This window comes from Jaculus jaculus, chromosome 8 (genome assembly GCF_020740685.1).
Source record: "Jaculus jaculus isolate mJacJac1 chromosome 8, mJacJac1.mat.Y.cur, whole genome shotgun sequence".
Classification (NCBI taxonomy): Eukaryota; Metazoa; Chordata; class Mammalia; order Rodentia; family Dipodidae; genus Jaculus; species Jaculus jaculus.
The window spans coordinates 140,403,603-140,518,198 of NC_059109.1; the positions used below are offsets into that span (position 1 = coordinate 140,403,603).

Consider the following 114,596-nt stretch of genomic DNA (forward strand, 5'->3'; position numbering starts at 1 on the left):
ACAGCTGCTCCGTGCTCAGAGGACAGCTGTCAGCAACATCTGTATGTCTCTCTTGCAGGCAGAAAAGTACACACGGGTGAGGTATGCCTTATGCAGACAGCCTCACAACTGGTCCTCTTAGGAGCATAGTACTGATGGAGAAACTGAGGCTTAGACAGGGAAAGTGAGCTTCCTAAGTTCTCAGAGGGGACAGTGCTGCAAGGACTAAAACCAGGGTCTTTCTGCCCAGGGCATCCAGACCTACCTGACTCACAAGAACCTGTTTCCCACTCCTGCTCTGGGAACAAGGCCCCCAGGTACTGCTGCCTGAGCAGACACTGGAAGGGACTTGGCCCAGGGCTCCCTGGCCACACCTCTAGGTACTTACAGCTTCTCTGGCTGGCCAGCTCCTGGAGAGCCAAGGGCAAGTGTTTCTCCTCACCTGGCTCTTTCCACCCCAGAATCAGCTGTCTCTGACCTTGGCTGCCTCATGCCCAGCCTTCTATCCTATACCCTAGAGGCCATTTGTGCTATTTGTAGTTCAGGGGCCAGCAGCGGCATAGTGGCTTCTGAAGCCCGCTTTCACACTTTTAGACCCAGTGGGTGTCTCTGCTCAAGACCGTGACTGTCCCAGATCTTCAGTCTGCACCTGGAGATGAACATTGTCACAGGATGCTCACCTTGACATCGAGCAGGCTTTCCTGTCTGACTCGGGTGGCAATCAGACAGGAGACAAAGCGCGTTCCCACTGCTCCTGTGCTGGCCTCCCTGCTGTCTGAGGGCCTGAGTACTGGGGAAGCAGGTATGCTGCAAACACACCCACTGCTGCCGAGGGCAGCCCAGTTCCTGCTGCACCGCACCAAGCATGTACCACGGTGGTGCTCATAGATACTCAGAAAGAAAAAGGAAATCTATTCAACAAATGAATGAATGAAAGGCCATTTCCTTCACCAGTGCTGGGGGTTGGTGGCCAACCATGGTCTAGCCAACGCCCCTCACCTGCCCCCAGAATGGAGCTGTACGCTTGAGATGGTATCAGGAAACACACAGCAGGAGGAACTCACAATTCCTTCACCATCCCTGGCACCTTCTAGGGCAGGCAGGAACCAACTCCTCACTGTTACAACAGGGTGCTAGATGCACAAAACGAACCCAGAGCTGCCAGGTGACCTCTGTGCACACTAGTGTTTGCAGAGCTGCAGCCACCTGCACAGCTCGAAGCAGAGCAGAGATCAAGACCACGGTCAGCCACACCTGCAAAGAACCTCGGGCGTGCATTCCTTCCAGGTGGGCAGCCATCCTGCAGACAGGGGCAGCAGAGCCCAATGGGGCTGAGCGTCTAAATGTTCCCAGTGTGGGGCCGTGCAGGGAGCGGAGGGGGTAGAGCTGCAGGGCTTCCGGCCATCTCCTCCAAAGCACACCCAGCCCTCAGGGCACACAGTTACCTCCAAGTTGGCAGCACTTGTGTCTTCCTGGTCCCAGTGCTCAGTGCTAGAAGCTCTGTGGAGGCCTGCCTGTACCCAAGACTTCTGATTCCTGTGGCTGGGCAGATACCCAGGTCTCTGCCTCCTGGTATCTGCTTGTGACATTTTACCAGCCGTCCACCTCACCTGCTGCATCTAATGCCCAGGCCCTGCCTAATTTGCCCACCAGACCCACAGGTACTCTGCACACTGGTGACTCTGGGGTCTATGCCAGAGCACTGGGCTATGGGGGGACCCAGACCCCGTCCCCTTAAACTAAACTGGGCAGAGAAATAAATGTTCCCCACAGCCAACTAATGGGAACCAGGAGGAACATCAGCACCCCACAGCCTCCCTGTGCCAGTGTTGTAGACAATTGAGGCCCAGAACTGCCAGTGGGGATAGGTGTTATGGAACTGTACATTTGAGATGGTATCAGGAAACACACAGCAGGAGGAACTCACAATTCCTTCACCGTCCCTGGAACCCTCTAGACCAGGAACCCCAATAGACTTACTGCTTCTCCAAAAATGGACATAGACGGAATCCCCTATTTGGTTTCTACATTTTCAATCTCTCTCTCTCTCCCCCTCATACACACACTCACACATGCCCTTCTTCATCTCCACAGGAAACGGTGTGCAGCATGCATATCCTCTCTGCAGGATGGCGTCCACCCACCCATTAGAGATTTTGCACTGAAATCTTCAGCCCCATTTTGAAGTTGCCAGCAGAATATTCCACAGTACGCTTTCTTGCTTCATTAGTTGCTAAGAACTCAGGGAAACTGCAAGCCCTCAGGCTGAGCTTTGGCTGCTGTCCACGAGGTGGCCCGAGTTTGAGCACAGGGCCCTGCCATGCTCTTCAAACACATGCACCTTCCAGTCCTCGCCAGCTGCTCTGCTACGTGGACTCTGTTCAGAGCCCTTCACTAGCTGCCCCACACTGCACCAGACCAGAAGCAACTAGACCACAGGGACTTGGAGCAGAGGACCTGCAGCTCCAACCAGAGTGTTGTTTCTACTTGAAATAATGTCTTCACCTTTCTAGCCAGAGGCTCCCCTGGCTAGGTGTGCAGTGGGGACCCTTGATTGCCAGTAAGCATTGTGAGAATCATCTGAGCACTTTTGTGTGACAGTAGCTGTCAGACATTCTTGTCAAGAGAAATACCAACTTTTGGGCTGAAGAGATGGCTCAGTGATTAAGGTGCTTGCCTGCAAAGCCTAAGGACCTGGGTCCAATGCCCCAGTACCCACATAAAAGCCAGATGCACAAGGTGGCACTTGTGTCTGGAGTCCATTTGCAGTGGCTACAGGCCCTAGTGTGCCCATTCTCTCTATCCCCCATAATAAATAAATAAATAAAATATTTTTTGTTTTGGTTTGGTTTTTTGAAGTAGGGTTTCACTGTAGCTCAGGCTGACCTGGAATTCATTACATAGTCTCGGGATGGCCTCAAACTCATGGTGATCCTCCTTCCCCTGTCTCCCGATGCTGGGATTAAAGGCATACGCTACCACGCCTAGCTCTTTTTTGTATTTTTTTTTTATGAGAGTGAATGAGAGGGGGAGAGTGAGAACTGATATGCCAGGGCCTCCAGCCACTGCACTCAAATTCCAGCCGCATGCACCATCTTGTGTGTATGTGCAGCCTTGCATGCTTGTGTCACCTTGTGCATCTGGCTTACGTGGGATCTGAAGAGTTGAATATGGGTCCTTAGACTTTGCAGGTAAGTGCCTTAACCACTGAGCAATCTTCCCAGCCCTAAAATATTTTTTTAAAAAGAGAAATTCCCACTTTCTTTTTGTTGTTTGTTTGTTTTTTTGTTTTTTGAGGTAGGGTCTCACTCTGGCTCAGGCTGACCTGGAATTCACTATTTAGTCTCAGGGTGGCCTCGAACTCTCGGCGATCCTCCTACCTCTGCCTCCCGAGTGCTGGGATTAAAGGCGTGCGCCACCACACCCGGCTCATGAAATTCCCACTTTCAAATGCTGACAGCTGAGTCCTGAAATGCCAGGGCTGAGGGAAGCAGGAAGGCTCCAGGGCACAGAGTCTAGGGGAGCAGTTAAGCTGGAAAGGCCTAGTCTGTGCTGTCCCTCTGCTGCTGCCAAATCTGCTTGGCCTCGTTAATTCCTACCAGGGATGTGGGCTCCATTGTCTTGGGCCTTCACACCTTGGGCCACAAGACAATGGAGCTTGGCCACCAGTTTGCTACCCCTGTGCCCAAATGACTCTGCATGGCCACCTACCAACCATCCACTGGCCTCTTTTCTCTTCCCTTGGGTCAGGAGACCATGGCTGTCCTCAGCTGGGTCACCTTTCCCATTCCCATTCCCCCTTGGCCCTCCAGCTTGCCGTGTACACTTTGGCTTTCTTATTCTTCCATTGTAAAATCATCCATTCTCTGTGAAAATCTTAACTATGCAGAAATATACCATACAAGTGAAGTGTCACTAACCCTACCCAGTGATACTCACTGCTAACATAAGCAAACAGACTGCTCACCACTCTAGACATCATAAGAAATAGCAGAAAATACATATATAGGGCTAGAGAGAGGGCTTAGCAGTTAAGACACTTGCCTGTGAAGCCTAAGGACCCATGTTCATCTCTCCAGGTCCCATGTAAGCCAGATGCACAAGGTGAGGCAAGTGTGTAAGATCATACATGCTCACAGGTGGCGTACACATCTGGAGTTCAATTGCAGTGGCTGGAGGCCCTGGCATGCCAATTCTCTCTAAGAAAATTACAAAACAAAATTACACACACACACACACACACACACACACATATATGTGTATATATATATATATTCTGGGAGCAGTTCACACACTTTGTCACATGTGGCTTGGAACATTTGTGCCAACAACCCCATCGTGGCAACACACATGGCATCTTCCTTCTTCAATGCACACAATCAGGTAGCATCTTTTAGATTCTGAGATAAAATTATTTCATGTTATTTGGATGCTTAAGGGTACTTAATAGGTTGGTATTGTATATATGTAAGTACAAAAAAAACAAGCAATACTCAAATACTAGTTAACACAAGAAAGCAAAGGTAGAACCAGAACATCAAAAAAAGGCAAACATAAATACACACCTTTCAATAATATCTCTTAATATCAACGGCCTCAATGCCCCAACCAAAAGACATAGGTTTGCAGACTGGGTTAAAAAGCAGGATCCTACAATTTGTTGGATGCTTCTCAGAGAAAAATGGCCTTTTCCTGTAGTAGAGAGGTCCCTGTTCCAGTGGAGTCCAAGCCAAGAATCGAGAGCTGTGCCTCTTTACCACAGCGCGGCGCTGGGACACGGTCAGGAGGCCAGGGAACTGAGAGCCCTGAGTGCCCATCACGGGAGTCTGTCCGTTAAGAGCAATAAGACAGAACTTGGGAGGCAGAGGCAGGAGGATTGCTGTGGCCTAGAGCTACAGAGAGAGTTCCAGGTCATCCTGGGTTAACCTGAGACCCTACCTTGAAAAAATAAAATCAGGCTGGGAACAAAATCCAACCACACAGCTTATGGGAGGAAAGGGGTTTATTTCAGGCTTATAAAATCCAGGGTAACACCATCAATGGCAGAAGTAGCTGGCTCCCTCTCTCTGGTCCAAGCAGAGAGACAACTGCAGCAACCAAATGCCTCAGTGACCTCAGCAAGCACAAACCACCAGAATTCAATGGGCACATGTCTTTGGGCTGGAATTCAGATCCACCCCCAAACACACCTTAGGGCTGGATTCTGAGATCCACCCCCAGTGACACCTCTTTCCCAGTAAGCTCTGCCTACTGGAGACTCAAAATTCAAGCCTGGGTCTATGGGGCCATATCTTCAAACTACCACAGGGTGGGCTCTGAACCTGACGACAGATGTCCTAGAAGACAGGGACACTCAGGGAAAGCGACTGGAGATAAACCCACTAGCCCAGGACTTCAGGAATCACTGGCAGCTCCTGAAGCCGGAAGAGGCGCCAGACACACCATTCCTTTCCTTCCAGAGCTCCCTGAAGCAAACAGCCCTGTGCGTGCTTTGTGGAGAGTTCTAGCCTTCTGGACTACAAGAAAATATTTCTATTGTTTGGGCACTCACTCTTGGTGGCACTGTGTCACACAGAAAGGTACCGGGGAGGGGGCGGTCAAAGGACTTGTAAATGCCCAGTTTTATCAGGATGAGTGCTCACCACATGGGCAGTGACTGCTGCCCAGAGCTCACCAGACCCAGCCCGGGTCATTGCTGACTAACAACTCCCACCAGGCTAGGGCCACAGTTCCATGAGACAGGCCAGGCACCTCCTCAGCTGGCTTATCCTGGCTTCATCTGTCATTCCTGAGCCAACCTCCTGGCTTCTGTGGGTCATGCTGTCCTCCACAGCTCTATGGACCCTTGCTCTGTAGCCAGCCATGTCTCTGTTAGTCACAGGGCAGCATCAGCTTTTAAAGTTAAGCCCTGAATCTTCTGGGGACAATCTGGGGCTGATAGATCATAGGGGCCTGTTTCATCTGTTTACCAAGCAGGTGGTAGGTGTTTTGGGGTGACACCTTGATAGTGTCATGTTTTACCCCCTGCTCTTTTGTCAAAAGCTTCTGTACCCCCAGGAGGCTTTGAAGCAACAGGATGGCAGGGTGCCTATCCTGTGGCCAGCATTGGCATAGGAATGTCCCCCACACCTAAGTCAACAGACTCCCTGGTTCCTGAACAATGGAGCAGCAAAAGTCTGAAGGCACCTCTACGCCCTCAGGAAACTGAAAGGAGACTCAAATGTGACCCATGCTTAGAACACGAAAGGCCTGGAAAACTTGGGAAGTTTTCAGAGTCAAGGCAGACTTTCACCAAGCACGGTGGCACATGCCTGTCTTCCCAGCACTCAGAAGTTGACACAGCAGGATTACAAGTTGGAGGCCAGCCTAGTATACAACTGCGTGAGCTTGACTAGAAAGGCTCTCTTTATGTATTTCTTTAATTATAAGAGGGGGTGCTTGTATTACAATGCACCTGTGGTCTGATGACAACCGTGGATGCTTGTCTGAAACAGGGTCTCCCTTGTTTTTTGTTTATTAGGTTGGTTTGGTTTGGTATGGTTTGGTTTTTGCCACTCTATGCACTAGTCTAGCTGGTCCACAAGCTTCTAGATTCTTCTGGTTTCCCATCCATTGCCACAGGCACATTGGAATTACAGACACATATAATAGTTTGCATCCAGCTTTATTGGGGTGCTGGGGAGTTGAACTAGGGCTATCAAGCAAGCCCTTTAACTGCTGAGCCATTTCCCCAGCCCCCTTTCTTGCCTTTCCTTTTTTCATTTCTCCCCTCCTCCCCCATCTGTTTTGTGATTGAAAAGTAACCCAGGCTGGCCTCAAATAAGATCTTCTTAGCCCAGACTTCTGAATGCCCCTCCTGTGGTCTTGGTTTAAACTTCTTGGTGACTTCTGGTTCGCAGCATCACAGGTGAAGGGCTTCTAGAAGCTCTTCCTTCAGCAAACACATTTTCTGGACTAGTAGAAGAGGAGCCTGGGGACTGGGCTGCCTGAGAGTTGCTCTCTGTCTGTGTCACTATTTCTGCTGCTCACCCATGCACAGGGTATGGCAGAGTGGGTGAGCTGCCAGCTCACCATAGAGCCCCCAAAGCTGGAAAGTGTCCCAACTCGTGGCCCATCGAGCTCTCCTAGACCTTCCCACGACAGCATGAGCACGGCAGCCCATGGCCACGACAGCCCTGCTCTTTCACTAGAGTCAGTCACAGCCTCCGGTTATGGTTCCTGCTGCACAGTGAAGAAGTAGGTGATCCGTTGAGGGGAAAATGTGGACCACCCCACCCTTTCCGGAACAAGTCTGCCAACACCAGCCTCACTCAGCACTGTGCTGTGGGGAAGCCATGCTGATCACATATCACTTAAATGCTTCTAGTAACTACATTCCAACAATGAAAAGAAACAGATAGAATTCTATTTACTTATTTATTTATAGTATTTAATCAATTTTTAGTTATAATACAAAGTAATGGGTTTATTATATTTTTATACATTTATTTAATAATATACTTAATATAACCTAATAACATCCAAAATGCTATCCTTCAATGTAGACTGAGTACAAAAACAACTATTTTTCTGCTAAGTCTGAAATCTGGTATGTATCTCATGCTCCAACACCCTTGATTTAGACATGAAATTTGCATTGGAAATAGTTGATCCATATTTAGATTTTGTAAACTGCACAATTCAGAAGATAAATTCACATATGTTGCTAGTTTTCCAATAAATGGATGGGGTGTCAGTTTTAATTTAAGGTGAAATTATTTAAAATTAAATTCTAGCTAGGAGTGGTATTGCGTGCCTTTAATCCCAGTACTCAGGAGGCAGAGGTAGGAGGATAGTCATGAGCTTGAGGCCACCCTGAGACTACATAGTGAATTCTAGGTTGGCCTGGGCTAGAGTGAGACCCTATCTAGAAAAACAAAACAAACAAACAAACAAAAATAGGGCCTGAGAGATGACTTAGCAGTTAAGGCACTTGTCTGTGAAGCCAAAGGACCCACATTAGACTCTCCAGATCCCACATAAGCCAGATGCACAAGGTGATACAAATGCACAAGGTTACACATGTGCACAAGGTCACACATGTGCACAAGGTGGCACACACATGTAGAGTTTGATTGCAATGGCTGGAGGCCCTGACATTCCAATTCTCTCTCTCTCTCTCTCTCTCTCTCTCTCTCTCTCTCTCTCACTCTTTCTTTCATAAAAAATAGAAATAAATGCTGAGTGTGGTAGCACACGCCTTAAATCCCAGCACTCAAGAGGCAGAGGTAGGAGGATCACAGTCAGTTTGAGGCTACCCCAAGACTGTATAGTTAATTCCAGGTCAGCGTGGACCAGAGTGAGACCCTACCTTGAAAAAAAAAAAAAAAAAGAAGAAGAAGAAGGAGGAGGAGGAGGAGAAGAAGAAGAAATAAAGATAAATTCTAGGGGGCTAGGGAAATAGTTCAACTGTTAAGGTACTTGCCTGAAAAGAATGTTGGCCCAAGTTCAATACCCTAGCAACCATGTAATGCTCAATGCACCATGGTGCAGATGCATGCATGCAATCTATTCATTGTTAAAATAAAGAGATAAAATAAAAGTTTAGGTCTGGGGAGATGGATCAGCAGTTAAAAGTGCTTTCTTGTTTGCTTGTAAGGTCTACCAGCCTGGATTCAATTCCCCAGCACCCACATAAAGCCAGACACACACACACAAAGTGGCACAAGCATCTGATATTTATTTGCAGTGGCAAGAGACCCTGGCATGCCCACACATATACATAAGCGCAAATAAATAAAATACTAAAGCCAGGCATGGTGGCACATGCCTTTAATCCTAGCACTTGGAAGGAAGAGGTAGGAGGATCACTGTGTGTTCGAGGCCACCCTGAGACTACATATTGAATTCCAGGTCAGTCTGAGCTACAGTGAGACCCTATCTAAGAAAACCAAAAAAAAAAAAAAAAAAAAAAAAAAAAAAATTAAATACTTAAGAGGGGTTGGAGAGATGGCTCAGCTGTTAAGATGCTTGCCTACAAAGCCTAACAACCTGGGTTTGATTCCCAGTACCCATATAAGCCAGATGCACCTGGAGTTTGTTTGCAGTGGCTAGAAGCCCTGGTGTACCTATTCTTTCTCCTATCTCTCTGTGTCTGCATCTCTCTGCTTGCAAATATGTAAATAAAATAATTTTAAGGGCTGGAGAGATGGGTTAGTGGTGCTTGTTTGCAAAGCCAAAGGACCCAGGTTTGATTCCCCAGAACCCCTGTAAGCCAGATGCACAAGGTGGCACAAGCTTCTGGAATTCATTTGTAGTGGCTAAAGACCTTGGCGTGCCCATTCTCTCGCTCTCTTTCTCTCCCTCTTCCTCTCTCAAATAATTAAAAATATTTTTTTTAAATAAAAAATATTAGCCGGGCGTGGTGGTGCATGCCTTTAATCCCAGCACTCGGGAGGCAGAGGTAGGAGGATCGCCGTGAGTTCGAGGTCAGCCTGAGACTACAGAGTGAGTTCCAGGTCAGCCTGGACTAGGGTGAGACCCTACCTCGAAAAACCAAAAAATAAAAAATAAAAAAATACTAAAGAAAAATGTTTAAAGTTCATAGATGGGGAGATGGCTCAGAGGTTAATAGCACTTGCCACAAAACAAAAACAAACACAAACAAAAACCAAATAGGTTAAAGATGATTTGAGTGATCCTGAAGCTGAGACAAGGCCACAGGGCCCAGGGCAACATGTCACACGGGCAGCCTACTGTTCCTTGCTGCCAGATCTCTGGAACCCCAATGCCCATGTGCTTCCCTGGACAGCCTTTGCAGATAAATGCAGAAGACATCAGGCACCCACAGTGATGCCGTTCAACATGCCCAGGTGTAGCCAATGCCACAGCAATTAGAACGCTGCCCTAGAGGAAGTCTAGTCTACATGCCTCTTCCTTCCACACCTGGGAGAACAGAGGTCAGGGAAGCGAGCCCCCTCCTCAGCAGCCCTCCCTATGTGGAAGTGGGGCCTCAGGAGCATGCAGTGTCCAGTGAGTCTGAGGCACAGAGGGCTGGAGTAGAGCAGCACCCAGCAGAGGAGGCAGCCATCAGACCCAGAGCTGCCCTGGGGCTGGAGGGACTCTGTGTGGCTCCCGAGAGCCTCATAGGTGTCCACAGCCTGACTAGCACTGAGCCTGAGCTCTAGGAAGCAGAAACTATGTAGGCGGTATCCCTGCACCAGGCTCCCACAGACACGGGGATATGCAGGCCTAACAACCTTTGGAGGTGACTGATGCTGAGTCCCCAGAAGCAAAAGTTCTGGCCAGCAGTCTGTTGAGGACAGGCTCCAGGAAGGAGCAACGGGGCCTGGGAGAAGCAAGCAAAGAGGACAGCTGTGTGGTTCAGGCGAGTCCCAACCTCAGACCATCTCAACAGAGGCCTCGCACTCAGTGACAGCTTGAAGTCTGCCAGTGGCTGAGGTTGTAGAGCCACTTAGGGCCCAAGAGATGGTACTGGGGAAATGTCTGCTCCCTCTTCACTCCAAGTAGGGTGTGGAGGTCTGTTTCAGGTGTGCCCATAAACTCAGGTGTTCTGAATGCTAGGTCCCCAGCGGATGGCAATTTGGGAATTAACGCCTCCTGGGGGCTTATGGGTGTTATAACCAGCTTCCTCTTGCTAGTGTTTGGCATGCTCTCCTGTTGCTATTGTCCAGCTGATGCTGGCCAGGAGGTGATGGCTACTCTGTTCATGCCATTGTTTTACCCTGCCATCATGGAGCTTCCCCTTGAGTCTCTAAACCAAAATAAAACCTTGTCTCCCACAAGCCACTCTTAGTCCGGTGTTTTCTGCGAACCTGACTGCCACACCCTTCAAAGGACTTTGAAAGCCACCACAGGGTCTGTGTGGACAGAGGACCCAGGACAAAGTGCCTCAGCCCTACCTCTAGAAAAGCAGGCGATTTCAGACCCTTCCCACAAAGTACAATCCCAGGAAAAATCACTGGGGGAAGCCTGCCAAGAGTCCACGTCACACCATGCCACAAGGAGGGCAGTCAGCGCAGCTGGCCCCAGGAGGCCTCACCTCACCGGGGCTCTCACTCAGCCCAGGCCCTGGACACAAGGCTTCACTGTTCTACGTCACAGACAACATGAGTCATACACTCAAACCCACAAAGCTCAGGTCTGTGACTCCTGAGGACCAACTCTCATGACAAACACCAGCCAACTAGGCTCCTGCCTCATCCAAAGACAGAGAGCTGGTGGAATGGGCAGTGTTTGCTCCCTCTAGCCTTCTAGAATGACAGATGGAGAGTCTCGGTGTCTGGGAGGCCTGGGGCACTGAGGAGCCAGTGAAGACAGGCCTGGCCTTACTCCCACCCTCCCAACGTGGAGGAGGCCAACATGCTGTGTGGTGCAAGCCAAGCCAGGAACACCCACTCAGAGGAGCTGTTGCATTTACCTTCGTGCTCCCCCAGGAGCAAGACACCTGACCAAAATCAGCTGATGGGGGGGGTTATTTTGGCTTATCGTCTCAAAGAAAGCTTCATGCTAGCAGGAGCAGACTGGACATCCCTTCTTGTCACAGCAGGTGGACAACAGCAGCAGGGGAGTGGGCCAAGCCCTGGCAAGGGCGAGCTGAATGTAACAGCCCTATGTCCACCCCCAGAAAAACACCTCACTCTGTAATTGCCACCAGCTGGGGACCAAGCATTCAAAACACATGAGTTTATGGGGGACATCTGATTCAAACCACCACAGGAGTCTTGACGCAAGATGATGAGGATGCTGGTGAGCTGCCACAGACTCAGGATCTGCTGCCAGGTGCTGAATGTATGGCCTTGGAGGTGGGGTTGTGAGGCTGCCAAGACAGTACACTTGGTCACACAGGTTGGAAATGGAGCAAGGAGGGACTAGGAAAAGAGGCTTCCAGGTCACCTCCTCAGGCCTCATGTGACTCTTGGAATGACCCTTCAGGGGACCCTGGGAAGGTGAGGCCCAAGTTCTGAAGCAATCAGTGGATGTAGCTCAAGTGAAGCCAATTGTGACAGGAAGCTAGTATGGTGTCTGTTTTGTTGTTGGACTCCCCCGTCCCGCCCCGATTTTTAGGTAGGTTTCACACTAGCCCAGGCTGACCTGGAACTTACTCTACAGCCTTGGTCTGGCCTTGAGCTCACTGTGATCCACCTACCTCTGCCTCCCAAGTGCTGGGATTCAAAGTGTGCTATTTTTTAATGATTTTTTTTACACAGGTTATGGTCATATCCTCTCAGCCCTGTCCTCATTTCCCTGCGGGTCCTCCCCAGTAAGGTTAGTGCTTGTTCACGGTAATTAGGGCCTCTGTCAGTCTTGCGGGGCCGCTGTGTTTTACGATATTTCTACTACCCCTGTGGCTCTCACAATCTTCCTTCCCCATCTTCCAAAATGATCCCTGAGCCTCCGTGCGTGTGTTAGCAGTTGTGCTCTCTGTGGTCTCTGCATTCTGTTAGCACGTGTTTGGGTTCTCCTCTGCGTCTGTTGCTGTTTCTCTGGAGGCAGCTGTCCTGCTAGCAAGGGGCACAGTACTCCTGCTGCTGCTTCCTCTGCAGTTTCTTCTGGGCCCTGGTAAATGTGGTGGAGGTGGCACATCTCTTGGTGAGTAGTTGCCTGTCGTTTCTTGTCATATTGATGGATCTTGGATCTCCCCGGTATTCTTGCCATCTGTAAAATGAAACAGATTCTCCTACCAGGAATGAGACCAGCTTTGATTAAGGGGGATATGTATAGAAGAGAGTATGGTAATCTTATCCCAAGATCCCAGCTGTAAGTGCGCAGGGGCCTGATTTACAGCCAGCCCCCCCCCCACACACACACACACAGTCTAGTCCTACCCCCAGTCACCCAAGACTTTCAGATAGGACTCTGATGCCACACAGGGAGCTGGTCGGTGAGGTAGCTGCATCACTGCTCCGTATGTCCATGTGGACCATTTCTCTTGGGCCCAAATTGTCTTTAATCACCTTGTTCTCTGCCCGGCAGTCTGGCTCCTCCATGTGGCCTTGCCATTCATCTGTATTAAGAGTGATGCTTCCAGGGGCTTCAGAGATTAGCTTGTGTTGCAAGGCCATACCTCTTGTGAGGTCCCTGGCCTATCTGATGGTGTAGATTATAGTATGAACCATGGACTCTAGCCTGTTTGATGACATGAACCCCAGCTTGCCAGAGGTGACCCTAGAACTGAAGAGGATTGCATGCCCCCTCCTGTGGCCCCCACATACCCACATCCTTCTGCGCCAGTTCCCATAGTCCATCCCACCAGTCTACATTCTCTGCACACTATTCAACACGCCAGTAGTGAGCACCTCTTGTGTATATCAAGCCAGAGAAGAGACAAAGGGAGGAGCCCCGGTGGTCAGGCTGGGGTGCCTCAGGGCAACTCTACCTACCCCACGTGCCAAGCAGTGTCTCTGGGAGGTGGCCTTGGCCTACGCTTCACCAGTGACTGACTCCTCTGCCATCTGCTTTACAGATGAGAGAGACAGTAAAGCAGTGTAGGCTCACATCCCCTGAGCACCCATCCCCGGCCCTGACTCACGCAAAGAGATCGACTGAGCTAGGGCCAGAGGTTTCCAGGCCTGCCTTCCACTCCAGGGCCCTGACCCTGTGCCTGGGCCTCACCATGCAGCACCTGTTTTCTTGTGAGGCAATATCTATCTATGGAAAGGAGACTCCTGTCCCACCTGGCCATGTCACATGGCTCTTGTCTCATCCCTGGCCCTACCTCATTTGCCTTTCTTTCCCCCAAAACCTGCCAGGGCACCTCCCTGCCTGCTCCCCGCCCCCCCGCCCCCACCAGCAGTGCCTCTACCTACAGCCTCGCCATACCAGACCTTTTTAGAAAGGACAAAGTATTAGCCCCAGGCTGTCCTCTAGCCTTGAACATGATGGCTAATGTCCCCTGTGCTCTGCATTCTTCTCACAGCCCCAAGGAAGGAGGTGGCAGTCAAGCCTCAGTTCACCAAGACTGGGGTGGGGGAGGGTGTTGGTGGGGTGTCAGCACTCTGAAAGGGTCACCCAGCAGGAGCATAATAAATGCAAATGTGGCAGAAAACTTCCCTGTGCAAAAAGGGAGAGAGACTCACCACCTCCTGCTTGTACTTTGAATTTGTAATTGAGATTTACTTGTGTGTGTAAGCCTTTTTAAGGCTAGCTAAGCTTCCAGCAGGGATAGGAGGGCTGGGAGAGTGTTACAGAAGCCATTCGTCTTCTTGACCTTAACACCAGGGAAGACAGCATGGGCCTCACAACCCCTGCCTGAGGGTAGGAGCCTAACTGAAGCTGCAGGATGCTCTAAACTGCCTCTTGTCAGTGAGACAGAAGTTTAGCTTCCTAATTAGCAAGCACAGATGGTCACCAAGTTTCCAGGTGGATCTGTGATGCTGTGTGTATGTGTGTGACAAGGGGCCTGTAAAGTCCTCTGTGATGGAGTAACAACTGCTTACTCTAAAAGCATGTGTGCAGGGAGCTGTCTCCACCTGGCCAATGGCAGTAAGACACTTTCTGTCTTTGTAAACGCCCAGCGCCTGGCTGTGGATGCCTTTTGTAGCCTAGTCTAATGGTCACCGCGGCATAGAACTGTTTTCTCTCTTCTGCCTGTGTGAGGAAGGGGGTTTTGTCAGGCAGGAGGAGCTGTTTTTCATTATAATCTTCCAACATGCACAAGTGTCCTTAACTTAAGGTGACCTTTCCAGAGTACTGACACCCAAGAGCCTTGGTGCTCTGTGACTTGGCTGCCAGTGATGATGCAAAGCAGAGAGGACATATTAGCCATCACGTCCAAAGCAAGAGGACATCCTGGACTGATACTTTGTGAAAGAGGCAGAGAGGAGGGCCCTTGAAGAGAACCACCAGATACTGCCTCCCTCCTGACAGGTTTTCTAGGTTACTTTTTTTTTTTTTTTTTTTTTTTTTTTTTTTTTAGAGAGAGAGAGATTGAGAGATACAGAAATAGGCAGACAAAGAGAGAGAATGGGCATGCCATGGCCTCCAGCCACTGCAAATGAACTCCAGATGTGTGTGCCCCTTGTGCATCTGGCCTATGTGGGTCCTGGGGAGTCAAACCTGGGTCCTTTGCTTTGCAGGCAAGTGCCTTAACAACTAAGCCATCTCTCCAGCCCTAGATTACTCTCTTTTGTATTTGAAAGAGGGAGAGAATGGGCACTCCAGGGCTTTCAGCCACTGCAGATGAGCTCCAGATGCTTGTGCCCCCTTGTGTGCATTACAACATTGGGTGCTTGCATCACTGTGTGTCTGACTTACCTGGGACCTAGAGACTCAAACATGTGCTCTTAGGCTTCGCAGGCAAGTGTCTTAACCACTAAGCCAACTCTCCAGCCCTAGATTTATTCTTTTGTAATTTTTTATTTGGAAGACAGGGGAGGAGAGAGAGAATATGAATATACCAGGGTCTCCTGCCACTGAAAATGAACTCCAGACACATGCACCACTTTTTGCATCTGGCTTTATGTAGGTACTAGAGAATTGAACCTGGACCATCAAGCTTTAAAAGTACCTTTAACCACTGAGCCATTTCTCTGGCCCAAGATTATTCTTTTTTAAAAAAAAATTATTTATTTGCAAGCAACAAGAGAAATTGAGCACACCAGGGCCTCTAGCCACTGCAAATGAACTCCAGATGCATGCACCACTTTGTTCACCTGACTTTACATGGGTGCTGGGGAATCAGACATGGGTCATTAGACTTTGCAGGCAAGCACTTTAACTGCCAAGCCATTTATCCAGCCTCCAGATTATTCGTTTTTGTTTCTTCAAGGTAGGGTCTCACTCCAGCCCAGGCCAACCTGGAATTTACTGTGTAGTCTCAAGCTGGCCTCAGACTCACAGCGATCTTCCTACCTCTGCCTCTCCAATGCTGGTTAAGAGTGTGCCACCACCCTCAGCTCCAGATTATTTATTATTAATTTGGGGGGAATGTATCTGCCATGGCACATGTGTGGAGAACAGAGGACAACCTCCAAGTATTGGTCCTCTCCTTCCACCTTGCTTGTGACAAGGTCTCTCTTTTTGCTTTGCTACTGGGAAGAATAGACTAGCCTGCAAACTTCAGACTTCTCCTGACTCCACCTCCCAGGGTTATAGGCATACTGGGTGAGCTTGAGCTATTGCATATCAGGCTTTTTGTCATGGGTGCTGGGGACCAAACTCAGGTCGACAGGCTTGCAGAGCAAGCCCCTTTGACCACTGAGCCATCTCCTCAGCTTTCCAGGTTATACTTAATGTTCTGTCAAAGATTAGGCACATGCTGGTACTACTGAGCAAATGGAGCATGCTGAGCCCCAAGACACCAGTGCTGCCAGAGAATCTGCAGGCCCAGCCACCTAACGTGCTGCTCTCTGCCCAGCAGCCAAATGTGCCTCTAATTGCATTCCCACTCAATCAGAAAGCCAGGCTGATTCATAAGTAAAGGAGCATTAGGCCCTTCAAGGGAGGGCCTGTGGGTGATTTCAAATGCCTCCATTCATTGCTTGCAGGAGGCCCAAAATAGCTTCAAGCCTGTGAGCCCTGATGTAGACTTGCCTCTGTGTTCTCGTTCTCTCTTGTTCTCTCTCATTCTCTCTCGTTCTCTCTCTCTCTCCCTCCCTCTCCCTCGTTTGATTTTGTGGTGCTGAAAATTAAATCTAGGACCTTCTATATGCTAGGCAAGTACTCTTAACACTGAGTTATATCCACAGCACTTTTGTTTTTAATATATAATTATTTTAGAGTAATATATGATCCAACATACTGACAGTCAAATTCCAATACAGGGCAAGTACATGTCCCTCTCAGCCCAGGTCTCCTCCACTAGAGGCAAGCCTGTCAAAGTATTCATGTTCTTTCAGGGACAGTAAGCAGGTAACTCTCCACTCTCCTACTACTGGGCCTGGTTTTGGTGAACTTAGTGACCCCAGTGTTCCTCAACCACACAGAATAATGACAGCATTGCCCTCCTCGGTCCCACCCTCAGCACTGTGCATGCCATCATCTACCAGGGTGCCTCTTCCCACACACCTTGCCCCAACTGCCAGATCTGTGGACGCTGCACGTGAGGAGAGTGAGATGCCAGTGGTGCCCTTGGGATCCTATGAAGGCTTATTGTTTTCTTAGTAGGTGTGCAAGGTACTAGCAGATCAGTGTCTTCTCTTTAGGCTTCAGCCTCTGTCTCCACAGGGCCGTGTTGATGTCTTCCACTGGACCAAAGGGTCCACCGGACCAAAGGGTCTGAGAACCATCTTTTGGGCCTAGAATACTGCTTCCTCAAGGTTGCTCACAAAGGTAGTATATCAGCTTTGAACTCCTCTTAGAAGTTGATGTGTATGTGGACATATTCCTTGGAATTATCTCCTGCCTTGAGCTGCTGATAGCTTTGTCACACATAAGGGAACCACATGGTTCTCAAACATCTACTTTCCCTTGTTGACATCTTTGAAGGACCATAATTTTGTCGCTAGGCAATACCAAACCTCTAGCAGAGTCTTGCTGTAGATAACTTTTTTTAAATTTTATTTTTATTTATTTGAGAGAGAAAGAGGCAGGTAAAAAGAGAGAGAGAGAGAGAGAGAGAGAGAGAGATAATGGGTGCACCAGGGCCTCTAGTCACTGCAAACAAACTCCAGACATGTGCATCATTTTGTGCACCTGGCTTATGTAGGTCCTGGGGAAGCAAACCTGGGTCCTTTGGCTTTGTAAGCAAGCACCTTAATCACTAAGCCATCTCTCCAGCCCTAGATTAGTTTTTGGCTTAGGCAGATGAGCCTCCTCAAAGAAGGTTATAGGAAACTGCAGGCAAGATTGTCTTCTAACCAGTTCGGGAAATAACCATCAGAGGCTGTGTATGATTTTCTTGTTCATTTTGACAATAAGCCAAGTAGATGCTCTCATGGGTTTTCAGTAAGGGGTAAGTCTGTGAAGATCTAACAGTTTGTGACACAGTGAACTAAATATCCACACTCTTTTCTGTTCAAATATTCACACTCTACAAAGTCTGTCAGATTCCCCGTGTGTGAGATTCACTAGGACATGGGTACCTGAGAGTCCCATCAACCTGCCTTCCAAGAGCAGGACAGACATGTCCTCCTGGATCAGCATGGAGATATCAACTGGGGTTCACACTAGTTTCAATGACTCTTGTGTTTACTCTATCCATATGGGGAGGTTCTTTTGGTGGACTCTGACCTCGTCACTAAGTCACTGTATCAGGTGATCTGATGCCCACCTGAAACAGTCCTTGATGTCTTGTTTGAATATCTTGCCAAAACCAGTTTCAGGGAGAGACAAATTTAAATTTGAGCATCCTGTCCTTGAAGTGTTAGATTTTAGGCAAATTTTCTCTCTTTCCCTCCTCCATAGCTGTGACAGGCACTCCCAGTGTGCCAGTCTATGACGTTGTAATCCTTGTACTTATGGAAATTAACTAAACTCATGCTGCCTCCTCGCAGTCCAGACAATCAGATTTAAGTGCACTTGGGGTTATAGGTGTCTAACTTCCCCTCACATCCTATACTCTTACGAAAGGCTACTCTCTCCTCCCCTTTCCAAGAAGCCTTAAAACTGCCCCTGCCCCCAACTGAGCAGCCTGAAGCTTCTGTTCTGTTGCTTTGGAGCCTGCCATTCTCTTACCTGGTGTTAAATAAATCTTGTAACAGTTTATCTCAGAGTCTTCTATTCTCAAACCCAAACCTTACAGGAAGGGCTGCTGGTGTTCAAGGGAGAACTGAGTCATAATCTACTACTGCATATATATGGAGATTGCTGGGTACAATGATAGAACGGTGTCAGTCTGGTCCACCAGACCTAGCTGCCATCCAGAATAGCCTTGACTACTTTCCCATCACCTTCCCCTCCTCCTGCCAGGTGGTCATTGTAGCAGTGTGACTGTTGAAGACAAGTTTCTCATTGTGCAGGTGATGATCTTAGCAGTGTGACTGTTGAAGAGGAGGTTCTCATTGTGCAGGTGGTCATCTTAGCAGTGTAACTGTTGAAGAGGAGGTTCTCATTGTGCAGGTGGTCATCTTAGCAGTGTGACTGTTGAAGAGGAGGTTCTTGTTGTGCAGGTGGTCATCTTAGCAGTGTAACTGTTGAAGAGGAGGTTCTCGTTGTGCAGGTGATCCTCTTAGCAGTGTAACTGTTGAAGAGGAGGTTCTCATTGTGCAGGTGATCATCTTAGCAGTGTGACTGTTGAAGAGGAGGTTCTCGTTGTGCAGGTGGTCATCTTAGCAGTGTGACTGTTGAAGAGGAGGTTCTCGTTGTGCAGGTGGTCATCTTAGCAGTGTGACTGTTGAAGAGGAGGTTCTCGTTGTACAGGTGGTCATCTTAGCAGTGTAACTGTTGAAGAGGAGGTTCTCATTGGGCAGGTGGTCATCTTAGCAGTGTAACTGTTGAAGAGGAGGTTCTCATTGGGCAGGTGGTCATCTTAGCAGTGTAACTGTTGTAGAGGAGGTTCTCGTTGTGCAGGTGGTCATCTTAGCAGTGTGACTGTTGAAGAGGAGGTTCTCGTTGTGCAGGTGGTCATCTTAGCAGTGTGACTGTTGAAGAGGAGGTTCTCATTGTGCAGGTGGTCATCTTAGCAGTGTGACTGTTGAAGAGGAGGTTCTCATTGTGCAGGTGGTCATCTTAGCAGTGTGACTGTTGAAGAGGAGGTTCTCATTGTGCAGGTGATCATCTTAGCAGTGTAAATGTTGTAGAGGAGGTACTCGTTGTGCAGGTGGTCATCTTAGCAGTGTAACTGTTGAAGAGGAGGTTCTTTTTTTTTTTTTAATTATTTATTTATTTATTTATTTATTTGAGAGTGACAGACACAGAGAGAAAGACAGAGGGAGAGAGAGAGAATGGGCGCGCCAGGGCTTCCAGCCACTGCAAATGAACTCCAGATGCGTGCACCCTCTTGTGCATCTGGCTAACGTGGGACCTGGGGAACCGAGCCTCGAACCGGGGTCCTTAGGCTTCACAGGCAAGCGCTTAACCGCTAAGCCATCTCTCCAGCCCGAAGAGGAGGTTCTTGTTGTGCAGGTGGTCATCTTAGCAGTGTAACTGTTGAAGAGGAGGTTCTCATTGTGCAGGTGGTCATCTTAGCAATGTAACTGTTGAAGGCGAGGTTCTCATTGGTGCAGGTGACTCAATGCAGCTTGATAGAATCAATGTTCATGTCACTATCCTGCAAGAAGAGATCGTTCTTGACTAATCCAATTAAAAGAACTATCTGCAATTCCAGGTGGGGGAAGTCTTCAGAATTTTTGAGGTTGGGAATGGTCACCTCATGGAAGTCAGATATGGCTGCACACTCCTTGTAACATTGAAACAAGAATGAAATACTTGGGTTGGAGAGATGACTTAGCACTTGCCTGTGAAGCCTAAGGACCCATATTCTACTCTCCAGGTCCCATGTAAGCTGGACATACAAGGTGACACAAGTGCACAAGGTAGAACACACATCTGGAATTTGATTGCAGAGGCTGGAGGCCCTGGTGTGCCAATTCTCTCTCACTCTTGCTCTTGCTCATAAAAAAAAAAAAAAGTGAAATTCTTGCCAACTCACATGTCTTATATCCTCAGACTCTGGTTCATCACTTCCCACAGAAAACCCCCATGAAGCATTAACTTTGGAAATCCACACACTTTCCATACATTCTTCCTATCACCACACATGGTACCACCCCCTAAAGTGACAAGTAAATCTACACTTACTCCTCTCTGGGATACAGCGTATGTTGATGGGCTTCCAATCTCCCTACTCACTGGCTGACTCCAGGTGTCTGACCTGGTTAAGCTGGCCATATGCATTGTCTTTGGTGTATGGCAAGTGCCTTCTTCAGGCTATATCAAGCTTTTCAAAACACTGTAATGCCAGAATGCCTACAGCATTCTATATGGAGGGTCCATCCTCACATGGTTAGTCTATCCTGAGGTCATGCAACTGGCTCAGCCTGGGAATGTCTCCACCACAGGCACCATAGGCCTCTGGGGCTCTGTGGCCCTCACTTGCCTGGTCCTGTGTGCCTGCATCACAGCTTGAGTTGGCTCTGCAGTGCTCATTCTTTCTCTCTCTCAAACAAATAAATAAAATATGAAAATGAAGTCTTGGAGAGATGACTCAGTGGTTGAGGTGCCTGCCTACAGAGCCTAATTACCCAAATTTGATTCCCCAGTACCCATATAAAGTCAGATGCATAAAGTAGCACATGCATCTGGAGTCCATTTGCAGTGGTTGGAGGCCCTGCTGTGCCCGTACTCTATCAGTCTCTCTTCTCTCTCTACTTGCAAATAAATAAATGAAAAAAAAAAATTAAAGGCCAGACATGGGTGTGGTGGCCCACGCCTTTAATCCCAGCACTCGGGAGGCAGAGGTAGGAGGATCACCATGAGTTTGAGGCCAGCCTGAGACTACATAATGAATTCCAGGTCAGCCTGGGATAGAGACCCTACCTTGAAAAAGCAAACTACACACACACACACACACACACACACACACATATTTGTGTGTGTGTGTGTGTGTGTGTGTGTTTTAAAGAAAAGACTTGAAGACTGATGGGTTTGGCAGCTGCAGCATGGAAACAGGCTGTGTGGTTGTACCGCAGAGGGAATTCAGAGGACGTGCTGTCTGAGTTTGCATGTCAGTGACCTTCTGAATATACTTTAGGGGGGAGCAAAACAGAGGCTTTGGCTGCAGATCTGGAAAATTAGCCTCAGGTTGAGCTGTGGACTGAGGCAGAGCCCAGTCAGGCTTTGTCCTGGCCTCCAGATTGGAGGACGAGCTTCTGCTTGGTGACTGTCAGGCGGAGCAGCCTGGTCCATGACGGGGGACCTCAAACAGAAGTGCTAATCTCTGGGAAGCTGGAGGTTGGGCTTCGGTCCAGAGACCAAATTCTAAGTAATACTAAGTTCCAAAAGTCTTCATCCACCCATACTATGGTCTCCACCGGGGATGTCTGATGTCCACTACCTGGGAAGCTCACTGGCATACAGAGGCAGGTGGGAGCAGGACTGACGGAATGGAGAGTAGGGAGTGTAGGAATAGGCAACGCCCAGCACCTACCACTGGATGGGGTGCTGAAGCAGGAGCCAACTGCTCCTCTCCACGGGGCACCCACACCTGTCTGAGCAGGCCCTGCCATAGCACTTGCTGTGGCTTTGCCCTGGGGAAGCTTCCAGCCTTCTCCACAGCCCACATAAGCCTTCTGGGACTGAGGATGTGGCTGTCATCTGTTGATGACTTCATGAGCAATTGTGACATGTCAGATTTGAAGAAAACATGATGAATACCTGTAATTTTCTTTCCCTGTAGAAGTAACAGAGAGGAGGCTCCCTGGGTACAGAAGAGGAAGGAGCTCTAGGTCTCACATACCTTACTGCAGAAGCCTGGACAGGAGGGGACTATTTACTCCAGTACCTGAAGGTGGTAGAAAGCTATGTCCTAAGATTGCAGCCAATGAGCCCCAGCAAACCAGGTAGAGACTTGGGTCACCCCAGCAGTGAGCTCAATGCCTGACAAGAGATTCCTGGGCTGTGTCAACAGACCACCTTCTCTGCCATGCCTGCCATCATCACTGCAGTTCTGGGAGGACCAAGCAATGCCAGCCTCAGTGTCAGAGACCAGAAACTTCAAGGAAAGGAAAGCTCACCCTCACGATGGGCTTTGGCTCTCTGGACAAGCCAGACCAAAGCAGTACCTTTTCTTAAGCCTCCAGCAAGCCTGGGTTCAGGGCTCAGGGCAGCACATTGGGGTTCACATGTGTACACACATGTTCTTGTGCATGTGCATATATATGTATGTTCTGGGGTGTACCTGTGTGACAGTGTGTGTGTATGTGTGTGCGTGTGCGCATACATGTAGAGGCCAGAGCATAACCTTGGGTGTCATTTCTCTGTTACCATCCAGCTTTGAGACAGGATCTCTCACTGGCCTGGAACTCTCATAAGCAGGCTAGACTGGCTGGGCAGTAAGCCCCAGGTATCCCTCTGCCTGAAGCTCAACAGTGCTGAGATTACAAGCATGTGCCATCTGGCTATGTGTGTGTACTCACGCACCTGTGCATAGTATATGTGGTATATGCCCTGTGTGCATGTGCAGAGACCAAAGCAGAAGGTTAGGTGTCCACCTCCATCACTCATCTGTGTGTTGCTTGAAAACAGCCTCTCACTGAACCCAGAACTGTCCATCATCATACCGGCTTGACCACCTCATTGCTGGGATAAAGCACCTGACCAAAAGCAGCTGATGGGAGGAGTTTTATTATTTTTCTTGTGGCTTACAGTCTTATGGGGAAACTAAGAAGACAAGGGAAAGCATGGCATGAGGAGAGGTGGACATCACCTCTGTCACAGCAGGTGGACAACAGCATCGGGAGAGAGAGCTGAACTCCAGAAAGGGGACCTGGTTATAACAACCCTAAACCAGCCCCCAACAATACACCTCCTCCAGCAAGGCAACCCCTCTCAAACTGCCATCAGTTGGGAACAAAGCATTCAAAATACATGAGTTTATAGGGACATCTAGTTCAATCCAGGCTATTTACTTGGATGCTGGGGACACAAACTCAGGGAAAATCAGGCTCTCTTGCCTGTGTGGCAAGTGCTCTTCCCACTTCGCCACCTCCACAGCCCCCACCTGGACTTTTTATGTGGATTCTTGGGATCTGTAGTCGGGTCCTCATCCTTGCAAGGCAAGTACTGTGCTGACTGACCCATCTCCCCAGTCACAACTCTGGAACTCTGAGGGTCAGCTTAGGCTCAGCCTGAGTGGGCAGCTGCCCAATGGGCATGTGTGGGTTTTGTTAGGCACATGTTTACTCCTGTTCCCAATGAACTGAGTAGCAGTCCATATAACTATAAGATGGATAGACACATGGGGACCCTCTACCCTGTCAGGAGCCCAGAAGGCCCAGGATTACTCCCAAGGCTAACCACCCACCCTTCCAGACCCAGACCACTTATAGCTCTGACAGTACAGCTCCAAGTCATTGCCCGGGAGGAAGGAAAGGGTTTATGAAGCTCCTGGCTCTGAACCAGCAGGTGCCATCAACCTAGGCAAGGAGTTTGTCCCTGTTTCAACCTGCTATGTAGGGGCCACCATAGACCTTGGAAAGATGAACTAATGGGGTGATTGGTACAGCAGGTGGCAGAGTATCTGTCCCAGACCCACAATGAGCATGGGGCTCAGTGAGGGCAGGTCACAGTAACTAGGGATCACAGATACCTTCTCATTGCTACACCTGACCAAAAGCAGCTGATGGGAGGAAAGGGTTCATTTCAGCTCCCAGTTTCTAAAGGAAGTTTCATCATAGTGGGGAAAGCATGACAGAGCAGGCAGCTGGGGTGTCACTTCTCCTCATAGCAATGAGAAGGAAGTAGTCTGAGAGCAGGCTCTGAACACGCAGTGAGCTGGACATCAACTTCAAGATCTGCCGCCAGTGACACACCTCCTCCAGCAAGGCTCCATCTCACAAAGGCTCCACAACTTGCTGAAATTACCACCAGCTGTGGCCAAGTGTTCAAAACATATGAGCCTATGAGGAACATTTCACATGCAAACTACCATACCAGGTAAGGCCTGCAGGGCTGACAGCCACACTCGCTGTGCAGAGTTTATAGGCAAAGGGGTCTCCAATGGGCACTTCAAAGAGACAGGCAGGGACACCTGCTCACAACAGCATGGGATCTTCATCTCAGGAGCACCAGCCACTGGCAAGGCTACTGCTGCCAGCTTGTAGGAGTTCATCTGGTATTCACAGTCCATGGCTCATTTTCCCTAGGCAGTGAGCCAGTGTGAAGCCAGCAGATGAGACTTGAGTCCAGATCCCTTGTAGGAGTGTTCTCTCTGGCATCCCCTCAGCTTTACTTGAAAAATGGCTTTTCCCTCCACACACTTGGGCTGCAAGGCCACTGAAAAATCTGGCTGGAACTGAGCTGATAACTTCCTCCATGTAAACCAACTTAGAGAAAGCTGGAAGAAGCCATTCTGAATGCAGTTCAATGGGAGAGAAAGAAATCACCAGTGAAGATACTCAACAGTGGACACTGCAAGCCTTATATTTTGCCAGCCAGGCCAAATGAGCCAATGGGTGCAATAGTGTCATGGTGGAAACCAACTGCCCTATAGTTGGACTGGAGGCCCACTCCATGGGAGGGAAAACAGTCCTGATACTGAAAACCTACAACAGGGGTCATGAGCCCTAGGGGTGTAATGTCTGCTGATGTCTGGCTAAATATATACACTATGCTCATCAAACTGCCCAATATGCATGCCTCTCTCTTTTTTTTTTTTTTTTTTTGAGGTAGGGTTTCACTCTAGCTCAGGCTTTCCTGGAATTCACTATGTAGTCTCAGGGTGGCCTTGAACTCACTGTGATCCTCCCACCTCTGCCTTCCAAGTGCTGGGATTAAAGGTGTGCACCACCACGCCCGGCTATAAGCACTTCTCTTAATGTTCATACCTATATATTAATGCTACTCTCACTTTTGGTTGAGAACCTTCTGTTTTCAGATGGGAGTGACCTTGAGATTACTCAGAAGGTATCATGGTGCTGGGAAGAAGTGACAGGAGTGCTCAGCACTGCAATATCTCTATCACACCTTCCAAGGCTCAGAGTTCATTGAGGAAGAGGTGGCGGAAGGATGTGAGAGCCAAAGGAAGGGTAGGACTCCTTACAACATGCTGCTCCAGACAAAAAATGGCCTGGATAACCATGACCTCACAGTGCCTGACACTACCTACACAAGACCATCATAATAGGAGGAAAAGATCATGATATCAAAATAAAAGAGACTGATTGAAAGGAGGAAGGGGTATGATGGAGAATGGAGTTCAAAGGGGGAAGGGGGGGAAGGGAGGGCATTACCATGGGATATTGTTTACAATCATGGAAGTTGTTAATAAAAATAAAATAAAACCAGATGCAAAAGGTGGCAAAAGAAAGAAAGAAAGAAAAATGGCTCTTCCCCATGCCAAGACCCATTAGCTAGTGGTCAGTGTGGCCTTCTTTCAGAGGGGCAGAGAAGTGTCTGGGCCATAGGAACAACATCCAGGACTGTGTGAACATGGTCCACTCCAGCTTCCCAGGGCCCTTGCCAAAAATCCTGATTCCCATGCACACCACAGCCCTAGTACCCTCCAGTCTGCTCCCCACCTCCCAAAGCAGCCAGGGTCCATACACACCAGAAACCAAGGGAGATGCTTTAGGAAGGTAGGGAGCAGACACCCCTCCAGATAGAGGCAGACAGTAGCCGGCTCACTCTCACTGCTGCCTTGTGAGAACAGAGGAGCGTCTGCTGTGGAGGAGGATCCCTGTGCTCCCTCCAACTCTGATCCTGCAGAAGCAGACACTCTGTATCCATCCTTGCAGGAAAGAGGACGTTCTAAAGAGACACTTGGAACCCTTCCTTTGACTATCAGACTATTGAAACAATGTACACCAAGACACTGGAATTTCCCTAGGAGCCTATTGCTAGAAGCAGGAAAAGTCTAGGGCCCCTGGGCCAGGCAAAGGGGCTATCTCCAATAAGAAGACTTGTCAGGGCTGGAGAGATGGCTTAGTGGTTAAGTGCTTGCCTGTGAAGCCTAAGGATCCTGGTTGGAGGCTCGATTTCCCAGGACCCACATTAGCCAGATGCACAAGGGGGCGCATGTGTCTGGAGTTCGTTTGCAGTGGCTGGAGGCCCTGATGCGCCCATTCTCCCTCTCTCTCTTTCTCTTTGCCTCTTTCTCTCTCTGTTGCTCTCAAATAAACAAATAAAACATTTTTAAAAAGACTTGGGCTGGAGAGATGGCTTAGCAGTTAAGCGCTTGCCTGTGAAGCCTAAGGACCCCGGTTCGAGGCTCGGTTCCCCAGGTCCCACGTTAGCCAGATGCACAAGGGGGCGCATGCGTCTGGAGTTCGTTTGCAGAGGCTGTAAGCCCTAGCGCGCCCATTCTCTCTCTCTCCCTCTATCTGTCTTTCTCTCTGTGTTTGTCGCTCTCAAATAAATAAATTTTAAAAAGAAGACTTGTCAGACACCCTTGCAGGAGAGACAGGAGCCCAGACCCATGATGATGGGCAGGACCACCTCTGGCCAGGACTGCTTAGGTAGGCACCCCTCTTGACCCTCATGTAAACCTAAGCTTCAAGACAGAGCCCCAAAGATAACCTTGAGGGAGCCACTGGACCTCTTTATTTGGTGCTCTTCCCAATGTGGCCAACATTGGGTAACTCTTTTTCTCCTTGTCACTATTACTTTTCTATTCGCTACACATATTGAGTATGGGTGGCTGAGTTTAGCTTGTTAGGGTTGCTGGGGCCCAGGCTCTGACCCTGTCAACTCAAGTAACACCCTGTCTCTTCTCCAGCTGGGACCCAGAACTGCTTCTACCCAAAGGCTTTAATTCCCTTTGTACAAAGGCAACTCAAATCTAGGCATCCCTGGAGAGACCCCAGTACATGAGATAGACCTGGTGTTACCCCATGGCCATGGGCCAAGGAAGGAGGTCAGCCTTGTTGGGCAGTTTTTCCAACTTCCCCTCTGCCCTCCTTTCCCCCAGTGGCCATAATCTCTTCCTACCCACACTGGGGGCTCAAGGAGAAATAAAATGATTCCCTTTAAGAAACAGCTGGAGGGATAACCTCCTCCACATAGACCAGCTGACAGAAAGCTGAAAGAAGCCATTCTGAATGCAGTTCAATGGGAAAGAGAGAAATCACCAGTGAAGATACTCAACAGTGGACACTGCAAGCCTTGTATTTGGTCAGCCAGGCCAAATGAGCCAACGGGTGCAATAGTGGCATGTCTATCATGGTGGAAACCAACTGCCCTCTAATTGGACTAGAGGCCTGTTCCATGGGAGGGAAAACAGTCCTGATACTGAAAACCTAAAATAGGGGTAGTCGTGACCCCTATTTTACCCTAGGGGTGTAACATCTGTTGCTGTCTGGCTAAATGTATATACTATGCTCATCAAACTGCCCAGTAAGCACTTCTTTTAATGTTCATATCTATATATTAATGCTACTCTCTCTTTTGGTGGTAGAGAACCTTCTCTTTTTTGATAGCAGTCACCTTGGGATGACTCAGAAGGCATCATGGTGCTGGGAAGAAGTGACAAAGGAGTGCTCAGCACTGCAATATCTCTACCACACCTTCCAAGACTCAGGGTCCATTGTGGAAGACATGGTGGAAAGACTGTAAGAGCCAAAGGAAGGGTAGGACTCCTTACAACGTGCTCCCCCAGACACAAAATGGCCTGGACATCCATGACCTCACAGTGCCTGATACTACCTACACAAGACCATCATAATAGGAGGAAAAGATCGTGACATCAAAATAAAAGACTGATTGAAAGGAGGAAGGGGTATGATGGAGAATGCAGCTTCAAAGGGGAAAGTGGGGGTAGGGAGGGCATTACCATGGAATATTTTTTATAATCATGGAAGTTGTTAATAAAAAAAATAAATTAAAAAAAGAAAAGAAAAATGTTAATAAAAATTAAAAAAAAAAAGAAACAGCTGGAGGAAGTGGCTTCATCAGTGTCGCAGTAACTTTCGCATTGCCGGCAGAAATCACCCAACTGAGAGCCAATTTTCAGGGAAAAAAAGGGGGGTGTCATTTTGGCTTACAGACTCGAGGGGAAGCTCCATAATGGCAGGGGAAATTGATGGCATGAGCAGAGGATGGACATCACCCCCTGGCCAACATCAGGTGGACAACAGGCACAGGAAAGTGTGCCAAACACAGGCAAGGGAAAATTGGCTATAACACCCACTAGCCCACCCCCAACAATACACTGCCTCCAGGAGGCTTTAATTTCCAATTGCCATCAGCTGGGGAAATGAGCATTCAGAACAACTAAGTTTATGGGGGCACCTGGATCAAACCACCCTACTCAGAAACACTGCTTCTGCAGTCAGTGCAGAAAGCTGGGAGAGTCATAATATGTGACGTGACACATGTGCCTTATTATTTAAAGCCAGGCACCATGGTAGGCTTCCTTCCAATAACTCCTTTCTTTACTTAACTTGTCATGTTTAATTGTTTATTTGGGGATAATTTCAAAGTTACAAAAATCACCAAACATACCAAAAGTTTCCTATAACCATTCCACTTTTGCAGTATTTGTTGTTGAGTATGCTGCAGTGAGAGAGGGAGACAGAGAGAGAGAGGCATGTGTAAGTGTTGATTCGATGCCCTGTGAAGCCTGCGGAGGCCAAAGAAAAATGTTGACTGTCTGCTTTCTCATATGCGCCTGTTTTTCCTTGGAACAGTCTCCTGATGCTGGAGCTTAGCGACTGGGGCACGGGTGGACATGGTCATGCCCTGCTGTTGGAGTGGGTGCTGGGGAATCAGACTCAGGTGTTCTCGGGCCCCCTCGGGACCTCATGCTTGCACAGGAAGGGAAGCGCTGAACCATTTCTCCAGCCCCAGTATCCATATCCTCATTCTATCCCCTTTTCTCCAGCGATGCTTTCTCTGGAGCTCCAGGGGTCCCTGTGACTGGCTCCACACCTGGCCACCATGCTTCTGACCCCACCCTGCTCCCATCTCAGGGCCTCCTGGGGTGCTCCTGTAAGACCTTTTCTGATGATGCCTTCCTTTCTTTCTTCTTTCTTTTTTTAGCCATGAATATCCTGTGGGAAATGATCAGTACGTTCTCCTAACCCTGATCCTGCTCCACCCCCTGCAATCTTCCTTGGGGACAGTAGCACTTTACACCCTCCTGTGGCTACTTTCGTCCATCTACATAAGCCTTACACCCTCTGCTGGATCCCCTGCTCCTTGGCTGCATCCTGGCCTTTCACCAGGTCAGCATGTACGCACTCCTTGCCCCACCCCTCCACCTTGATGTTTTCAAAGCTGTATCCCCAAATATGTGAATAAGCAGCACTTGAATGTTAAATGATGAAAGTAGCATTTTCTGGGGCTAGGAAGATAACCCAATCAGTAGCAGTATGTCTTGCAAGAGTAAAGACCTGAGTTCTATCTCCAGAGCCTATGTATAAATGCCAGGATTGATGGCTCACACTTATAATTCCAGTGCTGGAGGCAGAGACAGGAGGACTTGGGGATTCATTGGCCAGCCAGTCTAGTGTACTTGGCAAGCTCTAGGCCAATGAAAGGCCCTGTCTCAAAATTTAGAAAAAAAAAAAAAAGGGGGGGAAGCTGGAGAAATGGCTTAGCAATTAAGGTGCTTGCCTGTGAAGCCTAAGGACACACGTTCAACTCCCTAGTACCCACGCAAGCCAGATGCACGTAGTGGCAATGCATTTGGAGTTCATTTGCAGTGGCTAGAGGCCCTAGTGTGCCCATTGTCTCTCTTTCTCTCTCCCTCCCTCCCTCTCTCTCTCTCTCCCTCTCATAAATAAATAAAGAGCTCTTTAACCTTTAAAAAAAAAAGTGGATGATGCCTGAGAAACAACACCCAAGGTTGTCCTCTGACCCCATATGGACTCATGCACCCGTGCATGCACGTGCACATGCACACACACATTCATATATACATACATATTAGCATTTTCTGGGAAATGTCACACTGTTTCCCACGGCCAGAAGTACAACTCAATCTAGAAATTCTCCTAACCCATGGGCCTTAGGAGTCAGCTGTTTGTTCTTATTTTTGGCTTTTTCACCTTCTCCACATCCCATGGCCCTCATGCACAGTGTCTCCCGGAGCCCTCTTGGACTTCAGTGTCCCCTAGCACCAGAAGGAGACCCAGGCTCACAGTGCAGACCCCCTATCTTTGTGAAGTGTCTTCACACTGCTGCCCACTGTTCTTGCTGTCTATGTCATGCTGGCTTCCAGACCATAGGGACTTATGTTTGCTACAGCAAAGCTTCATGCCTTTCTCATTATCTGAAATGCCACCCTCTGGCCACAATGCCCCTGGGTGCCTGGGGAGCATGGTTGACATTTCCGAGTCTCATCTGCTTTGTCCTCACTAGAGTGCAGTTTGCAGCCACCAGGTCAACCCACTGCCAGGGGACATAAGTCTCAGTGAAGCCACAATGCTGCAAGGTCATGTGGGGGGCTGGACTAGGGTAGCAGGAACTTTATTTCAGAGTGATTCTTCATGCCTATAAAAGAATTACTCCTCTACAAAGAAAATACTGGCCATTCAGTGTTGGTCTGTAGGGAGATCAGAGTTGGCCCCTGCAAGCTGAATTCATAGGTCCTGTGTCCATATTTTTAAGATGCATTCAGTCCTTCTTGGTCCCCTTGGAACTACTTGAGACTGAAATGATTAGTACCCCAGGCACAGCCTTTGTAGAGAGTATAACAGTCCCATTGCTGTCCTTTGGTGCTGTTCAAGTCCTAATTGTCCAGGCCCTAGGGACCCAGGAGACAAGAATAATGACACTCGCCATCAGATGCAGTAAAAGTCTTAATCTTACAGAATAGAAAGAAAGTGGCCCTGTGGGCAGAGATGTTGCTGACATTTGGCTGAATCGTGACTGGAGTAATCTTCAAAGCCAGCAGCAATCAACACTCAGATCAGGCCCAGGGCTGTGAGAGACCAAGGGCCAGCCTCAGAGACACTGGCATGCTGACCTACACAGTCACTTTTTGCACCACTGGGTTTGTCAAATGCAGAGATACTAGCTCTATGCAGAGCACAATGTCCTCTCACACAAGTTTCCTCCAAGTCAACCCCATTCCCCACTACCCTCAGCTGTCCCACACCATTCACAAGAACCCAGCAAGGTTTGCTAGGAGCAGGGGAGGGGTTAGTGGTCAAGGTAGTGAACATGGAGGACAGCCTTTGATGTATGTACCACTTCCAGAGCAATAAGGGGCTGGGGTTCTGGGGTACAGTGCAAAGCTTGGCTTCTCCACCTGATCCAGCAGACCAGTTACTCAGATTCCTGTGCTCAGTTTCCTCATCTGCCAGGGGCTAGTGATGGAACTATAGTAAATTTTTCTGTGAGATTAAGTGACAAAACACCCATGAAGCAGATGCCACCACTAAGCCAAGTAAGTAGACCCTCTTTCCCACCCTTCATCCAGATGAGCCAGGACCTGGGGGAGCCCTCTCAGACACTCCTTCTTCCTCCACTGGATGAAGGTCCTTCCATGCAGCTAGTTTAACAAAGGGCTATGATGGAGGGCTTGAGAGACCACGTGCAGGCAGCAGGTTCAGGAGATTCTTACCTGAACAACAGACAGTGAATGGTGGCTGAGAGCCGCCTAGCCCTCCGTCCACTGCTCCTTCACTGTCTTGGGGTAGGGTATCCCAAAGTGGTCCTGGGAGCTGTAGAAATGGCTTAGCAGTTAAGCACTTGCCTGTGAAGCCTAAGGACCCCGGTTCAAGGCTGGATTCCCCAGGACCCACGTTAGCCAGATGCACAAGGGGGTGCACGCATCTGGAGTTCATTTGCAGTGGATGAAGGCCCTGGCACCCCCCCACCCCGCCTCTTTCTCTCTCTGTCTGTCACTTTCAAATAAATAAATAAAAATGAACATCAACCAAAGTGGTCCTGGTGTCTGATCCCAGGAAGTAAGCATGCTGAGCCAGGTTCCATCAGGAGAAACCTTGTCTTCCAGGTCTCATGGTATCCCTTCATAGGCACCCTTTGAAGAGTTGAATCATCTTATCAGAACAGGAGAATGGGACGGGGGAGATTGCTCAGTGGGTAAAGGCACTTTCTTGCAAAGCCTGATGGCCCTGGTTCAAATCCCCAGTACACATGTAACGCTAGATGCGCAAAGTGTTACAAGTGTCTGGAGTTGTTTGCAGTGGCATACCCATACTCTTTCTGTCTCTTATCTCTGTCTCTCTCTCTGTCTGCCTGTCTATCTCTGTTTGCAAACAAGCAAATAAATAAAAATACTTAGAAAGTATATGAGAATGACCCTGGGAGGTTCAGGCAGCAGAAACTGATGAACTGAAGGGCCTTCTCTGAGTCCTGCTTGCAGATTTCAGAAGCAATGACCAATGTTAGAGTCCAAACCATGGGCGAGCAGCGCCCCTACCGGTAAAATGTGAAACATGCAGGCCTTGGCAGCCTGGTGGAGGGTGGGAGGCATTCCTCTCCTGATGCCACAACTTCTTAATCATGTTATTTCCCCTAAAACAGTAAGTGCATGAAGAGTGGAGTCAAACTTAATAAAGCAACGAGTCTCCCAACTGGCTGCATGGCCCAGCCAGAAAAGGCACAGGATGAGGCAAAACTCCAGAGTATGAGATCAGAAAACCACCCTGGCTGGCAGCTGCTCAGGGCAGAGCTCCTCACCTCCAAGGCCCCTCAGGTTGGGGAAGAGGAGAACACGGATGTCCTCAGCATCCCGATGTGCAGGCGAGGCTTAGAGGGACTCTTTCCAGTGGCTTCTGTAGGCAATTTTCACAGCAGTCCAGGTGTGGCCTTGGGGGTAGTGATAGGCACCCCTTGGTTAGCAGAGTTGTCAAGAGACAATATCAGCTCCCCAGACAACAAATTTGAACCCCAGGGTTGTCTAGAGAATAGTTTGCACCAGTCAAACTTACACAAGTTTGGTGTATAAATGGAAAGACTTGTATATTCACTGAACATGGGAGAACCTTTCCAGGACATGTGTTTCTCACCTGGGCCCAGCCTGAGACCCCTAGCCCTGGGATCAAGATACTCCACAGGCCATAAGCATCTTTTAAAGATTTACGTAGCATCATTTAAAGATGGATCAGAGAGAGAGGGTCATGTATCTGTTTCATCCCAAAGAATAAGGGGAAAGTTAGCCACTTAGTTAGCCAGTGCATCAGCAGATGGTCACTATGCAGCTATGTGCTGGACCTACCTGGAAAGTGAGGAGTAATGCTGCAAAGCCAGCCACATACTGGTATTATGGGTTTTCTGTCTCCAGTTGAGTTCATTGTCTTGTAATCACAAAGAATGATGAACAAGAACAGAAGAGGGCCAGCCACCAGAACCAGATGGTGAGGCCCTATTGCGAAAGACTCCACGTGTTAAGGCTGCAGATCACTGGGAAATTAAGCTGGAGCTGAGCTGTCAGAATGCTGGAAAGAACCATGCTACATGCAGCCTTTTGAGAGAGAGAAGTCATCAGTGGTGTTAAACAGCAGTGGACCCTGCAAGCCTTACAGCTGGCCAGCCAGGCCAAATGTGCCAATTAGCACAATAGTGGCATGTCTATTATGGGAGAATCCATCTGCTCTCTGATTGGACTAGAAGCTGCTCCAATGGAGGGAATGCAGGCCTGAAAACCTAGTCAAAAGCCTATGGCTAGCCAGGCATGATAGCACACATCTTTAATCCCAGTACTCAGGAAGCAGAGATCAAAAGATGGCTCTGAGTTTGAGGCCAGTTTGGAAATACAGAGTGGGTTCCAAGTCAGTCTAGGCTAGAGTGAGAACCTCCCTACAAAAATACAAACAAATAAAGCCTATGGCCAGGTGTGGTGGCACACGCCTTTAATTCCAGCTCAGAGGTAGGATTCCAGGCAGAGGTAGGAGGATCACTGTGAGTTTTAGGCCAACCTGGGACTACATAATGAATTCCAGGTCAGCCTGATCTAGAGCAAGACCCAATCTCAAGTAAATAAATAAAAGTAAAGCCTATGGCTGGGGAAGTCATAAGCCTTAAGAGAGTAATGACTACTGTTATCTGGCTAAATGCATATATTATGCCCACCAAACTGCCCTCTAAACAGTTATATTTATGCTCATATATTCTTTGTTATGACCATATATTAATGCTACTCTCACTTTTGGTTAAAGAAGCTTCTTTTCAAGTGGAGGTGACCACTGTGGATGATGCAAATCTCACCATAGCGCTAAGTGAGGGTGGGGTGTTCAGTCCTAAGTGAGACACATCTGTCACATGGCCCAAGGCTCAGGGGTCATTTTGGAAGAGAAGGCAGAAAAATGTAAGCGCCAAAGGAAAGGCAGGATGAACGGCTCACTCTGCTGTCATCCAGACACATGGCCTTGATATTCATGACCTCACAGCGGCTGACACTACCTACACAAGTTCTGCATAATAGGAGGGGGGAAATGATGGCATCAAAATAAGAGAGACTAGTTGGAAAAAAGAAAGGGTTCAGTGGAGAGGGGGTTCAGAGGGAGAAAAGTGAGGGCAGTCAGAGGGGATTGTGATCGCATTTTTGTTGTTGTTTGTTTGGTTGGTTTGGTTTTCCGAGGTAGGGTCTCACTCTAGTTCAGGCTGACCTGGAATTCACTATGTACTCTCAGGGTGACCTCAAACTCACGGCAATCCTCCTACCTCTGCCTCCCGAGCACTGAGATTAAAGGCGTGAGCCACCATGCCCGGCTGATCATGATATATTGTCTATATTTGTGGATAGTTTTAGTAAAGGAAGAAGGGCAAGTGAGCAACATCTATGTAGAAGCAAAAGTAAAAGGCAAAAGCACAAAGCTCCCAGCACCAGCCGGGAGGGGACCTGAACAAGTTACCATTGATGGCTAGGATTTAGGGGGGGTTATAAGGCTATCTGATTAGGGAAATACACTGATCTCTAAGATGACTGGGCTGAGAAGTATACTTCTGGCTTAATCATCAATCCTCACAAGGTGTCCATGTGTCTCCTTTTTAATCAGGGAATTGGTCATATCCTCTTTCAGTGATGGAGGGGACAGGTTAGCAATGCCTTTAAGCTTTGCAGGAGAGACAGAACTGAATCAAGGATGAAAAGTGCCTCCTTAATCCAGCACTTGGGAGGCAGAGATAGGAGGATCACTGTGTGTTCAAGGCCAGCCTGGGCTGCAGTGAGACCCGAATTTGAAAACAAAAGGGCTGAAACAGCAATAAAGTACCTTCTCACGGAGGGCTTCATGAGGACAGGGAGGCGCCCACCGAGACAAACTTTGCCCTTTCCCCAGAGCCCTGACTTTCCTTTTATCTGGTCAGCTTGGCTGTCTTCACAGCCAGCTGTGACCCTTCCGTTCTTTCTCAGTGTTTTCAACTTCATTGTTTTAGCTCCAACATTCACTTTAACCATTACACTCCCAAGACAAGAACAAAAGACAAAACTACAAATTTTAAAGGTCCCTTCCCTAATGACCTAACAAGTTTCTTCTGCTCTATCACTGGCATTATAGGCATGCACTAGCACACCTGGTTTATGAGGTGCACCTCTACTCAGGTGAAGCCAGCATCTTCACTTTTGTAGCAGAAAAGAATTTCAAAGCCGGGCATGGTGGCCCACGCCTTTTATCCCAATACTCGGGAGGCAGAGGTAGGAGGATCGCCATGAGTTCAAGGCCATCCTGAGAGTACATAGTGAATTTCAGGTCAGCCTGAGCTAGAGCGAGACCTTACCTCAGAAAACCACACACACACACAAAAAAAAAAGAATTCCAAGATGAGTCAGTCTAAAGCAGCAAAATTGAGGTTTACTAGGTAAGGACAAGTTACACATCCAAGCATGGTACAGTCTTCTCAGAGAGTCACTAAATGTTCTTAACAATAGTTATATGTATGCAACTTTGTAGATTTTTACTTTTATGATTTTATTGGTTTTGGATTTTTGTAGAGTCTATCCCAGGCTTACCTAATATTCACTATGTAGTCTCAAGGTGACCTTCAACTCTCAGCAATCCTCCTACCTCTGCCTCCCAAGTGCTGGGATTAATGCTCAGCTTGTTTTTGTTTTGATTTGGTGTTTTTTCTTGTTGGTCTTTAAAATTGCTTAGTGGTTAAGGCACTTGTCTGGAAGCCTAAGGACACAGGTATGTTTCCCTAGTACCCACATAAGTCAGATACACAAGGTGGTTACATGCCTCTGAAGTTTGCACTCTAGCTCTCTCCCTCCAATAAATAAGATTTTTGAAATTTATTTATTAGAGAGAAAGAGAGAGAGGAAGAGGCAGATATATATATAGAGAGAGAAATGGTCGTGCCAGGGCCTCCAGCCACTGCATGCACCATCTTTACATGGGCAATGGGGATTCAAACCTCAGACCTCAATCCCTAGGCTAAGCCATCTCTCCAGCCCAAATTTTTTTGCCGAGGTAGGGTCTCGCTCTAGCCCCAGGCTGACCTGGAATTCACTACATAGCTCCATGTGCTGGGATTAAAGGCATGTACCACCACACCCAGCCAAGTTGTTTATTTTTTTAAGGTACTGCTTTTTTATCTTTTTATTATTTTTTTATTAACAACTTCCATGTTTATAAACAATATCCCATGGTAATGCCTGCCCTCCCCCCACTTTCTCCTTTGAAACTCCATTCTCCATCATAAAACCCCTCCTCCTCTCCATCAGTTTCTCTTTTATTTTGATGTCATGATCTTTTCCCCCTATTATGATGGTCTTGTGTAGGCAGTGTCAGGCACTGTGAGGTCATGGATATCCAGACCATTTTGTGTCTGGAGGAGCATGTTGTAAAGAGTCCTACCCTTCCTTTGGCTCTTACATTCTTTCTACCACCTCTTCCACAATGGACCCTGAGCCCTGGAAGGTGTGATAGAGATATTGTACTGAGCAGTCCTGTCACTTCTTTTCAGCACTATGATGCCTTCTGAGTCGTCCCAAGGTCACTGCCATCTAAAGAGAAGGTTCTATGCCAAAAGTGGAATGAATAGCAGTTATAGGTATGAACATTAAGAGAAGTGCTTACTGGGCAGTTTGATGAGCAGAGTTTATACATTTAGCCAGACAGCAACAGATGTTACACCCCTAGGGTCATGACTACCCCTATTTTAGGTTTTCAGTATCAGGGATGTATTCCCTCCCATGGAGCAGGCCTCCAGTCCAATTAGGGGGCAGTTGGTTTCCACCGTGACAGACGTGCCACTATTGCACCCATTGGCCAGGCTGGCAAAATATAAGGCTTGCAGTGTCCACTGTTGGAAGGTACTGCTCTTTAAGGACCTGCTCCAGCACCACCACTGGCCGAGCAACGCACCAAAAGCAGGGGAGAAGCCTACCGCTAGAGGGCGCCATGCACAGGCCGGAAGACGTCCACAGCTGCGCCTGCGCCGACCCGGACATGCGGTGGCCCGGAGCTTGGCGAGCGCGCACCCGCCACCCGAGTGCGCCTGCGCCGAGCCCGTGGCCGCGCCTGCTCGTGCGGGGCGCCGGTCGCTCGCCGGCGGCCATGGGGGAGGCCGAGGTGGGCGGCACGGGTGCCCCGGGCGACAAGGGTCCAGGGGAGGCAGCCCCGAGCCCGGCAGAGGAGACGGTGGTGTGGAGCCCCGAGGTGGAGGTGTGCCTCTTCCACGCCATGCTGGGCCACAAGCCCGTGGGTGAGCGCCGCCGACCCGCGTGGGGGCGGGGCGGGCCAACCGTCGGCGGGCGGGACCCTGGGAGCTGGTTCCTGGGGCGACCCCTGCCTTCCCTGCTACCCCGTTGTCTCCTGCGCCAATGGCTGCCTTTCCTGTCTGGCGATCTCCCTGGAGACCCCCTGACTTCCCTGCCGGGGACCCTAACCCTGGTGATTCTCCCTCCACCGAACCCCCTTGACGTCCCTGGCCAACACCCTCCGCACCCCCAGGGCCCTCCTGACTACTGTCCCTGGATACCTCTTGATTTCCCTTCCGTCGCCGTGCCCCTAGTCTCCCTGACTTCCCTGTGCCCCTGCCACCCCAGCAGTCCTAGGACCTCCCTCCCCGCTGAGGACCCTTTCCACTTCCTTGACCCTGAGACACCTCCACCCTCCTGCTGTGCATCCCCCATGCTATAGACACCTCTACTGGCCAGTACACCCTTCCCTTGGGACATCCACATGACCTGGGACACCCCCCCCCCATCCCCTTTGGCATCCTGAGCCCTGCAGCAAACTCCCTCTACCATTTGCGCACTCCTGCCCCACTGACACCTCCAGTCTTGTACCTCTTCCCCTCTGCTCTCCTCCTCCCCTCCCACTTCACCTGCTGCCCTGCATCTCACAGGAGTGAACAGACACTTCCACATGATTTGTATCCGGGACAAGTTCAGCCAGAACATTGGGCGCCAGGTCCCCTCCAAGGTCATCTGGGACCACCTGAGCACCATGTATGACATGCAGGCACTGGTGAGTTTAACCCCTGTACACCCACTGCTAGACATAGGGGGAGACACTGCCATATCCTATCTTCACAAGGCCAGGCCAGCACAGGGCAGGGCCCGTCGCTCAGCCGGGTCTGCTGGGCAGAGCTGCAGGTGATCAGGACACAGAGCTCATGTGAAAAGTACAAGCTAGTGATGATCACTGGTCAGGTTTTTAGGGAATCTACTTTAGATTGGATAGTCATAGAAGTCTCAGGTAGATAATTTGGTGCTGAGACCCCAGGAAAGAGATTAGCCGCAAGGACAAATTTGGGGGCAGAGACTCCAGCCCTTAGCCACTATCAGTGCTGAGGGCCCAAAATCCTTCAGGTGGAGGGTGACCTTATCTGAGTCCCATTGAGGTAATTACGGTGGCCTCTATGGGAGCCAGATAGATAGTTTCTGTCCTCCTGGAATTAAGAGCTGGCAGTGTGAGACCAGGAACTAGGTAGCCAGAGTGGTCTAGAGAGCTGGTGGTGGCTGGCAGGCAAACAGGGTATCTAGTGTTTAGTAACCAGGATGGCCGAGTGAGCTGGCAGTGCCTGTGGCCTTGACTCAGTGCCCCTTGGGAAGCACTGTTCTATTGAGACCAACACACTGGTGATCTGAGGTATGCCCTGGTGTGCGTGCCAGCAAGGTTGCCTTGTCCTTAGGACCCTCTCAGCAGCACAGGCCTGGTCTTTCCCTCCAGCTTTCTGCAGAGCTGGTGCTAGCCTGGCCCTCCCTAGGCATCTAGAATGCTCAGTCCAGGTGGATCTCTGCAGGCAGAAGGAAGGATGGACTTCACCAAGCCCCCACACACAGTCTGCTACTGTGCATCTTCAATGACCTGCTAACATGTTTTCTGCTTTTTTTTTTAATTTTTATTAGCATTTTCCATGATTATAAAAAAAAAAATCACATGGTAATTCCCTCCCTCATGTTTTCTGTTTTTTGAAAATATAAAACACTGCCAACAGCATGAATCTGAGATTCTTCCATTCCCGAATCCAGAGAGGAACTTTGTCCTTCCAGAGGAGATCATTCAGGAGGTCCGAGAAGGTGAGACTTGGCCACCATCAAGGCTGGGAACAGAAAAGGCCAGACCAGGCCAAGGGTGGGGAGGCCAAGGTCCTCCAGGGAGGTGTGAGGGTCCTGCTCAGGCCCCCACCTCCAGTGGCACCTGGGAGGTTTGGGAACCAGGGGCTGGGGAGGGCTTTGCTCAAGGGCAGTCTCCTGATGGATGCCGTCTCGTGATGGACGCCGAGGCCTGTGTGGGCAGCGAGAGTCGGAAGCAGTCCTGGCCAGACCGTCTCCCAGCGCTGGCCACCACCGTGGGTTTCCAGTGAACGGCAGCTGTCTCCTCCACAGGAAAAGTGGTCATTGAAGAGGAGATGAAGGAGGAGATGAAGGAGGACGTAGATCCCCACAGTGGGGCTGATGATGGTGAGTATGGAGCCCCCGCTGTAGCACAGAACCCCTTATCCCCACCCTGAAGCCTGTCTTGGGCAGGGCATGATCAAGGCAGCCACGGAATCTGCAGGTTAGAGTGTTCAAGTCATCATGAGCAGAGGAGCCCCCAGTGGCCAGTGCAGGGCAGGACACCATATTGAGCCTGAGGTGGCCTGAGTGTGAGGCACCAAGTATGCACCAGGCTCCCTTCAGGCCTAGGTGTATAGAGCTCCCGCTCAGGGGCGTGCAGAAGGCTCTATGTACATCTCATTTCTAACCCTAACCCTAGGCATATGGGGTTCCCACCTAGGAGGGTGCAGAGGGCTCTGTGTACATCTCACTTCTTTAGCTGAAGATGTATATTCTGTTTTCAGCCAAACTTTTTTTTTCCTCAGTTTTTTCGTCTTCAGGGAGCTTGGGAAAATCAATAGAAAAATCCAACAAAGACAAAGAGAAGAACTCCTCAGACTTGGGGTGCAAAGAAGGGGCAGACAAGAGGAAACGCAGCCGGGTCACCGACAAGGTTTTGACTGCCAATAGCAACCCCTCCAGCCCCAGTGCTGCCAAGCGGCGCAGAACATAGATGCCACCTCAGCCCCAGGTGGTTACAGAGACATTCCAGCGCTACAAGCTCCTGCTGCCTGCCCTCAGGCCACCAGATGAATGTGGCCATCCACCAGGGATGCTTGTGTGGGCTTCTTTCATGTCATCAGACCATCAGAACCCCAGTGGCCCCAAAAGACCATGGTCATCCCTGCTTGGTGAGACCCCTGAGCCTGCCTCCTGTGTTCTCCTGGTCAGCTCCACTTGTGCTCACTGTGTGAAGGGGAAAGGAGGTGTGGGGCCAGAGGACCCACAATCAGCAAGCAATAAAGCACTGTCCACACTGCTCTTGGAAGGAGCCACTTGTCTTCCCTGGACACCGGCTCTTTGCCATCTGCTTGTCCTGTAAGGCTCCTGTCTGCACTGACATCGGGAGAAGGTGGCTTTGGAGGTCCCACAGCACGTCAGCATGCTTGGAAGGCCTCCCGCCACTTGGGAAGCGTAACTGGATACTTCACCTCACTCGTACTGTAACAATGTACAGAATTTGTTTGGTATTTCACTATTTAATTTCTAAGAAACTATTTTACTAGTGTTTTGTAAGAGAAAAAAATACTGCAAAGTTAAACCTGTGTTGTATTTTTTCTGAGCTGTTTTGTTTTAAGATAACTACTGAGATACTTCTGGCTCAGTTTTTATATGCCAGGTACAGAGAATTTGTAGTGGTTATTTTTGTAATTTTAGTAACATACAAAAGGACCAAATGAGGACATGGAGGCCATTGGGCCGACAAGGTAATGGCCTGTTGAAGTATGCTTTCATTGACTACAGAAAATTAAAGCACACACACACAAAAAAAATTCAACCTGGAGTTACGTGGTTTTAATGGCAAAATAAGGTTAGATTTTCCTGTAGAGGGAAGTCTTCAGGATTCATAACTGAAGATCACACTTAGATGACTTGCTGATGTCCATTGGTATACTGTAAATGTGATGGGTCCAGAGCCATTAAAGATGACAAACTTCAACACAGGCTTGGCACCTGTTCCCTGCATGCCTAGCTGACTCTGAGCACTTGACCAGATGTTGCCAACTAGTCTGTCTCTTTCCCAGAGCAAGTCCAGCTGTTGGGTGTGATGAGCAAATATACTCTGTCCTGGCCAGTCTCCATCCCGACCACTGCCTGGTCCTGAAACCCCTCCCACTAGCACTGGAGCCTTTCAGGCTGGCCTGCACACCAGCCTACCATCACTCCCAGGCAGGACAGTATGGTTACCTGGAGCACACCACTGGCTCCAGCTTCCCAGCTCAAAAAATCTTGGGTGGACACAAGCTTACCTGAGGAACACCTGGTCTGCTCTCCCCCAGGTGAGCCAGCTTGTGTGGAAGCCCATCAGACCTATTTCAGCAATAACCTGCCTGGGGGAAGGGGGGCTGGAGGATTAAGTTCTGCCCCAGCTGAGCTGAGTCCCAAGCACTAGGCAGGATACTCAAAGCAGTGCTAGGTGCCCTAGAGGAAGAAGCAGGGAGGCTACTCCATCACGCTGCCAAGGGAGGGCTGTGCCAGCCCTCACACAGTCCACCGCTGGAGGAGGGCTCTGTGGGAGAGGCTTGGCGCATGAGTACAGAAATAGCATGCGGAGCAGATGGGGCCTGAGCAACCGTGCAGTGACTGGCTCTTCAGCCAGTCCCATTGTTCTAAACCCCCATGTGCAAGAGCAGTCCTGGAACTCAGTTTTCATGCCAGGAGTGTGCAGAAAGGCCTCCTCAGGCTTCTGTCTTGTATCTTATTTTCAGATGGCTGTTCTAGCAGTTTTCCCCCACAGCCCCACTGTCCCATTCTGGCCACACTGCCTTACCAGAGGCCCATGGCAGGGCAGAAGATGTGCTGCCCTCCCGAGTTCCTCAGCCCTTAGACGGGCATGTGTCCATGTGCTTTTAAGGGATGTTCAGATAAACTGCTGCTAAGGGCGGCAAATGAAACTCAACAGGCCCTGGGCAAAGTGACCTGAAGTTCTGCTGGGATGGGTGCTAAACCTCTCCTGACGTAGGGCGGGATACGGAGTTTGTAGCGGTAATGTCAAGCTGGTGCTGAGACCTAGATCAGGAAGGACACAAAAGCGAGGTGCAGCTTCCAATGGATGCGGTCTCACCTCTCCCAGCCTGGCCCAGGACAATCTGGAAGGGAGAGTTGGGGAGTGAACTGGCACAAAGCAGCTGATGGGAGGAAAGTTATTTATTTTGGCTGACAGACTCAAGTGGAAGCTTCATGATGGCAGGGGAAAATGTGGCATGAGCAGAGGCTGGACATCACCTCTGCCACAGCAGGTGGAACACCACAGCGTGAGCAGGAGCTGACCAACCTGGCAAACAGTGTTAATAAACCTCAAAGTCCCCCCCTCCCCAGTGACACACAGTGACCTCCAGCAAAGCTCTACCTCGCAAAGCATTTAAAACACATGAGATCGTGAGGGACACTTAATCCAAACCACCCCTCTGCACTGCTCCGAAAACAGCAAGACTAATACTGAGTGCAACAGCGGGCTGCAGAGCATGTGGAGTGGGCAGACTTGGGCCAGGTACAATGGCTGGGACTAGTTTTACCTGATTGAAGTGCTAACATATTTCTAAGTACATCCTAGCCAGACTCCTGCAAGGCTTGTCCATATTAGTGCTACCTCCTATGAGAGTAGAAGACTGGGCTGGGGAGATGATTCAGTGCTTAAGGTGTTTGTCCGCAAAGCCTAAGGACCCAGGTTCAATTCCCCAGTACCCACACAAAGCTAGATGCACAAAGTGGCCCCTGTATCTGGAGTTCATTTTCAGTGGCTGGAGGCCCTGGCACACCCATTCTTATTTTGTCTCTCCTTGCAAGTAAATAAGATATTTTGTTAATGTTTTTTTTTTTTTAATTTATTTATTTATTTGAGAGCGACAGACACAGAGAGAAAGACAGATAGAGGGAGAGAGAGAGAATGGGCGCATGAGGGCTTCCAGCCTCTGCAAACGAACTCCAGACGCGTGCGCCCCCTTGTGCATCTGGCTAACATGGGACCTGGGGAACCGAGCCTCGAACCGGAGTCCTTAGGCTTCACAGGCAAGCGCTTAACCGCTAAGCCATCTCTCCAGCCCAAGATATTTTTTTAATGGAGGCTGGAGAGATGGCGTAGCAGTTAAGGCACTTGCCTGTAAAGTCAAAAGACCCAGATTTGATTCCCCAGGACCGACATAAGCCAGATGCACAAAATATGTATCTGGAGTTTGTTTTCAGCAGCTAGAGGCCCTGGCATGCCTATTCTCACTCCTCCCCACCCCTCCTCACCCCCCCAACTCCTTCTCCCTCAAATAAATTTAAAAAGAAGAGTTCTCCACAAATGAGGGCCACATACTGACCCTTCTAATAGCCAGGGCAGCACTAAGCCACACTAGGCATCTTTGGACGGAGGATACTAAGGGAAGGAGCAGCCCTGGCGTGGCATCTGGAGAGGGCCCTACTGCAAAGTGGTCTCAGAAGCAGCCAACAGGCACCTCAGTGTGGCTGTAACTGTAACGTGTAAGTGTGCAATGTTTTCACAATGCTCTTTGTCAGTGTAGCTCTTGTACTGGCATTCACCAGGCAGCAGCAGGACAGGCCTCTGCAAGTGGTATTGTTGGCTCAGGCATGCTTGTCTTTCTGCAGTGGCAAGGCAGCCTGGCTACCCATGTGCTCTCAGATCAGCCAAACCCTGAGCAGTGATCTCCAGCACCCACTACCAACCCATCTCAGCAGGTGTAGGATTTTGAGGCCTCTGGAGCCCACCCATGCCCCCTGGATTTCCCCTTTCTCTTCTGCCACAAGCAGTCCATCAGGTAACAAGGTCAGGCTCAGGATCAGTCTGCAGCGGTGGCCAGTAACCCAGGGGCTGCTGATCCACCTGTCGTGGGTTGGGGAGCTTGGGGCGGTGTCAAGAGTCTATGGCTTCAGGGATTCACTACTATAACGTGGACACAGAGGCCTACCAAGAGAAACGGTGAGCTAAATGCAGCAAAAAAGGTCAGCACGCGGCAGCCCTCACGCGTGCAGGGAGGCGGGCCTCCTAGGCTCTAGGGAAGGGTGCTGCCCCCAGGCCCAGGGGAAGGAGGTTCTGGGCCCTGTCCTGTTCCCAAGGAGATGAACCAGCGGTAGGCTGTGGCGCCGAGCCCGGGGAGGCAGCCTTGCGGGAGGGGATGGGGCGGACATCACCGTGGGCAGCCTTCTCGAGGTCACCCTCTAGGCCTGGAACACCCCGATGGGCACCGGCGGCGCCGGCTCGCTCCCTTGCTCGCGCCGACTGCGCGGGGGCCGGGGCGTGGGCGGGGCCAGCGCCGTCCTCTTGGCTCCGCCCCCCTCCGCGCTTCCTCCTCGCGGACTTTCGCTTCCGCCGGGAGGGAGTCCCGCGGCCGCCGGAGCATGGACGAGTTGGACTGCGACTCCACCTGGGAGGAGGACGATGGCGCGGAGGACGGCCAGGCGGACGACGCGGGCGACGAGGACGGCGACGCCGGGAGGCCGCGACCCGGCTCACTCCAGGTGCGGCGCGGAAGACCGGGGGACCACCGGCGCCCAGGTTGCTCCGCCGGAGGCCCCGGAACCCCGAGGCCCGCTCTGCCTGGCCTGGGGCGTCCGGGAGCCACGGTCCGGCCCGGGAACTGCGCGGGTGACGTCAGGGCCGCGTCCGGGCGTGGGCGGCATTTCCCCGGGGTGCCCGGGCCCCCCCAGACCCTCGGCGGGTTGGAGCCGCCCGCCCTCCTCTTACCCACCAGCCCCTCTCTGCGGACTGAACCGTGCCCGGAAGACTTGCTCCTTGGGGCCTGCCGAGGCCTCAGTGCCGTAGGCTGCCTGTCAGCCCTTTGGTTACTTTGTTGACACCGGGTGCTTCTTTCCTTGGGGTTACTTCTGTTGCCTTCTGTCTTCTCCTCGTCTCCTGGGTTACTTTTGTTGCCAGCAGCAGGTTAGGACTGTGACTGTGTTGCAGTCAGCTTCACGTGGCTAGGATAAACCTCCAGACCAGCTGTGGGAGGAATGGCGTTTATTTCAGGCTCACAGATAGATGGAGGGGAAGTTCAAGATTGGTGGAAGAATCCGGCCCCCTTTCCCAAATCCACGCGGAGAAAAATACCACAAGCAAGCCCACCCTGGAAACCCCAGGCAGAGCTCTGGCACTCTGCATACCTTAGGCTGGAAATCAGATCCATCCCCAGTAACACCTTAGAGCTAGACGCCAGGATCTGCCCACAGTGACATCTCCTCAAGCAGGCTACTGGAAAAAAATAAGTTACTAGCTTTCATAATCTATTGGGGGACATCCACTGAAACTACAGACCCCAAAACCCATTCTCACCATTGCTATGAGCCCCGGTTGTTTGACTAACCACCTTCCAGTAGCCTTGGTGAAAAAGTGGCCCAGCATGTGGAGGGGCTCCCAGCATGGCCTCTGCCTGCCTGTTTCAGGATGGGGCTCAGACTGAACAGGCATCAAGTTCACAGAGCTGGCCCTGGCCAAACCACTGGTGATGTGGCCACCCTTGGACTCTGATGTGAGTTAGTGATTCCCCACTGCAGATGTCTGGCCACACTGCTGGAGACAGGGCTCAAGCACAGTGCCCATGGCCTCCAATCTTTGCTTCCTGTGGAAGCCCCAAGTCCTACTTCTCCATTCCCTGCAGACCCCCTTAAACTTCCACAACTGCCCTGACATGGGACCCTGGAGAGGCTCTTTCATTTTGGGGCTATGTCCTGTGTGCATTTGTGGGCTGTTCCTTTTCCAGCTGGCTTCTTGGCCACCATTGGCCATCCTCCTGAGTCAGGGAGAAATGAAAGTTTGTGGCTTTTGCTGAGTTTCAGTTTCTGTTTACTGGCCCTTGCCTGCTCAAGAGAACCCTACCCTGGCTTAGAAATCAGTCAGTAGGGAAGGAGTGCAGAGCTCGGATGCAGGGGCCTGAACTCTGTTCCTTCCAGTGCTTCCCAAATTGTTTCCTGAGGCAGAATAGGCCCTGCCCAGCTGGGCTCCACCTTGGAGTTCTACTTTCCACCCTCACAACAGCATCCCAATTGCTAGTGGCCTCTTCTGATCCTGTCCTGGACCCTGTTTGGTCTGCAAAGACAGTGGCTGAATGGTATGCATGGGGTTGTGAAGACACGTGACCTTGCTGAAAAGCCAGCCTAGACGGGAGATGTGGTGTCATCCTACACGTTGGGCCACTGAGAAGCAGGGTTTGGAGGGAAGGGGCCTTATTCATTTATGTGTTCATTCATTCATCCATCCATCCATCAGACCCGGCAGAGGCATCTGAGTCCCCTCTTGGGCTGTAAGTGGCCAAGTGACTACCACTGGGGATAAAACCTGGTGACGTATTACAGTAGTGTGAGGGGAAATGCTGTAATATTTGAGGACATAATGAATGAGACTAGAGTAAGAGTGGCCAGCAGGCCAAAGAAGAGATGCAACTGGGGTTTAGGAACAAGAGGTTAGCCATGGCACTCCATGGCAGTATGCACATTGGCCTTTAGGTCAGGTCACCCTAAGGTGGAAGGAGTCAGAGAGAGGCCAGGCCTCTGCTGGGCCAGTCTGTGTACTGGGAGAGGTGCTTCACAAGCATCCAGATCTGCCTTCTTGAAACCCCGACACAAGCTGGGTGGGGAGCAGAGCTGAAGATAGTGATGAACACTCCTCCTGCAGACACAGGTCACTGTTGCCCTCTCATCCTGTTTGTTCTCTCCCCAGTCTAGGATGACAGGGTACCGCAACTGGCGAGCCATGCAGGACATGCGCAGGTACCGGCACCACTACCCGGTAGGTGCCTACAGCCCCACTTGGAAACTCAGCCCTCTCCCCAGTTAGTGTCCCCTGGCCTGCTGGAAACCCAGCCTGGAGATTCTGGGATGTGACCCTCACTGTCCAAAGCACATAGTGGCCCACATCCCTATCCTTCCTCTTGTTACGAGGTAATGGGGCTCTCTGCCTTCCCTGAGCCTTAGCGCAGCTTTAGGACGAAGTTCTGCCCCTTCCTTCCAACCCTGTGCCATTCAAGGCTTCACACAGGGCCCTCTGGTTGGGTCTAGCCGCCTGCTCAGCATGGGGATCATCTTCAGTCCCTGTACTCAGCACGAGAGTCTCCAGCAACCCCTGGGGTACCACCTTTGAGGTGCAGGAGAAGGGGGAGCTCCAGCCCTGGCACATGTTGGTGAGGAGGTGAAGAGGGCACTACCCTCCAACCCTGCCCTTGCCTGCAAACGAGAGCTCTGGCTGAGCTGCAGAGTTTTAAGTCAGCCTTGGGAAGCTTGGAGGCTGCCTGCTTCTGATGAGTCCCCAGCAGCCCCCGTTTTCTGGTTCTTCAGGATTTGGTGGAACAAGACTGCAACGGTGACATGCCCAACCTGAGCTTTTACAGAAACGAGATCCGCTTCCAGCCAAATGGTATCTGCCTCTCAACTCCCATTAGTCCTGCCCACTTGTCCACTAGGAGCATAGTTTAGGCTGAGCTCTGCTTGCTGGCTGGCTTGCTGTGGCTTTCAGATGGCCCTACAGTGCCCCCTAGAGATGAACAGGGGGAATGGGGTTTGTATCCCAGGCTGACACACTAAAAGGACCAGAAAGTAAGCATTTGAGACCTTCCCATCAGGAAGCCCTCTGTCAAAATTGTAGCTATGCTTTAGTGTGAAGGCAACATATGTGAACTGGCCAGGGAGATTTTTTTAATTATCTATTTATTTATTTACTTCTGGCTAGGGTTATGGGTTGGTTTGTTTTGAGAAACAGTTTTGTTATGTATCCCAGAATGGCCTTGAACTTGCAATTCTACCACCTTAGGTCTCCCATATGCTAGGATTTCAGGCATAAGCCACAATGCTGAGCAGTTTTGAGTGGAGTAAAAGTAAATTTTGTGAAATAAATCACCATGTGAAATTAAAATTTCAGTGTAAGTAAAGTCGATGTCCTCCCACACCCATTGATTTGTGCAGTTGCTTTCTTACTAAAACATGGGACAGGCCATGTGACCACACACAGTCTGAGGTATTTTTTTTATCTGGCCCTTCACAGACTCCTGCCCTAGATGGTGTTCCAGGACTGAGTTCTGCTGGGGTTTTATTTGAGGACAGAGTTCCCCAGCTAATAGACTGCTTTGGGTACGAAGTGAGGCCCTCCTTCTGCAAAGGCCAGTCAGAGTCAGGAACTGTGCTCCCTTGTGGGTCTGTCCACCATCAGCAGGAAGGGTCTGCTTTCTACTCTGCAGAGGAGGGTGGAGGCCTACACACCCAAAGCTGGGACCCTTTAGACCAGAAGAGCTAATGGATAGCTCTGCTTAGCCCTGAGACCCTAAATTGGGGGAGGAGACAGTTTCAATGGAGTTCTGTTTCCTAAAGCTATCAGCTGATCTCTCCCTACTGGGCATGTAGGCTATTTCATCGAGGACATTCTTCAGGACTGGAAAGACAATTATGACCTCCTTGAGGACAATCACTCCTATATCCAGTGGTGAGTGGGACAGGCCTTGGGGAGGTGGAGGGCCTGGGATCCAACCAGGAACTCCAGACCACCTGCTATCTCCTTCTGTGTCTGAGTGGGTATGGAACACTCTGTCCTTTTTGTAAGCCTCTGTGCAGGAAACAGATGGTGGCTGAGCACCTCTGTTGTGCGTCCCTCATCCTGTGGGGCTGCTGGTCACTAAGGGACCTGTGATCAGTTCTCAGCAGCCTATGCAGCTGAGGGCTGAGGTGATGCAGGAGAGAACTATTTGAAAACCTGGCAGGGAGGGTGGGCAAGCCTGCCTGTCTAGAGGGGCAGCCAGGGCTGGGCTATGCCTGACTTGGGTTGTGGCAGGCTTCCAAGTTGGAACTTGGGCATGGCGGCACATGATAGCCTTGGAGAGTCATTGCCCAGTAAGTATTCCTTGTTTGTGGGCAGACCATTGGGCAGCTCCTGGGAGCCTCGTGGCATGGGGTCCATCATGGAAATAGTCCTATATTATTAATAATACAAGAAAAAGAAATAAGAAAAATAGGACTTAAGGGGATTGCTCAGTGGCTAAAGACTCTTTATTCCAAAGCCTGTCTGCCTAAGCTCAATTCCCCAACACCCATGTAAAACTTGACAGAAGATGGCATGGCACATATATCTGTGATCCCAGAGGGCCAGCTAGACTTCCTTTTTGAGACAGGATATCTACCTGCTATGAAGATTGCCAGGCATGGTGGCGCATGCCTTTAACCTCAGCATTCAGGAGGCAGAGGTAGGAGGGTCACCATGAGTCTGAGGCCACCCTGAGACTACATAGTGAATTCCAGGTCAGCCTGGGCTAGATTAAAACCCTACCTCAAAAAATAAATAAATAGAATAAAAAGAAGGTAGAAGAAGCCGGGTGTGGTGGCGCACGCCTTTAATCCCAGCACTTGGGAGGCAGAGGTAGGAGGATTGCCGTGAGTTCAAGGCCACCCTGAGACTACAGAGTTAATTCCAGGTCAGCCTGGACCAGAGTGAGACCCTACCTCAAAAAAAAAAAAAAAAAAAAAAGAAGGTAGAAGAGCAGATACCATGTGGTTGCCCTCTGACCTCTACATGGATGGCATAGCACCCATGTACACATTAATTAATTAATTAATTATAAGAAATAGGAAAGTGTAGGAAGGAAAGCCTTGCAAGCTACCTCCCCTGTTAAAGGGTGGCACGCAAGCTGACCCTGCCCATCATGACTGTGTACCAAGTGGCCCACTGAGCACACAGGTCAGGGCTCCAAACAGCTATCTCACCTGGTCCAGGCCTTCTGCCACCCAACTAAAGAAGGCCAGCTAGCCACTCCCAGGGTTGAGAGGGAGCCAGTGAGGGTAGCAAGCTGACCCCCTGCCACATAGAAAGCTTGAGCCTGAGGGCTGGAAGCTGATCCTGGCACCACCTGCCTGTGTCCTGTGCTCTTACAGGCTGTTTCCTCTGAGGGAACCCGGAGTGAACTGGCACGCCAAGCCCCTCACGCTCAAGGAGATTGAGGTGAGTCTCCACCCTATCCTTCCTCTAGTTACGAGGTAATGGGGCAAGCAAGGGAGCTTGCAGAGCTTCCTCGGTCACCTGCTTCTCGGGCACTGCCACGGAGGAGCAGGGGCCAAACTCTGGTCTGGTGGCCCTGCTCCTGCTCCATAGTATTCTTGTGGCATCTAGAAATCTGCCCAAGATTGTTACCACCTGATTAAGGGGTGGAGGAGGCAGCCCTGAGAGATGGAGTGATGGGGATGAGGGACAAGGTGGGTCTAAGCAGCAAGGAATGCCCTGGAACATGTAAAGCAGTTTCATAGAGGAGACGACCTTCCCAGTGTGCTGGGAGAAGAAAGCTGGAGACTTGTTGGTATGGCCTGTCATCTCATCCTGAGAGGCCAAGTTGGAATCCTGAGAAAAGCTTGGGACAGTGTAATAATGTTATGATAATCCAGCGGCTACAGAAAAGTGGTCCAGGGTGGACCACATGAGATCCCCCATGGTGTGTTTCACAGGCATTCAAACGCTGTGAGGTGATCAGAGAGCGACTCATCCGGGCCTACGAGCTCATGCTGGGCTTCTATGGAATTCACCTGGAGAACCGGGACACAGGTGCAGTGTGCCGCGCGCAGAACTACCAGCAACGCTTCAAGAACTTGAACTGGTGAGGACAGTACTACTGCCAGCAGCCTCCTGTTCAGCTGCTAGTGCCTCAGATCACACCCCCACCCCTACCAGTGTTTCAGGCAGATGTGAGGAGGCCCTGTGAGGTTGTGGAGGAAGCAGTTCCTCAGGCCTAGGAGGATCCCTCCCCTTCCGTCCCACAGACACAGGCAGGTCTGTTGACAGCCACTCTGACGGGTCTCTGAACTGGGTGGGGACAGCTCCTGTACAAGGGCCTAGGGTGCACATGCCATTTTCTCTGGTAGGGGACTGAAACACCTTGGAAACTTGGGGTGGAACTACTGGGGACTTCACTCCAGCCTCCTGCCATGCCTTCCCTCCACAGTCGCAGCCACAACAACCTGCGCATCACACGCATCCTCAAGTCCCTTGGAGAGCTGGGCCTGGAGCACTACCAGGCGCCACTGGCACACTTCTTCCTGCAGGAGACGCTGGTGCGGGAGGAACTGCCTGGTGTGCGCCAGAGCGCCCTGGACTATTTTCTATTTGCCGTGCTCTGCCCTCGCCAGCGCCGGGAACTTGTGCACTTTGCATGGGAGCACTTCCAGCCTCGCTGCAAGTTTGTCTGGGGACCCCACAACAAGCTGCGGAAATTCAGGCCCCAGGCCACACCTTGGCCTCTGGTGGGACCAGGGCAGGCAGAGGGGGCCAGGGACCCTTTCCAGGAGGCTGACACCCAGAGTCGGACCTGTGGGTCTGGGAAGGACCCAAGTGGGGAGAGTGAGTCCACTGAGGGCCCCCAGCTGCTAAGCACAAGTCCCCAAGATGTGGGAACCTTGGATGGGGACCCAGGAGATGAGACCAAGCCTATGAGCCCCAAAGAGAGCAAGAAGAGGAAGTTGGAGGCAAATAGGCTGGAGCAGGCCCCAAGGAAACCAGACCCCCAGGGTGTGTCTGAGGTGGAGAAGATTGCCTTGAACCTGGAGGGATGTGCCCTCAGCCCAGGTAACCAGGACCCTGGGGAGATGGAACAGCCCAGCCCTGTGCCTTTAGGGGTTGGGGTGGCTGATGAGATGAGGAAGCGGAGGAAAGTGGAAGAGGAGGCTGGAGGTGATGGAGTGGCTGCCAATCCCAGCATCCAGATACCAGCCTCTTCCCCTTCAGAGTGTCCTGAGGCCCAACAGGGTGGGGATGGGCCTAAGGAGGACCCAGAAAGCCAGGTGGGGCCCGAGCAGGGTGCCCCTGGCAGCCCAGGAGAGAACCCAGGCCCTGTGCCTGGTAGCACAGGAACCTCAGTGGATGAGTCAGGGGAGACTGCAGGGCTGGGTTCCTCTCCTGGACCTGGAACGCCTTAGTGGGACATCTTGGCCCTGCCCAGCATGCTGCAGGGGTGCCTGGGCCTCGGAGCCCTGTTGCTGGCTCTGCTTGGTGCCCTACAGTGCTGGCCTCTCCCTGGTGGTCACTGCAGCAGCCACCAGAGGGACTGAGGCCCTCAGGGAAGGCCATAGCCTTCAGAATCCTCCTTACCTCTGTGCCCTCCCCCACTGCCCTCTGAGCCCCGTGTTTGTGAACAGACCCTACGGGTCTGGTGGGGGGCCTCTTTTCTTAGTGTGGTGCCAAGTGAGGCCTTTTCTGAATAAACATTTGACTATGTCTTTCTGGTACAGACTCAGGTCCTGTGATTGAGTGCACACACCATTTTCTCTGCCTACACAGGTACCCTTCGGGGTGGCAGCAGCCAGCTCACTGGACACAGCCCAGCACAGGCACTCCACCCAGACATGCTCACCTGTCTCCAACCTGTAATTTCTTTGAGTCTGAGGGCTGGCCCCTTGTCTGCCTTTTGCCACCTGTTGGGGCTGGGACTGCTGTGCAGCCTCCTTTCCATCTGACCCTGTCTGACTGGTGGGTGCCTCATGTACCCTACTATAGCCCCTTTCCACTGCCAGGTTTTGCCACCTTCTGGTTCCTCAATACATATGACACCAAGGTGAGCTTTATGGGGCTTTGGAGAAGAGTGTCTAACGCACACCCCAAGGGGATATACGCATATTTGAGCAAGCAAGGTACTGGAGCTCAAAGTCCAGACCTACATACTCTCCCAAGGAAGGGGAGCACAGTTTACCCAGAGTTGGGTCTGTGAGTCCCCTGCTGGGTCTGGGAAAGATCACAGTACCGTGCCATGAGCAGAGCTCTCTGGAGGCTGGCTTGTGTCCCCCTCTGGAGGTTGTGGGACCCCTGGCAGCTCAGCTGTGGTTTGGGCTCATTGATGGAACTTCCTCCATGATTTAGGAAGAAGAAAAAAAAAGCTCTGGGCCTGGAGAGATGGCTTAGCGGTTAAGCACTTTCCTGTGAAGCCTAAGGACCCTGTTGGAGGCTCGATTCCCCAGGACCCACGTTAGCCAGATGCACAAGGGGGCGCATGTGTCTGGAGTTTGTAGTGGCTGAAGGCCCTGGCGCACCCATTCTCTCATTCTCCCTCGGTCTGTTAATATAAAATAAAATAAATAAAATAAAATAAAAACAGCTCTTTGATAAAAAACAAGCTCTGAATTTCTCAGTGGCCAATGCTACCTACACAGGATCTGCATTATAAGATAGGGAATGGGAAGGCAGTGGTAGGAGGATTGCCATGAGTTCAAGGCCACTCTATGACTACATACCCTGAGCTAGAGACCCTACCTGGAAAAACAAAAAAAAAGAAAAAAAGGGAGGAGATGATGGCATCAGCGTGGAATCTGCTTAGAAAGAAGGGATTCAGTGGAGAGGGGTTGGGTGGCGAGGGGATCATATCATGGTATATTGTCTATGTTTATGGAAGTTGTCAATAAGTAGTTAAAGAAAGAAATGGGCTCTGAAATAGATATAGGGCATCCCACATCAGAGGTGGTGCTCTGACTGGAAGTGTCCAAGGCTCTGGGTCAGATGGCTGAGGCAGTCATGTTGGACCAGAAGTGTCAATACTTGAAGTGAGGTGGGGAAGGGGGCCATTTGGCCCCTGACCTTCAGGGAGGAGGGTGAGGACATTGGAACCCTGACCTAAAGGAGAATGATGTCCCAAAATAAGTGGACATAGCTTTGGTTCTGCCCAGCTCAAAGGCAAGTGCTGGGGAATCTATATTCTTAGCAGTGGGTGTGAGGCCAGCCAGCAGCATTGGTGCACACAGCAGGGCTGGCTGTGAAGGGCAAAGGCCCTGGAGAAGGCAGCCCTTCACTGGGCTGTAGACCCTGAGCCTGGGACGGGAGCAGAGGTTGCCACCCCCTCCTCCTCCCACATTGAACTGATGAAGTGCCTTCTGTCCCCAGGCCCTGGGAAGGGCCCACTTGGAGCCCCTCACCCTCCACTCCTTTTTGTCTTTGAAGAATTGTCCCAGGATGTCTCAGACTGCCAGAGCGCAGGACCTCCACCAAGACACCCAGTGTGACTAGCGCACACTTTCAGGCGGCCAGGCGTGAAAATCCGTCACCTCTGCTGGAGGTGAGGGCCACAGCCTTCCCCAGGCCATTTTGCTTCCACTCCCCTCCTGCCCCATAGCTTCTTGTTAATTCCAGTCCTGTGAGCCCCGCTGACAGACCTGAAGCTGGGCAGGGATTGTCTGGGCATTCGGATTCCCAAGAGGGTGATGATTGGCACTCGGGTAGCTTTTCACCCCCATAGATAATTTGACGAAAGGGAGGAGACTGAAGGGCCCAGCCCTGGGTGCCAGCGTCACCCGCTGTCTTGATCTTTAGGATCCTTAACAACCCTCCGCCCTGCGGTTGCTTCCACCCTGTGCAATGTCACCTCGTGAGGGGGTCGGATGCTGGATGAAAGATTTAACAGTGGTGCCTGACATGAATACAGATCTGCTTTTGCCCCATGAGCCAGATTTGGGACTAGAGCCTGGTACAGGCCAGGTTCTTTGCCTAGGAGGCAGCGCTGGGCAGTCCCCATACCGAATCCTGACCTTGCTGGGACCGTGTGGACTTTGTAGAGGGAGATCCACCCACCAGGGTCTAACAGGGTCTTGGCCCGCCTGGGTGTGCCCCCTGCACTGTTTTAAAAATGTCCTTCACCGCGGCTTCTTCCCGGCCACGCTCTGGCCTAGGAACAAGAAAGAAAAGAGTCTTTCTTGGCCCCTGAATGGTGCGTGTGTGTACCGAGCTACACCGGGATAATTTTAACTCCGAAGCGGGCCAGAGCGCGCCGCTGGCTTCCTTCTTCCCCGCGGCTCTGCGCCCCCGCCCGCCCAGGTGGGCCGGCTGAATGGGGGGTTTGTGCGGCCGGGGCGGGGCGCACGGTCTCCGCGCCGCCCACCGCCCCGCGCGCTGCCCAGCGCCCGGCTGGCCGCCCAGAGCCGAGCCAGCCATGACCCGAGCGCCCGCCTTGGCCCTGCTGCTGCTGCTGGGGCAGCTCCTGGAGGCCACCGGGGCGCAGGTGAGCGCGGGCTTTGGGCTCACGGCGGGTAGGCGGGCGGCCTGGGACGGGGTCGGGCCTGACGTCGAGCAGCGCAGCTTGGAGCGACCCCGGACCCCCTCGGCCGATACAGATCGCCGCGCGCCCTTGGGGACACAGGACGCAGCCTGCTCGCCCGCTTCGCCTCGAGTGCGCGCGGGGTCTGGTCGTGCGGCGGAGCCCCCACGGACACCGGGACGCGTTGGCGGTGACCCTGAGTGCCCACTCGTCCTCTCCCGGCCGGTCCGGCAGCTGCCACCGCACTCAGGATGCACAATGTCGCCTTTGTTCCTGGCGACTCCCTGCGGGACCGACCCGGCGCAGCCACTCCTGGCTTGAGCGAGGATAAACTGAACGCTGGCGCCAGGCCCCCGACGTCGGAGGCTTGGGGGGAGTCTCTCGGGGCGCTCATGGGCTCCTGGGACAGGCCCCAGAGCTGCATGGCCTAGGAAAAAATGGGACGGGAGAGTTGACCTAGGGGAGTGGGGGTACTCTAAATAACTTTTCTCAATTTCAGAAAGTGGGACCTCGAGGCCCCCCTGGTCCCCAAGGGCCACCTGGGAAGCCCGGCAAAGATGGCATTGATGTGAGTTGGAGAAAAGTTGGGGAGGTGCCCTGAGACTTCTGGCCTGTTGGTCACAAAACCAAGCCCCCCTCTGAGAGCTGGGGTGAGGCAGGGAGATATGCCAGAGCATCCCCTGGTGGGCGTGAAAGGACAGACTCTGGAGTGGGAATAATAGGTGGCTCTTGGGCTAGAAGTGTGTGCCCTGAGGGGCCTGTGCTCCAGTATTCTGGTGGCATGGGATCTGTCACTCTGGGTGGGGGGGTGGGGGTTCACGTTAGGGCTGTGGGGGTGGAACCAGTCTTACAGAAGTCTGGGAGTCCTCTCGGCCTCACCAGAAATGACTTCCATGAGAGTCCCACCAGGTGTGGTCTAAACAATTTTGGAAAACCGCTAAAGTCCCCTCCCCAGGGACAGGTTGGAGTGAAAAAGCTTCCTGTCTGGTCCCTCCAGGAGGAGCAGAACTCCTCTCTGTCCCCTTGCTTGCCTTCACTCAGGTTGTTCCCCTGGGTACTCCAGGAAGGGCTCTGGAGAGTGCACTGGGAGCTCCCACAGCCCTCTTTGGCTTCCCTGGGAGGCCCCAGCACCTAACTCAGCTGTGATGGACATCCGCCTCTACACACCCTTTGCAGAGCTGCCATGTTGGACCAGGGTGGCCCAAGGCCCTAGCCTTCTATACCCTGCCTCCTGTGGCTGCTAGCTAGGCCTGAGGGCTCCCATTTAAATCACAGCCTTAAAGTCCAAGTTCAAGGGTGCAGCCACACTAGTGGGTGTTCACAGCGGATGGAGCTACTGAAACATCCTCCTGGAAGAAGAGGAAAGGACGGTCATCTCCTGAGCAGATAGAGTCAGGAGGCTTCTCAGGGGCCTGTAGCCACTTTCTACAATGCTCTTGGGCTAGTTGGGCATGGGGCGCACTTTAATCCCGGCACTTGGGAGGCTGTGAGTTTGAGGCCACCCTGAGATTACATAGTGAATTCCAGGTCAGCCTGGGCTAGAGCAAGACCCTACCACCAAAAAAAAAAGGGAGGGAATTACCATGGGATATTTACAATCATGGAAGTTGTCAATAAAAATAAATAAATAAATAAGCTCTTCTTAGTGGAGAGGAGGAGTTATATGAAGTGCTCCCCAAATGGTGTGTGGCTCAGCCCATCTCTAGTTCACTCCGTCCCTGGTGCTGGCCCATAGAGGGGAGGGCCCCAGGTGTGGACAAAAGGGGCTGGGGACCCCCACTATGTTTCCATAGGCTGAGCCTTTATGACTGGATTGGAAGCTGGCCCTATTATGGGGTGCTATTTCAGTTTTCAGGGGTTACATATAGGTACCTCCCCTCCTGCAGGGAGAAGTTGGCCCTCCAGGTCTGCCTGGGCTTCCGGTGAGTGTCCTTGGTTGGGGGCAGAGGGCTTTTCCAGTCTCTAGGGGAGGCATGGACACAGAAAACAAAAGGTCATTGATGCCCTGTCCCTACCTCCATGGGCCTATGTTGCCCCAAGAGAAGCCTGAGGGTGGAGCCAGGAAAGGGGTAGGCGAGGAGCATGTGAGACTGTCTGGGCAGGGTCTGCTGGAAGCTGTCTTTGGGCCAGTGCCCAGGCAATCCAGGGAAGGAGACAGTACAGCCCTGCAGATCGCCCACTCCTGCCCTGCTGGAGCTGCACAGGCCTGTCACTTCCCTTTGTCTAGCCCCAGGGGTTGAGGGTCTTGAGCCCACTGGGAGTCCCACACAGGGACCTGTCAGCCGTTGGCCGGGAAGGCTGAATTCATCCTATGAACATCCTAGATGAGGACATTCTTCCAAGGCCAGCAGGGCAAGGGGCCCCATCTCCAGCATGGAGAGGACTTTTCTTCCTTGCTGAAGGCCAGGGCTTCCGACGGGACACAATCTGCATAACTCTTCTCCCCCCCCCCTTCATATACAGGGACCCAAAGGGCCACCAGGGAGGCCTGGGAAGCCAGGTGAAGCGGGACTGCCAGGACTGCCTGGTGTAGATGTGAGTTATGCGCAGCCCAGACCCAGCCAAGGGTCAGGTTTTTGTTGCTGTTGTCCGACTGGGTTTGCTCAGGCAAAAATCTCTGTCCTGACAGAAGTCTGCAGAAGTACCCAATAGGGGTCCCTGGCCTCCATCCCAGACTCTGCCAGCTCCTGGCAGAGACAGAGCCAGGCCACAGCAGCTGAAAATCCCACCAGCTCTTGCTGACCCAGAAACAAGTGCCCATTGTCACGTTTCCTGACCGGTGGTAGCCCCACCTCATGGCACTCCCACTCCCCTGCTGCCTTGATGGGTCAAGAATGGGCTCAAGGTTGCTCTAGGACCAGCCTGGCGGTCTGAGGAGCAAGCTGCTGGTCTTACTTGGCTCATCCCCATAGCAGGTTTCATTCACTGGCTCCACTCCCCCACCCCAGCTCTGAGCTTACCAGGTGCACAGAAGACCACCTGAAGGGTCTTCCTTGCTCTTCTGGGGTTGTGGTTAAGGAAGTGTATGTGGCTAATTTCTTCCTGGGGTGTAACATGCTTCCCACATGCTGGCTCCTACAGCCCTCCCTCTGCCTCTTCTCAGGGTCTAACTGGAAGAGATGGGTCCCCTGGACCGAAAGGCACTCCTGGAGAACGGGTAAGTCCCTGCCTTGCTTAGTCATGGCAGTCCACAGGTGAGGTCCCCAGGCCTAGGTTCACAGGATAATCAGGCGAGATCGGGTGTGTTCATGGTGGTATGGCCACAGACTCACAGGATAATTAAATGAGATTGGTTGTGTTCAGCATGGTATGGCTGTGGACTCACAGGATAATCAGGTTGGAAGTTCTGAGCATGGCAGCCCTGATTGCACTGGCTGTGCCCTGGCCTCCTGTCCCACTGCAGGGAAGGATGCCAAGTGGCCAGCCCCTGTGGCTATCCTCCCCTGTCCCATATCTACATCAGGTCAGAGCTGTCCTAGCATTCAGACCATGGAAGGGAGAGCTGGTGTGGTAGGACGGGGGATTAGCCCTAGGTGACTGTCCTCCTTGGAGTGTTTCTGGCTGCCAGCGTGCTGGGTCCTAGATGACCCAGCAGGAGAGGACCCACATTCTCATATCCTCTCCCTCCCTCTCTCTCTCTCTTCTTCCCTCCCATTTTCTCTCTCACACACACATGCTTGCATGTGTGCGCACACACCTGCAGCCCAGCTCCAGTCTGACCATGACCCACTGAATCCCTTCTACACAGTGAAGGGTTGGTTGCCTTTCCTTCCCACCACTTCTGAGAACAGGGCTGTGCCCACATGCTCTCCTTCCTCTCAGGAGAGGTAGTCATGGCCAGTATCTGCTGGGCCTGGGCACAAAGAATGACATGCAGCAAGAGGGTCAGGCAGGGGGCAAGGACACAGCCTGTGCTGGGAATCAGCTGTGTAGAGCACAAGAATTGGCATGTGCCCTCCCCAGGGGCCATGAACCAGACACTTCAGAGGCTGGAAGACATAGCGGGCCAGCCAGCATGGGGGGCAGGCAGAGCTGGGGGTCTCCTCCCACGGGCTGAGGTCTCAGCAACCTCTGCAGGCTGGTCGTTCCCCTTCCCCAAGGATGGACGAATGGATGGCACTGGGTCTCTCTCTGATCAGGTGTGGCTCAGGTGTGCCCTCCTGCTGGCCTTGTCCACATCCTTTCCAGAGTCAGCTTTCCTAGCCTCACTGGGCAGCCTGCCAGGCAGAGGACCCCATCCAGTTACCTCAGGCTTCTGTTCCTGTTCTTCCACCTCGCAGGAGTTAGAAGCTTGTGCTGTAGGCAGAGGAGAGGTGGTACAAAGGCCAGGGGTCCTTCCCAGCCCACCCACCCTGACCTCTGTTTTCTTCCTTAGGGAAGTCTGGGACCCCCAGGACCACCTGGGCTGGGGGTGAGTACCATCATCTCCTCTCATTGGACTTTGAGGAGCCAGGGGGTCTTATCACAGTGGGGTGGTTTCCAGGATCCCTGAACCCCTTTTCAGCCTCTCCTAGAGCTTGGGCCCTGTCCTGGAGCCTCTCTTGACTGTGCCCTCTAGGTGGGTTTGAGGGGGGGTGGCTGTCCCTAAACCAGATAGTAATCCCAAGGCACTCCTTAGGCTTCACTGAATTGTCTTTAGGGTGGCAGGGCCAACCCCACCCAGTGCTTTGACCTCATGCTTGGCTTTTCAGGGCAAAGGCCTCCCTGGACCTCCTGTGAGTATTCACCTCCCCTGAGCCCCACCCAGACACATGAGTTCCCAGAACTGCTCCCATTAGAGCCCATCAGGGCCAGGATATCCCTGGGTGGGCTTCATAGGCTATGGCCTGGCTCTGCCCTGGTCCTTTCAAAGGGCAGACTGCCCTAGTAGGGGAGTTCTTCTCTGGATTGTAAACTCCCCATATTTCTCTTCACCTCACTCAGGGAGAAGCAGGAGCAAGTGGGCTCCCAGGTGGAATAGGCCTGCGTGGCCCCCCGGTGAGTGGGTGCCCTCACACCTGTGATTGGAGGCCCCTACTCTCACATGCCAAAACTCAACCAGAGGCTCACTGTCCCTCCCTCTTTCTACCCTCTCCCTTCTCCCCAGCTCCTCCACTCTCTTCCCTTTCCTGGTGGGCAGTAGCAGAAGCCCAGACAGGAGGACACCCCAGACTCAAGACACCAGACAGACAGATGAATACCAACATGGATTTCTTGCAGGGAGGTGGGAGGGAGCTGGAATGCCCCCTGCCTTAGGTGGGGCTGATCCTCTCACTTGGGGCATAGCTGGCCCTGTACTCGATCATTACTCTTCCTCCAGGGACCCTCTGGACTCCCAGGCCTGCCTGGCCCTCCAGGACCTCCTGGACCTCCTGTGAGTACTGCCCATGGGCTCTGGAAGTAACCAATATCCCAGAACACTGGACTGGGCCTCATCCTGTCCCCCGCCTAGGCTTCATGCCACCTGGAGATGCTTGACCACCCTAGGAGGAAGAGGGAAGCAGGGACGCAGTCCAGTACAAAACCCAAGACCGCTTTCCCTCAAAAGAGGCTGCTTTCTCTCACTGTCACTCCCTGAAGGGTGGGACAGGCGCACCTAGCATAGCCACCTGGGGGAATGGGACGGAGGGAGCCTCATCCTCTGGCGAGTGGAGATCAATATCCAAGCGGGTGGGAGGGCAGATGGGTGTTAGCCTCCTCTCTATGTGTTCAGGGACATCCCGGAGTCCTCCCTGAAGGCGCCACTGATCTGCAGGTAGGTGCTTGTGGCCATTGTGGAGGGGTCCTAGGAACCAAGCTTGCTTTGGGGGAGGAGCCTGGCCTGAGGCCACTGGGGGTGGGGGGGAGGGACCATCTAAGATAACATTTCTGCCCAGATGGGTGGTTCCTTGGCATAAAGGCCCCCCCAGAGGGAGCTTCCTGGGGCCAAGGCTCCGTGGGGATGATTGCAAGCTCAAGCCGGGCTCCATCCTCTCTGCCCCATCCTACCACCCTGGAGACCTGCACAGCCCCTCGCAAAGTTACTAGCCATAGGGAGGGCAACACAGACCTAATTATACAGTCCTACCAAGTGGACACTTGGAGCCGCCTCCCAGCCACCAGCCACACGTAATTGCAGGTGGCCACGGAAGGGTTACTCATTCCATCAGAGACCTCCTTTCCTGGGTCCCCATCTGGATATGTTGAACGCTGACTACTGTTGCCCTGCCCTTTTCCTTATCCCTAATGCTTGACCAGCCCCTGTGTAGGGCTCTTCCAAATAACAAATGTTGGCCCTTGTCCAGTATGGGCTAGTAGACAGAGGTCCGCCTGCCTGGCCTGCCCAGTACCTCCGTTCCCTGGTGTCCAGCACAGGGTGTGCCTCCACACCAAAGCATCACCATGATTGCCTGGGCTCACTCCCATGGCACCCCCTCCTAACGGCCCCCAAGCACTTGGTCACAAGATGAAGGCCCCTTTGTAGAGCTCACAGGCACCGTGTGAATAGCTGCTTTGACCTTGAGTTGTTCTGCAGAGAAATCAGAGCGGCTGTGAGGGTGGGTGATTGGCTGCGGTCTGGCTGCCTGTAGCCCCTCGCCACACCTCATGGCTGCTCTCAGTGGGCCTCTGTCTGGGCTGGTCCACAGTCCCCTTCACTTGTGAGATGTCCTTCTCTTTGGGCCCAGAGCAATGGCATCCCTTGGGGTCCTGCCCCTTTTGTCTGGAGGGAAGGATCTGACCCCTCTGGTTTTTGTTTTTTTTTTTAAGATTTATTTATTTATTTATTTAAGACAGAGAGGGGTGGGGAATGGAAAGAGACAGAGTGAGAATGGGCGCACCAGGGCCTCTATCTCCTGCAAACAAACTCCAGATGCATGCACCACCATGTGCATCTGGCTTATGTGGGACCTGGAGAATTGAACCTAGGTCCTTAGGCTTCACAGGCAAGCGCCTTAACCGCTAAGCCATTTCTCCAGCCTGACCCCTCTGTTTTTTAACAGTGCCCTGCCATCTGTCCGCCAGGTCCCCCAGGGCCTCCAGGAATGCCAGGGTTCAAGGTGAGTGGGCATCTGTGGGTACCTGACCAAGCAAAACTCCCCACTGGTGGGAGGCAGGCATGCCCCCTTGTGGCTGTGTGGTTTAGGGCTCCAAAAAACCTGGTCCTGGATCCAGGGTAGTCACTGGGTATTGCAGTCAGGTTCACATTGCTGGTAGAAATCACCCAACCAAGAGCAGCTTATGGGAAAAAAAAAAAAAGAGGTTTATTTTGGCTTACAGGCTTGAGAGGAAGCTCCACGATGGCAGAGAAAACAATGGCATGAGCAGAGGGTGGACATCACCCCCTGGCCAACATAAGATGGACAATAGTAACAGAAGAGTGTGCCAAACACTGGCATGGGGGAACTGGCTATAACACACATTAGCCCACCCCCAACAATACACCGCCTCCAGGAGGCTTTAATTTCCAATTACTATCAGCTGGAGAGACTAGCATTCAGAATACCTAAGTTTATGGGGACACCTGAATCAAACCACCACATGGGGAGAAAGCAGAGCTGCCCCTCAACCCATCCCACCCTCTCAACCCCAGTGATAAACTGGAAGTTAGTGTGATCAAGCCAGGCCTGGACCAAGAGGTCTAGAAGGCTCAGAGGGTCATGGGGGAAGACCACTTCCCTGCACCCACCTATCTTGCCCCTGCCCCTCCTAGCTAGCCAAGGACCCTTGGGGATAGGTGGAATCACAGCCCTTCCTGGGCCTTAGTCTCCCCATCAGAGCTCAGGTCCTGGAGCTGTGGCACTGCTCTGGCGAGGTGGCTGCATGCTTGGGTGCAGGGCACATAAGGGTCTGGAGGTGTGACTTCTTTGTTTACAGGGGCCCAGTGGCTACAAGGGGGAGCAAGGAGAAGTTGGAAAAGATGGTGAGAAGGTAAGATGCTGGCTGCATCGGGGATGCTCACCCAGAAGGTGCTGGAGTGGCTCTGGGACTTGCCAAGGGGATGGGATTGCTTTGGGTGGGTACCTGCTCTGTGTGTTTCCCCAGGGGGCCTGGATGGTGGGGAAGGGTCCCCTCCTCGTGTAGACAAGATCCCCTAATAACCTGACCTGATGTGGAAACTGACTGAGGACACTTAACACTGGACCTGAAGTGTCCTTGGCAGTCCCAGACACCCTCACATAGTGGCCACTGTCATGGGAGGCACCAGTCCCTGCTTCCCACAGGCTGGGATGAGGTCTGAGATGGACACTGCTGAATGCACAGCTGGAACTCCTCATCTGACTGGCAGGAAGAGCCAGGGAAGAGCTGGGGAGCCTTGTTAGCAAAGAGACCCCTTCCTAGCCCAGGCAGGGGCAAGGCCAACATAAGTCATGTGGTCTCTTTGGAGGTATAAGCAAGTGTCCCCGCAGTCAGACACTGTAGCCCAACTGTGAAGCATACGCAACAGCCTGCACTGCTCAGGCTCTGGTGGGGGGAACCAGTGAACAGTAGAAGATGCTGGAAGTGACAAGTTGAGACAACTGACCACTGCTTTCTCTGTTGCAGGGTGACCCTGGCCCGCCTGGGCCTCCTGGCATCCCAGGCCCTGTGGGACTACAGGTAAGAAGACTGGAGAAGGGCTAGTGTGGCAGAGTAGAAGACTCTAGACAGACACCCAAGGGTGTTAGGACAAGCTTTGGGGACAGTTGTCCAGCATCCAAGACAGTGATACTTGGGCTAGTCCCAGGGCTGGTCCCCTCCCACTGATACTTCGGCTGAGATCTGATGCTTCTCGGGAAGGCACCAGGACTCTTTGGGGTCCAGAGGCAGGGTCTGCGCAGCTCCCTCGGTGGGTGTGATGCTGGCCTCTGCAGCTCCAGCCCTCTCCCCCTCAGGGCCCACGAGGACTACGAGGACTTCCAGGGCCACTCGGCCCCTCCGGGGACCGGGTAAGTGCTGTGGGTGTGCTGGGGTTGGCCTGGGTGGGCGGGGGCCTGGGAGTGTCCCCATCTGCAGACTCCATGTGGACTCAAGATGAAGGGCCCTCAGCAAGAGGCAGTTGGGGCTGGGCTGAGGCTTCCCAAGGGGGTCTCTGTTTCTGCCTGAGGACCCTAAGTGCAGTCTCTCCTCTGCAGGGTCCCATTGGGTTCCGGGGACCCCCCGGGATTCCAGGAGCTCCTGGGAAAGTGGTACGTGTCTATCTGAGCTGGAAGGTGGACCCCACACCACACCATGCTCTCTGCCCCCAGCTGGATGCTGCTCCTAACAGATACTTCCTCCCTCCTGCCCCGCTTGGCTGGCTGCCTGGCCCTGACTCAGGCTGGGCCACCTGTAGGCATGTGGAGGGATCAAAACACACCTAGGGGTGTCACACCTGACAGGCCCAAAGAACATAGGGGCTTCCAGTTGCATGCCTGGGGGCACAGCACAGCTGGGAGGTGGTGTTTCTGGGGTGGGGGGAGTGCAGGGACACGTTCACAGAAGGAATACAGCCTTCATGGGAGATCTGCTTCCTTGGTTGTTGTTGATGTGACCTGGGGGTTCACTGTCCCTAACTAACCCCATTGCCCCTCTGCAGCAGCAGGTTACCTCTGCCCATTTCTAGAGGCCTGAGCCAGTCAGGCTTCAGTATCTTTCCCACCTTTTCTATGTTTTTAACACTGTCCCATGTCATTTTTAGGGTGACAGAGGTGAGAGGGGCCCAGAGGGGTTCCGTGGTCCCAAGGGTGACCTGGTAAGTGAGAAGAAGCTTGATTCTCTAGATCTTTCTCGGAAAGTACCTGGGGTTAGGGGTAGGGAGCTCGCGGGGGGCTGTGGGAATACTCCATGCTAGACTGTCTTGTGGGAGGGTTGCAAATTGCTAGACACATCGAGGCCTAACCCTAGTGGGCTGCAACCCTTTCCCTACTCCACACAGACTCCCAGAGCACCTCCAGAGAGTCCTTGGGCCCCTCTAGAGTAGTCATCAGTGAGCGGCTCTGGGCAGAAGCTAGGGTCCAAGTCAGCTCAGAGATCCTGGTTCCAGTTCAGCCTTGGGCACTGAGCAGGTGGGTTCCTTCCCTCCAGCCCTCGAGGTCAGGCTGCTAATGTTATGCAGACTGGGAGTAAAGAAGAGACACGAGGCATAGGAACAGAGCAGGCTGGACAGACAGACTGGGGTTTCATGAAGGGAGGCAATTGTTTGCAAACTGGTATTGGCCCCAGAAGCCTCCACACCTGCCTTTTCTTCCCCCACCCGAGCCCCAGTGGCTCAGGAGGGGGCATGCAATGCTGTAATGGCCGCAGCTCCCGAAGCTGGCTTACCCACGCCCCCAGAGGCGCAGGCGCCTGAGTGACAGCACCAGCCACCTGGAGCCCAGAACCCGAAGACCAGAAATCTGGGCCTGTGTGGCCAAGCCTGAAACAGCGAGGCAGCCTGGAAAGACTTCCTCAGGGTCCCAACTGCAGCTGCTTCTCTCTTTTGTGTCCTTTAGGGCAGACCAGGTCCCAAAGGAATCCCTGGAATGGCTGGGCCAGGTGGAGAGCCAGTAAGTACCTAGGCATGTGCAGCCTCAAACACTGTACGGTGGCCAGCGGGCTGCCCCTGCATCACGTCACTGTTCCCGCCACCTGCAACCACTTTTCCTCAGAGACTGGTTCTCTTCCAGACTCCTGGCCACACACAGGGCCCACTTCACAGACTTGTGATCCACAGTGAGACAGGGGTCCCACTTAGCAGGGCCTATGTGAGGTCTCACATTCTGCTGTTGCTTCTTTGACATTCAGAATGGTAGTTCATGGGCTGGAGAGATGGCTTAGCAGTTAAGGTGCTTGTGTGCAAAGCCTAAGGACCCATGTTCGACTCTCCAGATCCCATGTAAGCCAGACACACAAAGGTGAGGCAAGCACAAAGCTGCACATGCCCACTAGGTGGCACAAGCATCTGGAGTTCGATTTCAGTGGCTGAGGCCCTGGTGTGCCAGTTCTCTCTCTTTCTCTATCTCTCTTGTCTTTCTCTTTCTAAAAATGATAGTTCAGCAGGTCCCACCTCCCAGCACCCCTTAGCACTCACCACCAGCACCCAGCAGCAGCATTTCCTTCCGCACCAGCAGGTAGCTCTGTAGATACCTCAACCCTACAGAACTAGGTGGTTTAGGTTACAGGCAACTGAGAAGAAAGAGCGGTAGGGCAAGGCCAGCAGGCACAGATGTGGGGCGTCCCAAGGGACCAGGCACCCTGACCAGACGGTGAAGCCTGTCTACACCTCTCAGCAAAGGATGCCTCCTAATCACCTAGTCAGGAAAGCCCAGGCCCTCCAGGCACTTGAGAGACCCACCCCATTCAGGGGTGAGGAAGAGGCTTCCCTGAGGGACTGAGTGGCTCTCTGGGGGCGTAACACTGTTTCTTGTACCCAGGGCATGCCAGGCAAGGATGGCAGGGATGGTGTACCAGGACTTGATGGCGAGAAGGTTAGTGGCTGGCAGGAGGCCTGCTGGGAGGGAGGTTGGAAGGAGTTCAACCTTCCCAAGCCTCAGCCTCCACTTTCCCTCCTGCCCTCATCACTGTCTTCGCAGGGAGAGGCCGGTCGCAGTGGTGCCCCAGGAGAAAAGGGCCCCAATGGGCTGCCGGTGAGTGCCCAGACTAGGTGGGCCAGCCGCTACAAGGCCTCGCTCCTGCAGATGTCCTGGGAATGCTGCCATCAGGACCTGGTGCTGACAGACAAAGCTCTTGTTAAAGCACATTTGTGCCCCTGTGTGGGGAACATAAGCAAATGAATTCATCTCCTTCCTGGATGCTGACGGGTCATCTCCCTGTGGGCCTGGCTGGGAGCTCCAACAGGGGGCTCTGCATCAAAGGCCTGGAAAGCTGTTGTGGTTAGCAGGGCTGGTGAAGTCAGCCTTGCCCTTTGGGGTGGTGGGGTACTCTGGTCCCTTACATACTGTCTGTATGCTCACTGGGCAGCTACCCTTGTGGATACTCCATGCACTCTGGAGGTTCCCTAGCCATAACCCTGACCATGACCCTGGTCCTGACCTCAAGCCCAACCCTAACCCTGGATCCCAACCCTTTTACTGAGCCTGGCTCCTCTCATGGCAGGGCCTCCCTGGACGAGCAGGGTCTAAAGGCGAGAAGGGAGAACTGGTAAGTGGTTGCTTTCCCCTAGGAAGGCAAGGGGAATGCCCACAGGGCCCTGGTCCTGGACAGAGGAGACAAAGCACTCCATTATCTTCTCTCTTGTACAGGGGAGAGCTGGGGAGCTGGGTGAGGCTGGCCCTTCTGGAGAGCCAGGTGTACCAGTGAGTACCCACATTATTCCTGTTACTTTTGTAGGGGGACCCTGTCCTCCTGTCACCCTGCCCTTTCATGCCTTCCAGAATGTAGGGCACCCTGTCCCTACAGAGACTCACCCCCCTCCCCTGCCCGTGTGCACGAGGACCCTCCCCTCCATTGTGTTCTCAGAGACCTGGCTCCTCCCTGTTTCACAGGGATCCTGCTCCCTCATCCTGTTCTTTCACTGCAGGGAGATGCCGGTGTTCCTGGGGAGCGTGGTGAGGCTGGTCACAGGGGCTCTGCGGTGAGTGGGAGGACACAGCACTGGGGAGTGGGCACAGAGCCCAGCTGCTGAGCAGGCTAGAGTGGCACTTTGGATGTACAGATGGGCAAAGCGCATGAAAGCCAGCGCTGCTGGGAGACAGGGAGCCCTATCTTCTTGGTCCCTCACCCAGTGGGATGATGGGGCCAGCCTGAACCATCCTAGCCTCAAGCCCTTCATGCCATGGTGCAGCTCAGGTCATGGCAAGTTCAGGAGGAAGCTCTGAAGTCTTGACCCCCACTTGAGGACACCACCCATCCTGGGACCCTGTTGGAAGCACTGGTGCCTAGGACCAAGTCTAGTCTGACAAAAAGGGTCCAAAGAGTACATGCAAGTTCTGTGAGACCCCTTAACCACCCCTGGGATGCCTCTGTCTCTGACCCCATCCCCAGCCACTGAGCCAGATGGCGTAGGAACAGTTCCATGTCTACCCAGCCTCCCAGGGAGACGAGCTGTGCTCCCCTGGCCACAAAAGCTCATGTGGCTCCTGAGGAACTTCCCAGGTCTCAACTATCCACTTATACCTTGGTCTTTCAGGGGGCACTTGGCCCACAAGGCCCTCCTGGGGCCCCTGGCATCCGTGGCTTCCAGGTAAAGTTGGGGTGAGGGTTTGTGCCAAGGCAGCAAGTCCTGGTGGGCTGAGCAGGGGAGGGGTACTGCCTCAACGCCCATGGGTGTTGACCAGTTGAAACCTCATTCACAGGGCCGAAAAGGCAACATCGGAGACCCTGGCCTTCCAGGCCCCCAAGGCCTCCGAGGTGATGTGGGTGACCGGGTAAGCTCCCTTTCTGGCAGTCTGTAACCTTGCACCCCACCCTTACCATCTAGAGATGATGGCCCAGGCCAACAGCAAGTCTCACTGAACCTGCTCCTACCCACCTGGTGACAAGGAGCTGTGGCATTAGCTCTGCATGGGTACCTTGGTCCCTCCATTGTTTGTTCCATTTGGTGCTTTTGTTGTTTGTTTGTTTTGTTTTCGTTTTTCAAGGTAAGGTTTCACTCTAGTCCAGGCTGACCTGGAATTCACTATGTAGTCATTCTCAGGATGGCCTCGAACTCACAGCAATCCTCCTACCTCTGCCTCCCAAGTGCTGGGATTAAAGGCATGTGTGCCACCACACCTGGCCTCCATTTGGTGTTCTTGGTGGGCAAGAGGGGATCTGGAATCCTCACTGCTCTGCCTCCAGCCCTACACACGAGCCTGACAAGCTTGACATCAGGACCAATCACTGAAGCCAGGGGAGAGGTTGTGGCTCTGAGCACTGGGTCCTGGGTTACCTGGACCTGATTTAGAGGGTCATGCTGCCATAAGTTTGACCCCAGTGTTCCAGATGATCATAGCTTTCCAAGACCTAAGACTCTGTATAGAAGCAGAGCCCAGGGAGCTATATGGCTTGCTTGGGTCCCTGCTAGATGGTTGATGAAGCCTCATCTTCCCTGAGAGAAGGGTCAGGGTCTGGTCTGGACCCCAGGCCATATGCCAGGTCCTTGGGCCATGCTTGCCTTACCCACTCCTACTGGCAGTGACAGAGCCTATTATCATTATTACTGTATTATTATTATTTTTGATTTTCCGAGGTAGGGTCCCACTGTAGCTCAGGCTGATCTGGAATTCACTATGTAGCCTCAGGGTGGTCTCAAACTTGTGGATCCTCCTACCACTGCCCCCCACTCCAAGTGCCAGGATTAAAGGCATGCATCCACCACGCCCCACCTGATAGAGCATCTTTAAATGTGCACATGTGGCCTGGGAGGCTACAGAGCATTGCTACAAATATAGGGGCGCCTCAGAAACCACCAGCCTACAGTGGGGACAATGAGCCCTTTATTAGCCTCCAGGCAGGAAATACCAGGGGCTAGGGGATGTGGCAACAGCAAGGAGGCAGCAAGACTGGGCCTTGACCCCATCCCAGGAGGGGGTGGGGCCCACTTTTTGATTTTATCCCTTTGGACTTGCTTTCATCTTAAATTCTTGGGGAACCTCATGCTTTTTGCCCTTTGAGTTGGTTCTCACTTATTCTGGCCTGGAAGGAAATGGTTTTCTTCTTCTCCCCTTCCCTATCCCCCTCCTCCTTTTTCTTCTTCTTCCTCCTCTTCTTTTGTTTTCCTTCAAGGTCGGATCTCACTGTAACCCAGGTGGACCTGGAGCTCACTCTGTAGTCCCAGGCTGGCCTCAAATTCAGTGATTCTCCTATCTCTGCCTGGAATTAAAGGCATGCACCACCATGGTCACCTTTTTTCCTTTCCCTTTTCTTTCTTTCTTTCTTTTTTTTGGTGCTGAGGATCAAATATACTAGCAATAACCGGGCATGGTGGCACATGCCTTTAATCCCAGCGCTCGGAAGGCAGAGGTAGGAGGATCACTGTGAGTTTGAGGCCACCCTGAGACTACATAGTGAATTCCAGGTCAGCCTGGGCTAGAGTGAGACCCTACCTCGAAAAACAAAACAAAACAAACAAACAAAAAAAGCCAAGCAAGCCTCAAACTGACTTTTTGCTTTGGTGGAGACAGGGTCTCATGTAACCCAGACCAGCATCACATTCAGTATGTAGCTGAGGAATACCTTGCACTGCTGATGCTCCTGCTGCTACCTTGTCATTGCTGGGGTTTCAGGCATGTGCCACCATGCCAGGGTTTATTTGGTGCTGGGAATCAAACCCAGGGCCTTGTGCATGATAGGCAAGCACTGTACCAACTGAGCTATACCCCAGCCCATGGGCATTTTTCTAAAAATGGTTCCAACAATTTCCAGACATGTTCCTGATTACACAGCCCAGGGAAGTTAAAGAAGATTATTAAGATGAGTGTTTGGATCTTAGGGTGTGTGTGTAATACCCACACAATTCATAGGCATCAGTAGCCTGGTGCTAGGATGAGCAGCTGAGGGGACCATGGCACCCAGGAGTCAATGTGCTGCCATCATCTGTGAACTTGTGTTTGGCCCCTGGGATTGGGGGTGATGAGTTTCTGAGCCCTCTGCCATTGGATGCCAAGTCCAGGTGGGGTGTCTGCCTCTGCTGTGTGGGTCAGTGGCATCTGTAGAGATTCCTGGGATTACTCTAATCCAGAACCTTCTCTCTGCTCAGGGCCCAGGAGGTGCTACAGGACCTAAGGGGGATCAGGTGAGCGGGTGCCCTGTGTGTGGTCAGCTCAATTCCAGGCTGAGTGGTTCCCTAGACTCTCATTTCTCCTCCTCCTCCCCCTGATTTCCTCTGCCCCTGCTTTGTACCAGAGATGACACATAGCCAGCTATCTTCCTGGGGATAAGCGGATGGCCAGTTAACACCTGACCCTGGGTGCAACAGAAGCTGCCCATGGTCAGGGGAAGCTGGCTTTCTGAAAGTGGCGTGGTCTGGACTCCAATCCCTGGGCTGCAGAAGCAGTTGAGAGGTGTGGTGGTTTGTTTCTGCCACTCTTTCCTCCCTGAGCCAGCTCAGGGAGGGTGGGCTGTGGCCCTGCAGAGCCTGATTCCTCTGCTGCAGGTGGCCCAGGGCCTCTCCATCCAATGGAACCAGAAACCCTACCAGCAGGAAAACCTTCCTGTGAAAAAAGTGACTTCTGCTTTGGTCTCTGCCTGGTCTGTGGCTCTCAGAGGCCCTTGTGCTGCCTTGGGAGCTGGTTTAAAAGTCTAGCCTGGGGGCTGGAGAGATGGCTTAGCGGTTAAGCGCTTGCCTGTGAAGCCTAAGGACCCCGGTTCGAGGCTCAGTTCCCCAGGTCCCACGTTAGCCAGATGCACAAGGGGGCGCACGCGTCTGGAGTTCGTTTGCAGAGGCTGGAAGCCCTGGCGCGCCCAATCTCTCTCTCCCTCTATCTGTCTTTCTCTCTGTGTCTGTCGCTCTCAAATAAATAAATAAAAAAAAAAAAAAAAAAAAAGTCTAGCCTGGGCTCTGCCTCAGTCTTAGGATCAATGTTAATGAGAGAATGTGGCTTTGAATGGGAAGGGGCCACTGGCAATGTTGGTGTATCCTTCTCAGGGCATCGCAGGTGCCGACGGTCTTCCAGGGGACAAAGGAGAGCTGGTGAGTGTGGCTGAATCCCTTTCTGCCAACTGGACAGCTTGGGTGGGAACTGTCCTGTGCACAAAGTCAGTGTCTGCAGATGGCGGGCAGGGTGTAGATAGAACCCCTGAAGTGCCAAGGTCTGGCCATAGCCATTCCTTCAGTGAGTAGGCTGGAAGACGAGAGCAGGCTGGGCCGCTTCCTGCTAAGATGTGGGGCCCTCGCAAGGCCTTGTAACACTCTGCACAGGAAAGATGTGTCTGTGGTCCTTGTCTGAGTCAGTCACGAGATCTGAGGCTGAAGTAAAGAAAACCCCACCTTCACAGAGCTTGAACTCAGGCCCAGCATAAAACAGGACCCAAGGCCTCACTCACCCCGAGAGTCATCTCTCCCAGAGGCACTGCAATGGAGCAGTCCTGGGCTCAAAGGAAAAAGCTTTTCTGGCTAGAGCTTTTTTTTTTTTTTTTTTTTTTGGACTTTTTTTTTTTTTAATTTAATTTATTAGTTTTCTTTTCAGCAAATACAAGCAGTTTGGTACCATTGTTTAGGCTCATCCATGATCTACCCCCTCCCATTGGACCCTCCTTGTTGATGTAAATGGGTCATGCATTGTGGAGTTAGCCCACAGTTATTGGTATGATAAATGTCTCTGCATATCATGACCCAACATGTGACTCTGACATTCTTTCCGCCCTCTCTTCCGCAAAATTTCTCTGAGCCATGTTGGGTGGCCAGAGCTTTTAATTCTGTAGTGATATCTCTGTGTCTTGGTGACACAGGGCCATCCCAGCCTCAGGAATCCTGGCCTCAGGTAATACCCTTTGGCCACTTGTGCCTTTAGCCAAAATAATTTCCATTATGTATGCTTTATCTCTGCAAATTCTTGAAAAAGGGCCTACAAATCCAGATGCAACTCCAACTAGCTGCTCTTAAGCTGATGGGGTGGAGAGCGGTACATGAGAGGGATGGAGCCACTGCTAACTGGAGGGACCTCTTGAATGGCACCAGCCACAGTAGCAGTGAGCTGTTGCAGGGGGGCTGTCCTCTAAGCTTTCTGGCATTGGCTGTGGACAGTCAGCTTATGGTGGTAAGCCAAGCCAATGGCCAGGCCCAGTCAGTCTACTGGCTGTTGGGTTAGAACTGTGTCCTATTTACATACTTGGGTCAAGTAATTCTTGGGGATCTAGCTGGAGAAGGGCCCAGAGTTCTAAAACAGAGACACTCAGCACTATTTATAATACCATGTTGAAATGCTGAAAGCCAGCTAGCTAGGCTTTTGGAAATACCATGTAGCTATTAAATCACTTTTTTTTTTTTATGAGAGAGAGAATTGGTGCACAAGGGCCTCCAGCCACTGCAATCAAACTCTAGACACATGCGCCCCCTTGTGCACATGTGCAACCTTGCATACTTGCATCACTTTGTGTGTCTGGCTTATGTGGGACCTGGAGAGTCGCTTCACAGGCAAGCACTTTAACCACTAAGCCATCTCTCCAACCCCTAAATCACTTTTCAGGGAAAAGAATTGCTAAAATAGCATAGATGGATGAATATACTGTCCACAATATGAAAAGTTATAAAGCATGAAAGGGAAGAGCCCTGTCGGTGTGTTCATGTGGGTTGTGGGTGGTTCAGGTGTTTTGTCCTCCACTGATCACATGCTCGGCTAGTTCTTTGGAGCCACTTGGTCCAACCCTCAACAACAGAGTTGTTAGTGCATACTCCCTTTCTCTTTGCAGGGTCCTAATGGCCCCGTTGGACAAAAAGGAGAGGTGAGTACTGGGTAGATGCTTCCATGAAAAGCCCAAGGAATCCATGGTCTCCCTGCCCAGCTTTGGGTGGTGCCACCAGATCAGAGACCAGAATGCTAGAGCCACTCCAGTGGCAGCTCCCCACGCAGAGGCAACTTGCTCCAACCGCTTTCCTCCTGATTCTTTGCAGTCTGGCAGCCGAGGGGAGCTGGGCCCCAAAGGCATCCAGGGCCCCAACGGTACCAGTGGCATCCCAGGTGTCCCTGGCCCCCCAGGGTCTCTGGGCCTCCAGGGTGTGCAGGGTGTTCCAGGCATCACTGGAAAGCCAGGAGTTCCGGTGTGTGGCTTCTCCTTCCTCCTCGTGGCGGGTCTCAGGCTGGCATTAGGAGTAGAGATCATGTTGGCCATGCTGCCTACCTGCTGATGAGCTTGGGTGAATTGCAGGGCAAAGAAGCCAGCGAGCAGCACATCAGGGAGCTGTGTGGGGGAATGATCAGTGGTGAGTCGCCTGCACACCTCCAACCCTCACATAGCCTGTCCTGTCCTCAGACCTCAAGGAAAGGGTCCCCTGCACAGAGCACCCAGAGGGGCCCTGAGTGACTGCTGAGGGTGATGGTGACAAGAAAGAAACCACTGTTCCCTTTGGCTCAGAAGGATGCTTCCTTCCCCAAGTGACGTTGTCCCTCTGACTCGCAGGATTTGAGGTGCTCCAAGAGAAGTAGAGCTTCCTGTCTAGCCCCTGCTATGTCCCAAAGCAGTTTAAAAAAAAAAACACTCTTGGCTAATAAGAGAAAACATCCTTCTGAAAGGCAGTTAACTTATTTGATGCTTTCCATGGAGACCTTCTGGTAACTCTCCCAGAAGTAAGCACTTGTCCCCCATTTTCCCAAAGAGCAAATCGCACAGTTAGCTGCACACCTGAGGAAGCCGCTCGCGCCAGGCTCCATAGGCCGGCCTGGTCCAGCTGGCCCCCCAGGGCCTCCAGGACCCCCAGGTTCCATCGGACACCCTGGCGCTCGCGGACCTCCTGGATACCGTGGTCCCACAGGAGAGCTGGGCGACCCTGGACCTAGAGGTGAGTAGTCAACCTAAGGCAGGGTCACCGCCTCATACATGAGGAAACCAGTCTTCTCACAGCACAGACTGGAACAACCATGTGCTCAGCGCCAAGATGTCCATTACACGCTGCTTCAGGACAAGCGAGGGGCTTTCAAGGAGACTCTTATGGCACTGGACCTTCACGCTTTTGGGGCCAACACAACTAACTTCTTACGGTCTCCTGGAAAACATAGCATTTGTTTCCCTGCCCCCCACGCCCTTGGTTTTTCAAGGTAGGGTCTCAGTCTAGACCAGGCTGACCTGGAATTCGCTATGTAGTCTCAGGCTCACTTTGAGCTCACTGTGATCCTCCTACCTCTGCCTCCTAAGTGCTGAGTTTAAAGGCATGCACCACCATACCCAGCCAAGTATAGTATTCTTTTTTTTTTTAAATTTTTCTTTAATTTTTATTAGCATTTTCCACGATTATAAAAAAGATATCCCATGATAACTCCCTCCCTCCCCCCTACTTTCCTCTTAGAAATTCCATCCTCCATCATATTTCCTTCCCATCTCAATCATTGTACTTACATATATACAATATCAACCTATTAATTTGTTTTTCCCCACAAAGTTGGGTTTCACTCAAGCCCAGACTGACCTGGAATTCACTATGTAGTCTCAGGTGGACTTAAGCTCACGGTGATCCTCCTACCTCTGCCTCCCGAGTGCTGGAATTAAAGTGAGAGCCACCATGCCTGGCTCAGTATTCATTTTTATTATTTTGTTTATTTGTAAGGACTAGGGGAATGGGTGTGCCAGGGCCTTTTGCCATTGCAAGCAAACTCCAGATACATGTACCACTGTGTGCATCTGGCTTTGCATGGGCACTGGGGAATTGAACACAGGCCTTTAGACTTTGCTAGCAAGCACCTTTAACTGCTGAGCAATCTTTTCAGCCCTGAATTTGATCTTTTTTTCTTGAGGGAGGGTCTCACTCTAGCCCAGGCTGACCTAGAACTCACTCTGTAGCCCCAGGCTGGCCTCAAACTCAAAGCAATCCCCCTACCTCAGTCTCCTGAGTGCTGGGATTAAAGGCATGCACCACCATGCCTGGCTTTCTTTTATTTTTGTTTAAATATTTTTATTTATTTGAAATACAGAGGAAGAGAGAATATATGGGCATTCCAGCCAACTCTAGACACATGTACCTCTGTGCATCTGGCTTTACATGGGTACTGGGGAATCAAACCTCAGCCATCAGGCTTTATACCTTTAACACCTGTTTTTTTGTGTGTGAAGGTGGGTGTGCCATACAGAATGTCCTTTGTGTGAGGTACTGGACACCTCTGACTTTGAGTGGCCATCAGGACACCAGGAGATTGCTATGGACTTGAATAAGGATGACTAGGCCTTAATAAGGCCTCATACACAAGCCACTGTCACTGTTGTGTCTCTAGTCTCCCTGCTCTGAAAACACAGTGATATGTCACCCTGATAATGCCCACTGTACCAGGGCCAGTGGGTGACAGATGTTAAAGCCCACTGCCCCAATTGAAGAGGTACCCAAGGCCTCTGGTAACTGCAGACTACCCCCAATATCAGTAGTGTATAAAATTCCAAGGAGCAGTGATAGCTCTGTGACCAGCAAGTGTGATCAATTTCAGAAAATAACTAATACTGCCTCCCTTAGTGTCTGTCAATTTCCAAGGAGCACAATGCCTGGGTGGTGGGTGTGCACCGAGTACCCTAGAACACTGTCAAGGGTCTGTGTCACCAGTGGAGGGTTTATTTTGTCATTTGATTTTTTTTTTCCCCTCCAGTGCTGGGGATTAAATGTAGGGCCTCATGCATGCTATATTAGTGCTCTACCACTAAGCTATATTCCCAGCCAGGTTTGACCTTGGCCAGACCAAAACAGATGAAAGTTATGAATAATGCAACTAGGGGATGCTATAAGTTACCCTTAGATAACTCAGGGATCAGAAATCATATTGAAGTCATAAACACCAAGTAGCACTCAACAGTCTCACAGGCATACATAATTTGAACAAAACAAATTCCATCCAAAAGTGATGTGGGAGGTGAGGACAGGTGATGTGGTTGGGGTAGTGGGCTCATCTCATTAGGACCCCACTGGGCTGCATTTCCCCAAACAGCTCAGCTTTTGTCAATCATAAAAGCAGCAGGTGGGATCAAAGGCTATCACTGTGGATGTTGCAGCTGCTCTGATGACATGTCTGTGCTACTCTCACTGCAGGAAGCCAGGGTGACAGAGGAGACAAAGGTGCAGCAGGAGTGGGGCTGGATGGGCCTGCTGGGGACCAGGGGCTCCAAGGTAGGCCACAGTCATTGCAAACTTCATATGGGAAAGAGACGGGGTATGACAGGACTCTCCTTTTTTTTTTTTTTGGTTGGTGTGTTTGGTTTTTCGAGGTAGGGTCTCAACTCTGACCCAGGCTGACCTGGAGCTCACTATGTAGTCTCAGGGTGGCCTCAGACTCACAGCAGTCCTCCTTCCTCTTACTCCTAAATGCTGGAATTAAGGGCATGTGCCACCATGTCTAGCTCTTTTTTTTTTTTTTCTGAGAGGGAAAGAGGTTGAGGCAGGGTCTCACACTAGCCCAGGCTGACCTAGAATTCGCTCTAGTTTTAGGCTGGCCTCCAACTCACCACGTTCCTCCTACCTCTACCTCTCCAAGTGCTGGGATTAATTAAAGGCATGTGCCACCTTGCCTGGCTAAGGGCTCCTTCTCTTACCAGGAAACAATATGTTGTTCTCTTAGTAAAGCTTTCTTAGAGGCAGGGTTAGGAACTGCCTTTATAATTATTTGATATGTAAAACTAATCCATAACCAATAGTAATCGATAATCAATGATCAATAACATTCTTGTATCTTGAGCTAAGTAGATTTGGTTATCTTCTATCTTACTGAAGATATTTAGTATCTATTTCATAAATGCTCACAGTTCACATGTACACTAATCTTTTCAATTTCTTTAATAATGTCAAAAATGAATGTTCCAGGCAAACACAGTGGCACACACATGTAATCCCAATGCTCTGGAGGCTTAGGCAGGACCCTGGGGATCTCATCTGCACCCATGTGCTCCCTGGGGCTGCTCCTGTCCAGGCCTGGCCCTCCCTGCCTTCTCTGTGAGGTGCCCTGCCCTGCCCCCTGAGGTGTCCTTTCTCAAGACCTAGCCCCTCCTCAGGAAGGCATACTTTTCCTCTGTGAGCCCCCCCCTCCACTAGACACAAACTAACCCATGCCACGAGGCACACCCCGGTCCCACTGTTCCTTTGTTGTTATGGCTCTATTGCCACGTGCTAGTAGTCTGGGATGCATCTCCACCTGGGTGGCTGAAGTGTCTCTGAGCCACCATTCCTAGGAACAGCAGCATCCCAGCTGTGCCCATCATACCGTCTGACTGGTACCCTTCATCCTGTTAGTGAATGACTGGCCCATCACTGGGATGGCTGCCTGCCTGTCACCCACTCCTAGGCACTCCCATGGTGTAGCCCACCTGCCCAGGGCTGCCTGCCTTCTAACCTGCTGACCCCAAATCTCATCACACACACCCTGGAAACTCTTCTGAGGACCACCAGAGCACACTGAGTCCTCAGGCTACTGGCCCCTCCATGTGGCCAGCCTGGCCTCACCTGTATCCCACCTCCTGCCCTGTCACCTGCCTTTGCCCCTGACCCCAAGGGCTTTGTGCCCAGGCTCTCCACCCCTGGGCCTCTTGCAGAGGTCAAAAGTCAGCCAGTGGCATTGGGACCAGTGTGCATTTGTTTTCATGGCCTCTAATTGCACCCTCCTGGTCTCCAGGGCCTCCAGGTGTGACCGGCATCAGCAAAGATGGTCGAGATGGTGCTCATGGTGAGCCTGGACTTCCTGGTGAGCCTGGTCTTCCTGGAGCTATTGGGGCTCAGGGGACCCCGGGGATCTGCGACACCTCAGCCTGCCAAGGAGCTGTGTTAGGAGGAAGTGGGGAAAAATCTGGTCCTCGAAGCTCATAAAGAGAATTTAAGAAAGTGGGAAGCCAAAAAGATGACTTATGTGACACACTGCAGTGGGGCAGCAAGGGACCAGTGCATGGTTGCCAGCTATGGACAGCACAGCCAGAGTGCTGATTAGCCAGTCCATGAGGCCTTTGTGGCCAGCCCTCGGCTCCCTTGAAAGCATCCACTGGTTCATGGGCCCTGAGAGCGTGGCAGCACTGTCTGTCCCAACACAGTATTCACAGCAGCCAGCTCCTCCGTGATGGCATACCTCAGACAGGCCCTAGGAACTGAGACTGTAAACCTAACATTGGGGAGGGGTGAGGGATATATCTAAAGAGTTTCATGTAATTCTGAGACAAAAAACAAAAACAAAACCTCATCAATTTGTTTACATAGCATTTGTACAAAGACTGATAGATTCCCAATAAAAAACTAGTGAATCTTAAATTAACAAGTTACAGTGTAGCAGAAATGAAGAAATTATCATACAAGTGTCCCATCTTCTAGACAAAAGTCTGGCCTGCTTTACCTACTTTTCTGTGTACAAACTTAACACCTCCAGTGGCCAGTATTCACTGAAGGTAACTGCACTACACCAGAGTCTGCCAGAGTGTCTATTGTAATCAATAAAGCTACTCACTGGAAAATTATGTTCCAAATGCACAGTTTATTACACATAAAGCAATGACTCACAATATGAAAGTATGGGCATTGAAGCAATTACTGAGAAAATGTTTATGGACAAAAGTAGCTTTAAAGGAAGTCTCTGGAAAATCCTTAGCAAAAAGTTTCAAAATGGTGCTGCATTTTCCAGTATAGAGACTCGAGACTGGAAGTATGGGGAGTGCTATAACAAACAAAATAAAACCTCCAAACCACTTCTAGTTAACAACAATTTACCTTCTTCCAATTGCTAAAAGGGGCATATTTAAAATGTAAATAAAATAAGTAAAATGAAATGTTTTCTTTAGTCTTAAGACTAGTGGTCTTAAGACTGAAGTCACCAAGGATGTTCATTTTGAAGTTGTCATGTTAAGAACACATGATGGTGTCAGATAATTGAAAAACTAATTATCAAGATGTCTTCATCCCCAAATGGTCATTCAGACATCAGTGGGTATTTTGTTCTAGGTAAATACATTCACAAAATGTGCTCTCAAAGTCCCTACTGCAGTCCCATCACCGGAGCCACGTCCCTCTCTAGGACTGTCCGGGCAGAGCTCTGGGATAGCAGACGCGTGTGCGATGCTGTAGGAACACTGCTTCTCTCCCAGGCCCTGGGTCAGTCCAGTCACTTGATCTCCATGGCAGGGCTGCTCTGCAGACTGCCCTGTGCAGGACAGGTCACCAGGGAGTCAGGTCTGGTCAGCTTTAGCCTTCTGCCAGTCTTACCGCAAAACACGCTCTCAAATTCCTAAAGTCAAGAAGGAATTGTTAATGTTCTGATCTATAGAAGAGAATGCTGTTCTCAAAAGCACAAGAGGTTGGAATTGGTAGCCAGGCAAATTATTTCAAAGTATAAGCTTCTAAGGTCCAACAAATATGTCACACCTCATGGGAAGGTACGTGATAAAAAGGGGCACTAAAGTTTTAATAGTGCTTACACTGTGTGTATATATTAAGCTTTTCCCAATAAATTCTCAAAATGTCTGAGCACAATGTCCAAGCAGCCATATATTTTGGTAGTAAAATTATGCAACATAACTTTTTTTTTTTTAGTCTTTTTGAGGCAGAGTCTCTCTCTAGCCCAAGCTGACCTAGAACTTATTCTGTAACTCTAGGCTGGCCTAGGGTGATCCTCCTACCTCAGCCTCCCTAGTGCTGGGATTCAAAGCACTACCACCATGCCTGGATAAAACATCCGATCTTTAAATGTCCAGGTGGATGGCTGCCACCCCCTCACCCTCTGCCACAAATGCACACTGGTGAGGAGTTTGTGGTCAGGCAAGTGCCAGATGATGTCACTGAGATGGTTCTGCACACAGTGAGACCAAGAGCAACTCTCTGCTCACTATGGATTCCTGGTCACATCACCCATTTCTCAGGCCTAATGGTTAAGTATAGGGTCAGTCCCAGCATCAGCAGACAAGAGCCGTGGGGACCAACACCCTGGTTCTCACCAGCACTTCATCAAGCCTATTCTAGACAGTTAGCCACTGCCATCACCTTACACTGTGGGAGAGCTGACAGGACACATGACCCAACAAGGAAAAAGGGAGGGGGCAGTATGTGGATCCCAATTTAAGTGGGCCAGCAGTAGGGACATGTACGCTCTACACAGACACTGATGACGACTGCACTCCTGAGAGCTGCAGATACTGTGGTTCTGTTAGACAGCCCTGTGATTCTTGGAAGGGTGGAGTAGATGAGAGGAAATTGAACTCAGGCTGGGAGGGTAAGTAGAGGATAGTGAATTGCATCTGTATGTGGCTGGGGTCAGGGATATGAGGGTTCACTATTCTCTCCACTTTGGTGCACACTTGGGAAATTTTTTGTGTGTATGTGGTGTGCATGTGTACGTGCCCTTGTGGTGCCCCATGCACTTGCCCGTAGCAGGGGACATTCACCTGTGGTGGCCAGAGCAGAATGGTGGCTGCTCCATTGTTCTGCCTCCTGAGAGCTGGGACGACAGCATGCACCGCCATGCCTGGCTCCTCTGCCCATTCTTATTTGAGTCTCTTAGTGATACCAGTGCTTGCTTTGTTTTCACGAGCCTGAGCAATGTCCTGGTCTCTGCTGTCCTTGACAGGACTGGTGTTCATGGCCACACCCAGCTACTTACATGGGATCTGGAGATTCAAACTCAGGTGGTTTCAGGCTCCCTTAGACCCTCATTCTGGGGCAGGAAGAACACTTAGAGGCTAAGACATCTCTTCAGCCATTTTTTTCCCCATAAGTATAACATTCTAGACACACAAATTTAAGTTTGTCTGTGTTTGTATAATACAATTTGCTATTGTAACCATCTTTAAGTTGATTCCATGAATTAAGAATATTCACAGTGCTATGCAACCATCACCTGTCTTCTTTCAAAGTGTTTCCAGTCATTGCAACCAGGAGCTTTGGCCTCAGTAAACTCCCCACTGCTGAATCCTGGAACCCACCATTCGATTTTCAGCTGAATCCGATTCCAGAGACCTCTCATCCTAGACAGGTGCAATATAATGATGACTGGCTTCTCTCAGCATACTGTCCTCAGCAGTCATCCATGCTAAAGGTGTCAGAACTTCATTTCTTCTTATGGCTGACACTGCATTGGCTGTCCAGACAGCATTCTGCTTGTCCACTCTGTCAACAGGCACTCACGTATCCTGTCTCTGCCATGGGCCATTGTGACAGACACTATCAGTGTGGGTCTGCTTCTGATTCTTTTGAGTTTATACCAAGTGGAAGTGCTGAGTCAGGTGGGAATTGTTTAACTTTCCATAAACTTCCACACTGTTCTCCAGTGGCCACATCACTTCCCAAAAACAGGGTACATGGGCTCCAATTTCTCCAACACTGGTTAGCCTCAACTTTTTTTGAGGGGGCAGAGCTAGAGGTAGGGTCTTGCTCTAGCCCAGGCTAACCTGGAACTTACTCTGTAGTGCCTGGCTGGCCTCAAACTCACAGCGATCCTCCTACCTCTGCCTCCTGAATGCTGGAGTTAAAGGCATGCGCCACCACATATGGCTCCAAACTTTTGCTCTTGTTTTAAACTGTGTTGTCTTATTTCTGAGTTCTAGTAAATTCTGATTGAACTTCAAAGCCAGGAGTACCATGGGTGCTGCAGATACGATCTGCCTTCCAAACTGTCTGCAGGGGCCAGGGCATTCCACCTGTCTACATTTAAACACAATAGTCTGCTTTGCTCAGAAGCTGTATCTATACAGAAAAATAAATCACTTAGGGGCTGGAGAGATGGCTTAGCAGTTAAGGCACTTGCCTGCAAAGCCAAAGGACCCAGGACCCACATAAGTCAGATGCACAAGGTGGTGCATGTGTCTGGAGTTTGCAGTGGCTAGAGGCCCTGGTATGCCCATTCTCTCTGCTTCTTTCTCTCTCAAATTAATAAATAGAAATAAAAATATTTTTAAAAATCACTTAAGCTGGGCATGGTGGCACATGTCTTTAATCCCAGCGCTGGGCAGCGGGGTTGGAGGAGAGGCAGAGGTAGGAGGACTGCCATGAGTTCAAGGTCACCCTGAGCTAAAATGAGACCCTACCTTAAAAAAAAAAAGACAAAATAGCTGGTGCCACCTCCAGAATTCAGACACTCAAGAGGTTATCATCAAGGTGCTGGAGAGCCAGTTCAGTGGTTAAGGTGCTTGCGTGTCAAGTCTGAAGCCTGGGTTCAATTTTCCAATATCCATGTAAAGCCAGATGCACAAGGAAGCACATGCACCCAGAGTTCTTTTTTTAAAATATTTTTTGTTCATCTTTATTTATTTATTTGAAAGTGACAGAGAGAGAGAGGGAGAGAAAGACAGAGAGGGAATGGGCGCGCCAGGGCTTCTAGCCATTGCAAACGAACTCCGGACACATGCGCCCCCTTATGCATCTGGCTAACATGGGTCCTGGGGAAACGAGCCTCAAACCAGGGTCCTTAGGTTTCACAGGCAAGCGCTTAACCGCTAAGCCATCTCTCCAGCCCAACACCCAGAGTTCTTCTGCAGTGGCTATACGTCAACAGCAAAAAAGAAACATGCTTTAGGGCTGGGGATATAGTTCAGCTGGTGGTATTTGCTTAGTACACACAAGAGCCCAGGTTCCATTCCCAGCACTGCATCAACTGGGTGTGATGGCACACACCTGTAGCTGCTTTGTGGTTCAAGAAAGGAAGAAAGGTCTGAAGAGATGGCTCAGCTGTCAAGGTGCTTGCCTGCAAAGCCTAACAACCCCAATTTGAATCCCCAGTACCCATGTAAAGCCAGATGCACAAAGTGGCATATGTGTCTGGAGTTAAGTTTGCAGTAGCTGGAGACCCTGGCGGGCCCATTCTGTCTTCTATCTCTCTACTTGAAAATAAATAAATATATTTTTTAAAAGGAAGAAAAGAAAAAGACAGGGTGGGGGAGATGACTCAGCCTGAGCCACTAAAGGAATTTGCATGCAAAGCCTACTGGATCTCAGTTTAAATCTCAAACCACCCACATAAACTGGATGCAAAATGTGGTGCAAGCATTTGTGTCTACAATACTAGAGGCCCTAGCACATCCACACAGACACACATATAGATAAATGAAAATTAAAGCCGGGTGTGATGGCGCATGCTTTTAATCCCAGCACTTGGAAGGCAGAGGTAGGAGGATAGTTGCAAGTTCAAGGCCAGCCTGGGACTACAAGCTGAGTTACAAGTCAGCCTGGGATAGAGTGAGACCCAACCTCAAAAATAAATAATAGAGAAAAAGTTGTTTTCAATGAAGTCTTCATTAGGAAGACTGAAGATAAGTGATGGAAACTTTCAACACCAAAGAAAAAAGTGGATGTAAAGCCTTTAATTTTTTTTAAATAGTTAATTTATTTGCAAAGGAGAAAGAGAATGGGCAGGGCCTTCTGCCACTGCAAATCAACTCCAGATACATGTACCACTTCTTGCATCTGGCTTTACGTGGGTGCTGGGTTATTAAACCAAGGCTGTCAGGCTTTGCAAGTACCTTTAACCACTGGACCATCTCTCCAAGCCCTGAATTTCTTTTCATTTAGAGAGAGGAAGAAGGAAAATAAGCACACCAGGTCCTCTTGCTGCTGCAAATGAACTCTAGATGCATGTGCCCCTTTGGGCGTCTGTCTCTGCGTGCACTAGAGAATCAAACCCAGGCCAGTGGGTTTTATAAGCATGTGCCTTTTAACTGCTGAGCATCTCCATAACCCAAAAGTCTTTAATAAAGAGTAAATAGAGGGCTGGAGAGATGGCTTAGTGGTTAAGCATTTGCCTGTGAAGCCTAAGGACCCTGGTTCGAGGCTCGGTTCCCCAGGACCCACATTAGCCAGATGCACAAGGGGGCGCACGTGTCTGGAGTTCATTTGCAGAGGCTGGAAGCCCTGGCGCGCCCATTCTCTCTCTCTCCCTCTGTCTTTCTCTCTGTGTCTGTCGCTCTCAAATAAATAAATAAATAAAAGAGTAAATAGAGCTGGGCGTGGTGGTGCACGCCTTTAATCCCAGTGCTTGGGAGGCAGAGGTAGGAGGACTGCCAAAAGATCAAGGCCACCCTGAGACTACAAAGTGAATTCCAGGTCAACCTGGGCTGGAGTGAGACCCTACTTCGAAAAAAAAAAAAAAAAAAAAAAAGAAGGAGTAAATAGTGACAGAAAAAAAAAGTACCACTGAGACTGACATACACACAGTGAATTGGGGAGATCATAGCACGGGCCCTGGCAAGGGAGAAGAAAATGGGGGCACAGACAAAGGGCTCAGGACAGCCAAAGGGCAAGGCAAGAAGGCTCAGAACAAAGACCATACAGACTTTTTTTCCAAGATCTTTTATTTTTAGAACAGGTCAGCATACAGCTTTGGCCACTCCGCAGCGCAGCGCACAAGCTGCAGGAGCTGCAGGTGGCTGCCAAGGACTCCGGGGCAACACGTTCTAAAGAGTAAAAGTCCACATGAAACAGCACTTTCAGGAATCACACAAGTGTGACCCCCATCCCCTGGCTGCCCCAATGCTGCATCAGCGCTGATCGCGCTCCCACAAAGACACTGAGAGATTTGTAGTCATTAAGCTACATGGCCCCTCCCCACCCCCCGGAACAGGTGCAGTCAACAGCCTGAGGAAGGTCCCAACATCAGCCCAGCACAAGAACAAAGCTCTTCATCTGCCCTTGGAGCAAAGGCAGTGCTGGTGGCAGCCTCATCTCCACTTGGGAGAGCTCCGTGCTGGCACCTAGCATCCACTAAAGGCGGCGGCAGCGGCAGTGGCATCTCAGAGCATCCAGCTTCCTGATGTACGCAGGCATGTCACAACACTGGGAAACTCCACAGGCTGGATGAATGACAGCCACTCTGGTCTCTGGCAGCAAGGATGTACTTTGTGCGAGGTTTAAAGGATGAAGCTACATGACTACATACTCCCATCACGCACACAACATGTAAGGGCTTGTCCGCAGGACCGACACCTTGAATGACACAGAAGCCCATCTATCAGAGAACGTGTGCAGCCCTAATGACAGAAGGACCAATGGCTGCCAGGCACATACAGCAGACACAGACTCTGAGGCTTGGGTTGAGAGCCTTAGGCGGCTCCACAGAGAAGACAGCACTTAACAGGTTAGGTGCAGTCTCTGTAGGTGGTGTCTTCTCATCCTATACCTACCCCTACACTGGCAACCCATCCTTCTCTACCTTGGAAGAGGAAGGTTGAGTCCAAACTAGAGAGATAAAGAGTTAAAGAGACTCCAGCTGCTTCAGCCACTCAATTCCAGGCTCCTGGACTGAGCCAGATTTCCCACCATTAAGCGCAAAGGAGGAGCCGAGCATGGTGACACACACCTTTAATCCCAGCACTTGGGAGGCAGAGGTAAGAGAACTGCCATGAGTTCAAGGCCACCCTGAAACTACATAGTGAATTCCAGGTCAGCCTGGGCTGCAGGGAGACCCTACCTCAGGGAAAAATAAAGCTGGGGAAAGGGCTGAGGGCTGGAGAGGAGGCTCAGCAGTTAAAGGCACTTGCTTGCAAAGCCTGATGGTCTGGGTTTGATTCCCCAGTACTCACATGAATCCAGATGCACAAAGTGGCGCATGTAAGATTGTAGTGGCAGAAGGCCCTGGTGCACCCATTATCTCTCTCTCCAATAAAGAAATATATACATATATAGCTTTATAGATATGACAAAAGGTTGCAGAGAAGAAAGGCCCAGAGGATGAGTGGCATACAGGGAGGGTGGTTCCCTAAAAGCCAGTGCAGAAGGCCACCTGGCTCAACAGTGCGGGGAGCAGCCGTCAAAGCTGCTGTAAGTAGACCAGAAAGGCGGGAGGAGGAGGATGCCTCTGAGCCGGCAGCTCAGAAGTGCAAAGAAAAGGGTGGTGCAAACAGGGACAAGGGACTCACAGAAGCCCACAGAACACTGGTAGCACTTTTCAGGAAATGCGGATGTAAGGGATGGGGCAGGACCTATGTCAGATTAGGAACTGAGAATAACCAGGTGAGGGCCTGACCTCAGAACAAGAGGAGCCACCACTGGTGGCAAGAGGGAGCACAGCCAGTGGGCCACAGAACAGCAATGGGTCTGGAGACAGAGAGGAGGAAGAAAGAACTGCCAGAGGAGAGAGAGGCAGAAGGGAAGGAAGGAGCCAGTAGCCTCCAAAGCTTCACTGAGGCTCAAGGTCATGAATCCACAAATCTCTCATCACAGTGAAATGATATCCGCAATGCTGGACTAGACCCAACTGGGGAAGCATCTGTGGAGACGGACACTACTGAGACAAGGGTAAGATCTAAGCGTAGCTGTGGACCAGGCCACCCAGGCCTGCATCCTGAATGGGCTGTCAGACAATGCATCTACTCTCCAAAGACAAACACTCAAGAAGTGAAGCATGAGAAACATGGTGCCCAGGTCTCTCCATGAAGTCATTCAGAGCAATACACACACAAATGGTGGGAAAGAAATGGGGAGATGGAGGCTAGAGACTAGGCAACCTGGCAGTTCTTGTGATGTCTAAGTCTGAAGCTATTACATAATTAAAAGTCACCAGTGGTGTGGCCACTGGTCAACAGTGTCCTACTCGTGTTTATGTCTCTCTCATTCTGCTTGCAAATAAATGAATAAATAATTTAAAACAAAAAACACTTGGGGAAATGTGAAAAGGGCTGGGTATTAAAGTATGTAAAATGGCTGCCACTAGCTGTGTGGGCTGAAATATGGGCTGAGCTGTTTCCAGATGGTAGTCCATATCTGTAATTGCCTCTGAAATATGAGTGTGAAGTGTGTGTTAGCTGCTGGAATTAGGTGATAGGCACACAGGTATTCTTGGTTCTGGGCACACTCAGTAGAATCCTACCACAAAACAGTCATGTCTACTGAGGTCTGGACACCTCCATCCAAGGCCTGCCAGACCCAGAAAATGGCACCAAGCTATCCTGACACCTTTCCCATCACACCCCACCCCTAGTACCACAGCACAGGCTAGGGATAGTCCCTTCACTGTCCCTCCAGCCCCTGGTCAAACCTGTCTCCCCAGCGCATTGTTGTAGCCTTCCACCAGAACCTCAGCACAGTGATAAAAGTGTTCCAGCCATGCCTCTCCCAGGACCCCCTCCCCGTCCCAGGCTCCTGTACTCAGGACCTTCAGGTCTACTGTGAGCTGGCCAGGAATCCTGAGCTCCTTCCAACACCAGCAGTGTGGCTGCAGGCAGTGCGGCTGCAGGCAGTGCTTTCCTCAGCCTTGGCGGCCCTCTAGATGACCAGTGGAACTATAGCTCCCCAGCTCAGCATTTGGGCTCTGCCCAGAGGCCCACCCAATCTGAAGCCCCTCTGCCATCCTGCTGGCCCACAGCAGGGTTTCCACTTGGTGGCAGAGTTCAACTCCTGCCTGTCTGTCGCTGCTTATCTCCCTCAGTGCCAGCAGGGTATCTGCTGTTTCTGAGGTGTCCCAGAATCTAGATACCTGTTATACCAGCAAAGATCTACTGAGGGAAATGGACACTAATAACTTGGAAAGAAACTTAAAAGTTCTCATTCTTGTGCCTGTAAGAACACAAGTAAGAGGAGAAATTACTATGGAAGCAATCAAACCTCATGTGTTCAAGTCGGGGATGGCCAATTTCTCACATGATTTGACTTCCGCTTTCCTTGATGGGCCTGATGATCTGACCCAGAAACAGTGCAGTTCAGTGACATGAAACTTCAGAACCAGCCAGGAAATGCAACACATGACATGTCATAGCCACCTATATAGCATTTCAATGAATTATGTCAAGATTTACTACGTTCGTTTTTTACAGATAAGAGTCTCACTGTAGCCCAGGCTGACCTGGAATTCATTATGTAGCCTCAGGCTGGCCTCAAATTTACAGTGATCCTCCTACTTCTGCCTCCCAAGTGCTATGATTAAAGGCATGTGCCACCATACCTGGCTACAAACAGGTACAGAGAGCCAAACACCCAGTCTTTGTAACAAACACTACAACTTTATTTAATTAAAACCCAACAGTCTACCACTAACAAGAGATGGTAAAGAGCAACTACACCTGACAGATGACCACAAATAGTCCTACCGGAATAAACTCATACAGTTTCACTGCTGTAAGCACAGCATGTTACTCGAGGGCTGTAAACACAACATGGACACAGTCTAGGGAAAGAGACATGAACAGAAAATGCGAGGCACAGCTCAGTGTAGCCTGGCACCTGGAGTGGGCGCAACTCTCACAGGTACCCTTGATAAAAGGCCCCACTTGTGCTGTGCCGTCTGAGCCCATCCCAGCAGACTCTTGTTGGGTTTTATAGAGCTGGAATGCAAAATCAGGACCCAAGGCTTTACTTGCCTCATTACAGTCGTATCACCTGTGGAAGGACAAAGAGCCACAAACCCTGACCACCACAATCCTGAGGCCTAACCTGGTGCTGACGTCCCCAGGCACAGCACAGAACCCTCTTCTTCAACAGCCTGGGGCTGAACCAACTCCCTAACCAGATATTGGTCCTAGCAGAACAACCCACATACGCAGACAGGAACAGGATGTCCAGGAGCCCCCAAGAACTAAAGGCTCAACTAGGCTTGCTCACCCAGACCAAGGCCTTCTGAACACACCTGGAGCCAGACACCCATTTGACATTTCTTTGCATTCATTCAGATATTCACTATTCTTGCTTCCACCTGTCAAAATTTTTCTTTATTTTATTATTTATTTTTGAGAGAGAGAGAATGGGTGCACCAGGGCCTTCAGCCACTGTGAACAAACGCCAAATGCATATGCCCCCTGTGGCGCATGTGCAGCATTGCATGCTTGTGTACCTGTGTGTCTGGCTATGTGGGACCTGGAGATTCACACGAGTTCTTAGGCCTCACAGGCAAGCACCTTAACTGCTAAATCATCTCTCTGGGCCCTTTTCAAGATTTTTCTTTTCTTTCCTCTCTACAGCTTCACGCATGCTAGACAAGTGCTATACCACTGAGCTATATCCACAGCCCTCATCAAGTTTATTTGTTTTATATTTTTACGTAGGGTATCTCTCTAGCCCAGGCTAACCTGGAAATCACTATGTAGTCTCAGGCTGGCCTCAAACTCACAGCAATCCTCCTACCTCTGCATCCCAAGTGCTGGGATTAAAGGCATGAGCCCCCACGCCTGGCCCTCATCTAGTTTTCTGAGGGCAAAAATCATGTCCTGCATGTCCTTCAGACCTTCTAAAAATATATTGTATTCAACATACCTCCTCAATTTGGTACTTGACAATTGAGACTTGATAGTCATCTATACATTGGCATTTCATAAGCAAACAGGGCCACAAGTATGGCTTTGGGAAATAAAAACACCAACAACAGAACTCCCTTCACACATGGACTCAGCATCTGACCTTACAGTTCAGAATAACCACGGCAGCCTAGCTCACTCTTGGGAATACTGACCAGTGAACCAGAAAATCCTCAAGCTCTGCCCAGCCTACGTGAATAGTCACCTTTAACAGAGAATCTCCAAGTCTCTACTGAACATACTTTGGGAATGCCAAGGTCCACTAGATACTCACCTTTTTCAGAGAATCCCCGTGTCTTTCCTGAATGTACTTTAGGAATGCTGTAGTCCACTGAAGCGTTGTTGCCTTATCTGTCTCCGCGTTGCAGAATGGAACTAAAAGATTCAGCTCATCACAGCAAATGCGGATTCTGCGCCTGCAGTCAAAATCCACAGTAATCACACAGGGCAGCTGGTGAAGCACAGGAGCAACAGGACGTTCACCTACTCAAAGAAAACAGAGTTCATGGAGCTGGCCTCCAAGTGCCAGGAGGTGTGCCCCACCCGAAGCCTTGGGGGGCCAGTGGGCACTTTGCACTGTGCTCCCATCTACAGAAGCCATTGCTGCTCAAGCTGCCAGAATACCCACACCTATGGTGCCCCTGGCAGCCCCAGGTCCCTGTAGTTTCCCCTATTTTAATAGGTCAGGTTCAAGTCTCTAGATCAGGGGTATCTGCAACATCCCTGAACTTTGTGTGTATTTTTTCTAGGCAAATTATTTTCTCAATGCTTGGTCTTTCTTTTTTGCAGTCCAGATCCACTTTTTCATGCAACAGACATGACATGCTTCCCATACGAATGCTGTAGAATGAACTCAGGCACAGCTTTCAACTTCACAAGAATTACTGGCTGGGCTGGTGGCACACACCTCTCATCCTAGCATGTGGATAGCTAAGGCAAGATCACAAATTCAAGACCATCCTGGGCTACATAGTAAGGATTTATCTCAAAAAAAAAAAAAAAAAAAAAACCCTCAAAAAGGCTTTCCCTCTGCTCATATCCTGAAAGCTGGACTTTTTATAGAATATTCAGGGCTGAGAGTGGCACTCAATGGTACAATGCTTGCCTAATACTACTAAGGCCCTGGCTTCCATCACCAGCATTGAAAAAAAAAATCCTCTAGAGAGAATTTAAGTCACAACTTGAGCCTCATTATTAGAACCTGTACATACTGCATTCAGTGACAGACAGGTAAAGTCCTAATGAAGCTGACATGACCGTTACACAGAACAGTTTCACCATGTCTTCACACCTGTACACCTAGAATAAAGAGCACAAGCACTCCCTGGATGCTCCCTGAATTCTAGGCCAGGGCAGAAATGTCTTCCCTACCCACTCAATAGTTCTGACCTCAAGTCCGTGTGGTAAGTAGCAGTCTAACTACCATGTGGATAGAGGGATAAGAAACTGGAGAGAAGTAATGAACTCAGGAAGTTATTAAACTAGGCAGTAGACTGAGAATTCACTGTCAAACTGTCAATGTGCCATGGGCAGAATTTCAGAGCAGGTATTTGATCGGTGTTCACTGAATAAATGTCAGGGTACTGGAGAACACTCCATCCAACTCACAGTGAGTTCAAGGAAGCCCCTCAATTACAATGTACAATATGAAAGGTACTTTGCCAGGCCAACCTGGGATACAAAGGAGAAGACTGTCTCAAAAAAGAAAAAAGAGAATTATCCAGCTCTAGAAATCCCTTACTCCTAAGAAAACTGTTCTTTCTGCTTTCTTTCCCTTTTACTTGGAAATAAACTCTACTCTTTAAACAAAAAGAAAAAAGGCATCTACCTAGCTTTAACATATCCCTTTAAAAGGCAATAAATGGCCTTGGTTCAACATTCAATGCTGGGACTTCAAAGCTGAATATCTGTCTCGTCAATGCTATTTCTTCCCTGAGCTGAAAACACAATGCTCACAAATGACTAAGTGGGTTATTATTATTAAACACTGTGTCGAAAACCAGCTACAATAAAGGAAAACAAAAAATCTTTGATTCTACCCAGAAGAGAAATAACAGACCATTTAAGCAACAGTTTTAACCTCCTCTTTCCCCAACATTCTTTTCCTGTTATTTCCTCCCCTCCCCCAGTTTTCTAAGATAGGATCCTGCCCTAACAAGGATGGCCTAGAACTCACACAAGATCCCAAGCAGACTCTGACTCTGCCTCCTGAGAGCTGGGACCACAAGCACACACCACCACACCCAGCTTCCACAGGCAAAGCATAAAGCTTACTATGTCTGCTTACTGTGGTTACCTTAGGGGCCTGACACTGCGCTACAAGGACCTGATGACAAGCTGGGCTATATAATGTTGTCTGGGAACTTGGGACTTGGGAAGATTAGTAAAGAATGACCCACAGGACTTCTGCCAGAAACATGGCTCACAATGGGAACATGGCATTTAGCTGCATACTAGTTTTGCCTTATATCCTTCCTCTGGAATAAGTTAGAATGTAAGTCCTCCAGGAATCACCGAATCTGGGGTGGTTTTGGAGACCCAAGAGACAAATTCCTATACAGCAAGCCTGTGCATCTAAGACAACTGTATGGATCAAGCTATCAGTACATCACCCACATTACCTTCTATCTCTTTCCATTCGGTTATGCCTCTCCCGGCGCTGAGATCTCCCTCCCTGGGGTCCACTTTGTGTCTGCTCTCCCAGGTTGGACTGTGAAGATTCCGAGGACTGCCAGGCAGCCTGTGAGGGTGTTGAGCCCTCACCCACATTCTGAATCTCTCCAAGGGCTCTTCGCTCCACACTTGAGTCCAACTGGCGGATTCTACTCCGGTTCCTCTTATTTACTGCTTGTTTGCATAGCGCTTCTTCTTTTGCAAAACAAGAAAAAATTGGTAATTTAGTTTTTTATTCTTATCTCTACTAATACTCAATATATGTTCTTATATAAAAATTACTTATATGCACACACAGACAGAGAAGAATGAATGGGCAAACCAGGACCTCTAGCCACTACAAATAAATTCCAGATACATGTGCCACTTCGTGCATTTGCGGGTGCTGGGGAATAGAACCTGGGTTGTTAGGCTTTATAGGCAAGCATCTTAGCCGCTGAGCCATCTCTCCAGCCCTCAATATACTTTAAAACATATTTCTCTGTATTTGCAAGCAGAAAGAGAAAGAGATGGGGGCTGGATAGATGGCTTAGTGGTTAAGCGCTTGCCTGTGAAGCCTAAGGACCCCAGTTCGAGGCTCGATTCCCCAGGACTCACGTTAGCCAGATGCACAAGGAGGCACATGCATCTGGAGTTCGTTTGCAGAGGCTGGAAGCCCTGGTACACCCATTCTCTCTCTCTCTTTCTCTGTCACTGAAATAAATAAATAAAAATAAAATTAAATAAAATTAAAATTAAAAAAAAGAGAGATGGAGAGGATGGGGCCATCGTCAGAGCCTTCAGCCACTGCAAACTTCAGACGCATGCTCCAATTTGTGCATCTGGCTTTTTACGTGGGTCCTGGGGAATCAAACCCTGATCGTTAGGCTTTGCAGCCAAGTGCCTTATTGGCTGAGTCATCTCTCCAGTCCTAGTTTTATTTTTTTGAGACCAGGTCTCATATAGCCCATATGGCCTTGAGCTCACTATGTTGTAGCTGAGAATGACCTTGGATTACTGATCCTATCTCTGCTTCCCAAGTGCTGGAATAACAGGTGTGTACTATCACACCTGGCTTGTTCAATCTAAGATTCAAGCATTACTGGGTATGCAGCACAGAAAGAAACCAAGAGGAGCTGTGATGGCAGGTTATCAGGGAGTCTGCACAGCCTGCACTGAGCTCCAGACACTGCAAAATAGCACAAACCTTGGTCAGATCAAATGACCCCTTCCAAGTGTCATGCAACCAGTACAACCCTGTCAACTTTCCCATTTAATCAATAGTTATTGTTACCCATGAATACAAAAACTAAGAAGTTGGGCTGGAGAGATGGGTTGGCAGTTAAGGCACTTGCCTGCAGAGCCTAACAACCCAAGTTTGATTCTCCAGCACTCACATAAAGCCAGATGCATAAAGTGGCACATGCATCTGGAGTTCATTTGCAGTGGCTGGAGGCCCTGAAACACCCATTCTCTCTCTCTTCCTGTTTGCAAATAAATTTTTTAAAAACTAAGAAGCTGAAGCCAGACGTGGTGGCACACGCCTTTAATCCCAGCACTTGGGAGGCAGAGGTAGGAGGATCACCGTGAGTTCAAGGCCACCCTGAGACTCCATAGTGAATTCCAGGTCAGCCTGGCCTAGAGTGAAACCTTACCTTGAAAAACCAAAAAAATAAATAAATAAACAAAAACAAAAACAAAAAAAAACTAACAAGCTGTTCTCTTTTCCCGGAATTCATAATGAGGAAATTACAAGTATTTTCACCAAAAAGATTTTCTTCATATTCAAGTATTCTAATATGAAAACTGATACCTTAACTCACACAAGGAGAAAATGTTAGGGTTGGTGGTTAAATATATTCTTATGTCAAAATGCTTGTCTCCACAAAAGGAACAAAAATAGTATTATGGCTTTTATGCTACATACTGTGTGTACATGCTACAAAAATAAGTCAAATTCCCATCAGAAAATAAAAAGTGAGTGAGCCAGGTGTGTGGTACATGCCTCTAGTCCCAGCTCTGGAGAGGCTGAGGTAGGAGGATCACCACGAGTTTGAGGCCAGTCTGGGGTTCCAGAGTGAGTTCCAGGTCAACTCACTGAGTAAGATCCTGCCTGGGGGAAGGGGGTGCGGAAACAATGCAACAATGTGCATGCCTACCTGTCACACAAAACCAGGATCCTTAACACCAATTCTGGAATGATATCATTTTAAGAGGAACAGGGAGAGAAATTCAGAATTCTGGTATTTTCTTCCTTACCCTAGTACTGAGCACAAGCCCATTTTAACACTCCTCACATACCAACAAGTAGTTTTATACAGAGAGACTTGACAAGCAAGAGCTGACAAGCAGCAGCAGCCTCTGTCAGGTCCCCTCAGCAGCTCCGGAAAGTCTGAGGGAGCAGTTACTGTGTCACTTGAAAGCCAACCCTTCCCAGGGAGGAGGCTGAGACAACTTTCAAGGCTAACATTCATGTGCAGCAGCTTAAGATTTTCTGGTCACCCTGTGGCCTCTGGCTCCTTACACCAGGCCCTGACACCTGCAGAGTCCTCGGGTCGTTTCTCCCCTTTCATTAGATCTTAGCAGATTTCAAACTCCAGCCTCGCTCAGTTAAAAATAACCTATAAAGTGATGCAGTAGCTAAAATCCTTGAAAATGTGTGGAGTATGCCATTTTACTGTTAAGAAAAGCCCACAGGGGCTGGAGAGGTGGTTTATTGGTTAAGATGTTTGCCTGAGAAACCTAAGACCACAGGTTCAATTTCCCAGTACCCACGTAAACCAGATGCACAAGGTGACACTTGCATCTGTAGTTAGTTTGCAGTGGCTGGAGGACCTGATGAGTCCAATCTCTTCTCTTTGCCTCTTCCTCAAATAAATAAAATAAAAATCTTTAAAAGTTGGGGACATGGCTCAGTGGGTAAAGGGGTTAATTAAAAGCACTTGCTTGCAAAGCCTGACAGCCTGGGTCCAACTTCCCAGTACCCACATAAAGCCAGATGCACCAAATGGCGCATGCATCTGGAGTTTGCAGTGGAGAGAGGCCCTAGCACACACATTTGCCCATTCTCTCTTGCAAATATCCTGTTAGTTCATCACTCACCTCCCACTTTAATCCAAACCTGCTCTGGCAAGGTTTTGTTCCTACCACCTACAGTCTGCTTAGTGGATTCAATCTCTTGCTGGTAACAGAAAGAAAATGCTCTAGGCAGTGCGATATCCTGGTGCTTGGCAGCCTCCAGTATAGAACATGAGTTACTAGAACTCTGGAAAAAAAAATGAAGCAATAGGAATTTTATTAATATGTGGCTTAATCAGCTTTATATGGCACAAGTAAAATGTGTTTAGTAGAAGTATGCTCAGACTACTGATAAGACAATCCGAAGAACTTCCATGTCACTGGGTTTTTTAATAGCCTAAAAGCATAAACAGTCCCTACTTTAAAAAGTTAACAAGCTCCACAAAAGGAGAATGAATGTCCTGAGGACCTGACCACACTCACTCACAAGCTGTGCGGTCAATACAAAGGAGGCAAGCTTCACCTGCGATTGTGCAAGGCTGGAATTCCCACCAGCGGGGCAGGCACTTGTAAACAGAGGGTAGGTGAACTGCAAAGCAGTCGTGGCAGCAGCAGTTTTATTTTTCACTAAGGTCGTACATTTGTTTTGTTGCTGGTGAAGAGGAACATTCATTAATTCAGATGGATGTCGAATAAGAGTTACCAAACTGCCAAGACAAAAGAAAACCCAGAAACCTGAGGAATGGTGATAGATCAACTTCCAAAACACTGCCATCACCCTTTGCAGTACTAACAGGTCCCACTACACCCGGCACCTGGGCAGGACCTTGGCCCTGCTTCCCAAGTGATCCTGGACAGCGCTGCAGGAGACGCTCGCTCTCCTCAGCGCGGAGGAGGTGAGGCATGCCTCCTTCCTGCCTGCAGCACGCACTGACTCCAATCTCTCTGGTCACCCTCTAAAATATGACTAGAAAGGGCAAGACCAAGACAGACATAGCCCGGGGTAGGTGGAAAACCATGGAGCCGGTGAACTCAACAAGCAGTCACCGCAAAAGCGACACAGGAGACCAGGAGCTGCTAGGCATCCGCGCGTGCCCTACCCCAAGTCAGCACTGAGGGGCAGAACAGATGCCCATGGCTCTCAGGAGGGAGGCGGGAGCAAGGGGCTCCATGGCCACCACTGCACTTGTCCCAATTCTCCTTTTGGTGTGCAGAGGTCAGACCAAAGGCTCACAGACCCAGGGTACCAGCTGGGGCGGTGGGCCCAGCACTTGCATAGAATGCATCTCCTCCTCGAGGAGCCCCAATCAGAGCAGGCTGGTGGCCGACAGCGCCCGGTCTGCAGCTCCCCACCTCGCGAGTGGCCGGGCTTCCCCGTCGGGCACCAGGCCCCTCCCCTCCTCTCCCCTCCCCCGAGACCTCGGCAGGGCCAGGGCGGCCCCGTCCCCCGCACACGACCCTCTCCCGCCCCGCGCCTGCGCCTCGCCTCGCACTTGTTGAGCGCCACCCCCTGCTCCGCAGGCTCGGGGCCGCGCGGCGTCGGCGTCTCGGCTGGCATGCTGTTGAAGCGGTCCTCCAGACGGACGCGCACGGTCGGCTTGGCCCGGGCCTCGGGCGCGCCCTCCGGGCCCGCGGGGCCGGGGCCGGGGCCGGCGCCCTCTTTGGCCGAGCTGTCGCCCCGCGCCCGCGTCCCGTCCGCGCCGCCCGGGGTCTTCTCGGCCGCGCCCGCCTCGCCCAGCAGCATCATGCGCAGCTCCTGGAAGTCGACGTGGCCCAGGCACGGGGCGTCGGCCGACAGCGGCGGGCACAGCACCGGGTACACGGGCGGCGCCGAGGCCAGCGAGCCCGCCGCGCCCGCGCCCGCGCCCGGGCCGGCCAGCAGCGCGGAGCCCAGGCGCGCCTCGAGCTCGCCGTCGGCCGCCTCCATGTGCGAGTAGAGGATGTGCTGCAGCTGCGTGTACTCCACTTCCGTCATCTCCACCAGGCTCAGGTCGGTGGTGGTGAAGCTCAGCCCCGGCTCGCCCAGCGCCGCGTCCCCGCCGCCCGCGCCCTCGGGGCCCGCCTCGCCAGCCTCAGGCGGCGGCTCCCGCGGCCCGGGGCCCGACATGCCGGCGCGGCGCGGCCCAACGGCGGGGCGCGGGGACGGCGACGCAGACGCGGCCGGGCGGCCAGACGGGGTCGCGGCCCGAGCAGACGACGCGCCGGCCACCGTGGGCGCGCCGTTGGGGGGAGGGAAACCGCTGAGCGCCCTGATGCAGCACGCCTGCGCGGCCCCGCCCACAACGGTAACCACACCCCCTACGCGATCACGCCCCTCCGTTACCCGCCGCCTCCAGCCAACTGCCCACCGCTCGCCCCGCCCCCCCACGGTCCCTGCGTGCATGCCACCCATGAACGGGGGCACGGCCTTTAGTGTTGAGGCCACGCCCTCTTTGTTGGCCACGCCCCTAATAGGTCACGCCCATCCAATGTTTGTCCCACACCTCCCTGGTTAGTCTCCCCATCCCTGCCACCATCTGACCTGGGCCTTCGTGGAGCCAGCCCATGCTACTGAGGTTGGACCACGCCCCTCCCTGCTGTGCTTTCTATGCAGCACCAAACTCCTTCCTTGGCCCCACATTCGGCCCCTCCCAGATTGAGGCTAAACCACGCCCCACACCCCACGCCCAGCCTGTTCACACTACAGATTGAATAAAAAGCAATATGCTGCCATGTGTGGCGGTGCACACCTTTAAACTGAGGCTGAGGTAGAAAGACCCCGGTAAACTGGAGGCCAGTCAGGGGCTATAGAGTGAGTTCCAGGTCAGCCTGGGCTAGAGTGAGAAACCCTACCTTGAAAAACCGAACACAAGCAACATGCACTGTTCACTCTATCTAGTGCTTTGATTGTTGTCATGTTAGGGGTTGTACTCAGGGACTCCCATATTCTCTACAAGCACTCTACCAGCACATGCATTATAATTCCAGTTAGGAATTAGGACATTGAAGGCCTATGATTTAAGTATTATTCTTTCAAGCAGGTCCAGAATCTTTCATCAGTTTAGACACCATTTATGTTTGGAGTGTAAACTTTTATTGCATTTTTTTTTCTGAACAAAACACTATTAAGTATACAGTCTTAGAATTTGCTTTATTTCCCCCCACCTAAATATCCTCAGTAGATAAATATGATGCAATCTTCCAGGAAGGCTATCAAGATAGTTTTTTATGGGCTGAGGATGTGGCTCAGTAGAGTGCTTGCCTAGTATACCTGAAGCTTTAGGTATGATCCCTGGTGTCCCATAACCCAGGCATGATAGCTCATACTTGTAATTCAAGCATTTAAAAGTTAAGGCAGGAAGATCAGAAGTCCATAGTCATCCTTGGAAAAAAAGTGAGTTCAAGGGCTGGAGAGATGGGGTAGCAATTAAGGCACTTACCGGCAAAGTCTAAGGACCCATGTTCAACTCTCCAGATCCCACCTAAGACAGGTGCACAAAAGTGAGCCAAGCACAAGGTCGCACATGCCCACTAGGTGGTGCAAGCATTTGGAGTTTGATTGCAGAGGCTGAAGCCCTGGCATGCCAATTCTCTCTCCCTCCCTCCCTCCTCCACCCTCTCTCTGTATGTCTGTCTCTCTCTAAAATAAATAAGAGTTTGAGGCTAGCCTAGACTACATGAGAACCTGTCTCAGAAAAAAAAAAAATAAAGATAGCTGGGTTACTAAAATTTAGACCATCTATTTCATACCTAACATGAAAGCAAATTAAAGATGATTGCAATAATTACCAAATTATAAAATCCCTAACTATATAGCTAGCATGATATAAACAAGTCCCACAGACTTGTCAGGGATCTTGTTACGAAGCAGATTTTGTTTTGGAATGGAACCCAAAAGCCTTTTTCTAACTGAGGGTGGTTAGAAGAGTAAAGAAAATGCAGGTTGGGTCTGATTTGGCTTTTCAGTTATTGGAAATAAAGACTGCCCCAACAATGCCTGTTTCTTGTTTAGAGGTACATTTTGGATACTCTGATTTAGACATAAAACATAAGCATGATCTGGCCTTATGGGGATTGCATTAGACTACAGCATGAAGAAGAGGTTGGACATACTTTTCCAAGCTCTGTTGTGTCTCTTCCCCTGGAAGGGCACCTTTGCAGGAATGAGTTCCAGCCCAGCCTAGGTGGGCGTATCTCCTCTGAGCATAGAGCAGTCTTCACCCCCAAACATACAGGAAAAAAGAAAACTAGCAACCATGGGCCATGCCGACATTTGACAGGGATGATGAAGGAAGGAACCAGCTTTCAAAGGCTGGGCAGAGTAGTGCTGTGAGCAGAGCTTCTCAAGCCCATAGAGGGTCCTCAAGTCAAATCCTACTCCTGGACCAGCTCTGACAGAAGCAAAACATGAGTATAAGGCATATGCAGTCATGTGAGGGCTGATTATGAGCCTGTAGCACAAGTGTGTCTGTGCCCCGAGTGACAGTGTAACTCTTATTTCTTATGTTTTGAAGCTTATCTGCTGGCCATGTTACCAGAGAACTCGAGAATCACCCTGCTCATTAGGTGATGCGACCTCAAAGTCGGGACCCTACACCTGGAACACCTTTCCAGACAAAGAACCAAAAAGTCCAGAAAATAGGTTAAACAAGCTCTAATGAAAAGAGGATATTTTCCATATCTACAAAACCTTACAGAGAACAAGGTGGACAAGCTGAGGGAAAAGGGAAAAACAAAAACAAAAACAGTTACCTTCAAGTCATTGCAGCTTGAGGGTTTCATTGGTGTGAGCATGCATTCTGCCCAGTATGATGCTATGCTTGGATTTGAAACCTGTTCCACCTCTGGCCAACTGAGGAAGAAATAATTAACTGCATTTTATTATTGTTGGTTCAACTTTGTAGTCAATTAAAGGCTGTTTACTGTGGCTCAAAATTCAGAATGGTTGTTTGAGATGGGAGATGTCAAACCTCGTTTATTACCATGAGTTGACATTTTAAAAATATATTTTATTTATTTATTTGAGAAAGAGAAAGAGGGACAGAGAGAGAGAGAGAGAGAGACTGAAATGGGTGCATCAGGGCCTCTAACCACTGCAAATGAACTCCAGATGTATGCGCCGCCTTGTCCATCTGGCTTACGTGGGTCCTGGAGAATCAAGCCAGGATCCTTTGGCTTTGCAGGCAAATGCCTTAACTGCTAAGCCATCTCTCCAGCCCAGTTGACATTTTTTTTATTGATAGTTTCCATATTTACAGAAAATAAACCATGACAATTCCCTCCCCTAGCCTACTTTCCCCTTCACAAATCCACACACTCCATCATATCCCTCTCTACGTTAGTCTCTCATTTATTTTGATGTAATCATCTTTTTCTCCGATTATGAGGGTCTTGTGATTGTATTGCTAGCCATTGCAAGGTTGTAGATATTGAGGCCAACTTCTGTCTGGACAGTTGCATTGTAATCAGTCCTACCCTTCCTTTGGCTCTTACATTCTTTCTGCCACCTCTTCTATCATGGACCATTAGCCTTGGAGGGTGTGATAGAGATGTTTTAGTGCTTAACACTCTCTGTGACTTCTCAGCACTATGGTGCCTTTTGGGTCATCCCAGTGGTCACCACCATCTGAAAAGGAGAAGCTTCTCTAACCAAAAGTGAGAATAGCATTGATATATGGATATGAATATTAAGTGAATTGCTTACAGGGCAGTTTGCTGAGCATAGTATAAGCATTGGGCCAGATAATAGCAGGCATTACACTCCTAAGGCTCATGACCTCCCCCACTGTTGACTTTTTTTTTTTAAATATTTTTTGTTCAATTTTTATTTATTTGAGAGCAACAGACACAGAGAGAAAGACAAATAGAGGGAGAGAGAGGGAATGGGCGTGCCAGGGCCTCCAGCCACTGCAAACGAACTCCAGACGCGTGCACCCCCTTGTGCATCTGGCTAACATGGGACCTGGGGAACCGAGCCTCAAACCGGGGTCCATAGGCTTCACAGGCGAGCGCTTAACCACTAAGCCATCTCTCCAGCCCACTGTTGACTTTTGATTAGGTGTTCAGTATCAGACATGCATTTCCTCCCATAGAGCTGGCTTCAAGTCCAATTAGAGAACAGTTGGTTTCCTCCAGAACAGACATACCACTATTACACTTGTTCAATCATTTGGCCTGGCTGGCCAAACTTGAAGCTTCCAGTGCCCACTGTTCATAGGTGATGACTTCTGTCTCCCATAGGGCTGCATGCAGTATAGCTTTTTCCAGCTTTCAGTTAGCTGGTCTACAGAGAGGAGGTCTACAGGGAGAAGTCAGCTCAGCCCCAGCTTGATTTCTCAGTGACCTTGCTGCCCAAGCATATGTAGTCTTCAGCAATAAGGTCTTACCATCTATTTCTGGTGGGAAACCAAGATCCTTGGTAATAGCCTGTAATGTTGTGGGGGCAACAAGGACCTCCCTGGTCAACAATGAGTTGACATTTTAGCTTTTGTTGGGTTTGAGCCAGAAAGACACAACTATTTACTGCCATTAGCTTATCCTTTAGCTTTGTGGTCAGTTTAGGGCCCAAGCTGCTCGTGTGTATGTGTGTGTTTTCATATGTGTGGAGGCACATGCATGTGGAGGTCAGATTTTGACATTACTTGTCTTCCTCAATCACTCTCTACCTTACGTTTTGAGATAGAGTCACTCACTGAACCCAGAGCTCACCAGTTTGAATCCTCTTGCTTCTGCCTCCCCAGTGCTGAGATTACAGGTTTGTGCTACCATGAATTACATGAATTCTGGGGATCCAAATTCAGGTCTTTATGCTTGCACAGCAAGCACATTACCCACTGAGCCATCTCCCCAGTCCTAGTTCATTTTTTTGTTTGTTTGTTGTTTGTTTTTTCAAGGTAGGGTCTCACTCTAGCCCAGGTTGACCTGGAATTTACTATATATTCTCAGGGTGGCCTGGAACTCATGACCACCCTATCTCTTCCTCCCAAGTGCTGGGATCAAAGGCATGCACCACCATGCCTGGCCTAGTGTTTTGTTTTGAGGTAGGGTTTCACTCTAGCTTAGGCTGACCTGGAATTCACTATGGAGTCTCAGGATGGCCTTGAACTCATGGTGATCCTCCTACCTCTGCCTCCCAAGTGCTGAGATTAAAGGTGTGTGCCACCATGCCCAGTGAGTTCATTTTTAACTAAGCAGTGGTAAACAGTTCAAGGATTGCTTGCTGAAACCTTAGTATTTGAAAATTCTCAGCTACTTCTTTTTTGTTGTTGTTTGTTTTCCCCCAGCTGCTTCTTTGAGAATCTGCCTTCTGTCTGGTTCTCTAATTCCTTGCCTCCCCTACCAGTTTGGATGTGAGAACAGCAGAAAGTATGAGACACTGGTAAAGGTTAAGATTGTAGAGAAGTCAGTTATCGTGGGATGGTGTGCTGACTTGGCTGTACAAAGACAGCCTCTCCTGTCTGCTGTTAAGCACTTCTTCCCGTGACCCCTGTGACAGTGCCAATTCCACGTCCTGAGGGGGAAAGTCAGGATGGATATGGACTAGCCAGGTATTGGTCAGAATCAAAGCTGGGTGGCTGCTTGCAGATCTTCACTGCTAAGCCAGCCTGATTTTCTGAGTTCTAACGAAAAAGCATAACCTTTCCTTCTTTCCCCATTGTTATCTCTTCTTTGGATACCAAATCCTAAGCACTGTCTCAAGACTGGGCTTTTTCACTGTTTTCACAATCTTCTTTATAAATGAAAGAAAGACAGAGGAGCTAGCTAGAAGAAAGAGAAGGGAAGAAGAAGGGGAAGGAAGGAAAGAAAAAAGAATGAAGGAAGGAAGGAAAAGAATCACAGTTGCTCTCAGGGTGTCAGGGGACAAAGGGGTCCTGTGGGGTAGCTGTTTCCTTTAGGCTTGATATGACCATCCCCATCTTGGACCAGATTGACTGTGAAGTTTGACCCACAGTCCTGACAAAGAAATAAAGACAGTACATCAGATAGCTAGGGTCACGCCAGTGGTAATGAAGCTATTGACTTTCCCTCTTGGAGGTCAAAGGGAAGGTCACAGGACCCTCCCTGGAGGTTCCAGTCGCCCCTTCAGCCTACTTTCACATGATGCTAAGTTATATAAGAAGGAAAATTAGTTGGGAGTGGGACTTTTGGTGGTGTAGCTGCTGTGAGTCACCCATGGACTTGTATATAACCTCATTTATTCAGCAACTGGACTTGACAAATTGTTCTTTGCTTTGTTGGTTTTTCCTGTATTTGGGGTGAATAGACATTTCTTTTTGGTCTCTAGGAGATTCAAGAAATAGATCTATCCAGGTGTGGTGGTGAAGACCTTTAATCCCAGCCTTTGGGAGGCCAAGGTAGGAGGATCGATGAGTTTGAGACCAGCCCTAGACTACATAGTGAATTCCAGGTTAGCCTTGGCTAGAGAGAGGCCCTACCTCAATAAAAGCAGAGAGGAAGACTTAAGGGGATGTTATTGAATATATGTAAGTAAATGAACAGATTACTGGGGGTGAAATGGCTTAAGTGAGTATAGGGGAAGATACTGAGTAAAGGAAGGGTGGGGGAGGGTTAATCAAAATCTAAGAGGATATGAATAAGCCATACGGAAACCTATCTTTTTGGACAATGGAATACTCAGAAGCCATAGATTGTTACTAGAAAAGTTTTAGTACCTGGGATGAGATACTTTCCAGTAAGAAGTTAGCAACAAAGGTCCCTAATGCCCCAAAAACATCACAGGCCATTGCCCAGGCTCTTGGTTTCCCACCAGGAATAGATGGTAAGACCTTGTTGCTGAAGACTCCACATGCTTGGGCTGAAAGGTCACTAAAAAGTCTTGCTGGAGCTGAGCTAAAGCTGGAAAAAGCTACGCTGCATGCAGTTCAATGGGAGAGAGAGAAGTCATCAGTGGAGATAAACAGCAATGGACACTGCAAGCCTTAAGTTGGTCCAACTATGCCAAATGAGCCAATGGGTACAATAGTGGCATGTCTGTTATAAGGGAAAACGATGGCTCTGTAATTGGACTGGAGACACACTCCATGGGAGGAAAATGTATTCCTGGTACTAAAACCTATGATGGGGGAGGCCATGAGTCCTAGGGGTATAACACCTGCTGTTATCCTGGTAAGCACTTCCCTTAACATTCATACCTATATGTTAATGCTGCTCTCACTTTTGGTTAGGAAAGCTTCTCTTTTCACATGGCAGTGACCTCTAGCATGACTCAAGAGGCACCATAGTGTTGAGAAGAAGTGACAAAGGAGTGTTCAGCATTGAAACATCTTTATCACACATTCCAAGGATTGGGGTCCATTGCAAAAGAGGTGGCAGAAACAATGTAAGAGCCAAAGGAAGGGTAGGACTGCTTACAACATGCTCCTCCAGACACAAAATGGTCTGGATATCCATGACCTCTCAGTGCCTGGCACTACCTACAGGAGTAGGTACAAGACTCTCATAATAGGAGGAAAGGATGATTGCATCAAAATAAAATAGAGAATAATTAAGATGGGGAGGGAATTTGATGGAGAGTACAGTTGTGAAAGGGAAAGTGCAGGGGGAGGGGATTATTATGGTTTATTGTCTATAATTATAGAAGTTGTCAATAAAATTTTTTAAAAATAAATAGGACTGGAGAGATGGCTTACAGGTTAAGGTGCTTGCCTGCAAAGCCTAAGGACCCAGGTTTGATTCTCCAGTACCCACATAAGCCAGATGCACACATTTAGAATTTGTTTTCAGTAGGTGGAGCGCACATTCTCTCTCAGTCTCTCTCCACACATACATGTGTGTGTACTGTGTATATCAAATAAAATGTAAAGATAAAAAAAAATTTAAAGAAAAAATATTTTTAAAAAGGAACAGATCTGTACTCCAAGACTTCCACTGTCCTGAAATGAGGCAAATTGTTCCAAGGAAGAAAATAATCATGATTAATAGGAACAGGTTATACTTATGAAGAGGTCTAGGCCAGGAACGGTGGTACATTCCCTTAATCCCAGCACTCAGGAGGCAGAGGTAGGAGGATTGCTGTGAGTTCAAAGCCAGGCTGGGACTAAAGAGTGAGTTCTAGGTGAACCTAGGGTAGAATAAGACTCCACCTCAAAAAACAAAAAAGATGAGGGGCCTATATTTACTTGTAAAGTTATATCATACATAAACAGACTTTCTTGTTGCCAAGGCAAAATGCCTAAACAAGAAGTGGTTAAGGAACCAAAGTGTTTATTTTCTGCTTAGTTTTGAGAACATTATCATGGCAGGGAAAGCATGGCAGGAGCAGGTAGCCAGAGACACATAGCCATATGTATAGGGAGGTGATAGAACAGTACAGTATGACTGGACTATAACACAAGGCCAACCCTACACTGACACATGTCCTCTAGCAAGGCTCCACATCTCAAATGTTCTGCAACCTTCCCAAACACTTCCACCAACTAGGGATTAAGTATTCAAACACATGAATCTGTGGCAGGGAAACATTTTATGTTCAAACCACCTCACAAATACTTAGTGAACACACTAAGAATTAACTTCTCTCTCTCTTTCTCTCTCTCTCTCTCTCTCTCTCTCTCTCTTTTTTTTTTTTTTTTTTTTTTTTGAGGTAGAGTCTCATTCTAGCTCAGGCTGTCCTGGAATTCACTAGGTAATCTCAGGATGGCCTCGAATTCATGGTGATCCTCCTACACATGCCTCCCAAGTGCTGGGATTAAAGGTGTGCGCCACCATGCCCGGCTCAACTTTTAACTTTAGTATAAAGAATGACTCTAGGTATGAATTTCCTGAAGTAGAGTCACTCCTAGATTAGAAGAAACCAAAGGTTTACATTTTGGAGCACAGCAATGGACAATAAGAAGAGACAAAAGATTGTCAGAGCCACAACCTGGTGCACCCAAACCTGGTAATGGGATCAACAAAACTGTCCAAACTGAATTAGCCAGTGACTGAAAATGAGGAACAGCTCTCACATTGACCACTGACCTTACAGTATCTATGGCCACTGTTAATGGGGAAAAAAAAAAACATTCTAAAGTGTAACCATTGAAAATCTTGGCTAAAAAAAAAAAAATCTGGACACAACGCCTCATACTTTAGGGAACTGAGATAGGATCACCATGAGTTTGAGGCCAGTCTGAACTATAGAAAGTTCTAGGTTAGTCTGGGCTAGAGAGACCCTGCCTCAAAAACAACAACAACAACAACAAAAACAGAATACATACATACAGCTAGGCATGGTGGCACACACCATTAATCTCAGTACTGGGTAGGCAGAGGTAGGAGGACTGTTGTGCGTTTGAGGCCAGCCTGATGACTACAGAGGGAGTGCCAGGTTAGCACAGGATAAAATGAGATCCTACCTTGAAAAAAAAAATAAATATATATATACATACATACATACATATATAACATTGTAAAAAATATAAGTGGGGCTGGAGATATGGTTTAGGGGTTAAGGTGCTTGTCTGTGAAGACTAAGAACCCAGGTTGTATTACCCAGTACCCACATGAGCCAGATGTACAAGGGGTGCATGCATCTGGAGTTCATTTGCAGTGGCTGGAGACCCTGGAACACCCATTCTCTGTGTCTCCTTTAAATAAATAAAAAAATATTTTAGCCAGGCATGGTGTTTCACGCCTTTAATCCCAGCACTAGGGAGGCAGAGGTAGGAGGATTATGTGAGTTTGAGGCCACCCTGAGATTATATAGTAAATTCCAGGTCAGCTTGAGCTAGACTGAGACCCAACCTTGAAAAACCAAAAATGCACATGCCCGCACACACACACTCACATTTTTAAACAAGCTCTTTTTTTTTTTTTTTTAAGATTTTTTAAATTTATTTGAGACACAGAAAGGGAGAGAAAAAGAGTGAGAATGGGCTTCCAGGGCCTCTAGCCAGTGCAAATGAATTCCAGATTCATACACTACCATGGGCATCTGGCTTACATGGGACCTGAAGAATTGAACAGGGGTCCTAAGGCTTCACAGGCATGTGCCTTAACCGCTAAGTTACATCTCCAGCCCAAATAAAAATTTTTTTAAAAATACAAATAAATGTAAAAAAACAGAGACCTAAGTGCTTAACAACCTGAAGCACAAGAAGTAGGAGGAAATCATCACCAAGATACATAATCAAATGACTGAAAATGAGTGAAAAAATCTTAAAAGCAATGACAGAAAAAAAGGCAACATGTACAAAGGTGGGAACAATGTGGCTACTTGTGTAACACACTGGGTAGTGTCTTTAAAGTGGTGAAAGGAAAATTGTCTCATAATTCTATATCCAACAAAGATAGTATCTCCTCTTAATTCTATACCCAGAAAAAATAACATCACTTAATTTTTTATACCCAGCAAAGATAGCATCACTTTTTAGTTCTATACACAGTAAAGAGCATCATCATCATCATTATTATTATTATTAATTTTTGGAGCCTCCTGGGCCCAAGAACCATGGTTTACTAGGAAAGGATTAGAACAAGTCCCATCTCTGCTGTTTAGAGTCATGTTGGGTTGCAGGTCAGTTTGGCTGTCAGACTGGAAAGGCATGATCTTCAGGCCCCACTGCTTGGTCTTCAGAAATGGCCCCATAGGACAAGTCTGTGTACTTGTGGGAAGAACCATGAGACAGTTAGACTGGGTAACATTGTCAGTTGGTCTCCATTTTGGAGGTCACTGCTTGAGGTAGATCCACATGGCAATGGGCTGCTAATGATACCAGGTAGATGAGGATATCACTAAGGTCCTCTCGAAGAATTGCCTGTTCCCTTGGGAGCCAGGCTTGGGGACAAGGTTCTGCATCAGACTTCCACTGAAAGAGTTTGTCCAGCTCTACCACTTCCCCTACCAAGGCCAGGAGCAGGTTCTAAGACTTATGGAACTGGTTCCAGTCTCTCTCAGCAGTAAACTGTGTGTGGAGGCATTGAATGTCCTCGAGTACGGGCTCTGGGCTAAAGTTAAACAAACTGGCAGTGGAAGCAGCACCTCTCTTGTCCTCCTCATTGTGCCCATCAGTGCCCCTCTTTTTTCTATTTTATTTGTTTTAAAGGAAAGAGAGATAGAGATTGAGAGTAACCATGGGCACACCAGGGCCTCCTTCCACACTGCAAATGAACTCCACATGCATATGCCACTTAGTAAATCTGGCTTTATGTGGCTACTGGGAAATTCAACCTAGGATGGCAGGCTTTCGTAGCAAGTGCCCTTAACCACAGAGCCATCTGCCCAGTCCTGAGCATTATTCTTAATTCCATACCAAGAAAATATAAAGATTATAGATTCTTTTGTTTCTTTTTTTTTTTTTTGAGGAAGGAATATTTATTGAAGATTACAGATCCAGGGGAAGTTCCATAATGGCAGAAAAAGCTGGCCTGCCTTCACAGGCCCAAGCAGAGAGAGAGAGAGAAGCACAAGCCTTTAGAGATACAAAAGCCATTCTGGTTAAGATGGTGGCTTAGGTACTATGCCAAAGTAGCCTAGGGGGGAAAAAGACTGAAAAAATTCAGCAAAATGCATACTTTTACTAAAAAGTGAGGTGTATAGGAAATCAAAATGGCAGTAGAGAAGTAGAAGAGATCCAGAGCCCGCAGAGCCCAGTAAAAGCGGCCCTGGCAGGTCTGCCGACAGCGGCGGCGGCAGCGCACCAGAAAGCTGCCAGGCTCGGCTCCAGCCGCAGAAAAAGACAGGTGAGGGGAGCTTCCACTCACACCAGAGCTCTCTGCAACTCAAGAAACGTGAAGGGAGAGTGGCAGTGAGCAACAGAGGAGCAGATCACAAGGTAGAAGAACATATGGAACAGCGAGAGGACTAGAACAGCATCGGCTCCTTCCCTTCCCCCACCACCTGTGCCCAGCTTCAGCGAACAGAGCAGTGGTCCCGGGACCCCACCACGCCAGCTTGAGCTGACAGCGGGACCCAAGCAGGAGCAGAGTCTGGCAGCAACATCAGCGGTTCCAGCACCGGCAATAGCAGCCCCAGCAGCAGCAGATCCAGTAGCGGCAGCAGTGGCAGATCCAGCAGCAGCAGCATCAGAGGCAGCAGTCACAGATCCAGCAGCAGCAGCAGTGGAGGATCCAGCAGTGGCAGCTAAAGCAGCAGCAGCAGTGGCAGCAGCAGCGGTGGACCCAGCAGAGGCAACAGATCCAGCAACAGCAGCTTCAGGAGCAGCTGTGGTGGTTCCAGCAGCTGGGGTGCCGATTTGGTCACAAGCTGACTTGGATCCTCAACAGACCAGAAATCTTAACCTTTTTGTTGATAGAGGATCTGGTTGTTATAATAACTATTCTTGCATAAATGCTCGGTGCTGGTTTTGATTGAATGTGTCTTTTGTTTCATTTTTGAGACAAACTCTCATACTGTAACCTTGGCTGACTTTGAGCTGGTGATACTCCTGCTCCAGTCTCTTGAGTGCTGGAATTAAAGGCATGTGCTACCATGCTGACAAGATTAACTTTTCCTAATGTACAAAGTCTACATAAGGCTGGGTATGGTAGATGCATGAGGTGCTGGATTTGATCCCCAGAACTTGTAGGGGAGAGGGAAAGCTAAAAAATAAGCTATTGTTAGTAGACTTGCAATACAGGTGATGTTAAAGCAGCCCTTCAGACAAAACAAAGGTGATCCTGGATAGAGCCACCAAAATACTGTATGTCCCCATTTATGACACTCCATTGACTCTCTCTTGAGTAGGCCACACCCACACTCTCAGCAATCCTCCTGCCTCTGCCTCCCAAGTGCTGAGATTAAAGGCATGCGCCACCACACCCAGATAATTTTAATTTTTTTTTTTTTTTTTGGTTTTTTGAGGTAGGGTCTCACTCTGGTCCAGGCTGACCTGGAATTAACTCTGTCATCTCAGGGTGCCTTGAACTCATGGTAATCCTCCTACCTCTGCTGGGATTAAAAGCGTGCACCACCACGCCTGGCTAATTTAAAATTTTTTTCCTTTTTTAAAAATTTTTAAAAATTTTTATTAGCATTTTCCATAATTATAAAAAAAATCCCGTGTTAATTCCCTCCCTCCCCCCCCCACACTTAAGGAAAAAAAAGTTAAAAAAATTTAAGAGCCTAATAATAAATATTAATTAAATAAAAAGCATGTTTTAATTTTTTATTTATTTGTGAGCAAACAGGAGAGGGGGGAGAATGGATGTTCCAGAGCCTCTTGCCACTATAAACAAACTCCAGGTGCATGTACCACTTTGTGCAACTGGGTTTAGTTGGGTACTGGGGAATTGAACCTGGGTCAGCAGGCTTTGCAAGCAAGTGCCTTTAACTGCTGAGCTAATTTCCCTGCCTAAGAAATTATATTTTAAGGCAGATGCAGTGGCACCTGCCTGTAATCTCAGCACTCAGGAGACTGAGGCAAGAAGATTATCTTCAGTTTAAGGCTAGCCTGGGTTACAGTGTGCGACATCATCTCCAAAACCAACCAAACAGAACTCCAACAGTGCCTTAATCCATTCACCTTCCTCTTTCCTGTTTAGATTTTTGAGTTCTTTGTAGATTCTAGAAATTAAGCCTCTATTAGTTGGATAACCCACCAATATTTTCTCCCATTCTGTGGGTAATCTACTGGCTTTGCTTATTGTATGCTTGTCTGTAAAGAAACTCTTCAGCTTCATGTGATCCCATTGGTTGAGTGACTGTTTAAGATCGTGAGCTACTGGGGTTTTGTTCAGGAAGTCTTTTTCCATTCCTAGATCTTGGAAAGTATTTCCTAGATTTTCTTCCAGTAGTATTCGAGTTTCTGGTCTTATATTGAGGTCTTTGATCCATTTGGACTTGAGTGTAGTGCATGGTGAAATGCGTGGATCAAGTTTCAGTTTCCTGCATATGGTTATCCAGTTTTTCCAGCATCATTTGTTGAAGATGCTGTCTTTTTTCCACCATATATTGTTTGGGCCTTTGTCAAATATCAAGTAGCTATAGTTGCTTGACCCAAAGTCTGGGTCCTCGAGTCTATTCCATTGGTTTATACTCCTGTTTTTATGCCAGTACCAAAAAATATGGAACGCTTCACACATTTGCGTGTCATCCTTGAGCAGGGGCCATGCTAATCTTCTCTGTATCATTCCAATTTTAGTATATGTGCTGTTGAAGCGAGCACCATTCATCTTCCTCTTTCCGACATGGCCAGGCAGACGACACAGGGTGGTGAACGGGGCACTGCCATCCTGAAGCGGTGGTGTGACCTTCTCCCTGAGGTGAATGCTTACTTGCGTGCAGCATTGCCCTCCTGCCTGCAGCTTTTCCCTCAGAACCACCACCATGCAGCTCTAATTCCTCATCTGCCTTCTGTGTTCTGCAAATGGCACAGCTGACATAAGAGCCTCTGAGCAAGCTACAGGCGGGCGGGCTGACTCTGAGTGCACTGGATTTCCATGTTGCATCCCATACCCAGTGGTCAGCTGGTGACCTTTGACAGCTCAGAGACAGCTTGGTGACAACACCCTGTAGGGTGTGTGTGTGTGCATTAGGTCAGGGGTCAGTAGGTGGCTCTTTCTCCTATGGCTGGACTGGGAATCAGGAGAGGAAGTGGGAGTGATGCCTCCCATGGTGACCCCTTGTCAGGCTGGCTAGTGCTTTGCTTCTGCTCTTGGCATCTTTAGCTCCCAGGGGCTCAGATGGAAGGGAGTATATATATAAGGACTGTAATCTGAGGAAGTCCTCAAGCCAGTGGAGGAACAGGCAAGGGAGGGGCCACTGAACTGTACAGGTAAGGACCTTGCTGCCAAAGGGAAGTTGGGCGCTGCCTCCAGTGAGGATGTGGGGATGCAGGACAGCCCCTGGAACTTCTTAGTCCTCTCGGGTCCTACAGTGAAGTCAGCAAAAGCTGGCAGCAGTGCATTTGGGGTAGGGCTGCTAACACTCAGACCCCTGAGGAACAAAGTTGGCACCACTATGCCAGGTGAGGAATTGTGACCACATGTGCCACTTTGTGCATCTGGCTTACATGGGTCCTAGGGAATCAAATCTGGGTCATTTGGCTTTGCAGAGGTCAGGGCATGTGGAGGGACAGCTGCAGAAAGGACTCTGGGGCTGTCAGCATTCCTTCCCCAGCTCCATGGGCACAAGCTTACAGGGTGCCCAATCACTACACAGGTTAGTTTCCTCTGTTGTCCCTTTTCTTCTTCCTTCTTTCTCCTCCTCTTTATTTTCTCTCCCTGTCCTTTTCTCCCTGCCCCAGTCTTTGATTTTAAAATTATTTATGTATTTGTTTATTTGCAAGGAGGAAGGGACAGAATCAGAATGGGCATGTCAGGGCTTAGCAACACTGCAAATGAATTCCAGACACATGTGCCACTTTGTGCATCTGGCTTTATGTGGGTCCTGGGGAACTGAATCCAGACTTTCAAAGCAAGTGCCTTTAATTGCTGACCCATCTTCCCAGTCCCCAGTCTCTGACTTTTGAGACAGGGTCTGATGTAGCCCAAGCTGGCCTTAAACTCCCTATGGTGCTATGTAGCAGAGGCTGGCACCTTGAATCCCTGATCCTTCTGTCTTCACTGCCCCATGCTGAAATCACAGGCATGTGCCACCATACCTAGTTCTCTTGTACCTTTTCGACCTACATGCACAGAGACACTTACAGTGTCTGAGTCGAAGAGCAGCTCCCGTCCCCCCCACCCACCCCTGTACTTCACCACGTGGCCTCTCATCCCTACCTCAGCCCTGGCCATCCTCATCTGCCTTCTTTCCCCTAAGTGTTGTGTTCTGCAGCCCACTCTGTGATGGACACACAAGGACTGTGGCCTTCTTACACGCCAGTGTCACTCACCTGTGCTGCATCCCTGTGTGAATGTGTTAACTTCGGGTCACTTCCTGGACTAGGCAGTTCTGACTAAATTACTCTCAACATTTGCTTAAAAGTTTTGCATCAACCTGTCATGTGCTTGGGACAATGTTTCTTTTCTTTTTAAAATATTTTTACTTTTTAATATTTTTTATTTGAGACACAGAGAGATGTAGAGAATAGGCGCACCAGGGTCTCTAGCCACTGCAAAGTAACTCCAGACGCATGTGCTACTTGGTGCATCTGGTTTACGTGGGTCCTGGGGAATCAAATCTGGATCCTTTGGCTTTGCAGGCAAGTGCCTTAACCACTAAGCCATCTCTCCAGCCCTAAATATTTTTACTTTTATTTATTTGAGAGAGCGAGAGAAAGGCAGATAGAGAATGGGTGTGCCAGGGCCTCCAGCCACTGCAAATGAACTTGACACATGTATCCCTTGTGCATCTGGCTTATGTGAGTCCTGGGGAATTGAACCTGAGTCCTTTGGCTTTGCAGGCAAGTTTCTTAACT

General features: G+C 50.1%; 4 protein-coding genes and 1 non-coding gene across 9 annotated transcripts; 3 read left to right on the plus strand and 2 right to left on the minus strand.

Annotated features, from left to right (window-relative positions):
- The first annotated feature begins 37,973 nt into the window (after positions 1 to 37,973).
- On the plus strand, positions 37,974 to 41,516 carry LOC101618055 (MRG domain binding protein). Its single transcript, XM_004669493.2, has 5 exons — positions 37,974 to 38,133; positions 38,779 to 38,900; positions 39,874 to 39,955; positions 40,265 to 40,339; positions 40,741 to 41,516. Exons 1-5 carry the CDS (start codon positions 37,986 to 37,988, stop codon positions 40,926 to 40,928), a joined length of 615 nt encoding a protein of 204 aa, XP_004669550.2. The 5' UTR covers positions 37,974 to 37,985; the 3' UTR covers positions 40,929 to 41,516.
- Positions 41,517 to 45,298: 3,782 nt separating this feature from the next.
- Positions 45,299 to 53,158, plus strand: Ogfr (opioid growth factor receptor). 2 transcript variants are annotated; one of them, XM_004669453.2, is made up of 7 exons: positions 45,299 to 45,436; positions 47,631 to 47,699; positions 48,245 to 48,323; positions 49,304 to 49,382; positions 50,822 to 50,888; positions 51,386 to 51,534; positions 51,880 to 53,158. In XM_004669453.2, exons 1-7 carry the CDS (start codon positions 45,317 to 45,319, stop codon positions 52,847 to 52,849), a joined length of 1,533 nt encoding a protein of 510 aa, XP_004669510.2. In that variant the 5' UTR covers positions 45,299 to 45,316; the 3' UTR covers positions 52,850 to 53,158. The 2 variants fall into 2 exon arrangements, with proteins under 2 accessions (XP_004669510.2, XP_045013180.1); XM_045157245.1 differs by having other exon boundaries at positions 45,320 to 45,436; positions 47,636 to 47,699.
- Positions 53,159 to 55,813: 2,655 nt separating this feature from the next.
- Col9a3 (collagen type IX alpha 3 chain) lies at positions 55,814 to 79,902 on the plus strand. Of its 2 annotated transcripts, XM_045156141.1 has the most exons (33): positions 55,814 to 55,911; positions 56,447 to 56,515; positions 57,834 to 57,869; positions 58,411 to 58,482; positions 59,051 to 59,104; positions 60,323 to 60,358; positions 60,639 to 60,662; positions 60,871 to 60,924; positions 61,247 to 61,300; positions 61,640 to 61,681; positions 62,907 to 62,963; positions 63,781 to 63,834; positions 64,450 to 64,503; positions 64,779 to 64,832; positions 65,019 to 65,072; positions 65,564 to 65,617; positions 66,357 to 66,410; positions 67,278 to 67,331; positions 67,437 to 67,490; positions 67,960 to 68,004; positions 68,106 to 68,159; positions 68,384 to 68,437; positions 68,993 to 69,046; positions 69,159 to 69,230; positions 71,543 to 71,578; positions 72,431 to 72,475; positions 74,194 to 74,226; positions 74,396 to 74,542; positions 74,650 to 74,704; positions 75,098 to 75,133; positions 75,219 to 75,280; positions 77,504 to 77,581; positions 79,077 to 79,236. In XM_045156141.1, the coding sequence occupies exons 1-33, from the start codon at positions 55,843 to 55,845 to the stop codon at positions 79,089 to 79,091; spliced, it is 1,785 nt and encodes a 594-aa protein (XP_045012076.1). In that variant the 5' UTR covers positions 55,814 to 55,842; the 3' UTR covers positions 79,092 to 79,236. The 2 variants fall into 2 exon arrangements, with proteins under 2 accessions (XP_045012076.1, XP_004669551.1); XM_004669494.2 differs by having other exon boundaries at positions 75,098 to 75,280; positions 79,077 to 79,902.
- Positions 79,900 to 98,422, minus strand: Tcfl5 (transcription factor like 5). Of its 3 annotated transcripts, none has more exons than XM_045156142.1 (6): positions 97,809 to 98,422; positions 96,839 to 97,022; positions 96,400 to 96,562; positions 93,267 to 93,510; positions 90,920 to 91,061; positions 79,900 to 80,666 (listed from the first exon to the last, which is right to left on the minus strand). In XM_045156142.1, the coding sequence occupies exons 1-6, from the start codon at positions 98,420 to 98,422 to the stop codon at positions 80,544 to 80,546; spliced, it is 1,470 nt and encodes a 489-aa protein (XP_045012077.1). In that variant the 3' UTR covers positions 79,900 to 80,543. The 3 variants fall into 3 exon arrangements, with proteins under 3 accessions (XP_045012077.1, XP_004669552.2, XP_045012078.1); XM_004669495.2 differs by having other exon boundaries at positions 93,267 to 93,513; XM_045156143.1 differs by lacking the exon at positions 79,900 to 80,666 and adding an exon at positions 85,713 to 86,347.
- A 13,871-nt stretch (positions 98,423 to 112,293) lies between these two features.
- LOC123463050 lies at positions 112,294 to 112,400 on the minus strand. The gene has a single exon (XR_006638662.1). It is a non-coding gene; the product is annotated as a U6 spliceosomal RNA (small nuclear RNA).
- Positions 112,401 to 114,596: the final 2,196 nt, after the last annotated feature.

Bases quoted from the DNA above. Each gene is read 5' to 3' on its own strand.
- LOC101618055 (XM_004669493.2), top strand. From the start codon at position 37,986: ATGGGGGAGGCCGAGGTGGGCGGCACGGGTGCCCCGGGCGACAAGGGT. The intron at 38,134-38,778 runs GTGAGCGCCGCC...TGCATCTCACAG, and splicing joins GCTGGGCCACAAGCCCGTGG to GAGTGAACAGACACTTCCAC. The intron at 39,956-40,264 runs GTGAGACTTGGC...TCTCCTCCACAG, and splicing joins CATTCAGGAGGTCCGAGAAG to GAAAAGTGGTCATTGAAGAG.
- Ogfr (XM_004669453.2), top strand. From the start codon at position 45,317: ATGGACGAGTTGGACTGCGACTCCACCTGGGAGGAGGACGATGGCGCG. The intron at 45,437-47,630 runs GTGCGGCGCGGA...TTCTCTCCCCAG, and splicing joins CGCGACCCGGCTCACTCCAG to TCTAGGATGACAGGGTACCG. The intron at 49,383-50,821 runs GTGAGTGGGACA...GTGCTCTTACAG, and splicing joins AATCACTCCTATATCCAGTG to GCTGTTTCCTCTGAGGGAAC.
- Col9a3 (XM_004669494.2), top strand. From the start codon at position 55,843: ATGACCCGAGCGCCCGCCTTGGCCCTGCTGCTGCTGCTGGGGCAGCTC. The intron at 71,579-72,430 runs GTGAGCGGGTGC...TATCCTTCTCAG, and splicing joins CAGGACCTAAGGGGGATCAG to GGCATCGCAGGTGCCGACGG. The intron at 75,281-77,503 runs GTGAGTAGTCAA...CTCTCACTGCAG, and splicing joins GGGCGACCCTGGACCTAGAG to GAAGCCAGGGTGACAGAGGA.
- Tcfl5 (XM_004669495.2), bottom strand. From the start codon at position 98,422: ATGTCGGGCCCCGGGCCGCGGGAGCCGCCGCCTGAGGCTGGCGAGGCG. The intron at 93,514-96,399 runs GTGAGTGATGAA...GTTTTGCAAAAG, and splicing joins GGTTTGGATTAAAGTGGGAG to AAGAAGCGCTATGCAAACAA. The intron at 80,667-90,919 runs GTGAGTATCTAG...TCTTGACTTTAG, and splicing joins ACGGGGATTCTCTGAAAAAG to GAATTTGAGAGCGTGTTTTG.